The following is a 144,179-nucleotide window of genomic DNA, read 5'->3' as shown; positions in this document are numbered from 1 at the left end:
CGTGTCCAAATACGACTTGCTGACAGGTAAATAGTGAGGATGGACAAATTCGCGGTGGACGTGGTAAGTGTTTCCACCTTCCTCGTCAGCGTTTGCGGCAGAATCCACTTTGAAAGGAATGACACGTAGTAACGGCACAGAGGTGTGTCCCACCACGTTGTACTCCACCACATCGGAGTACACGAACATCAAATTCAGTCCTTGGTTCAGTTCTACCGGGGTACGAAAATACTTGGCAAAAGAATCGTTGTCAGAAATGACTAGTAATTCACCTTTTTGTTGTTCTACTTTCTTCCTCAGCTCCATGTCACCGCCCAACATGTCAAACAATTCAGGACAAAATAAGAAAGATATGATTTTGGGCCCCTCAGGAAATTTTATCAGGAAGCGACGAGCTGTTTTGTGGTACTCCAGGGTGACACTTTTTTTGACATGCTCTAAAGCTTTCAGAAACACACCATTAAACCTGGTGGCTATGGTGTTGACCAAATGTTGACCACTAAAATAATAGCCTGGGGGAATGAACAAGTGATAGGTGGTCCACTTTAGATTTGGTGTACGGGTTTTCTTGTCATATTTGCTATGGGTATCCATCCACTGTTGCATTTGTTCGTCATGAACTTCCACATCAAATTTATTTTGATTGGGAAGGACATTGAGGACTTGGGTCGGGTGAATCATTTCCACTAAAGCCACTTCCCAATGGGCTTCGTGATCTAAGGGGATGGCTTGAGGTAATTTAGCCGTGTAACAGCACAACGTGTTGTGGGGAAACACCTCCATGGAACTGTCACTGGGTAAGGTCAAGTAAAATTGGTTTTCGTGACTCATAATTCCAGAGTTCTGTGGCTCTCCGAGGGGATATTATTGGACGTCAGAGGCGTGTCTCCGCCCAAAATGGGGTTCTGATTGTGGTTGGACTGGTGACTGGCACTGACACTGGCACTGGACACAACGTTCCCGTTCGAGGAGAATTTCAAGGAGGGATTGGGAAGCAGGTAACCGATGCAACTGCTCAATAAAATGGTCCACAATTGTTTGTCTCCTTGTTGCAAACTCAAATTGGCAATGGCTGCCCCGATGACACAATACACCACGAAGATTTGGCAGAAAAAGACGATTTGCGTTTTAGGCACACGTTCTCCACACCACACCCACAAGGGTTGTTTTTGTAAATCTTGCACAGAAGAACTAGGGGAAGAAGGACTGGTCGACGTAGCTGCGTCTGCTGTGTGAAAGGGCATGATGGTCACTTCTTCTTTTTATAGTCGATGACTTGCGAAGCGTCGATCCAAGAATCGAAACTGGGTGGATATCCTTTCCAACGTACTTTGACTTCTTTGACACGTCGTTTGCCCACTTTACGGGTTCTGCGTTCGAGAATGCTTTCGATGTCGTACACGTCGTCTTCTTTTTTGGTGACACGTTGTAACTCGGGCAAATAAAACGTTCCTTTGAGCACTTCTCCGTTCATGTCTTCCAATTTATAGACGGCAGGATGACGGCCATGCACTCGTCCAGTGACGCGAAACAATTCGGTCGTCCAGTTAGGTAAGTAACCTTTGTCGAAAGTGCGTTTGGTTTTGCCAATGCGCACCCAATCTCCTACGGTCAACTCTCCACTTTTCTTGGGGACAGCCCTCGTCGGGGACGTACTAAACAGGCGCTCAAACACCAGCACTTCGTTGTCGGGAGTTACGTCTTGCGGGGCACGTCCGATGCTTCGATGGTAAGATTGGTTGTACGCTTGCACCAGGTGCGGTAAGATGTCGATGTACTTCAGAGTGTGGTGATGCGTAAAATATTTCCACATGCGTTCTTTCAAAGTGCGTTGAAAACGTTCCACGATGCTGGCTTTGGTTTCGGGATTCTCGGTGGTAAAAAAATGAATGTCACGTTTCTTTAATTCTTTTTGGAAAGCTTGGTTCAGAAATTCGGTGCCTTTGTCCGTTTGCCATCGAAGAGGGCGACGACCGCTTTGTTTCAACACCCGTTGCAGGGCTCGCACTAACTCGCTGCTCGATTTGGAAGTCAAGGGCACGACCCAGGCAAATTTGGAAAAGACGTCGATGACACAGAACAAATATTTGTAACCACGATTGTAGCTGGCCAAATGAGAGACATCGGCTAAATCGGCTTGCCATTGATGATCGATGCCTTCCACTCGGGTGCGACTTCTGGCAAACTTGCGTCGAATGGGTTTGTGTAAAGTGTAGGTAGCTTGTTCTTGTAACCATCGTTGCACTTGAGGTAAACGGAGACTTTTCAGTCGCGTTTTGGCAGCACGATACAATTTTTGAACTCCTGCGTAACCTGCAGGATGGGAGGGATCGTAGTAAATGCTGGCTAAGACTTTTTCCATTTTTTTTGTGTTGGTTGGTGTGTTAATAAGTCACCCACTCTTCGGTGATGCTACTTTGGGTGGGTCGAAAGGGTGGTTTGGAAACGGATTTACGTGTCCGATGGGCTACGGGAGTAGAAGTCGAAGGTAGTGGTGGTGGTGGAGGTGGCAATGGAATGGCTTTGGTTTTCTTTTCTTTTTTCGCTTCTGGTTTCCCTTCTTTCTTTTTCACTTCTGTCGAAGGAGGTGTGGACATCATCTTTTTAACCCAAGCTTTCATTTCTTCTCGTTGGGGTGTGGGGGACGGGGTCAACAAGGATGCTGCAATCTTACTAGAAATGGGAGCTGCTGACGGTGTTTGAAACACTTCGCGCGTCTCTTCTTCCTCAGGTCTTTGTGGGGTAGCATCTCTGGTGACGGTTGGGGATGACAGTAGTGGTGGTGGTGGTAATGATGATGATGGTGCTGGACTTTTCATCAAGGTCTTAAAATCTTTCAGAGTGGGTAAAGCTGTTTCGTCTAAAGCTTTCTGGTGAAACAGTTGCAGTCGTTGCAAGAGTTGACCGTACTTTTGCGATTTTTCTGTTTCGGACAAATCTTGGCGATCCATCAAGGATTGCAATTCGTGTTGTAACTGGGACATCTCGCTCAAAGGGGGATTGGGAGGTAAATGCGGGGTGCGTTGTTCTTGCCACCGATGGTATTCCATCCATCGTTTGTAAGGCACTAAAGCTAGTTTCCGTCCTTCCATGGGGTTGTCAGGGGTCGATTCTGAGATCTTGGGACTTCCGAGGGCCTTTTTATCTTGCTCCCACTAGTCCTCCCAACATGGTTCCCAAGACTCCTTTCAGTATGGGGCCTAACAAGAGAGGTAAAATGCCTCCACGTTGGACCAACATCTTCTTTTTTTGACGAATGGGAATTTTCTTTTGAACCATTTTCCGAAGAACGTGACGATGTTTGCCTAAGCATTGTTTCTGGTGTTTGGACAAAGGGATCGTGCCTTTCAAGACGTTCAAACAACATTCGCACACGGTATCGATGACCTCTTTGGAGGCCGTTTGAATGAGTTTTTTTCGTAGGGGTGGAGAAGCTTTGGACAGGACAGATAACATGTCCCCATGTTTGGCTAAACGTGGTGGCAGTCCTTTCCTTTTCTTTCCTTGGGGTTTTCTGGAGGGTGACATCTTTGAGTCTTCAGGAGCACCAAAAAACACTGATATCCTACTCGGTCACAGGCCTTTTTTATACTGGAACGCGTCGCCATTGATTGTCTTTACGTCGTATCAGTTTGAGGACAGGCATGACACGTCGTGCAGGGGTACGTAACGGACTAAATCGAGCCAGTTCTTGCTTGGACAAATCCAGTAAACTTTGTAACATGCCCGATCTTTCATGGACTTTGATTTTGGGAGAAGGTACTTTGTGAGCAGCAGCCACTGCCGCTAAATTGGAAGGTCCTGCCACTGGGGAAGTTCTTTTGGGGGTCATCAACGGAGAAGTTCTTGGTGTAATCAACGTCTCCAAGTACTCTTCAGTTCCTGGTGACATCAACGGAGAAGTGGACAAACGTGAGGCTGTCGGAGACGCTGTGGCAGGTCGTGGTTTGCGAGTGTAAGGCTGCGTCCTGGCCGCAGTGCCTCTCTTGCGACTAGTTTTCTTCTGTGGACTTTTCTTTTTCTGAGGACTTTTTCTCTGTTTCTTTTTCTGGGGGCTTCTTTTCTTTTTTCGGGGTGGTGTCTGGTAAGAGGAGGGTCCTGCCACTGGAGAAGTTCTTCTCTTTGGGGACCTGGTCTTTTTCTTCTTGGGGCTTCGTTGAACTTTTGTCTTAGGGATAACTTTGGGGGCATTAGGATCCCATCTTAAGAGTGAGCGAATGATGACCCCTCCTAGAGTACCGCTCCCTCCAGGTTTCAAAATGATTTGTTTTTTGGTTTGAGTGTCGATGCGGGGATCGGCCAGTTGGACCAAAGCGACTTTGTTTCGATCGAAAAAGCGTTGGGTTTGATGAGGAATCTGAATGATTCCTTGGAGTAATTGACGTGCCGTCACCGTAAACCATCGTAAGACTTCTTTGAGACTAGCTTCTAAGACACGAGCTCGTGTTTGTGGATCTTTTTCTCGACTGATGCCATACAAGGCACGAATCAATTTGACGGGAAGATGCGACTGAAGGGACGTCATGTTCACACTGTGTGAGACAGACGAAAAAGGGTCTGAGGTTTTTATAGATTTTTTTCATGGGGAGTGAAATGAAGTCGAGGACGGAGACGTGTACAGGACAGGTCCTCCGTCTTGGCACCAGTGGTGAAACAAGTGGGTACGAAATCGCAAATCATCGGGGGTTGTAGGTTTCAAATCGACGAGTAAATAGGCGTGTGGTGTTTGAGTGGCATCGTCGTACGCCTGAGTCAGCCAAGGCGTTCCTAACTGTTTGGCTAAGACTTGCACTTGCGATTTATCTCGAGGGCTTTTAAACAAGACCACGTAATGCGCATTGAGACTGATGGTGCGATGGGCTTTACTTTGTTGAAACAAATTTTGGGTGATGTAAACGACACTGGCATTACGGTGATGCCCTTTGCGCGTGAACCACAATTTAATTTCTTCTTCGTCTTCTCCTAACATGTCGTCGAAAATGACCAAATGGGTTTGACGGGAGTCAGAGACGATGCCGTCGTCTTCTTTAGGAATGCCTTCCACAAACACGATGGAATCGCCTTGACTTTCTCGCAAAAGGCTGTACGCCGATTGCCACTCTTTGTAACACCACACGATCCGTTGAGGGGGCCGATCGATCAAATGATGTTTATGCTCGATCAAACGTTTGACGAATTCGGTTTTGCCTGAACCGCTAGGTCCAGCAATGAGCATGTTAAAGGGATGGCGAAGATACAAAGCCTCCCAACTGGCACGATCTAAGTGTTCGTCGATGACTTTGACAGTAGAGGAAGAGGGAGCAGAGACAGCAGAGGTAGCCATGGTGTGAGAAATGTCACTTGTGACACGAAAAACAAACAAGACAAGAGTTTATATACTTTTTTCAGAACACGTTTATTGAATGTTTCAAATATGAACACGAAAGACAAAAATACATACAACCCAAATAGTGATGTACAGGAATATAAAACACAGCAAAGCGATCAAAGTGGAATATAAACAAGTGTCTGTACAACATGTTTTGGTTAACCAAGATGTCCTAGGGACAGTGTGTAATGTTCTTACAGTCTCTACATGAGGTATTGTCACACAAGTGTCCTCCCGGAATGACCTTTCAGGAATGTCCATGACAGTCCTGTCCTGAAGCGAGTGGTTGTTCTCGGTGACGGGTTCTTCTGGCACCGTCACTAACACAGGTTGAAAAGTAACTTTTTTCCTTGAACAACTCTTGTGCATACTGGGCCACTTCTTGGGTCCAAACCTCAAAACCCCCCTTTTTCCAGTCACGAACATCTGTCCAATGAGGGTGTAAGTCACAAGCTACACACACATCGTCATACACGTCTTGGGTAGCTAAAAGTTGACGAATCTTTTTTTCCTGTTGAGGTCGAGAAGTATCCAGATGAAACCGCAAGGCTTTGAGCAAAAGGAGTTTTTCGTGACCATTTAAGGCCATGGAGGTGGTAAGTACTGATCGTAAAGAGTCCACAAAGAATCGGCTGGTAAACGAAATCCCAGAAAACAAGTCACTAAGACACACACCACTTGTCGTCCCAAATTGAATGGATACAGTTCTTGCAATAATCGATGGTAATGATCCACGGTTTGAATATGGTCATTGAGTTCCTTCCACGGAATCTGTTGGATTACATACGACATAAGTCGTGGCATAGCTGCCTGTTTTTATAGTCTCTTTGTTTCGAAAAGAATACACGTACTTTCTAGCCAGTGATCTTCGTTTTCCAGTGGGGAATGTAAATCTTGCATACTGTAACCGAAACGTCAGAGTTCGATTAGAAGTTTCCTCTTCCGCTAAGTAGATTCCACGTAACAAATGTTGGTAATCCTTTACCTCGTCTTCCTCAATGGGTTGCTCTAGGTGAATCTCGAAGTAACCAAAATGATCAACACGTGAATCATCGGGGGCCTGGAAGTATTGAACAAGGTCTGACCACTGAAACAATTTCTGACGAATCAGTTCTCTTATACCCTTCAGGTACCAGTGGTTAAAGATCTGGTGACGTAACGGATGCAATTGTTCTTTACGTTTCACTTGTATTTTGACCAGCTCTCGGTAAATGCGTTCTCTCAACTCCACAGGCAAAGCACGAATGTTCTCTTGTAAAGTATCCATGAATAGGTCATACTAAATCCTCTTTGGTCTGACACAAGAAATGTACTCTTTGCACAAACATGGTTTCACTTCAGTGTCGAATTTAAATCGTTGAGTCACTAATCTACACATTACAATTCGTTCAGAAGTTTCCTCTTTCACCAAGTTGACATTGCGTGAAAGATGTTGGTAATTCGTTAACTCTTCCTCTGGAATTCGATGCAGTACGTTTACAATGTAGTAGATAGAATCGTCCATACCAAACCATTCCTTTTTATAACCAGGAGGTCGTTGATCAATGTCTGTCCAATGGAACACTTTTAACTCAATCAGTCCTTGTATAGCCTGAAGGTACCAGTGGTTCAAACACCGGTGACGTAACGGATGCAATTGTTCTTTACGTTTCACTTGTATTTTGACCAGTTCTCGATAAATGCGTTCTCTCAACTCCACAGGCAAAGCACGAATGTTCTCTTGTAAAGTATCCATGAACAGATTATTATGGTAAGAAGTTACTTCAATGTCTCGGTCCCACTAAGGGTAAGTAATGACAATTCGGTGACCATCGAGCATGTTCTACGTAGGCCGAATCTTGCGGTTCCCAGTGGTGAAGTGACACACTGCAACTGAAGCACTTGACTTTATCTCCTTCGCCCAAGTAGAAAAATCCGGCTCTGGCTAATTCTTCAGGGGTTGGTCCTCCCAGATACTTTGGCCATTTTCCTTTGAACGATTGAAGACGATTTTCAAAGTCGCAGTATTCCGACGAACGCACAGGAAACGAATATTCGTTTTTCACAGGTTCGTTTCGATGAGGGTTAAGTGACATAGGTAGGAGTTTGCTCAGGGCTGGATGACATCCGTAAGGGGGTAGACGTGAAGGTGGACATTCCCCTTTAAAACGAAACCCAGTAAAATGTCCAAGAGGACGAGCAGCATCACTTTCGCATCCCACAGGTTTGACACGCACAGCATCACTTTCCATGATAGGGGTAGGGGTACTAAAGTTCCCATGATGCTTTACGGCATCGCTCAGGTCACAAGGTACAGCATCGTATCCATCGCAAGGCTCACAATCGCACTCGTCTGCAAACTCCGTTACGCAATTACAATGGTAACCACATGGACAATCGCAGTTTCCTTCTGGACATTTTCCGTCGCAATGCATGGGTCTTATCCATCCAATATTAGTCACACTAGAGGAAGATACAACTTTTTTACAATCCCCAAACTGGAACGATGCCTCATTCAAAGTATTCATCTTGTTCGCTCGGTCTTGGTAGTCACAATGAACTATCGATCTTGCCTAGGGTTCCTTTTTTATATACAGACCAATACCGACGTGACCGTACGGTAAGGTGAAATGATTGGGAAGTCGAACTCGCTTCTGGTATACAATTTGATAGACTTTTTCCAAGGGTCGACTGACGATGTGATGAGTGGGTAAACGTACAATCTTGTTAGGTTGGTGAGTGGTCACTTTAAAGTTTCCATCCTCTCCCGATTGCAAGGCTTCTTTCAATACCCCAAAGTTGACCACTCGACTGGTACGATAATTCAGAGTCAGTCCTTTCACTTTGCACGTCGTGTGCACTTCTCCTTGTTTGTCCCGGTATTCGTAGCCGTAATTTTTGGGACCGCCACTGACGAAACTTAGAATCTTGTCGTCGGGATGCTCGTCTGTCCAGGCTCCTAAACGGTCTCCTTCGATGTTAGGGTGATGTTGAATCGGGTGATGGATGTAAATGCAACTGTCCGTGTCAAAGTACAGGACGCGTTCCCCTAACAGTTCTAAAGCTTCGTACAATTTTAAGCGAGCATGAGCTGTCACGTAAGCTGCAATGATGACATTTCCAAAAGGGTCGTCTTGTACAAAGTCCAGATCTTCTTCGTAATTGACCAAGATTAAATTCTCTCGAACGACGTCCACGTGTTTCATGTATTTGGTTTTGTCGTGAATCATCTGGAAGTAGCGAGAAGGTTCTGTCAAATATTCCGTCTTGGGTAAACACGGTCGTTGTGCCATTTTACCCCACAAGCAATTTAACATCACTTTGGCAAACGATCGCCTGCCTTCGTTTTTCTCGATGTGGTCTAAAGTGATGCCCTCTTGGTCGTAGTATTTCTCTTTGAATTGTATTTGGTCTTCGGGAGTGTGACACCAGGAAGGATAGCCGCTGGCTTCTTGCTTCAGTTTCAAAAAGGCATCCACGTAGTCTGCGAAAATGCCTTTCTGCGTGGGGTCACCCTTGCGGTATTGTTGTGTCTTGGAAAAGTGGCAAATTTCGTACACTTCTAACAGTTGGTATCCCATGTCCAGAGCTTTGAACAATTCTACGCTGACCCAGGTTCCCGTCAAGGCCCGTTCTTCCTGGGTGTGCTGACAAGCTTGGTCTTGGTTGCACGTTTCGGCACAAGTACGGCACAAGGGAAACATCAGTTTGCCTTGACAATGGTGAGGTAAGACGGGATGGTAGAGGTTCGTGGGAGGCAAAACTTTACACTTGATCAAGCCTTCGTATTGTCGAATGTTTTTCAGGTCGATGTGTTCCGTCAGCAATTGCGGGTGCCCTACGGGAAAACGACAATATTTGCACACGTAGGGATACAGCGAACACACGTCCAAGTATTTGATTTCTTCTCCTTTCTCTTCGTCGGCTTGGTACAGCAAACAGGTGGCATTGGTCCTTCCTCCGTACAAACTATCCCTCGGGTTCAGCGGGTCCACGAACTGGTAACTTTCCACGAGGCGTTTAAACTCGGGATCGGTTTTCATACGGTGATCGTACTCGTGTTCCCACATTTCCACCACTTGGTATCCTTGCTGTTCTAACTTTAGGCGTCGCTGACAAGTGTCCTGGTACAAGTCTTCCATGGTTCGTTGCAAAAACTGATTTTTAGTACCACGGTCAAGGTAACAAACGGGACATCCGTGAAATAAGCAACCGTTAAACTCGTACACGATCTTGGGGTTTTCTAAGTCCCAGCCATCGACCGAATACGTTCCGATGGTCTTTTCGCCCCCTCCGTTGCGGGCATGCTGAATCCACTTGTCTTCCTTGTCGCACAAGTAATGTAACCAACGTAGGGCTTTGACCGAGTATTGACGCTTGACAAAGTGGGTCGTTTGAGGGCTGATGACAGCCACTGTGTTTTCAGGCATGAATCGTTGTCGATACACTAGGGAACACGCTTTGGCAATGGTGCAAGCTTCTTTCAAAGGATCCACCCCTCCGTGTTCCATGAACAGTTCTCGAAATTTTCCACAGCAACGCCGTAAAATGTCCACGTCGGAACGACAATACTTTAGCATTTCTTCCTGAAAGTCGAAAGGGTCTGAGGCGTGAATCTGGTACCAAGCGTAGAAAGCTTCTCGTTGTTCGGTACGCATGTTGTCGGGGTCGTAATAGTGAGCCTCTGGTAAATGGGGTAGAACGACATGTTGATTGGCTTCCGTATTGAAAAAGTGTGGAAAGTACCCTTTAGCCATTTCTGTCATTCCAAACGTTTTAGGCATTCGACTCAAAGGCATGGCCAAATAGCTCATCGAATCTTTAAACTGTACTTGTCCCACTTGCATGAAAATGATTTTGGCTCCGTTCAAAGTGACTTTAGGACGCTCGGTGCCTTGTTCCGTATAGTATCTGAGAAGAAACTGTCCATCGTATCCGGAGAAATTGTGAGCCATCACTGTGGCATGGCGATGACAATCTCGGTAACGTTCGATGTCCTCTTGGCTCCATGTCTTGTCGACGGGGTCTAAGACCCATTGGGCAAAATCGGCTAACGTGTTTGGTCCCCGAAAGATTTTTTCACGCCCTCCGGGAATCTTGCTGCAGTGAGGGCAATGACTGAAGATAGGTTCTTGAATGCACTTCTCGCACGCTCGATGAGCCACGCAGAAATTAGGAATGTGAATGCCGGTTTCTTGCATGCATTCGAAATCGAAAAAGATGAAATTGCCTTTCTTCTTGTGACTGTCCTCTTTCTCTGGTGGGGGTTGGTATTTTTGCACGTAACATTGGTGTTCCAAGTCCACGATGTGGTGACAAATGTGACATTTTTTCTTTCCTGAACATACGTGTGCCTTGGTATTATTGGTACGTATGACTTGTTCACACGTAGAGCACAATCTCAGCAGTTGACAAGCGCATTTCTTCTGTGAACCTTGCGTTTTCAGATGTTGTTGGTAACAGGTAGGGCTGACAAACGTGCGCAGACAAGTTGAACAAGGCACTGGTTCTTCGCTCAGACAGGGTGAAGAGGCCAAACATCCTGTGCATTTCGATCCACAATGCTTGTGTTGCTCTCGATTGTTATAACCATGGTCACATTTCTCACAGTAATAACCGTATTTCAGGAATCCGGTGATACTGGTAATGGTATCGAAATGTTCATCGTGATGATAAAGATGAATGCATTTTCCGTCCTTAAAGTCTTGGCCTCGAAACAACAGAGGTCCGCGTACTTCTTGAGGGTGCACTTTCAAGGTGTAGCGTGGAGCTAGGGTATCTTGCAATTTTTGCATCTCAGGAATGCCACAGGGTGTGTCTTTGGACAGTCCGGCTTGTTGTAACAGGAGTTCTGCTTCATTTTGTTGTTTGGCTCGATCGGATCGTTGAATAGTTTTCCAGGTTCTTTTCCATTCTACCGTGTCGTTCTTGTTGGCATAGGTTCGTCCCACCACGATGGCACGGGCTAAACACATCTGGTCATGAGAGTTGTTAATTCGGACGAGACTCTTTTTGGTGTTGCGAAGGTCGTCCACCAATAACATCTTTTTGCGTCCTGTCCCTTGAGGAGGAGAGACGTGGGTCATGTCCAGTGTGGCTTTACCATCGGTGATGTCAAACTGATCATTAGATTGTTGTACGTGTTGAATCTTGTCCATGACTTTGGAAGCAGTCAACTCTGCAGGGGTGCTAAACTCGATCCAAACAGGGGATTTCAAACCGTCGTGTTGTATGGAAAGTCTCAAACGATCGTCTTCTTTGGGTTGACATTGTCGCTTGAGTGCAGTGAGCAAAGAATCCCACACCTCAGTGATGAACACTTCTGCTTTCTCTAACGGCACTTCAGCCTTGAAATCTTTAAACTTCACCGTGTATTTGTAAGCCGTAGTTCTAAATTTTCTAGAGGAGCGCTTTTCCGTCTCTCGAATGGAATAGTACTTTTCAGGGTTGACTAAGGGTGACGAACTTGGTTTAGAGGGTTGGGATTCTGGTTCACTCATGTCCTCTTCAAAATCACTGGCATGAATTTGTGCCAAGATTTCAGCCCTGGTACGAGGCGATAGATCACGTTTCTGCCTCTTACTTTCTTCTTCTTTCTTCTCGAATGAATGGGATCGTTTCATCTTGAAAGCAAAAAGTCAAATGACTCAAGTTCAAACACCATAAACTACTTTATAGTCATAGCAGACCAGCGTATATAAAAGGGTGTGTGTCTTGTCCTTTCACTATTCATTTCACTCTCAAGCCGAGCACAACGATGGAAGAGACTAACCAGATGGAACGTTTCGTCAGAGCTTTGCGAGGGGTCATTAGAAAATTCTCTTCAGACCAGCCTACGGACTACTCTCCTTCCTTGAGAGATAAAAGTCAAGATACTTGCTATATCTGTCAGAAGAAAGGGCATTGGTCTTCAGAGTGTCCAGACCGTGAAAAAAGAACAAAAACAGGGACTAAAAAAGACAAAAGTCAAGATACCTGTTATTATTGTAAAGAAAAAGGACATTGGTCTCCAGATTGCCCAAAAAAGAAACAAGAGGAGTCAGAAGAAAAAAAGGATTCTTCAGAAGAAGAGAGGGATTCTTCGAAAGAAGAGAGGGATTCTTTAGAGGAAGAAGAGGAAGAAAAAAGACAATTCTATTTACAAGAGGCAAAGAAACAGGAGAAGAAGAAAAGAAGAAGGGAAGAAAATGAGGAAAAGACGGTGAAGAAATTCAAAAAACAGAGAGACTAAACAAGGAGACAGAAGAAGTCAATGAACTTTTTATTAAAGTGTTGTGTTGTGAATTGGATTGTAAAAAAATGGAGAAAAGAATAAATGAATGATATAAGGTAAGTGTCTTTGAGTTTTGATTTTAAAATAAGAACGTACACTCACGCACTCATACACAGACACGTACTATAAGGGTAAAATGGGTGGGTTTTTTTTTTTGAGTTATTGGCAAATTGAAATAGTATTTCTTTTCGAGAAATGTGGGTGGCCCTGAAAAGGGCCTTTTTTTCATGGTGAAGGGGTGAGTTTAAGCAATCAACTTTAACTGCCTTATGCCTTTGCCACGGCCAAGGCCTACTTCTGGACTGCGTAATGTTGATGATGATAATGATTGGGTTGAAATCACTAAGGGTGGTACGGTAGGCTTAGTCACAGGGTTGACGTGTTTAGCTCGGGAAGGTCGTATTCTCTTCGGTCGTGATAAAGAAGTCTGATACATTTGTTTCAGACTTCTTAACTCTGCTAAAATGTCCAACAGTACCGTGACCGTTTGATTTTCACCCTCTTGTTTCTTTGCTGCTACTTCTTCTTGCTGTTGTTTTTTTCTTACCTCTTCTTCTTGCTGTTGCTGTTGCTGTAGGAGAAAAGCCTGTTCCGCTTCCTTTTGTCGTTGTATAAATTTCTCCAATTCTTCTTTCTGTCTCTGTCTAAAATTCTCCACTTGCGGTAATGAAGAAGGTAACGAAGGTTCCGGAACAAATTCTTGCGAGGAGAGAAAATCCACAAAATCCCAATTCACCTCTTCTGAAAGTAAGTCCGGGTTCCCTTGGGCGGTCTCCCCTGCTGGTGCACCCCACTGGATCGTTTTCTGAGTTTCCGTCATGTTGAATCACTATCGCATAGATTGACTGCACACAAGCGCTAGCGAATCTATATTGACTACGTGACGTCACAGACTGCTCTCTTCGGATTGGATGCGGGCTGACTGAATTCTGTAACGCGTGTTTGGATTGGTGAATGAACTCAATCCGTTTCAATCCTTTCTGTCCCTATAAATAAGCGCCGTTCACTGCATTGATTCACCTATTCTCGGAGCCTCAACATGTGGACCGACGTTGAATCTTCAACCCTTGTGTCAACAATGATGTTCAGGACGGACATGCTCATGTATGTCCGATCCAAGTGGACCGTTGTCTACAGGACCAACAGCAGTCTGTGGATAAGAAGAGTCTATATAGAGAGACAAGGTTGCCTCAAGAGGACTCTGATGTATGGCCCTGCTGTAAGACGAAGTTTGAGGAAAAGAAGATGTCGCAAATGCCCTTTATGTTAAGGGCATATTAACATAAACCAAAGGCCCTTTTCAGGGCCAGCCATATTTCTCGAAAAGAGATAGTCTTTGAATTGCCTACCCCTTTTTTAAAAAAAATTTTTAAAAAAAATCCCATGTTCAATTCCCCTTGTCGGTAGATTGACCCACGATTTATTGCCATGTTAAATTCCCCTTGTCGGTAAAGTGTCCCACGATTTATTGCCATGTTAAATTCCCCTTGTCGGTAAAGTGTCCCACGATTTTTCTCCATGTTAAATTTCCATTGTCGCTAAAGTGTCCCAAGGGTGTTTTTAATGCTAATTCCCATTGTCGCTAAAGTGTCCCCCTTCACTACTTACGTTAACAAAGTAAACAAAATAATTATAATGTCGAAAATTAAAATTTTTAAACTTGCTGTTATAACTTGAAAATCAAATCAGGTATCTGTAATTGAACTCCTAACAAACTTTATTTTAAGTTTCTCACGTTGCCTTTGCGTAATTGTGCTTACAGGTTTTTATTCAAGTTGTGTGTATATGAATGTAAATAAGACTTCCAAAGAAAATGCTGAAAGTGAACCATTAAAATGTACTTTAAAATAGTTACGGTTACTGCTATGGACCAAACACCTTAAAATGTACTTTAAAATAGTTACGGTTACTGCTATGGACCAAACACCTTAAAATGTACTTTACAATAGTTACGGTTACTGTTATTGACCAAACACCTTAAAATGTACTTTAAAATAGTTACGGTTACTGTTATGGACCAAACACATTCAAATGTACTTTAAAATAGTTACGGTTACTGTTATGGACCAAACACCTTAAAATGTACTTTAAAATAGTTACGGTTACTGTTATGAACCAAAAACATTATCAGCTTATCCACTTAAAAAATGCCATGGCTGTGCTAACTGTACGCTAACGCGGATTTGCGACACGTACGGACGGACAGCTGCAATATATTAAACCTCTTTCCGCAATTTGCGTAAACAGAAATGAATTAGTGTACACCGTTTCCCTCGTGATGCACATTTGCATGCATTATTCCTTGCAGTATCTGCAATATAATTACTAAATTAAGGACCGCTCCGGTGGCCTAGTGGGTAGAGCGTCCGCCTCGGATGCGGGAGGTCGTGGGTTCGATCCCTGGCCGAGTCATACCAAAAACTTACAAAAATGGTACTACCAGCTGCTTCGCTTGGCGCTCAGCATTAAGATGTTAGTGTCAGGATAATGTGACTGGGTGGGACATGATGCTACATGTCTGCGGCATGATGCCCCAGTGCTAGACATCACTATAAACTGCCACACTGCAGACATCGTAGCGATATGACTGAAAAATTGTTAAAGCTACGTTAAAAATCCGAATCTCTCTCTCTCTCTCTCTCACACACACACACACACACACACACTAAATTAAGTATCGTGTTCGGCGTGTGAACTATTCTGATATATCTAGTTACTTTGGTTTCTACAGCAACTTGTAGTGAACAATAATTTATATAATAAATGAAATGGGTCCCGTTTGTTTCATGTATTGTCGTCACTCAGAGTACTGTTTGGCTTCTGTTCAAGTCGACTACTAAAAAACATGCACAGTATCTCAAATTTCGAATTTTCATAAGTCTCAGAGAAATAAGGTGACCACCTTCAGAATTGTTATGGCAACCTTTCCTGATTCTTAAAGCGTACAGATGAGTCACTGTTGCCATATTAAAAATCTTGTTATTATTCAAGATGGTTTAATATGGACATGGAATTTTCACAGAAAGACGGCGTACGATATGTTGATGGTCCTGAATGAGAAAGGTACCGATCTGATGTCCAAACATGTTATTATTTCTCCTGTGAATACTGTTCTTTGGAGATCAGGATTTTACTAAATGCATCTCATGATATTTTGTTGGTCTTAAACGCAAATGGCGTTTAAATGACCTCTGCATGTAGCGGTAATCGTGAAAAAAATGTTGCAGTTAATCCTTGTGAACCGATGGTTGGATCAACATGCGTGTTTCACTAAAACAATTCTTCCAATATGTAGATAGTCCTAAATTATACGATGCTAATCAAAGCATCAAAATCACTTCTTTGGCGACCCTTTTTAAATATTCTTTAAAGCTACTTCTCCCGAAGGGATGGCTGAGTCGAGGTGGTTTTTCCACTGAAAGACTAAATTTGTTTGTACCTGGTCTTACATCAAAATGGTGTCAATATAATCTCCAATATGGCAACCTTATTAGGAAGGAATGGTCAGTAGTACGTCAGTTCCTTTCGAAAGACTCTTTATTAAGCTACGGGCGTTACTGAGCTAGAACCCTGTTTTCTTCGTAGAGTTCAACTACGAATTCGGAGGAAGTTAACCAGTACAACCATAAAATACACCCACAAAGATAACTGTCTAGTTCTTAAAGAGAGGAAGTCTGAAAAGGAGATGTTGCTGCTGTTCTGAACTGCATGGTGCTTACTTCAACTGTAATCCATGAAATGAACTTAAGCGGATATCTTTTTCAACGAACTTTAACTTCTTTAAGTCGACGTTTGTCTGCATTATGTGTTCTTTGGCACTGAATGCTTTCATTATTGAACACGTCTTTTTTGCTGGTCACTCTTTGTAACTCAGGAAAGTAACAAGGTCCTTATAGCACTCCTCTATTCATATCATCCAGGTTATAGACAGGAGGATTAGGTCCACGCACTGGTCAAGTGATTCCAAATTTCAGCTCAAATTTTACAGACCTACATTAATTAAACACATTCAAGTTTAATCAGAAAGCTCATTCATTATCAATATTTTGATACTCTATTTTTATGGTTTGAATTATTTCATGAAATTATTGATGCACTGAATTTGAAATGATAAGCATACAATTAAGAAACCAACGATTATGTCTCTTTCAAACATGCTGTCAAGATTTTCTTATTCATTTTGATATATTTTAATAAGTAAATTCAAAACAATTTTGCAGTATTGATCTGTTTTCTTCTCTTTATTTCCTACTCGAATATGTAAAAGCAATGTCCCTTAATGTGCCCCGGCGATCTAGATAACGCTTTACATAATGGATGTAATACTTTTAATTTGGGTCACAATCAAAACAGCTGCTGCTCCTTGTGATACGTCTACCTTTATATTGCAGATATTTGTCAGTTTTATCCTCAGATTTACTAAACAAATTAGATTCCTCGATAATTTTAATAGACAGACTGTAAGTCCATCCACTTAAACTTGCTCCTTAAAAATATATACTGTAATTCAGCAGACCATACTTTTGAAACTCCGAAGTTTAAATTGATTTTAGCTATGTTTCGTGTTTAACTCGATTTACATTGTGGAATGTCTCTTGGGAATTAAACATGGGGTAACGTTTTGTCCGAAAGTGTTGTATTTCAAAGCATGCCTTGAAATCTTGAAAAGATTCTATGAGTCTTTCTTTGTCTTGATTTTTTAAAATTTCAATTCAAGATTTCATCGGCAAAGTACTCTCTCTCATTTAATTTCACTTTGCAATCCAGCTTCATCTGTGAACTTGAACTTTCTATCCAAGATACTATTGTCCACGTCAACGAACTCTGGTATCTCGGCCTAGTGATAGTGAAACTGCACGTAAACCGCCTTTCGCAACATCGGTATTGCCCCCATTATCCCCAGCGCCAAGAACAATCATTTTCACCTACTATAACTGCATTTTTAAAAACTGTTGTGTTCGCATTTTAAACAATTTAAAATGTATAGCTATGAGTAATTTCCGATATTTTATAAGTCGACTATTATTTTATATTTTAACTTGTAAAAGTAATTCCAGGCTGGGTGTAAGATATGGGTATCTTAGGTGTGCGATACAGAGTTACAGATTGAACTTCTGTATCTAACGCCAGATCAGCCATGTAAGATTAAACGAGTATGTAATAAGAAACAATGTTGTCGTCCAGTTAGGAAAATAGCCTTTGTCAAACGTGCGTTTTGTTTTTCCAATCCAATCTCCGCTTTTTTAATGTCGTTCCAAACAATTTATCAAACACCATCATATCATTTTTAAGTCATTTCTTTGTTACCAACTGGATGCTGCGATGGTCCGATTCAATGTAAGCTTTGACTTGACGTGGTAATATGTTTGAGAGTGTCCTTATATCAATATGTTTGAGAGTGTCCTGGTGTGTAAAATATTTAAAAATAAATTCTTTAAAAATTCTTTGAAAATGTTCACAACACTAGCTTTTGTTTGATTACATTCAATGGTGAAATAATGACTGTCATTTTCCATTTCCTAATTTAGCTATTGGTTCAGAAATTTTGTGCATTTCTTTTGGTTGCCAACATCGAGGATGTCGACCACTTTGTTTAAAAACCAGCTTAAAAGCTCGCAATAACTATAAATTTGTTTTAGAAGTTGACGTAACTATCCAATCTGAAGTTTTAAAACAGGTCAACGCAACAAAACAAGTATTTGTAACCACGACTGTACTCATCTGAATCGGAAGACATCTACTAGTTCTGCTTGCCATTGATGATCGATGCTTAAGGCTTGCGCATGACGTCTGAAATGTTTTCGTCGAATGGGTTTGTGTAACGTGTAAGTCGATTATTCTTGAAACCGCTGTTACCCATCTTGACGTAAACTGTTGAGTTTGGTATAAGAAGCAAGATACAAGTTTTGAACTCATCCATAGCCAGCCGCATAAGGAGGATTGTAGTAACTGTTGTATCCGTTATATGATTTGCTGATTTATTGCTGCTCCTCAATAAGTCAGCCACTGTTGGATACTGATCTTGAATAGTTCGTGTGGTATTTGTTTGGATTTCCATGATGCATGACGCGTACAATAGAAATAGAGTATTCATCAGTTGTTTGGGGACTTTTTCGTTATTTCTTTTTCATTTCTGTCTTTCCTTCTTTTCTTTTTTTGTTTCTTCTGCTGAAAAAGGTGACGACATCATCTTTTGATTCAAACTTTTATTTCTTCTCGTCTGTAAGCAGGGGAAGTCGTCAACAAGGATACTGCTACAATAGGATAAAAGCAGACGGAGCTAATCGGTTTGATACATCAACGATTGTAATTCTTGTTGAAATTATGACATACCGGTGAAATTAGAACTGGGAGGTAAATGGAGTGCCCGTACCAACAACGGAGTTCCATCCATCGTTTATAAGGAACTAAAGTTAAATTTCGTCTTTCCATAAAATCCAAAGGTACAAATAAAAAATATATCCTTCCAGAAAAGTATGGGATTTTTTTAATTATCTTTTTATCCCTTAAAGGTATTTCAACAATCAATCGTAACAAAGGAGCAAGGGTCCTGTCAGCATGGGTAGAAGTCCAACTCTTTGAACGAGTATTTTTTTCTTCTCTTTTGTTTGATTTGTTTTCTTTATCACAATTTGGCGCAGAAAGTGACTTTGTTTTCCTAATCGTTGTTTCTGTATCTTGGACAAAGGCAATGTGCTTTCAAAACATTCAAACATCTTTCAGACACAGTATCGCTAACTTTAGTCGGGTACCTTTTAAATGATTTCTTCTCGCATCTGGGCATTGGATTGGTCAGTCATCCCAGTGTTAACCTAAAGGAGGAGGTAGTAGGGTTTTCCCTTTTCTTTTGTGTGTGTGGGGTGGGTGGGTGGGGGTGAGTGTTAATGTTTCTTAGGATGATTATAGTATGAACTTATTCATGACATTTCGTTGTTAAAAGCATAAAGCATATGGACTGTAAATATTCTTATTCCGCACTTCTGTAATTCGTCTGCAGTAATTCTTGGCATGGTGTATCAACTTAGCTATGAGTACCACTCGACGACGAGGTGTTTTCAACAGACTAAATCGTGCCTGTTTTTGCTTGGAAAATCCAATAAATTTTATAGCACACCTGTTCATATTTGTACGTTTGTTTTAAGAAAGGCCACGTTTTGACTGCAGCAAAAGCTGATAAATAATAATAATAATAATAATAATAATAATGCTTTATTTTTAGAGGATGACTCATGAGTCAATGACTATTCTCCCTTGATGCCCATTTAAAGAGAGTATAACAATGCACATTATATGAAGATAGCAATAATTACTGTTTATTTTAACATGTTTAATATTAAAATACTAATTCCATTATCTATTAGAAACACATACATGCTCATGATATCTCTTCTTAAATACTTTAATATTTTCAGCAGATTTTACATGTAGTGGAAGCTTGTTACACAGAACTGTACCAGAGTATTGGAAGCTCTTTTTAAATTACTCTGTTCTTGGTTTTGCTCCTAAAATGGTTTCCATGTGATATTGATCTCAACTGTTATTGTATTGAAAAAGGCCTGAATAAGTCCTGAAGATACTCTGGTGCAGTTCCATGTAGACATTTTTTATAAAAGAACTGCCTTGTGAAAATCTATCCTGTCATATACTGTGAACCATTTGAGTTCTGTAAATTATGCCTTTGAGGGATAATCAATGTATGCATCTAAATGTGTGCGTGCTGCTCGTTTTTGAAGTTTACAAATCCTGTCAAGCTCAGATTTAGCACAGTTTCTCCATACATCTTAACAATATTCCATTATTGGAAGAATATATGACTTGTAGTATAGATTGCGAGATAATAATAATAATAATAATAATGAGGACTTTGTTTAGTGCCTAATCTTTAGAAGCTCTAAGCGCTTTACAACATTAGACAACACCTATAAGATAAAAAACATATAATGATATGATTACAAAAACAAACACCATGAAATCAAAGAACATAAAAACATGCTGAGAATATTTAAGGTAGGAAACATTATTAGGTCTTTGCAGTCGAAATAAGTGAGTTTTGAGAGCACTCTTGAATGGGATCACTGTCTTTGTGTGTAAGTTCAGTGGACAATTCATTACACGTTGCTGGGCCCTGGTATGCAAAAGAACGCTGTCCATATGACTTTGTTTTCATAGTGGGAATAATGAGTATACGATTGTCAGAAGAGGAGCGTAGGTATCTTGCTGGTGTGTACACATGGGTGAGGTCGGATAGGTATGTTGGACTAGAGTCCGACAGTGAAACGTAGCACAGAGAACACATTTTGTGTTTGATTCTGGATCGAATGGATAGCCAGTGTAGGGTACAGAGCAGCGGGGAGGTGTGCTCTGATCGTGTTACTCTAAGAATGATCCGAGCAGCCGTGTTTTGAACTTTTTGAAGTTTCTGGAGCAGATACAATAGTCAAGTCTTGAAAGTACTAATGAACACACAAGTGATTTAGTGGCAACAACTCAAAGATGTTTGCGAATTGAGCTGATTCGTCAGCTCAAGATATGCAGATTTGCATATGTTAATGACATGTTGGTGCAATGTGAGAGTACTGTCCAGAGTAACACCTAGGTTTCGTACTGATTGTGTGAATTTAATTTTGGCGTTGCTGATATTTATTGTTTGAGGTAAAGGATGTGAATGAAAAAGTCTTTGTGTTGTGATCAGAATGGCCTCAGTTTTATCATCATTCATCTGCAGCTTGTTTACATGTCATCTATGATTTCACATCAGAAATGCACCTCTCTACACCTTGGATGGTAGCATCAACATCAGTTGGGTGGCTAGATTTGTATATTTGGGTGTCATCAGCGTACAATTGGTGAGACACTGGATGATGACCTATGACACTTGAGAACGATGAGTGTATAGAATGAAGAGAACAGCTCCAAGAACAGACCCCTGTGGAACACCACAACATAGATCAACTGGGCTGGAGGACTTGAACCACAGTAAGGCTGTATCATGAATGCCAAATACATGCTGGAGAAGGTGAAGTAATATATCATGGTCCATTGTGTCAAATGCTGCCGACAAATCAAGGAGGGTGATTACTGTAATCCTTCCGCTATCCAACGCAGAGAGAATGTCATTAACTACTTTTAGAAGAGTAGTTTCAGGACTGTGGCAAGGGCGATATGCAGATTGTACACTGATAAAAAGACTGTTTGAATTCAGATGAGATACAAGCTGGGATCGAACAACCTTTTGTAAGATTTTTTATATGAATGGGAGATTAGAAACTGGGCGGTAGTTCTTTAAATCGTTATGGTCTAGTGTTAGTTTCTTCAGCAGAGGCTTTACAATGGCAGTTTTGAAAAATGATGGGAATTCCCCGGATGAGAGAGAGGTATTAATAACATCAGTTAGTGAAGGCAATACTGGATCTAAGCACTCAAGCAGCAGTGATGTTGAAATTGGATCAAGTTCACATGACTTTGGTACACTCTTCATCAGGATTGCACGTACGAAATCCATAGAGACAGGTTCAAATACTGCTAATGGTTGCCACTCAAATTCTGTATCCCAACTGTACGGTGACGACGAGTCAATTGAAATTGTGGTGTCAAGCTTATCTCTAATGGTTTGTACTTTGTCACGGAAAAAATTTGCAAACGTGTCCGGAAGGTCGACTGGAGAGAAGGTAGTTGGAAGTGGTGTAGATTTGTTCCTTGACATTAGCTTGTTAGTAATCCAGAAGAGCTCTTTGCAGCTGGAACTTTCCATGATCTTAGTAGTGTAGTGTGCTGATTTCGCTGCATGGAGTATATTTGTGACATTCTTTTTAGCTTCTTCATAGATATGCTTATGAATAGTGAGTCTGGTGGAAAGTCAAATTGCGAGTTTCCATAGGTAAATATTTATTGATTCTGCTGAGTAGGGCAATTTTGGATGACAGTATTTTGCAAAGCTTATCAATATGGTCATCCAATAATATCAGAGTATCGCTGCAACATTGTTGGTATAGTCGTGCCATCCAAACTCTTACAGTTTGATCAACGTCTAACCATTTGAACATTTTTACAGTAATCAGCTTTTTACGGCATTCAGATACCAACGGTGAAAACGTCCGTGTCGTAAAGCATGCTATTGTTGTTATTTGCGTTTCACTTGAATCTGTACAAACTCGCTGAAGAGACACTCTGACTGCCCGGGAGGTAACCTACGAAATATCTCCTCTAAAGTAACCGACATGAGAATTACATTTTTCATCGACTACTGGAAGACAGTGACAACGCGGGGACCATATGGAATCTGTATCTTTATACTCCTATTTGTGAAGTGTGACACCACAGCTGAAACAATGTACTTTATCTCCTGTCGCCAAGTAGATATATCCTGCACTGGTTAAAGATTTGGGACTAGGTATTTCAGATAGACTATTTTTCCTGTTAACGTCTGGAATCTACTTTCAACGTCTCAACAGCCAGGCAAGACCACGTGGAACGTATAGTTTTCTTCGATTTGTAAATCTCGATTACTCTTGGTATGCAGAGAGGTTTTTGAGTTCATGGATGAGATCCATAAATAGGCACACGCAAAGCTTCGGTTAGCTAAACAATTTGCGACAAACTGTACTGAATATTTATAGATATCAAAATATTTTTCAGCCGCTGTTATTGATTTAAATTCCTTTATCTCGCCTGTATCAAGGTTTATTGATCTAACTGGTCGTGGTATTTTTGTGTTTCCCTGATTTCCCGCATTTGCTACTTTGCTTCTTCTAATAGCCTATACATTTTCAGGGCAGTTATCTTTTCTATCAGAGTTGATATGGTCAATAACAAAACCGTCATCTATCACATCATTGAAGCATTGGTAAATATATGTGTGAATAATAGTTTTACATTTTTTTCACTGCCGGATTTCCTCTTACAGATTGTCATGTTACCCATGTTACTGACAATTCCGAGACACGTTTTGCGACGACAATTCCTGATGACACCACCTCGATTAGCTTCATATTTATCATAGATCGTTTGACATTTAAATTCATCAAGATCATTTTTTTCTTCTTCAGTTTGCTCTATATATAATTTTCTCATCTTGTAATATAACATTTTTTTCAGCAGAGGAATACTTCTTCAGAAAATCCTTTGCGTCTTTTATTCTGTAGTCTTCAAAAGCGTTTTATCAGACGATTGAACCACAACACACTATCAGAGCTGATCGAGATAGACTAACCAGATATAAGAGTCAATTGCCATTTGAGTTACAGTTATATGATTTTATCAAAATGGCGAAGAACGAATTTATCAATGATGGTGCGTCTCGTGTTTTTTCAAACATTAAAGATAGATGGCGATGGAACATTTATTGATTCAACAATGAATGACAAACGAGCGGCTGCTATTATTAATAATCTTGTTGATGACAGCAAGTATATATTCAGAATAAAACTGTATTGTTGAACACGTTCGCGAAGTTGGTCCAACTTGGATTATTCGTGATAAACTCGATCCTGTTAAAGAATCACGGAGACATAACAATGTCGTCACGATAAATAAAAATTCTAAAGCAGGTATTTTCACTGGAATAGACAAACCATACTACAATGACTCTTATGCAGTTTCCGCACTTGTTTATACACTTTATCGTTTGAATGAACCAGACATAGCTGCTTTTGTTTCGATGAAAACAGGCTCGCTAAAAATGTTACTAAACTTTAAACTTATAATGGAGCATTTTGTAAACTCCAAAAGTGAAAACAAATTAACAGAATCAAGAATATATATATATATATATATATATATATATATATATATATATATATATATATATATATCTGGAAAAAAACATGTCAATGCGACTAGAGCTCACATAGATGACATAGCTGAATTAGAAAAATTGTTAATGTTTCCGATAATTGTGAAAACAATAACAAATGAAATTTTATCTACCTCGAAGAAATATACAATACGTGATGCTCCAATTACATTAACTGATCATAACTACCATGCGTGGACAGAAGTAACAAATATTTCCACAAGAATGAACAATAAGATTTTACGACGGCGATATTTTTGAAGATATCCACAACATCAGAAAAAATGACCCTGTAGCAGTCTGGTCATTTTATGGTGACGGCGACAAAGAGCTGGCCGACGACGAATCATTGAATGTTTCTTTTGCCATCTGGAGTTCTTTATCGGAAGGAAACACTCCAACGTGCTAGGAAACAGACTGCGGTAAAATATGATTGCTTTAACTGTTTTACTATTTCGTATGTTGTATCTCATTGTAATGAACATTACCTTCATTACGAATTTACAATGTAATTACTATGCGTCATTTCCTGGATGAGATATACGCTTTATGTATGGTAATATGTATAACCTACTTATCTAGGACATGTCTTTCAGCGTTTAGCAAGTGAATTTTGTTACCTGCATTGTGTATTGGAACAGGCTGTTCACGATGTTTTGACATGATGTGATAGACAGATTCGGTATGTATTGTAACCTTGTATGAATATTTTGTGCATATTTTACATGTTAGTCATAGCAGTATAAGGAAATTACCTTGTATCATGTATAATTCCACCATGACATGGTCAAATTATTTCATAATTCCAATGTTTGGCTGTGCACTCGCCGTCAAAATACATACTAATCCGCCATTTGCACTCTTTGGTCAGTGAGCGCTATGGAATCTGATTGGTTATTGGTCACATGAAGTTTCCTATAAATAGCACCACGTACATGTAACGGGGGCTTCACTGTTATCTTGTCCAGTGTTCGGAGCAGACGGAAGCAGATCATCGGGTGGCGTTGCACCCATTTCAACTATTTTTTCAATAATGTCTCAAGCTATGTTGGATAAATAAGTCAGGTTGCAATGGTTAGTTCCAATGAAATTTGATATGCTTGCTTGACATTACGGGGAATTCCAGAAGTTATTTATTATTCATGAGGTGACGTCTGCTACCGTATTGGTTGATATGTTATCACCTGTGGTGATTTATCACCGCGATTAACCTATGTAAGTGAAGGCGAGAGATCATTACGATATGTATAATGCTGGGAAACATACAAATTGTTCCCTCAGAAACTGATATATGAGTATATTAATACTACTAAACCGTCACTCTTCACCATCGTTTAAAGGCGAACTCACGTTGCACCTTCACCTTACAGTACTCATCACCTTCAACACTGAAGGTTAATACTTCACCTTATTCACCTCCCCGACTTAGACAACTCTTTCTTGTACGTCCATAACGAGAATTCTATGTGATATAAATCATTACAAATATATTCTTAAAGAGGTGGAGAAGGTGCAATTATATTTGAAGCTCCATTGCACCTTCCCCCACGAGCAGCAGAGGAGGGGAACAGACCACTTAAGGGAAGGGTCACCCTTGTTATACAAAAAAAATAGTGACCCTTCATAGAGGTCAAATACCATGTCTACAATTGTTTGTCCCCAACATAATTGTAGACGAGCCTCCTCTGCTGCTATGTTATTCTGAATAATCCTGGGATTTTGTTTTATGTTTCAAGTAATATTCAAGTTCTGATGGTGGTTTTTCTATTTTTGGATTTATGTTTTTTCTTTTTCTGTAATATATCATCAAACTTCTGTATCGATCTCCAGCGCAATTTTTGCAAATCTGATATAATCCTCTAACGCCGTTGTTACATCCAACACATCTTCGTGGACCAGCATGAGGGTTTTTCTTTATAAGATAATTATGTTTTTTGCAATATTCTCCACGACATTTTTTATCACATTTGTTAGTGGTTCCTTGACGCAGCCACGCACAATTGTTCATTATATTAATGATATCAGTTTAATTTTATCATCACCCCTTCTGCTGTTATAATAATTAAATCATTATGTTATAATAAAATGGTACATCCGGAATCTCATACTGCAAGGATAGCTCGAGAACGATTAGAAGCAATTAAAAAATTTCTTCCTGTTAGAGATTCATTTAGAAAAAAATCTACAAGCGCAGCAAGAAGCACAAGTTGAGTACGAAGAAGAAACTAAAAAACTGTTTAAGCCCGTCACTGCAGCTACTGAACAGGTTGCAACAGTCATCAAAGAAGATCTTTTTCCGGTATCAGAAAAAATAGCAAGAAGAACTAAAAAAATAGCAAGAAGAACTAAACAGGCAAAGAAGATTTTACAAGACCTTCCACCTGGCATAGCCAGGGAAATAGCTGCAGCTCAACCTCCATATGTCGGTGAAGAAATACTTGAAGGTATTGGAAAACTTCGTACTGAGATAGGTGATATGAAAGATCGTGAATTAATAAAACCAGAAGAAGAGGTACACGATGAAAGGGAAATGATTATGCTGAATAATAAATTTACCAGTTCGGGTGTCAGATTCATAAGAGAAATTAGGGATGTTGATGCGTTATCAAAATTTGCAGCAGAAAGTAAGGATAAAAAAGAACAACTTTTAAAGCCTGAATATAGTTCCGCTCGTATTAGTAATCCCGAAATCTGGTATAAATGGATATATCGTATATATTTTAATAAGGATAAAGTTTATTCCAATGATGAAGTATATAATGATTATCGCAGAAACATAGACATGTATCTTGCACAAAAAGAATCAAAAGTATCATCACAATCTCTCAAAACAATAAGTGAGAAAGAAGAAGAAGTATCACCCTCAAGATTATTTAAGAAAAAATCTCCCTTAAGACTATTTAAGAAAACAATAGAAGAAGGAGCAACGGGGAGTGGTCTGAGAGATGATTTTGTTTGTCCTGATAATATCATCAATGACGTGTCACGGTTAGAAGTTCTCATAGGAGGAAAACGAGCCGGAAATAATTCACCAGAATTAATTAATGAAGCATCTGATATTTGCCGGCGACTATTTCAAGGTGGTATCATGGATATCGGCGTTTACCGAGAACTTATTGATGAGCTCGTTGATGATTAGTCACCGCGATTAGATAAATGGTAAATAAAATAAGATGATCGTACACAATAATCATCGTAAACCCGTATCGGTCAGAGCGGTAAACTCACGATTACCAATCTATAGGGTTATTTACGGAGATGGACTTGGTGATGTCATTCGGGGATTATTCACAAGGATAGCTCCAAAAGCAGCACCTATTGTAAAACAATTAGGTATGAAGGCTATCGATATTGTTCGTGAAAAAGCTCCTGGAGCAATTGTCAATGTTGCTGGTAAGGTGTTCTCGGCGATCAAGGACAGACTATCACGATTATTGCGACGAAAACGACAACCACCAGTGAAACTGGCAAGTACTGATATTATGCCCGCAGACGTAAGTAAAATAATAAATCAAGCTGCAAATCAAAAACTAGCAGCGTTAGCAGATCAGGGACTCGGTGAATCGGGAAATAATGTCTCAAGTTTGATATCCGGAAGTGGAACTTCCCGAAATGGAACTTCCCGAAGTGGAATTTTCCGAACGCGGTAATCAACGTGTTAGACGAAATAATTATAATAAAATGTTCAAGCGCGTATCCGACACAGCATTTGACATGGAAGCACCTGTCCTTAAGGATGAATCGGTACGTGATTATCAGTTTTATTCTTATGAAGCACGAGTACCAGATCAACGTGGAAGAATTGAACTACAAGTTCATGACACAAGTAGATACTTTTTACCCGCTGAGGCATTTATTGAGGTAGAAGGTACAATTATAAAAACGGATGATACTAATTACGCAGGTGCAATAAAAGTTGGTTTTGTCAACAACGGGATCATGGCATTATTTGATAGTGCCACGTATATGATTGATGGAAAAAATATTGAATCGATTGAGAAAGATGTAGACGTTGCTACAACAATAATTGGTCTAGCAAGATATTCTGATGATTATACAAGATCAGCAGGTCCCACAATGATGTTTGTGAAAGATAACTCCAATAACCCTGAAAGCGATCCGTATAATATAAGACGACCAAGAAACTTCGCCGATAACAATGATGCTGATGTGTGGCCAGTGGTTCATGGTGCTAACCCAAATTTCAACTTGGGGTTTGCAACGCGTAGAAATATGTTGTCAGGAGACAACAGAAGTTTTTCATGTACAATTCCACTATCGCACATTTTTGGATTTTGTAGGAATGTTAAAAGGGTTATTTTTGGAGCTAGACACACGGTTGCTCTTGTAAGAAAAATTAATGATGACGACGCTCTGTGGAGACCTGCTGGTGATGCTGGTAAAGTAATATTATCGAAACTTTCACTGTGGATGCCGGTAATGACTCCAACGATCGCAGAAGAACAAAAATTGTTTCTTTCATGGACACAGGTGGTAAATCCTTGTTGTCATGGTTGATAACAAGCACAGATAGTATGCAAACTAACGTTAACGGTCAGTTTACATGGCATATAGCATCACAACAAGGTGTTTCTGCACCACGGCATATTTTTATTGCGTTTCAGAACCATGATCGATTAAACTCACAAACTCACTCTCATATGATATTTAACCAACTAGGTCTCACAAATATTTCCTTACGGATAAACGGACAACAAGAACCAACAGAAAATATACAACTAAATTATGCACAAAATCATGTAGGACGTGCATATCATCGTTTGATGTCATTTATGGGACATGATCAAAATGTAGATACTGGGTTGCAAATATCACAATATGATTTTAGAACCTTGTATCCGATTTATTATTTCTCACTGGAGCATCTTGATCTATCAAAACAATCTGTCGTCGATATACATCTTAAAGCAACATTAGATACAGGTAATGTTAATTATAGAGCAATCGCGGTTATACTTAGCGATAAAGCCATGTTACTTGAAGGTGGTAGTGGTCGAATGAGAGTCGTTGATGCACCAGTGGAAAATCTTTAATCGTGTTATTTAAAAACACGAGTATTATCATAAAATGCCATATCAACACGTTAGTGTCAGTCTGACTCACGGTCAGATTAAAAACCTTCAATCAAATTCAGCAAAAAACTGCGGAATGAAAATATCACTAAAGCGAGATCAGATCACGGGTGGTCAAAATAAGCTATCATTATCAGAACGCCAGCTTAAACATTTCAACGACGCTAAACAATCAAAAACAGGCGTCAAACTCAATCTCTCTGCGGGTGCGGTTAAAGACTCAATTAAAACAGGCGGTATATTTCCACTTCTCGCGGCTATTCCAGCGTTAATAGCTGCTGCCGCGCCAGCCGTAGCAAAGGCAGCCGCGTTAGGTGCTGTTGGAACAGCTGCTGGAATGGCTCTAAAGAAAGCAACAGGGCAAGGATACAAAAAAAAGGGACGCGGCTTAAGATTGCCAGGATCTCGTTGGGGAAGAGGCCTAAGGCTTCCACGTTAGACGTTCCAGCATCAAATTTTGATTTACTTGATGCCGCTAAACGATTAAAAATATCTGCCTTTAGAGGTGTTTTCATGCGAGATCAATTACCAAAACAACCAAACAAACTCGAAACAGGTATTATTAATCTCGACGAACGTTCCGGACCTGGTACTCATTGGGTATCATACGCGGTTGATCCGCGTGGAATTGTTTATTTTGATTCATACGGGTTAGCTCCGCCTGTTGAATTTATCAAGTATGTTGCACCACTCCACGCAACAACCAAAGTTTGGTATTCAACGCTACCCACACAAACAATGACAGATCCGCCAATATGCGGCCGTGAAGTAATTAATGTACTCGATGCTATATCAAAATCATCCAGGCCGCCACATAAAGTCGTGCATGATTATACAAGCAACCGATTCGTTTTAAACAACAGGTCTTATTATAATGGTTGATATTTACGGAAGATCTTCCTCACGCGTTAAGGAAAAACCCGGCGACGTTGATCTATCGAAGTACGCGACTAAGGATGACCTCGCTGATATTATGAACCTGGCTGGAGTTGACCCAGATGAGGTTGTTATTTTTCAGGATCGACATGGTAAACTAAAAAGCAGCAATATCAAATGGAATGATATAGTTCGACGAGTATTTGGTGCAGTTGCGGATAATATACCCGTGTTTACCGACAGCGGCAAAATCAGGGATTCAAGTATTTCGTTTACAACCATTAGAGATGAAATTGGAAGAAGCGTTGCTAATCGCGTGAAAAACACCGGTGACACAATGACGGGTGAACTTAACATGAACGGAAACAAAATAGTAGTTTTAAGAGATCCAACATCCGACGAAGATGCTGCAACAAAAAGGTATGTTGACACCGTAGATGGTAAATTATCCACGCTGAGAGCCGAGTATGATGTTCACGTAGGCGCTTTTGGAAGATTTCGAAGAAACCATCAAAAAACCACAGAAGAATTCTTCGGAACTCCGCTTATCGTCAACATAAAACTCGTTGATATCAAAACCAACATTGACACGATCAAACAAACACAGCAGGACATCAAAACTAACCTAGACACGATCAAACAAACACAGCAAGACATCGTAGCGGGAATTCCTGAAATCGTTAACAAAACAAGTCTGATTAAAATCCCAGCCGGAATAACTTCCGGGCATATTACCAACATCGTATGCACGGTATCATCGGGATTTGCAACATGGTCGCAGCAAAATAATACTATCAAATATACCGCAACAGTCACTGGCGTGTACAGGCTGTCTGTGTTTAGTGCTGCAAAATTTGAAATATTTACAACGTTTCCATGGCGTCATTCCACCGACAGGTTTTCCGGGGTTGTATCTGTTATATTGAATAGCGGAACCGAAGAAATATTTATTCTGGAAGCAGCTGATAAGAAATTAACCGCAACATCCTTCTGGTGGTGTTTGGAATTTGTAGCTGGAACACCTCAATTGGTTACGGCATAAAATATAATGAGTGCTATCGACGTTCAAGGATTTAGGTACAATCAAGCGCGTGAATGGCAGGCAGCGTTGAAAGATCGAGTCGAACAATATACAGTAAAAATAAAAAAGTATCAACGACGATTAGTTATCATCGACGTTGTTGTTTATTCGGTATCCGCTGTTGTTGCCGGAAGAGGAATAATATTATCCGCGGTAACAATGATGGCACCAGTAGCTGTGACTATTTGTGTTTGTGCAACTACGACAATTGCAGGTGTGCTTAATATCGTTGCAAAAAAAATATGTACTTGCACGAACGAAAAATTATCCGATTACAAGATAAAATTACACATAGCAACTGTCGCATACACAAGGTTATCCTCGTTGTTATCAGCGAGTCTCAATGGTGGAATTATATCCGATTTTGAGTTTTCAATGATGATCAGCGTATACAATTGCGCCGGTATTAAAGGTACGAGTATCAATAATGACGGAATTACTGCAGCAGATCGTGACAAACACAACCCCGCACAAAACCACGATGATCTCGCTAAGTTCGATTAATCCTGAATTTAACATCAATTTTCCAACAGCAATTCGCGCGAATGAAATTGCACTAGCACAATTACGAGTATATTACAGCTGGCCAAACATCAGATCAAAATCATTTAATGGTACACCAGCAAATAATTCGCTTGTGTTTGCTGATAAAAACAAACCCGATGGAACATCTGACTGGGTTGTTGTTGGAATACCAACTGGTAGTTATGAGGTCGAACAAATCAGTGATGAATTTGCTCGTAGAATAAAATCAATAACAGGAAAAGAAGCAAAAATATCAATTAATGTTCATGAGCCGACCCTGTCCTCGACGATTGAAATAAACTCGCCTGATTATGCCGTTGATATTTATCAGTCCACGATAAGATCCGTACTAGGTTGGCCTGAAATATCACCACCGACAACACAGATACCACCAGAACCGAAAAAGTCTGATTATGTCACGGATAGGCAATCATATCATGAAATTAATCCATCATACCGCGAACAACTACGTATTTTAAAAAATAAATCACTGTTTAGATTATTTATATTTGTCGGTGATGTTACTGAGGCGTGGACTTTTATAAATTCTGGGGAAACAGGAAATATTTTTGGTATTGGTCGGAGTGATATTATTGAATATTTTCAGGAAATCAATCAAGAATGTAAAAAACAACTAGATCAACTAAATCAATATTTTAACGAACATATTTTTGACATATCAGCGTCATCACGTGAAAAAATCATCACGCGTGTGGAAATATTAAATCAGCTTATATCAGATATGGAATATTTTAATGACCGAATAGTTCAAGCGATGCTTAGTTTAAAATTTTCTGAAAAATCTGATGCGAAAGCATGGTTAGATAAATATAAATTAACAGAAGCCGATGTACCAAATTTTAAATTTCCCGGGTATAGTGTAACCGAATTAAGAAAATCTGTCAATGATGTCATTGATGAGTTCTTTCCTAAAATACTTGGTGCATGGACAAAAATAGCCCCACCAGCAACTGTTCTTAGATATGATAATGATCCACTCGGAGGCGGTAGGCACATATCTCCGGGAATCGTTAATATAACATCGACGATCGCGGTTAATCTAGCTTGTGACGTAATTGATGGCAGTTATCAAATAGATCTTGGAAAATCAAATCAGGCTCAACAGGGATACATCCTATACACGTTCACACCACAAGTCCCCCCTGGCGATTTGATCGTGCAAGTACCAACCAATCCTGTCTATCTACGCACACATAATCAGTATTTGTCACGAATAAATTTCAAACTCACGGACCACCTTAATCGCTTAATTGACCTACGTGGAGAAGAGCTTGTAATAAAATCTGTATGTAAAGTCGTAAGACTTTTGTCGTAGAAAGATCCAACGTGAGGGTTTTTATACACTTGAAAACGCGCGTTTTCACAAAACATAGAACAATTTAGCCACGGAAACGAGGATTTCTTATTAACACAATGAACTCCGGCGCACTCCTGCATCAAAGTCGAATAAATATATCTGATGAAGTAATTCATCTTTTTTAAAATGTTTTATTTTTTTCTGAAAATTTGATCATTTCACATAAATAAGAATCTTTGATTCTAAGTACCAACTCACCCATAGAGTTATAAATAAAATAATAATTCAGAATAAATAATTTGTAAAATTAAGAAATTTGTACAATTTTATGTTTTTGATGGGGTAAATGGTAGTCAAAATTAAGAAATTTGTACAATTTTGTAAATTTGATGGGGTAAATGGGAGTCAAAATTAAGAAATTTGTACAATTTTGTTAAATTTCAGTAAAAAAAAACCAAATTAATTCAGAAATAAATAATAAATAAGAATCTTTGATTCTAAGTACCAACTAGCCAATCAGAGTTATAAATTGCATAAATCAGAATCTTTGATTCTAACTCTTTGATTCTAAGTACCAACTAACCCATCAAATTCAGAAATAATATTTCTGATCAAAGATCTCAGTCATCTTCATCGGAATTACTACTCTGGATCGTTTCACCAGTAACGAAGTTACTCTCTAACATAATTTTTCTTAATAGTCTTATGCGAGCACTAATCGTTTTCTTTGCCTCATACTCGTGGGATAATAACGATTTAATTCTTTCTACGGCGGCAGAGAGAGGAACGAACTCCTTCACATGATCATCTTCTACGGTAGCTAGCGACTGAAACATTGCCGCCTGAATCCGTTTCATGAGACTGTATTCAGATGATAGTGTGTGTGTCCCCTGGGTTTTACGTTCTTGTAAAATCTCAAAGTCAGAAACTATTTTTTCAGGATTTAGTTCATCAGATATATTAATTCCATCTTTTTTCAATTTTTTAATAGCAGCAATTACATCATTGATATTTTCATGGTTCATTATATAATATATAAATCTTTAAAATAAAAAAAAATATCCCTAGAACACCTATCGAGTATTTAGCGAGTTCGTCGGGATGTTTCAGGGACAGCACAACATATACAATGAATGAAGAGCTCCTATCGAGTGTATTAGCGAGCTCAGATTATGAATGAAGAGCCCCTATCGAGTGTATTAGCGAGCTCAGATTATGCATTGGACGGCACAAACATATAACTAACTAAGGAAATGGATATATACAATGAAATGGTTATATACAATGAAATGGATATATACAATGAAATGGATATATACAATGAATGAAGAGCCCCTATCGAGTGTATTAGCGAGCTCAGATTATGCATTGGACGGCACAAACATATATTATGAAATGGAACCTCTATTCGAGTCTTTTAGCAGGTTTAAGTATGTAATGAATGAAATATATATAATGAGATGTAATGAATGAATGAATGTAATGAATGAATGAATGTAATGAATGAAATATATATAATGAGATGTAATGAATGAATGGCCATTTTTCTCCGCTCAACAGAACCACCTACCCCAATAATCAACCCGTGGGTGGTACAAAACATGTATCAACCACCGGTGATACGTGGTTTGGATGGTTTTGAGAGCGGAGAGAGGCTGGCGGTGCCCCAATTAATTATAAAAATCGCTAATATGCGTAACCACCGACCAATTGTCAGTCATGGGATTCGATCCTGGACCGCGAGCGTCACAGTCCAATTCGATACGGATTGAGCTATCAAATCTTATTATAAACATATGTTTCGGAAGTTAATATATAGCTACAGCAATTCTGAATTAAAACAGCGTAATAGTTTCTACATTTAAATAACTGTTTCTACATTAAAATGACGGTTTCTGAATATAACAAACGGTTTCTGAATATAACAGTGTTTTTCGTAACAGACTGCAAATATAAACCTGCGTGCAGTGATCGATTTGTGCATAACAACGGTTTGTAAATGCAGCTACTTGCGGATCAATAACAACGGTCAAGTTACCTCAGTTTCTCGCTATGTTGTATGATGGGAAATTTCTATTTTGTAAGTTAGAAACCATAAATATACTTCTACGAGTAATTAATTACGACGTAAATGGTTAATCTGACCATAAAAATCGGAAATTTACGAAGAAAACTATATATTACAAAGTAATCTCCCTTTTGCATAATTAAAAATTCAGTAGTATAAGGGGGACATACAGCAGCTAATATAATTCAATGTGGTTAAATATAATTCGAGGTGGTAATGATAATTATTGATATCGGAAGATAATTTTTTGCTTATATTTTTCGAGAAAGATGTTTTATATATATTTTCTGCTACTTTTTGTACTGAATGCGGGGCAATATCAAAATATTTCGCAGCTGAATGCATCGAACGAAATATAATTTCTTCGCCAGTTTCTGTGTTTGTAGCCTTGATCACCCTTCTAGAAACTGTCTTACATCTTCCTGTATTACCACGCGCAGAGTTCACGCTTTGCGTGACAACACAAAGGTTGGATAAGGAGTTGTTCTGAGGATCCCCGTCAAGATGATCAATAACAAGACCGTCATTGATCAATCCGTTATGACACTCATAGGTAAATCTATGACACAGATAATGTTTCTTTCCTCCCTCGTATGTGAACGCTAGATAACCAGAATTAATGACATGACCAACTGGTTTTTTTAACCTGCAGTGTCTGATGATACCATTAATATTTGATTCGTAGTTTGTCACGACAGGATGTGGGATAAATATATTTTGCTCCATATATGATAATATTATTTGTTTAAATTATTGTTTGTCTGAAAACTTAGTTAGATAATCCTCCACGGATTTTATAGCATTTTCACTATTATTATTTTTTTTGTCATAATATCTTTTAAGCTCTCTGAACCGTTTTCCCCTGCACTTTCCACATAATTTTGTTTTTCCTCGCACTCCAGTACCACATCGCAGACATGGTATTGGTCCTAAGCTTCCACGGTTAACGCACTGCATGTGTTGTCCGCAGAACTCCCTTTTACAGGATTTATTACAACGAGTCAATGAACCCACCATGAGCCATCTGCATTGAGACATTGTATACATAATATTTTAATTTAAATACTTGTCTGAAATATAGTATGAACGAATTCGATAGATTATCCCGAATAAAGCCCTGGAGCGTGGATAAATTCAACCTTGACAGAATATCTCCAGACTTGCCAGTACGAGATCTGGTTGATCCGAAAAATAAAAGTCTGATCTCGAAAATTCACGACGCCAAGAAAGAATTTCACACAGATGGTGCATCTCATGTCTGGTCAACGTTCAAGATTATACGCAACGGCGCCATTAACGCTATGATGAACGACAAACGAGCAGCAATTATCATTAACTACCTCTTTGATATTCATCAAAGTAATCGCAAGTATCTTTTCAAAATAAAATTCGTCGTGTTGACAGAAACAAATGATTGGATTATCCGTGACAAATATGATCCTGTCCATGGTAATAAAAAAACTGTCGTACTAAGTAAAGATTCCAAACCAGGTCTATTGACAGGTATTGACAAACCGTATTATGAACGAGCATATCCTGTGACCGCGGTTATTTATGGAATCTATGTGATAAATGAAAAACCTAGCGTTGATAAACTAACGCCGATGAAATTTTCAAAAATAAATTGTGTAGCTGAACGAGTAACAGAACATTTTACCGTTTTGACTCGTGGAAACGGCTTAACGGATAAAAGACGTAAAATAATAAACACGTGGGGAGAAATGGTTAAAGATACTGGTGCGTCTATGAAAGATGTCGCTGAGTTAGGAAAAAGATTAAAATTTCCAATAACCGTAGCGACGATAACTGGAGAAATTTTGTATGAATCAAAATATAGATCAAAAGGAGCTTCGATCGAAATTATTGATCATAACTCACACGCGTGGACCAACACAGTAACAATATTTCCACGAGATCGAACTGTTAAATGTTATCCCGGAGGCATGTTTGATTTTATTAACGAAATAAGTAAAAACGATCCTGTGTCAGTATGGTTATTTCATTCTTGCGTGGAAGAAAATAATCAATTTGATCAGTTTGTGAGGCCAAATGGTGTTATTTATCGAACAAATCATCTTCACGAGAAAATGAAAAATCTTGCGCTGCAATACACTGATGACACTGACGAATTATTGACCAACTGCTTTACTGTTCCGTCCGTTGCGGCTCATTTTGCTAGAAAGAAAAATTCGTGGAAACCAACTCGGTTTGATTTTCTCAATGACATAGTATCCAGTTGTGTCGAATATGGACACGGCGGACTATGGAATACTAAATACGATCATAGAGATGTTATTTCAGTTGATATGGTTGCGTGTTATCCGGGAAGTTTTCTTGGATACGGAGATTGTTCTGCGTATTTTGACCGATTCGGTCATCCCACGCACGAAATGACGCGAGTATCGATAAATGGACCATTACCGGATTTTGATCTGACTGGATTTGCTCGTATCGAGTCATTCGAAATGTCTAAAGGGCTCCATGCAATTTGTTATGTTTGGTTTGGAAAACATTTTTCGGAAAAAATGTGGACACCAATAGTACTATTACGGTATATGCTTGATTGCACGATGTTAATATCGCTGACAATCAGCGAAGCAATTATATCATATCGAAAACAAACCGAAGTTTGGTTACCACATTCGGATGAAACCGATTCGAAGGATCTTGGTAGAAAAATAATTGGCAAATTTACCCAAGGAGCAGCATATGATCACAGACAACATTGTACAAGATTGATCATGGACGACGCTGAGTTAGATTTTATAATCGCTGATACAACGAACAAGAACACGTTTGTAAGTCGAGAAACAGCTTTCTTGTCAAATGGAAATAAACTAGGTACAATTGTGAACTACATGGACGGTGAGTCACCTCAGTATACTCATTTAAGATCATCGATGCTCGCGTATGTTTCAATAAATCTATTATCGATGATAAATAAGGTTTCTACGCATGCCGTCAGAGTTGCTACCGATTCGTTTTATATAAGCAAAAAACATTCAATGCTGTTAGAAGGATTAAACATAGGCACTTATGCATCGTGGGGTTCGTGGAGAATAAAAAATGAATATATGCTCGATTATTCCGAATCCGCTGATGTTGCGGTTAAAGATATTTACTGTAAAAAATATCAAACGTTGACAACTTCGTTGTTACCATCGATATACGATCCAATAACTAGACACAAAACGGTTTATCTAAACGGACCTGGCGGCAGTGGTAAAACCACTCGAGCTATCGAACTATTTCAGAACTCGGATATGATCGTGCTAACACCCACACATAGACTCGCGCGAGAGATGAAACAACGCGGTGTTAATTCCTGTACTTATCACAGCTTTTTTCGATGGAAGGGTGATACATGGACATCTTTAAGGATGGGTGAGAAATACATTCCAAGGATTATAATATGGGATGAAATATGCACTGTACCGCAAGAAACATTAAAAACATTTCTTGATTGGTTGTTAACAAGAAATACTGCTGTGATAATGTGCGGCGATCACGGTCAACCACCACCTGTAGCTGGACCATCTCCACATGATTGGCTAAAGAACTTTGTCGACCACTACGAAGAAATAACTGATGATCATAGAGCACTTGATGCAGCATTAAAGGAATTAAAAAAATTAATCAGACTGCAACCGAATAAAATACAGTGTGAAATAATGCGCGAGATAATTTCAGAAACACCCATGAAAGACTTTATGCAAACGTGGCGACCAAACGATTTGATAGTTGCAAGTAGAAAGATAGTTCGTGACACACTTCAGCGGGAGTTGTTTCAGTTGCAACGAGAAAAGTTTCCAACGTTGTCAGTTCCACTATGTTATCGACCAGCAGATACGCGACGGCAAAATATCGACGTTGATATACCAGGAGAGTCAAAGAGGAAACAGAATCTTGTATTGAATGATATTGTTGCCGTCGACGTTGATGTTGTTGAAGATGCTCTACGTGCTGATAAATCCCCGTGGACGCTCGGATACGCGATGACGATTCATTCATCTCAGGGATTAACTATTACTGACACAGTTGTTTGGATCGTTGATGATCACATCGAATGGTCGAACTTGGTTTATCTCGCAGTGTCTCGAGTTAGAAAAATATCTCAATTAAGACGAATCGTCATGGACTCGTCAGTGATCAATGATGATGTTGACGGTGATATAATAAGAAAAAAATTATCTGGTTATAAACAGTGTGATAAAAAAAATAAACGCAATTTTGATCTTGATGTTGATTTTATTAATGCGCTAAAACAACAACAGAATAATCATTGTGCAAGTTGTAATTGTATAATGTTATGGCGGTATCTGAAAAATGATCCAAGACAATTTACCATAGATAGAAAAAATAACAATCTTGGTCATACACGAGAAAATATCATGTTGACCTGTCTTGAATGTAATCGACGCAGAGGCGCCAGTGCTAGTTAAGTGATTTTGGTGGTAATTGTGTATCCGTAGGGATTACTTGTAATTGTTCACGCACAAATCCGCGTTGAGGAGCAGCCGAATCTAGTCTGTAGATTGCGGGTCTACCTGGCGATCTTGTCACGGTGGATATCTTATGCGTGGTAACACTCCAAATAGGATCAGTCGCTCTCGCTTTACCGCCTTCAAGTTCGCCGGGCTCATATAAATATCTAACTGTAACATCACCCAATATTTTTTGTTTTTCAATATCTTTTCGTTGTGTTGGTATATTTGTTTTGGTAATTGCATTAATGGGTTTCATGTTGGTTGTTCGTGTAATCTCATTATTTAATGCAGCTATCACGCTTGGTAATCTTGCCACCCATTCACGAGATCTTTTATCCTGAATCAATTCCTTCGCGTATTGATATCCAAATAACCGCTCAGCGAGTGTTCGATTAAATCGCTCAACAATCGCCTGATCACGATGAATTGCAGTATGCCCTCGTCGTATTTTGATATTATGTTGTTTCATCAACGATGATACTGGACCAAGAAATTCCTTGCCAGGATCAACCTGTAGCAGCTGTGGCCATCGCAGACCACTTTGTGGTCCACCACCTCGTTGATAAATTCGTTTAAATGCGTCGGCTACTTCAGCGGCTGTTTTAGTCGTTAACGGTTCTGCTTCTTTATATCTACTTGCAACGTCAATGACAGTTGGCGCGTATTTGTACGTTTTTCTACGTACAGTATCATATGGTAAAAATAAAATATCAGCTTGATGAACTTCATTAGGAACACTGACACTGAAATACGCGTACTGAATTTGTTTAGGACGTGGTAGATAAATTTGCCATATTGTCTGCCTGGACAACCACGCGCTAGCGGCAGAATGTTTAACCGCTGCTGCATCAGCGAGTTTACTAATTGCTGATTTACCCTTCAAATATCCAATTGGTGAATAATAAATCGATTCCATTATATATTACCAGCCCCTAGCGCTAATTTACTTTTCATAGCGGATCTTACTAACCAATTAGCTAATGATTCTCTGATATTTTTATTTTTTATGGAATTTAATGAATGAATTAATTTCACATCTGCAATATGCCTATCTTGTAGATTTTTACTCTTATAAGCTACATCATGAACATGACAAGCTCGATCAATGGCGTTTATTGGTTCCTCGCCTGGTTTTGGTTGATCCTGATTATCAAGCCTGATATCGAGTCGAGTACCAGGACCGCAATAATTATATCCTGGTAGATGTTTTTCTCCGCTGTATTTAGCCCATGGAGAACCTGGAAACTTTGACATCAAATTAGCAATATCACCACCGCGCCTATTAGGTAAAAACGAAAATTTCTTTCTACCGCATACAGAACATTTTCCACCATACGCTATTTTTTTATTTTTTGTTATAACCGTAGCTAAATCAGTGGTTGGAGTTTTAACTTTACAGCGTAAACAATATAAATTCATGTTATAATATATATGGATATAATTGATTTCTCAGCAACTCGGCAGCGAGAGCCAGTTAAACACCATCCTGCACTACCGAATTCCATCAGAATGATTATCATGGGACCATCTGGATCGGGTAAGACGCAATTATTACTTAATCTGATAACGAGATGGTTGAAATGGGATAAGTTGTATTTGGTAGCACCATCCGCTGATGATCAACGATGTTATGAAGTACTTAAAGATTTTAACGAAAACGCGCGATTACTGGACGAAAATAATGATGTTATAGAGTTTATAACAGATATTGATGAAGCACCGTCCGTTGATGTTTTAAACGGATTTATTAATAATTTAGTTGTGTATGATGATGTGATGCTAGATAAACAGTCAAATCCAGCTAGGATTTTTTCCGTGGTAGACATAAAAATACCGATGTTATTTATGTTACTCAACGATACACACAAATACCAAAAGTGATCAGAGATAACTGTAACATTTTAGTTGTGTTTAATGGCGTAGACACACACACGTTGCGAAATATTCATCAAACCTGGTGCAGCGGTGACATGGATATAATTAAATTCAGAAACTTCTTTTCACGAGCGCAAACTACTCCGCACGGGTTTATAACAATAAATTTGCACGATCCTAGAACAAGATATCGTATTGGACTTGATAAAATATTTGGATAACAAGGTGATGATAAAATTAAACTGATATCATTAATATAATGAACAATTGTGCGTGGCTGCGTCAAGGAACCACTAACAAATGTGATAAAAAATGTCGTGGAGAATATTGCAAAAAACATAATTATCTTATAAAGAAAAACCCTCATGCTGGTCCACGAAGATGTGTTGGATGTAACAACGGCGTTAGAGGATTATATCAGATTTGCAAAAATTGCGCTGGAGATCGATACAGAAGTTTGATGATATATTACAGAAAAAGAAAAAACATAAATCCAAAAATAGAAAAACCACCATCAGAACTTGAATATTACTTGAAACAAAACAAAATCCCAGGATTATTCAGAATAACATAGCAGCAGAGGAGGCTCGTCTACAATTATGTTGGGGACAAACAATTGTAGACATGGTATTTGACCTCTATGAAGTGTCACTATTTTTTTTGTATAACAAGGGTGACCCTTCCCTTAAGTGGTCTGTTCCCCTCCTCTGCTGCTCCACGGGAGTCGATCACCTTTGTCTCCCGTGATTTTCTGGTTTACATAAGTCTGGTATTAAATCTTAAATGTTTATGTACATGTAACTGTATTGACATTCAGTAATTGTATGTTCACCTGCTCTTGTACTTGAGGTAATCTACAAATAAATACTTTTGATGTTGATTCTATACGGTCTTGTATTATTCTTTCTAATCAAAAGCTAGACAGGAGAACCCAAAAATATTGTAGCCGGAAACGGCGTTACATCATATTACACTTAAAAAAATAAGTGGCGTCCAACACTAAATTAATTTCTCAGCGATATATCTAATTCTTGTTTCGAATTTGGTCATGGTGGTATCTGGAACACAAAATATAATCCATCCGACATGATCTCAGTTGATAACGTAGCAGCTTATCCGGCGGCTTTTCTTGGACTTGGTGAGTGTCATCGTTATTTTGAACTATTCGGGCGCCCAACACACGAAATGACACGAATCGCTATAAACGGGCCACTACCAAATAAAGATCTTACTGGATTTGCCGAGATTGAATCATTCGAGTTTTCAGCGAGTATTCATCCTGGGAAACCAATTTGGCTTGGTAGACATTTTAATAAACCAGATACAAATGTCAGTCTCACCGATTGTTGCGTAAAAAATCTGCGTGGTTGGGCTCTAACGGTGTTATTACTATACATGTTCCATGCTAAGATTCTCACATCGTTGACTGTAACCTCTGTGATAATTTCACACAAACAACAAAAACAAATTTGGTTACCACAAGATGACCAAAAAAAAAAAATTGTAGGAAAATTATTGGTAAGTTCACATCGACGATATCACTTCGTTGTACAAGATTAATCATCGATTCAGAAGAATTAGAGTTTCTTGTCAATGATACAGCAGCAAAAGTTATATTGGTATGACGGAGAAATGCAACAATACACGATGGAACTATCATTCGCTACTGCGATGGCAATTCTCAATTTACTCATTTGAGATCATATATGGTGGCATACTCGTCAATAAATCTATTATAGATGATCAACAGATTTTCCAATGACGCTGTTAGAGTCGCCACGGATTCTTTCTATATTAGTCGTTGTAAAATGGATCTTCTTGAGCCATTTATCGAAGAAGACATAAGCGGTGTCAAATGGGGTTCGTGGAGAATAAAACACGAACAAATACGTAAATATTCTGAATCAGCTTGTATTCATTAAATGGAGCATCTCTTGTCACTGTCCAGCACTAGTCTTTAAGCATTGATGGGCTCCGTTTGCCCTGATAGCGTTTTTCCATTATTGCAATGTCCTGGTGAAATCATTCGCCATGCTCGTCGCTCACTGCTCCGCAGTTCGGTGGAAAAAATGTAGACGAGAGTGCAAAAATGTATCTTTAGTTACATGTTGCAATCAATGCTTTTGTATGCCTTGAGGAGGTTTTCCACCAACTCCCTGCAGTTGACTGCCTTGTTGTTTCCGAGAAAATGTGTTTCCACTAGCTGCAAGACTTTCCATGCCGTCTTTTCATTGCCACGCAGTGCACGGTCAAATGCATCATCTCCAAGAAGTTCATGAATCTGAGGACCAAGAAAGAAACCTTCCGTTATCTTGGCTTCACTTAACCCTGGAAATTTTCCACGGAGGTACTTTAAAGCTGCTTGTGTTTTGTCCATGGCCTTGACAAAGTTGTTCATCAGACCAAGCTTGATGTGCAAGGGTGGTAGAAATTTTTTCCTTCATTTAACAAGTGGTGGATACTGAATACGTTTCCTCCCGGGCTCCAATAACTGTCGGAGTGTCCAATCTCTTGATGTAGTGGGAACCTCACACGACTATCCCATTAGCAGAAAAAAAACAGCAGTACTTTGTGAAGAACAAGCAAGAGAGCAGAAACCTTTAAATCGTCACAAACTGCCACTGATGTCGGTCATAGTTTATGCGCCTCAAAAGTTGTTTTACGTCTTCATAGGTTTCCTTCATATGGACTGCATGACCAACTGGAATTGATGGCAAAGCATTGCTATTATGCAGCAAAACAGATTTAAGACTCGTTTTCAATGAATCATTGAAAAGTCTCCACTCATCTGGATCACGAACGATGTTGAGGGTTGCCATCACACCATCAATGTTGTTGCAGGCTACAAGATCATCTTCCATGAAGAAGAATGGGACAAGATCCTCTCGACGGTCACAGAACATGGAAACCCAACGTTTGAAAAGGGTACTAAATCAAAAACAAACAAGGTCGGCATAAGGTTTGGCGTAGATTTATATATATAAAAAACAAATAAGCTTGGCATAATGTTTTGCATACTTTTATATAAAAACAACAAAGCTCTGCATAAGGTTAGGAGGACTTTTATATAAATACTGGAAATTTGAATGTTTTCTAAATGGCTGAAATCTAAGCTAAAGTCAGCGATAGCCTGGGCGTTGCAATGAATGATTTCATACCATTGACTATATAAGTAATTTAACAGAGCAAAATCTGCTGAAGGCGCGGCCTATATTATTGATTGTGACTATACTACGAGTTGATTAATTTTTTTTTCTGTGCGACTACTCTTATCGATTATTTGTAAAATATTCCATTAATTAAAGAAAGGTTGTAAATTGACTGTAGCGGAGATTGTGCTGGGATATTGTATTAAGCAATCACCGTAGGATATTATAAAAATGTCGAAAACAATCAGATTGATGCAAATAGTATTTTGAAAGAATTGATGGATACACATAGTTTTGGGATAATACTATCAGAACAATGGGGCATATTTAACTTTTGAGAAAAGATTAAATCACAATTTCGTTTAAATGCATTATACAGGTTTGTCAAAGGGGCCCAGAAAGATTAACATATTGATACTGGCGCCCGACCATGTTTACATATGGTATTGTAGCAGATTCTCGTCTTCAATTTTCCTGATCATGTGGATCTGTTCGCGATTACTATCGTGCGCGCCTTCAATGATTCGCTAAACGTGTGATTGTAGAAGTACGCGACGATGTAGAAGCACGCGACTAAAACCACACAACAGAGTCAACAAAAAAGATCCATAAATGAATTAAATAATAGCCAGAATTGAAGCCATTGCACTTTCTGATCCTGGTAAAAATGCTCAAAAACTTTATTGACTTTATTTACAGTTGAACAGTGGTCTACTTAATATATCAGTATGCCTACTGTTAACCAACTGAGACAAATCGCTCGACAATGAGGGATACGAATACCAAACAGTATGCTAAAATAATTTAGTTATTATGACCCATAAATGAATCACAACCAGTAGTGCGAGAATTTTCCCCGGATCAACCACAGCCGGTTGTAATGACAACGTTGATAGTACAACAAAACGATTCGCTCTTGAGCGTAATATACAAATGCCACGAGGCGCTAGAAAAGGTGACATACTTGGGCTATTAGGTCTTACAACTGAACCGCATTTGAATGTGAGAGAACTTTCTGAAATTACAGCACGAGTAAATATAGAAGTTTCTACACGTGCGAAATATGCAGAAATTGCATATACAGTTGAGGTTGAGCAAAACCTTCGGCATAACGGAACCACTCTCGCCGTTGAAGCAATCAAGTAAGTTCGTCAGTGAACCCCAGTGTCTGAGTTTCAGTTACAAAAAGGTGAGTTTCAAAATTATTAAGTAATTTTCCGAACACCCACGCGCCAAGCTAATAAGGTAAACAACTTTTATCAAAGATATGTTTAGGAATCGTATCAACATTGCAACGCTCTGTTACCTCCCGAGTTAAAACAGCTATTATTATCCAAGTGTTTTTTGTTATGCCGCTTAATCGCGAGTCATTAGACAAAGATGGGTTTAAAATCACAGCGTTAAGGATTCATAGTGCTCCACTTAATATCTTAAGCTGTGTAGGCATCCTGGAAAATCAATCCGGTATGGAATGTTCAATGCAGCGATGAACCATACCCAGTCAGTAGCACGATGTTACCCGTATTCCAGTACCTGGTGCATACAGATACCTAACGAAAGTTATTTCCGAGTGGGTCTAACGTTACAATGGTGGTTGTGAAATCATTTTGTACGAAATGGTGAAAGCCTTTTGATTAGTCGCTTCCGAGGGTTTTAACTCAATCGTGCGTGTAATTTCATTATTTAGTGCTTGTATGACTGATGTAAATCGTGTTGACCATTCGCGGCACCTCGCTTCACGATTCATCAATAATTCCTGAGTGTACTGATATCCGAATAACCGTTCTGCAAGTGTACGGTTAAATTGTTCCAACACAAACGAGTACCTTATGTTTTGTTAACAACGTAGTAACAGATCCGAGAAATTATTTACCTGGATCGATTTGTAATACCGTGGCCATGTTAGTGGTGAACATGCATAAGTACGTTGAAGTGCATCTGAGTGTGCTGAATCTAAATTTAGACGTCAACAGCTTATTTTCTTTATATCTGTTGGCAACATCTAGGATAGTCAACGTGTGCTTGTATATTCGCCACACCCACCACAACCGACTAGATAATGTGTTGTTAACGCGAAACAACCTATTTACATCAGATATTACCTAAAGGACCTTGCTGATATCCAGGGATTGTTTACAGGCAGACCAAAAAGTGCTCACTTCATAGTCTTCGCGTACAGCATCGATCGCTAAACAAGATGCAATGTGAGTCGTTGATACAATATCAAACGTTGCAGCATATCAGCTAAAAAAATCTCGGATCGCAAGATCAATTGATTCGAGAGGACTACTATGATTGGTGGCTCGACAACCAAAAGTTTGAACCAAATACGATTACACTTCCATCATCAGATACAATGCCCGAACCGTTCATTAAGATTATCAATAAAACAAAACATAACTGATTCAGAAACCACATGTGGCAACGGGTAGTATACTATGGTTATCTACTAGTCCTGAATGCAAGCGATGATAAAAATGCATGAGACAAAATCGATAATGCAAAAACGATGGCAAAATTTGACGAAGTATCCGATTTCGTGTTTGACAAGAATGTACCTTTAAAGTGAGATCGAAAGTGTTCGAGATTTTCAGCATTATTCCTACTCCGCCAAAGTGAATAATACATGTATTTGTTTCTCCTATGTAAGGCCTTCTTAGAATTGATGGAAAATGGCACATTATGTCGTGGTCAGCGTGACACGTAACCATTAAGACTGACGTATGGGATAGATTCGCCATAAATTGGAAGCTTACTATAGTTAACTTCTCTTATTTGGGAGCAGGATTGGATTTTATTTAGCATCCGCTAGGATAACGGTCTGACAGATCTGTTAACCTAGACTCAAATGGAGGAAATGACAAAGTAGAGACAAGCCAGAGACAAATTTTGGGTAATCTTGGGCCATTTGAAATAGCTGTCATAAAATGGTATTTTCTGGAATAGTTAGTAATAAAGTCGGACTGGAGAGAATTATTCCGACTTTGATGGGAGTGTTAAAACTTTGGCAGTTAGATAAAGTTAACACTGATAGCCTAAGTTTTCAAATGAAATTCAATGTTTTAAGTACTTTCCCTGCAAAAATCGGCAGTCCAAGTTTTCTGCCAAAAAGGAAGTCTGAGGGAACTTTACAAATTAACAAGTACTTTCTTCTGGTAAATAAATCATCCAAGAGTCGAGCGTCTGGAAAGTTGAGTTCACAGACAAGGGAACAAGTCTTGAGAAAGCACAAGGTATTGTCTCAATCATTTATATATTCACTGATTTAAGATTGCAATTATTTGTTGAATTTATCCATTTTAGATTTATATATCAATTTTCCAGGAGTTTAGAAGCTAAGGGTTTGTATGCATTTGTCTTGAATATTATGACTCGCGTATTGTATGAATTGATACAAATTTGTTTTAATTATCTCATTCGTATGTAAATCACGAATTGTAGTAATTTCATGCATTACCGATGCAAATTAAATTATATATTAAATGATATGTAACATGTATGCTTAAAATTTATTTTTCTGTGTCAATGAATCACTAGATAGTAATGGAGTTAAGACCAGATGTGAAGTCCATAAATTCTTTAGTTGAATTCTCTCAACTGAGGAAAACTGGTATGTGTTGACCAATATTGTTCAGTTTGTAATTTACTGCTGATATTGGGATGGCAATAGTTTATCTGAGGTCTGTTTATGTCAAGAGTTCCAATAGGAATGCAACTCACAGCTGGGAAAATGACATTAATTTCATGCTAGTATGATGGTGCAGCAAATTTTAGGTTGTGTTTTATTTATATGAAGGAAATTAATTGTGGGGTGACAGTGAAGCTTTTGCCAACACAGCTAACAGGAGAGAATTACTTATGGGTGATCCTAAAGCAACTTAATCAGCTCCAAACAGCCGTGGGTGAATTAATAAAAACAAAATTCGGTCTATCTATCAAAAGCCTGAGTGGTATTCCAGTAACCAGGCAAAGGGTATATAAAATGACAAACAATATCTTTTTTCAAGTATATTATGGACATCCTGTGCTCGAGTTATTTTCATGAAATGTTCCTTTCTTCATTAAAATTTAGACTGTAACAATCAAATACAAGCAACACACCTCATTTAAACTTTATATACAAAAACACACACATTGACAAATTAAATCACTCAGACATCTTTCAAATGCACTTGAACAAAGCTTGCATAATAAATAATGGAACTTTTTAAGTCTGAAAATCGAACATATAGCTACAAAAAGGTACATGAAATTACATTCATAAATACATGATCTATATTATCACAATAGGAAGTAATAACCATCTTGCTTTCAAATATCTGATTTAAATTTGGCCAATAAGTAATTATCACTGGTGTAAATACCACCAAGATATTTTTGCTGTTAACACAACAAATCTGACATAAAACACATTACCCTAACTTAATGTATAAATGCATACACACCTCAACATAAAGTAACCTGATCCAAAGCCTTAAATCCTATTAAGGTGACTTGTTCACATCTTTGAGGGTCAATAGTCATAGAATATACATGTAACACTGCAGTAAAAAAAAAAAATCAAGATTCTGCATACAGCTATGGACAAAAAAATGATCTTTTGCTTCCTTCAAGCTGGTACAAATGTAAACAGAATAAAAATTAGATTTTTTTCACTGCGTTAAAATAGAAAGCAATATTTAAGGTCAGACCAAATAACTCAGATTTTATTAGACAGATACGAACTGTGTCTATTGTTACATCATACATTAGGTTCTACCGACACTGAAGGCAATGATTTCACCTAAATATCATAAAAACTATAGCCCAAGAGTTTGAGCACATGTTTAGTTGCTTCATCAATTACTCGCCACACTTCTTTTTGTATCAAAATTGTTTTGTGATATACAAATCATTGTAGTGATCTACAAACATAGATCAAGGACTCTCAGTTTTAACAGGCTTACCTATCAAGGAATAACTTAACTACTGGGATTACACTATCATTCCAGCACTTTAAGTCTGCAAGGAGCTGTGAAACTGGCATTTCAAAATATAGCTGAAAAGTGTCAGCATGAAAGAATTTTAAGTAACCAGTGTAGCGTATATATTAGTTATTGAATTTTCTGTCAGCACATCAGGTGAACTATTCCACTGCAAAGAGAAACATTTTGCAAGAAAAGCTTGTATTATAAACATGTTCGTACATAACTGACATGGTAAAGGCTTGATGATGTTGCCACATTTTATATTTACTAGTTCAAAAGGAGTGACACAGCCGTTTTACTTCAGACAACCCTGAAGTACCCTTTAAAATGTTCTGAACACCATAATTGCATAATATCATAAAATATATCCACTTTAACTACAAAGAACATTACTTATTGAGAGATTGCACTTTTTAAAATAAAAATTCAGAATTGTCATATGCGTTGATGACAGTACAAGCAATACAAGTCAGGTAGGCATGCAGCACCACCTAATTCATTGATAGGAGTCAATTTTGAGAATGTGTTGACACACACCTTAATATTGTGGTTGTTCGGTTTATTTGACTAATTGTCAATAAACATTCCTTGCAAGATCATTTAAATAACAGCCCCAGGTAATACACACAACACTCAATGTTAATGTGGACATTTTTAAACAAGACCAACCAAGAGGTGTGATCAGGTGTAAACTGGACTTACAAAATTTCAAGTAAAAGTTTAAGTGACTACAGGTAAGCTGCATAACAATCTACAATAAGGAATGAACAGACATTGATATAACTACATTAGTAATTAATTTTACAACTGATCTTTTGTTCAGGATTAATCAAGTTGCCTACATGACCACTCTAATGTAAGCTTTGAGGCAAGTTATTTTTCTGCATTCTGTGATAATGTTCCAGCTGTGACAGTTTGGACTTTTTAAAAATATGTTTTATCTAAAGCATTTGACACTATATATTAAGGATTTTACCCTTTGCCTTTATCTTTGTTGGAATTATGGCAAATTCACTGTTACTGAAATGATTGTAGGTGGCAGATTTCATTACACACTTTATGGCATTATCACCGAGACTGACCCAAAGAGTCCACCCATAATTTTGATCCATTTATGCGCAAGATAATGTAATGAAGGTAGATCAAGGGTGAGCATGAAAGTTCCAGTGTTAGTTTTGTATGTTTTTTCTCTTAAAATCCTAAACTTTGGCACTATTTGACCAGGAATGTGCTGATGGGCCATTCTACATACTTCTACCTGTACATCATAGAAGGTTTTTAATATAAAGTGTAAAGGCATTGGTTATTATCCACACAATTTTTTTAAGATGAACAAAAGTTTCATTGGATTATTCGGATGGAGTTGGTTACATTGCCCTCATTAAAAATTTTGAAACTTCAGGAAACATTCATTATTATCAACTTTTGAGTGTACAGTAGACTGTTTGTTCAGAAGATGCCATTTAACAAATTCTCAAATCACTCACTCACAAAGAGACAAACCATCAGCATTTTTCAAATTCAACATGACTCTAAAAATAAAGCTTTCCATGAGGTAACTTTGTTGACAACTTGACAGGAAAAATTATGCAACTTACAAAGCAGATTGATTACAGTAATAGTTTTTCTTATCTTGCACTAATTGTGTATAAAAAATTAATGTTTTATGGCAGAATTTTACAATCTGTTCCAACAGGTTTTTGTTTCATTGATGACTTATTTTCAATCTATAATCTACAGAGAAATTGCAGTGACCTACAACTCTTCTAATAGGTTCAATAAAAATAAAATAATCATACATATAACAATGATATAGAATTTGACATTTACACAAAAAACTAGGTAGTATTGAATTACATCACTCTTGATAACAGTGCCATAATAAATCAAGAACATGGCATGGCTTTGCTCCCTTGAATATTACATGCAGTTTTGATGTCACTCAGGATTTCCTATGAATAGGCTAATGTCAAGATTTATTTCAGAAATTTTACAAAGTATAAACATATTCTTTTTTAAAACCTATGTTTATATATTTCAAATGGTGTATTTAATTACTATTAGGAAAAAGAATTCGTCTGTATGATGCAATTTAAATCTTGTTCCTTAAAATAGCCCCAATTGATGAATACTGACCAAAGAACATAACCACGACACATGAAGGTAAATGACAAATAATTTCTATTAGTTTATTCTAAACTATGCTGGGCATGTCTGATGTCTACTATTTTTGCAAAGATGACAACATCTGATCAACTTTTGACTATAAACACTACAAGTGCCATCCAAATTGGTGGTGGGTAATTAAAGTCTTTAGTTAACATACACACAGTAAGCCACATGTTAGACTTATCCTATAAGGGTTTTATTCACACATTCAGGACTAAAGAATGATGAAAATTAAATAATGAAACTCCCTATACGCTTTTAGAGGCAGATAATTGTTTTCCAAATCTAAAAATTACACATTCTTGCATGAAATTTTTTCATTTGAATAGCTATCAGAAACATATAATTAAAATATAACTTCATTTCATTAACTGCACAACCAAGACAGCTCATAATGTCCATCAAAAGTGGTTAGCCAAATTTCTAACTTGTATTTCCTGACAAATTATTTCTTGTCATATGAATTATGAAATGCCATGGAATGATTTAGGGACCATCATAAAATAATCTATACTAACAATTTCAAAGGCACCAAAAGTGTATAATTGTAAAGCCTTAAAAAGGCACATGGCACGACTCTGCTGGAATGTACAACAGCTAACATTTATCTGCATTCAAATAAAAACAGTAAATGAACAGATTTTCTTTGTAATTAAGCCATGTCACTTTTGCTGGTAAAAAGTTAACTGCAGCAAACTTGCAGGCAAACGTATACAGATGATTGCAGAGTAAAACTGCTGTTTGCAGATAACAAACATGAAGCTCATCATCCGAAAAGGAAACAGAAACTATGCAACAAAATGAATCCCAATCCATCTGAATTATTAAAACACAATGCATGCAGTTTTTGTTAAATCTGTAATATGCTGATGCAAATATTATTGTTAATGCATGATGGTATGATCCAACTAAATGGGAGGAGGTTGTTTCACTTATTATTCCAAGTAAAAGGTCACAAATTATTAATTTTGTATGTGTGTAAGACTTGAATATTTGTCACCACAGCAATGATCAAGTTCTATGAAATTATTTTTAAACTCGTATTGGCATGTTCAAAATCATCATGTTTCCTGTATACATACAAGATAGTCTCAATCTATTGTTTTATTTTACTGCAGAATGATCACCTATGTGGGTTAGAACAAAAGATTGCTTCTACAAAGTAAACTTTGTTTTAACATGATGCAAACTGAGCATGTTACACAAATCACAAAATGAACCTGGTTCATGTTTACACCTTACAATTATGTGAAACAATCTAACTCTCTTAAACTTTATTCCAACCCGTAACTCTGTCATAAATACCAATGGATTATATCAAGACCATTAAAACTCTCAGTGGTATTACATATTTTCTTTTTAAGTCGTAATAAAATTGTATAGAATTTAACAGATCTCTGAAAACAAATTAAATTTTTTTCCATGTAAAACTCTTAAGTTTTCATTCTAATAACCCTTTTTGAAGTGAATGTACAAGTGTTCTAGTTATAAAATCCGTATATAACAAACAAGTTTTATGTCAACTGCATTAAGCTCAAATCTTAATGTCATTGTTTTTACAACTTTAATGGGTTTACACAAAAACCTGCACCATGTGAACGAGTTACAATAATTTACAATTCAAACACTGTACTGAAAAGTTTTCAACTTTTCATCACATTCATAATTATATTAATTATATTACAATCATATAAATTCATATAAACTTTGCACTGAATGCATGATGGGCAAGTCACATGATGGCGAGCACATTTGGTACAGCGTCTTATTTATTGTTCAGCTGACCATATTTCCCCCAATTCCGTCATGAAATTTATTTTTATTGGCTTTTGCATTAGTTTGTAGTTGTGAGATTAAGACAACCTTCACATTCTATTTTTTTTTAAAAGACACAAAATAAAATTATATTATCAGCCCCAAATTCTAATGTTAACTGATGAACACTGATGGCCCAATTTAAATCATTCTATTATATTCCATAATTTATTTTGCTTGGGGAATAAACATAGGCATTGTTGATCAACAGGTATGAACTGAATTTCATGTTTCTGATCCTTTCATTGATTTATCAGACTGAAGTACTTCTTTTTCTTACCAATGTAGCTACAATAAAAATAGCATGGCCAGTCGTACAAGACCACAAATGACTTATTGTATCTTGGCTTCCATGAACATGATGCAACCCTTCTCTGGCCAATACCATCCCCATCATTACTATCTCCACCCACCATTGCACCAAACACTGCTGAAATTAAATCACTGGCTTCCAAATCATCAGACTATTTACATTTTCAGATTATCTGAGGTCACTACACCTCATTGGTCACAAATTTTCCTGGGTCTAGTATAAGCTTGAAAATGGTCCAATACAAGTCATCCAACCTTGCTACTGTAATCAAGTTTTACCAAGAAAAAATAAAAATAAAAATTAATAATATAAAAACTGACAGAAAGCTTAAGTGTTCATTCTAATAATCTTTTAAATATTTTCTGGAGATCAAAATGTTGTTTTCAGACGACTTGCCAGGGTGGGTTTGAGTGTATGTGTGGACCTGTCTGAACATTATATGGTCCCTAATGAGGACTATATCCCTCTACAAGATGCAATTATTTTGCACTCCACTGGTGCATTTCAGATAATTGCAATGCCAGTGAAAACTAAAGTTAATGCTCCAAAATTAATGCCCACAATGTACACTATGACTTACCATGCTACATAATAACTCCTTTGACTTAAGACATGGTATATTTCCTATAAAATCATTAGTAAATGTATCAGCTATATCCAAGATCACTGCTACTGATATGACTAGAGCAACTTCTGGCAGATTGAACTTTTACAACCATTTAATTTCAAGTCATTTTTACATTTTAATTTTCAAACATTTCAAGCAAGCTCTTGTTTATAATCTGCATTTGTTTTAACAAAATTATTGCAAATGGCACATCACACACTTGTCTCATGTTTAGCAAGCCCCTAAATAAAAATTTTGTGCAGACAGTTTTTCTTCCTGTTAGTGACCTTGACTTTTTGACAACCAAATCTATAAGCTTCTTCCTTACCAGAATGTAAACTATGCACAAGTTTGGTTCAGGTCTGTGATTTAGAATAAATGCAATTGCGCAAAAACCATTTTTCTTTTCTTTCAGTCACCATGACCTTAACCCATTTGACATCCAAATCATGAGGATTTTTCTGTAACCCCAAGTGCAAGGCATCTGCAAAGTGTGATTCAGGTATGTGATATCAAGCTGATAATATTGTGCAGAAATTATGTGTGTTCTCTCAGTAATCATGACCTTGACTTTGTACCCCAAATCATCAGTATTTGCCCACCACAACTTCAAGCTATCCGAAAGGTTTAGTAACTGAAGATGGTGGAAAACACTGTTATATGGCAGTAACAGTCCTTCTATAATCAAAGAGACCATAACATTTTCGTCTTTGATCCCAAAATCAATACGGTTCATCCAGACTGCAACTGCAAGCTATTCACAAAGTTTGTTAAATGTAGATGGTAGAGAACTACAGTTATTATGCAGAAACCATTTTCTACTTTCAGTCATTGTGATCCTGACCTTTGAACTTTTACAATTAATCGGGTTCTTTCTCGCCTTCAATGCAAACCTTCTACTACGTCAGGTACCTGTAGACAATGGACAACAAGAAAATGCAGAATTGATGCCTGTAGCAGATGGATGGTTGGACATCAAAATATATTTGATCTTAAAAGGTGTTTCTCCTTTGACCATTGGAAGAGCTTTAAATTACATCACTGGTGGAGTTCAGTGCAATCAATGTATGATAACTAGGTTTTAGAAAGCCCCCCACCCACCCACCCCGGGCCATTGTACTTTTGTTTATGAACAAAAATCATTTAGACTATGGATGCACAATAATTAGAAGTTCATAACATCTAGTCATTGTCTGTGTGCAAGTGAAACTTAGGAATCATTTCGTTGTCATTACCCAAGCCCTTATATCTTCTTGACACTAGTTAAGCAAGAAACTTAAAGTGACGCTTGAATTCTGAAGGCTCCGATGTCTGTAATTGTTAATGAGGTCTGTAACTATGATTATTATATGTGCATTTTTTTCTCCGTTAACTTTATAGTGTTAGCACTGTGCAGTATTTTTCCATACTATATGGCTTCATATTGCATGATACGTGTGTCTAAAAATAGTATGTTATCAGGAACTACTTGGTAAACAATGTATGCTTATGTATTGGATGCCTTAACTTTTGATTAGATTTGTTTGCGGATTAACAAACGCTGTTTTGTCTATTTGAAAGTATAGATGATAAAAGTTAATGATGTCAAAGAGTTCATGGAGTCACAAAAGAAACTTTCAAGGAATCAAATGAATGAACGCAATTTTTGCTATGTCCACAACAAACACAGCAATTGAAAATACCATTTTGATCATTTAAACAGTTATTTAGTAGAAATATTTGTTAACTTTTCATCAAAAGAATGGTTCAGACTATGATCAGTGCTCACCAGGGTCTTTAAAAATAGTACAGAAAAGCATATCAAGGCCAAGGGCTATTGCATATCTATCAGAGACATACTATTTTACAAGTCGCTCAAAATACTAAATTCGAGGAACAAAAATGCAACTGAAGGTTTTGGTAGAAAACTAAGCCATCAGAGCAAATAAGCCAACACAACGGAGAAGTCTTATTTCAGCTGGATAAATAGAATGTCACACAGCAGTACTTTGCAATTTTCAGGTCATAGCTGAGGTCCCTCCATCAAAGAGTATGCAACTGACAAGGCATAAACATGTCTTCTTTAGCTCTTAATAAGAATGACAATAAACAAACTTTATATATATGCATCCTGAATTTCCTCAAAATGTACCTTCTTGTTTCTGCAAATGAGAATGACATGACCCACTTGATGGGTTCCAAACTTGACACACACCATGAAATTGTACTCCAATTTCGACTACATTTCCAAACGAAATCACATTCTCCTTGCTGCACTCAAAACAGAATGACTGATACTCCAAGGAGACTTTTTGATAATTTCTATTAAAATATATCATACTTTCCCACATTATGATTCCAAACAATCAATGACAAAACAGAAACACAAGTACAGTTGATTCAGCTGCTCGAATCACATGTACACTGGATGAAATTGATCCAATAAATCCACTCCATCACAATGAGAATGCCAGAAAAACAAAATGTATCCATTTCAGACCAGCTGGAAAAGTTGTTTCAATGTGCATTCGTTCACAGTTGACTCAAAATATCCATTTAAAATAGACCAAAATGAGAATTAATTTTTAAACTAATAAGGAGCATGCGACAAAGGTCAAAGGTTGCTGGGTGGTGCTATGTGCACAATAATACTGTAACTGTGTACTGATGACTCTATGGTTGTATATTTAGATTGAAATACAGCATATATTCAACTACACTGTACTTTGTTTCTAGTAATGTGTTATTTTTATTATCAAGCCTTAGGCTGAAAAACAAACCAAGCATATAATAAAAGGTTATTGTATGAACTCATTTTTGTAGAGTAACACTGTATGCCCAAGGTCATGCAGTATTGCTCAGAAAAAAGACTTTTTCGTATTTTCCTATACTAATGCAGTAACCTGTAATTCTTATCGAGCCTAACTAGTATATATTTTGGGATTTTCTCTATTTTAATTATAGACATCACCTAACAGGTATAATCCAAATTTCTGCTGGTGTTGCTGATTTTAGTTTAGTGACATATGCTGGTGAAATTCTTGAACTAAACTCACCACATGTAAATTACCCTCAATGTCACAGGTACTAATTAGCAAATTTGAGGGTTACCTTATGTATTATATCTCACCCCTAAAAGATTCGCCACTGTAGGTGGTAAACCCATAGGTTGTAAATCAATTAAGTCAAACATCTCACAGCACAGTGTAATCTTAGTCAATTAGTGGCAGCTACATGGGCACATGTAGAAAATGGCTGATACACTTTGTGTGTACTGCAATTGCATCTGCACATTTTTCACGAAATGATATAAAAACCAAGTCCAATCCAACAAACAAACAGACAGCATTCAATCCTCAATCAGAACTTGAGCTTGTCAGCAATATATGACCCATGGCTCTAGTACATCTTTGTCATATTAATGATTTTCAAAATAAACCAATGTTATATATCTTGCTGTTTCATATAAACTTATTATAAAACAAAAATTGTACAAAATGAGACATTCTTGAAAAACAAAAAGGCAAGTTCATTAAACCATCTTGTGTTTTATATTTAACCCAAAACTGTAACTTAATAAATTTATTCATTTTGTTTTTGTCTAAACAAAGCATTAAATCTAAGTGATTATTTCTGCATTAAAAGCAAAGATGCCAGAGTGTACCCAGATACTCGGGCACCCACTATTGATAATAACCTGGGTAATAAAATGCAAAACCAGGTACTCTGTAAAAAAAAAATCCCTGTTTTCCAAGTTCAGTTGTTGTTGTAGGGTTTAACACCATTTTTCAGCACACGATAGGCTATACATGGCAGCCAGTATTAATGGTGGAGGAAGAACCTGGGTAAACACCGGAAAGAACCACCGACCCACGAGAAGCTACTGGCAAGCTTTCTCCCACATCCATACTGGCCAAACCCAAGACTCGAACCCACACAGACAGAGGTGAGATGGCAATGATCTGTAATGGAGAGCGCTTTAGACCACTCGGGGCCCCTCCAAGTTCAGATTGAGACACAGAATAATGATTACAGTTCGACGTGTCGTGTGTGCATTTATTCATCATCACAGGGGCTCGAATAGTTGCTTATAATTTACTATATAATAATACAATATTACACTCCTTTCTCACGTTACCTATTTAAGGATCAACACTGCTATTTCAAGCTAGACTGTCCTAACTTCGTGCCCGTCCATGGTTCATGTGCCATTTCTTTTGTGACTTAAAAGTGCTTGTTTTGAGATCCTGGTGACATTGAGTTGGTTAATACCTTTCATCAACAGCAAGAGTAAGTACTGATTAAGAAATATTTGAAGAAATCAAATTTAAATACAATTCAAATAAAAAGAGCACAATAGAATGTAAGGTTTAACTAATGCTATTTTTGCCTCAAGTTTGTAGCCATGTAGCAACTGTTGAAGTTAGGGCTACTGTTCACGTTTGTTTACTGGACCTTTTTTATTAGCTAGAAACCCAAGACATTTTTTGTCATGGCAAAGGCAACAGAAGAATTTGGTTACTGTAACATGCACTTCTTACCATGTTAGGAAAAAATGAACAAAATGGACAACTATACAGAATGAAATTTTTCACTGAATTATTCAAATATAAGGGAAAAAAATCTTTGTTATTTAATAACATTGAAAGAAAATCTAATAAAAATTCATCCATGTAAATGTAATTTTTGCATGAACTTTACATGAAACAATTCCAAGAAAACAGAGGGGTTTCCTGAATGTGAAACCACTTGTCCCAGTTTCATTCTATTTTGACACTGCATTTGTAGCAGTCCAGTCTAAAATGAAAATAAATGGTGCCAGATACCTAAAAAAAACCCAACAACATGGGATGTACTGATGTGACTGATGGATGTTAAGTGACTGAAAAATGTTAGAGAGGGATTTGTTGAACTTAAAAAATCTTGCACCAGACTATTGTTATGGGATGAACCATGGCAGGTCAAGGAGTATAAAACAATCATCATATGTGGACTTATGCTATTCATGAAAGTTACTGTAGACATATAGATTAGTTGAAGTGAGTGCTATGCATAAATAATTTATCAATTTCTTTTGTGTCATTACCCTTGTACTAACTACGAATCCACATAAATTTATCAAATTTTTGACAAAATTTTTAACTGCAGATCCAGTTAAGTAGCAAAAATAAATGTACATTTTTCATATAATTTTCTGTAATTATGGCATGTAATATATAGACTGCTCTTTTTATGCTCAGATCATGCTTTTTTGCCACTTATATTTGTAATAATTACGCTTATACCTCTCTTGGGGGTTGGCACATGTGAACCTATAACAAAACAGTTCAGGTTCACATTTAATACAATTTCCCTTTGATTGGGTACACAGTAACCAATCGTTAGGACTGACTGGTACCAGGTGAAAATTTCCCAAAAGTTTAACATCTCTAATTACAAACAATCTGACCGATTCATGAAAAGGATCCATTATGTTACTCTTATCCTTTGGCACTAAAACTTAGAAATACTTCCATGGGAAATGACATTTCAATTTACCTTTTTTTTTTAAACATTCCAAGGTGCATACTATTTTTGAATGAATGTTGATTTACAGTTATGAAAGCTGTATAACCTTGAGGCTTCCAGTATCAAACAGAAGATACTGAATGGTAACTAAATTGAAAATCCTTGCCTTAACTTGTACAATTTATTGAAATCCCTCCAACCCCTTCAAAATATTTAAATTTTCAGTTTATTAAATTCTAGTCCAACTGCATATGATGATCTTGTATCTGGTTTAAAAACCGACATCCATCTTATTTTGTGCCAACTAAAAGATATGCAATAGTAGCAGTGCCCGCTGAGTAATTTCCATAGTTTTTCTTTGTTTACAATGGTGTTCAAGCTTGCATCTTTTTTTTGTGTGTGAAAGTATTGTTCTTCGAAATGGATACAATAAAGTGCAATCAAGCACACTAAAGTCAGAAACAGCAAAACAGAATAGGAAGCCTCAAATATACAGCTTACATAACTATTTTTACATATTTTTGTTTTAAAATCACAAAAATCTAATCAAAGAAACAAACAGTACATCTATAAATTTCTCTCAATACCTGAAAAATATTCCACTTAACTTTGTTGATGCCCTGTGACTGTTGCTCTCACCTTCTAGACATTGATACAACATAAGATAAAAATACTGACAAAGACAAAACACAAAGTATCATTTCAACAATAAAACCATGCCATCAGCCAAGTGACTCAGAGAACACACTGCATGTTGCTTTATGTAAAAACAAATTAATCATCAACAATTACATAGGGCAAAATATGCAACAAATCCCCTTGGAAAGAAGGCAATGACAATGTCTGGCTCCAATCTCGCCATGACTGGTCCCAGTTGTAACATCCATTAACACCCAACCACTCATCATTTTGTATCCTTTCTATGTCTTCTTCTGTCACAGGGGTTGGCTCAACTAAGTCGTATGAGCCATCATCCAGTTCCAAGTTTTCCAGATCAAGTGTTGGCAAGCGATTGTAGATCTCTTCAAGAGTTTCTAGGGGCTTGGAATCTAATGGTTCAGCCTTGGGCTGCAAAGATTCTGAGGAGAGAGTCACTTGTCCTGAAGATAAAGATGAAGGCTTGGCCTCAACAGTTTCAACATCTATCTGTTCATCACTGACATCAAGCAGTGTCCCAGATGTTTTGCTGACCAGAGTTTTTTTAGCAGCTGACTCATTGTAATCTAAACTGTATTCAGAACTAGCAGAAATGACACCATGTGGATCAAATCGTGGCATTTCATATTTCAAAGAACCTAAATCCTCTGAAGATGCTGACTGAGAAAGAGAAGTTTCCAAAAACTTTTTTACCATTTCTTTTTTTGTTCTACTCAGTGAAGAGGGAGTACTAGGGGGTATGATGGAATTCTGACCTGGTGTTTTCCTGGGTCTTGGTTTGGCCCCTGGAGGGACCACTGACTGGGGCATATCTCTTTCTAGTTCAATCTGATTATTCTTTATCTGTCTAATTACTTCACTACCTACCTGCCCTCCACTTTTTGCTTGCAAAACAGCAATTATATCAACAGTACTTCTTACTTTCGGTCTTGTTCTAACAATTTTCTCCACTGATGAATGATCTTCATCTTTTGTAACTGAACTAACACTTGGCTTTCCAGAAGAAATACCTTTGGCATTTAAATATAACTTGTCATCAGAACCATAGCTTGATCTAACTGCACCATTAACAACCTTTTGCTTGTACTCCTGATTACATACTAGCCTGTCAGAATTATGTGCCAATATTTGGTTGTTTGCAATGCTTGTTTGGAAAATGCCATTTTGATCATGCTTATTTGAATGTCTTGTACAAGCTGTGTCAATAGATTGAAGAGATTTTACAGTGGAGTCAGCAGAAATAGCACTACATGTTGATAAATTAGATAAACTTTCTTGGGACAAATTCCTTTGTAAATGAACAGTCCCCCCTTGCCCAAATGAACTGGAGGTTGGTGTGTTTGGTTGTGAGTTGTTCCCTTTTTCTACAATTGGACCATATGATCCTGTGCGTGCAAAGGGCTTTATCCCAGAATAAGACGACACACTGTTTGGAGTGCCAGGCTGTGATGAGATGTGAGGAGAGATACACTGCCGCTTTCCAAATGGTAACTGTGGTGAAGTAATGGGACGCTTGCAGTCTCTGAATACTCCTGTTGTAACCTGGTTGTTCTGGCTAGAAATTGCAGATTTACCATTTGGTTTGCTGTTTGAATGAGGTGAAAGACTAGATTTAACACTATTTGGAGTCTCTGGTCTGCTGGCTGAAGCAGGTGACACTCTAGATAGGGCTGGGCTGATAGCTTTAGGCTGTCCTCTTAAAGCACCCATTTGTGGTGAGTTTACCCTTTCTCCATTAACTGCAAGTTTTTCTGAAACTGGAGTGATAAGTTTCTGCCAATTCTTGACCAACCGTTTTGCTCGCTTTGCAAGTTGTTCATTTGTGGTCTTTCTGCGAAGTTCATTAACAAACCTTCCAATCCTTGTTTGCTACAATGGAGATGAAGAAAATTAAATTTTCAAAACAAGACTTTTAAACTTTGTTTAAGTCATTTCTTTACATCTAAAATGAGAGAAGCTTACCTTTAGCCTATCAATGAGAAGGACAAACCTATCTGAATCATTGCTGTTGTAGGGTTTAACGCCATTTTTCAGCACACGATAGGCTATACATGGCGGCCAATATCAATGAAGGAGGAAGAACCCAGGGAAAAACCCCAGGAAGAACCACCGACCCACGAGAAGCTACTGGCAAGCTTTCTCACATACCCACATTGGCTGATTCAGAGACTCGAACCCACGCAGACAGAAGTGAGATGGCAGTGATCCGTAACGGAAAGCGCTTTAGACCACTTGGCCACTCGAGGCCCTCTATCTGAATCGTGTTCTTTTGATGTTACATTCTGTCTCATATATAAAAGGTAGGATGGCACTAGAATTTTCAGAGCAGCTGCCACATTTTGCCTTGAAACATCACTCACATGTTTTGGTTGTTTCATGCAACAGTAAAGGATTGATACAGAAGTGAGGGTTTGGTATAATCATTACCAGTTATTAAACAGTAAAAAGCCAGTGTACACTGGTCAAGCTGTTTTGAGGAGGAGGGGAGGAGGAAGCTGAAGTGCATGTACCTCTATTGATTGAGATATTAGGATTTGGTAAATTTAGGTAGTCTGGTATGTAAGACCATCCCTGGGCCCGCTTATGGTGCAACACTGTTATCTCCTTTCATACTTGCCTCCTTTTTCATAACTTTGTATTTTCAAAGTACTAAATGACCCGCTTACTGCTTAATTATACATTTCTCCATGTTGCATTGTCATGAAACTGACTATGTCTGCTTTTGTTTTACTTCGTGAAAGAGGTACAGTGCTAGATCATACAATGAAATTCCTACCAGTCACCATTTTCTGTTAACTTTTTTGCGCAAGAAACTCCAGCTAAAAATACTTAAAATCAAGGCCATGCTTTGTATATACCTACATCATATAAATTAGGCAGTCTACTTGAGAAACCAAAGTTAAGAAAAATTTCAAAGTTTTGAAATGCTACATTCATTCTTATTAAAAGTTACTAAATGTTAATTTCTTGACATTCAGCATAAGCAAATATTTGTTACTCAGCCAAGAAAATATGCCTGGTGGTTTTTCAGTGCTTGGGTTATTTTATTGTTTTTTTTCCAATAGTAGCGGCTTTCTCTAAGATTTACAGCATTTATGCAACCTTAAATGCACATTACATTAGTTGATATCAGCAATGTGATGGCAAACTTTGCAGGCAACTGCATGTGCTCCATAATTTTCCTAAATGGTTTTTTACTGCACTTTAATTAAAATAAATAGCCATTAAAAAATCCAATCGCTTTGATCAATAATTATCATCAACAGCATTGATATACGAGACATGGAGCAAACACTACTCAGTCACTTTGTACTCTGGAATCCTGAAAATCCATGTATTTGAAATAGAAAAGTAATTCCTACTCATATGCACAATCTGGAGAAGAACTGAAATTTAGGCAATTTAAGTTCTTTTCCTAAATGACAGATGATATAAAATTGATGTCTATACTGGATGGCAGATGGACTTCATTTTCATTTAGAAATGTTACACCATAGCAAGTATTTTTCGGTGAAAACCCAACGTCATTATTACTTTACATTTAGAAGAAGTAGCCATAACTTAATTTTCAAGGTAGCTGTACAGGATATTAGATTGGCACCTATTTCACCCAAGACCATTAGACATTATATGAACCTTTTTGGTTAAAACAATTTGATCTATCAAGGCAGACTAGTGACAAGTTTTTCAAGATGGCCACCATGGTTTACATGTTGGATATCAGGCTGAAACCAGTTTCATTTCCTAAAAATAAGGACAAGATGGCTCACATCAGACACATGGTCTGCATCACATTTCATTTAGAAACATCTAGACATCACATGAAGTCTTTTAGTGAGAATCCTATGCTGACATGACCATCCATTCAGCAAAAGTAGCAATTAAGATATACTTGATGTACAAGCAGCATCATTTAATTTAGGACTAACTTGACCTTGAGTAGACCTACATGTAAGACATAGCACATGTTGATTTCGTTTAGGTGCTATGTCTTACTTTCCAAATAACGGCCTTGTATAGTGTGTTCCAATGTCGTTGACATCGGAATGAGTAGTCAAAGTTTCAGGAATATCTCTCACATCTGGCAGCATATATCGACACTCTTCCACTAATTTATGTGTAATTAATATACTTACTATGCTGTCTTTATCCTGGCAGAATGAAAATATGACACTAGCAAATGGACGCATTTTTCATGTTCCGTTGACATACATTTGAATTTGTTGCAATGCAGTGGTAGTCGAGATATGCCTAAGTATGTTTAAGTAGGTTCATCTGGCGGATATGTTTCTTGAACAAAACAAAACATTGCTTTACAGTTTCAATAGGCATATTACATTTTTATTCGTTTCGTTAAAGAATAATGTCTCCACTTAACCCAATTTTGGCATTCCTGGCTTTCATCGCTTTCCAGTCAACTGAAAAGTAGGCCAACGAAACTTGAAAACAGGTCCATTTCTTTTGTGAATTTAATTGAGAAAAGACATCAGAGTAAGTGAAGTCTGACTAAAACATTATTACTTTACTTTGTATAAAAAGCCGTTATTTTAGTTGCCAGTTTGAGATATTCCTGAATTTTTTTACTTTCGTTATGATGTTAGTCGACATCAAACCACACTACACAGCGCCGTTAGTTCCATTTGTTTCTTTTTTTCTTTTCTTAAGGACCAACCAGACATTGAATGAATGTGTTTGTTAAGTTTCATATCAATCCTATTAGTATTTCAGGAGAAGCCACAATAACAAGCTTAGACTGCGGGAGGTCGTGGGCTTGATCCCCGACAAAGTCATATCAAAGGCTTACAAAAATGGTACTAACAGCTGCCTTGCTGGGCGCTCAGCATTATGAGGTTAGTGTTAGGACTGGCCAGCCTGGTGTCACGATGTGACTGGGTGGGACATCAAGCTACATGTCTGCAGCATGTTGCTCCAGTGCTAGACTTCACTATAAACTGTCACACTGCAGACATCGTAGCGATATGACTGAAAAATTGTTAAAGCTACGTTTAAAATCCTGATCACACACACAAACTTGGACTAATTAAAGGATGACCCGTAGAGCTACTACTACTACTAATTACATGTTTGAATGTGAAGCCACTCAATGTTTCTTAATCTTCTATACACAAGTTATTGATCATATTGTAAAGCATATTTAGTTCCTCAAGGCTTTATACAAAAGATGTCTGTTACTACTGTTACAGTCGTCGAGCATTTCTCAAGGCTGATTCATTAAGAATTCTGTCTAGATGTTATTTAACTGATATTTGAATCCTGAATTTTTGATGCCATTAGATATTATGAATAGTTGTCATAATTGTAAAAACAGCATATACAAAAACATAGTTCAATGACATCACTTTGTCACAGGGAAAGGCAAAACTGGTGGGCAGCCATTAAATCATAATAATAATAATGCTTTATTTATAGAGGGTGACTCATTAGTCAAGGGCTATTCTCCTTTGAGGCCCTCTTAAGGAGAGTATAGCAATGCACATTATATGAAGATATCAATAATTACTGTTTATTCTAACATGTTTAGTATTAAAATACTAAATTTAATTATTATTTATCAGAAGCACATAGATGCAAACGATATCTTTTCTTAAATACTCTAATATTTTCAGCAGATTTTACATGTAGTGGAAGCTTGTTCCATAGAACTGTACCACAGTATTAGAAGCTGTTTTTAAATTGCTCTGTTCTTGGTTTTGGTGCTAGGTTTCCATGTGATATTGATCTCAACTGGTATTGTGTTGACAAAAGGTTATGCATATATGCTGGTCAAGAAAATAGCATTGAAAAACTTTTGCATAATCTACTAATTTCTAAATGGGTACCAACATACAAAATATTCTGTGATTGACAGAAAATAAAATGGACAAAAAGACATGACAATATTTCCCATGTGTGTAGCTGATACATAAATAATGCAAACTAGGAAAATGCTGACAAGAAAGAATCTCTTGAAACAGTCTTGAATGCAAACTATGCACCCACTGACCTCCAAAACTTCCCTGGTGACAGGATATTTCTCCAAGATGGCAATAACCTCCTGAACCTTCTCAAGGTCAACCACCTGCAAAATTGAACAAAAAAAAAAAGCATTAATTCTGGAATAGGTTCAAAGTTTATCTATTACATACCTTTCCTCCTATCACATCAGATGGGGCAACAATTGAAGTTTTGACTTACTAGCCCAGCAAGTGTTGCTGGGAAAGTGGTCTCAAATTTCTCTTTGTTCTGGGGTTTATTTATGCATACCGTTTGCTGCTCAATATGAAATTTCATTTGTCCAGCATTTAGTTTTAGTTGTCCAGGCTAGATAGGCAAAGGACTTGAGTGCTGCACCAGATCTACTTTATGCACTTTTACAGGATAAACTGATCATTTTATCACATTAAGATGGTGTGAAGAAACGAAATTCAGAATGAAAGCCATGCTCCACATTTAGCCAGCAAGGATATAAAACATTCATATTAAAAAAATGTCATGAAGAGAACAAAAGCATGTAGTTTTTATTGAGAAACTCAATCAACAATGACCATAATAATTAAGATATATGTTAAGATTTATTATGTTATTATAAATGGACACTGTTTTTGCTTGAAGTATTCAGAATACATAAGTTGTCTGTGCGGCCATTTACTGGGTATGGCCAACTTTGCTTTCTCCAATTACATGCTTGCTGATCACTGTCCACTTATCTGATATTAACATGAAATAGCCAGGGTTCTCTGAACTGGCAAAATTAAAGTTGTTGTTTTAGTAGGGTTTAATGTCATTCTGACAGGTTATACACGGCGGCCAGCATAATGTGGAGGAAGAATCCTGAAAAACCACCAACCCACGAGAAGCTACTGGCAGGCTTTTTCACATAGCCCATGTTAATGAGTCTGAGACTCGAACTCACGTAGACAGGGGTGAGAGGGCAGTTATCCAGAATGGTGAGCGCTTTAGACCACTTGGCCACTCGGGGCCCCAGCGGAGTCCTAAAACAAGTATCTATAATCTAGTGTATGAGCTATCAAAGTTCATCTGATTGTATCTGGATTAAGTGAAGCAGCATAGGTTAGTTCTTAGACAATTAAGACATGTAAACTGACGGTCAGTGCCTAATGATCATTTTCATCAAAAGAGTAATTAAATGCATGTGCTTTGACACCTGTTTGATAAGCATTATATAATCCATCATATTTAAAATCTTTATGCATGGTTTAGAACACTTGCATGTCATTGTATACTGTATTTAAAAGAAGAAAATAGTGACAATATTTGGGCATTTATTTTGTATACTGGAGGAATATGAATCTGTTAAAAATCATAAAACCTTGATTTTCAAATGATTATCATATGTGTACAATACCAATGTCAACTTTACACAATTTCTTTGTTGTCGAGTGCAAGGCTATAGATAAACAGAATTCTTGTGAGAATAACCAAGAGAAATTAGAAGATGCATCTAGTTTTGATTATATATAAAAAAAATCCCCAAAGATTTGCTGAATGAAATAACAGTAGGACATTCCCAAGGGGACAAAAAACATGAAAACACTTGAACAGCATTAGCTTTATTCACTTGGTATTGCAACTGTGGAAGGAATAATTCATGAAAAATGAATATGCAAAGTCCAACAATCTCATCAAGACAAGGGCCATGCATATTCAAACCAGAAACTGTATCAAAATTATAGAGGGTGATGGAAGAAGGTCCAGTACTTAATGATTTTGATACAAAACCTAATGTGAAGAAATTTGTTAAAGTTAGTTTTTTTAAAAAAGAATAAATGTAGCATGCTGTGTTGCTGAAGATGAAATGTAAAAAAGTGAATGGAATCTGGTCATGTGTTTCTTCTTCCATTGTCTTGGAAAAAAGACTGATCTGAAATGGAATTGAGCTGATTAAATAAATATACAAAAGTGTAATCTTTTCGAAGATTACTTCCTGCTGCACACAATTTAAAGAATGGCATAGTTGTAACATCGCAATCACAGTTTTCATTGTAAGCAACTGCCTAAATCTTTCATTTGTTCTAATCCTAAATATTTCACACTAAATGAGCACTACCATATCTACACATTATGCCAGATATTCTCATGCATGTAACTGCAGTTAATCAGCTGTTTCAGTCAAATATCTTTTAGAGTGAAACTGTAATGCACTGTACACACATGTGCACACCATGACAGTGACAGCTGGTGACTATCTGCATGAATTCTATTATCAGTTTGACTCAGAAACTCAAATAAGTCAAGACTTTAAAAGGAAGGGTCCAATACGAAAGACCTTCACTTAATGACAACTGTCAATGACATTCAAAGCTTCCTTCTGCATTTGAGTCAACACATACCAGATTTCTGAATGTACCCCACTGTGACACTTCCAAGTACATGTATTTGAATTTTGGATGTTGCAACACTCCCTAAATGAAAATCCTGTGTATGGAAATGAAGAGCTGGTTCCAAGGATGCTTTTTCAAAACAAATTTTTGCCTGAGGATATGAGACTGAGAATTCCCAACAAATGGCAGAACCAAAGGTGACCCTGTCATGTAAAACTGACCTAACACTGTTCTCTTTCACCTACTTCAATCAAGTTTATTTGTGTAAAAATCATTGCAGAATTGCTCTTTAAACTTTCACCTTTGACAGCAAAGTAGAAACATTTATATTTTGTATGAATTATAATTAAACGCCCCCTTTATTGTAAACTCCGTCAGACAAAACAGGTTTGCTGTCACTGGATCTAGTTTAAATGCCTTATAGCCAGAAAAGTTTCACTATTAACTGCAATTAAATCATGCAATCAATAATTTACCACTATAACGATATATTTTAACTAAAGTTTCTACACTGACAGTTATATTACTAAATACAGGTCCTGAGGTTGGATATCTGGAAACAAAGCATTTTAAAAAGGATAAGATAATGAATAATAATGAGAACTAATTGTAATATTCAATTTAGCATGCCAAATATGTTACATATTGGTGTGTTCCTATTTCGACAGACATAGTACATACAGGAATAATGTCGATATGTTGTTTGTCATATATGCAAAGAATTAAACGAAACCCCCCTTGTCTTGCTGGCAAACTTCACATGGTAGAACAGAAATTTAGTTTTGCTTGCATTGCTTCCTAAATCGCCTTCAAAGCTGAACACTGTTACCAAAACTGAAATAATCACTAATTTTGGTTTTATATATGGTGTAAAATCTGATTTCAAAAACAAGCACTGCCGCTGTTCACTAGCTTGTCAGCAATCTTTAATACAGATGGCTGAAACATTCTCATTCAAGGCAATCATATGTAATATCTTTTGTCTGCCTTCATGCATCTAGCATCTGTTTAATTTATCTCTATCGAGTCACTCCACTTTGTGATATTTTTACAGATGCAAATTAGCACATGGGCTCACCCACTACAATCTTCAACACATGACACTAAATACTGCTTGCATTTAAACTGTCGAAAACGATAGTTCCAAACTCAAACTGTTTACCGTTATACATACTACATGTAATGGGTATATTTACTGGAAGGGTTTTTTGTTCTATTTTCAAAGATTGCTCAAAATGATGTGTTTCAAAACATGTCAGTGTCAGGGGTTTTGGAAGTAAAAATTGTTTTTAGTATGTCACGCTGTGTAGCGACAGGTCAACATCTTGAAAATAAATTTCTGCATTGCATCAGTGCGATCCAGCTCTTCTTGGGTAAAAATTACTTAGAATACAAGAGGGGGCCCCATCTGAAACTAGAGGGCTCCTGCTGTCAGGCTATCAGATTTTTTTTTAAACACTGTATTGAGCAACAAAGAAATGTTGAATAAAGTAACTGAATTATTCTTTAAAAATAACAGGGTTCTGAAACAAACAACATTAATGACATTATAAACAGTATCTGGTTATGTAGCATGCACTGCAGTCACACTCAATTAAAGGTGAAAAGAATGAGAATATTGGTCTATGCCTTCACACTCCATCTTGATCCATTACCAATCAAGGGTAATTAAGACTGATGCTACAGAACAAATCTGTGTGTCAAAAAGACACAAAAGTCAAAATTTCAGAACATCAAAAATGGGTCATATTTAAATTGCATGCAAAGCCCAAGGGTATAAATATATTGAAAGCCCTGTGACATCAACACTCTTAACTTCTTAGTCTTTGATTATCTACATAAGACCAAATGCTTGATATGTACTTTATAGGTCAGAAAGTTCTGCTTTTACTAGGACAACAATGATGTTAACATCTCTGGAATTATTATCTTTTTTCATATTACATCTATTCAGTAGGGCTGTCAAAAATCACGAAAAACCAACCCGGGTACCCGTTGCGAAATTTAACGAGTACCCGGGTACCCGTTAGCACATGAATGACATGTACAACCGTAGACCAACTAATTGTTATCCCCATTTCTTTAATATTTGTATGGCGAGGCAATAGAGGCTAACCGTGTAATGCACTACTCGGTCTGATGCGTCCGCACCGATGTAGCTGCGAATGATCTGACCGTACGCTATTAATTAATAAATTTATTTAGAATGACCTTTGTACACAGATGGTAGGTATAATCCAACTTTTAATGATCACTGTGATCAGCTGCGTTAAATCCTTTAGAACACTCACCTTTTTTTAAAGTATAAGTCCATGTTAGAACAGACCACGTTTATTCATCGGCTTTTGACCGCAGATTTGAATTACCCACGCATGCGTGTAAAGCAGCTTTACCACATGTCAAGAGTAATGCGTTAAAACCGTCTTTGTGTGTGTGTGTGTGTGAGTGAGAGAGAGAGAGAAGACCACAAACTGTATTCACTACACAATAATAATAATTCAAGTGATATTATTTTGGAATTATAATTCTTAAGATAGTTATGACAAAAACGTAGTAGTATCGAAAGTAGAAATATCGGTATATGTATGATGGCTAACTTTAAAAATTCGCAGCGCTAGTCGACTAGAAAAACAACGAGCTGCTCAAAGATTACTTTGAGGCATTACGAAGATTTCAAGGTGTCTAGGTGATAATTGTTCATAATATAAATTGTGGGATTTCTTCGACATGTGTGTTCGGAAATCAAAGGTATCCATCTGGATTTCATTAAAAGAGCACACAATGTACCGATCATTTAGCACCCACAATCAATAGTTATCGTCTACAGAGAGGTTTATTACCTGTAGAACAATGCTATGTTTTAACCTTGGTATATAATGCCTCGGGGATAACGGTTTGTCCTGATGCACAATGCCAATGAATTTTATTAATCCAAACAGACTCTCTGATGTATTGTTTCTTTATATTAAGCAGGGATCTGGTTTCTAATTAAAGCCATAGCTGTGTGGCGATTTTTTTTTACGGGTACCCGCGTTTACGTTTCAATACCCGGGTTTTTCAATACGGTCGGGTACCCGGGTACCCGTTGACAGCCCTAGTATTCAGTTGCACTAATTTCAACAAAAATTAATCTGTAATTGTATTAATATTTGTTTTGCTGTATAAACAGTGTTTGATGCAACAGAAGTTTATTTAATTTGTATTTTCCTTCTCTACAAGTTAGATTTCATTCCCAAGTTTTCTGCCAATGCATTTGACCCAACAAGCCCTTGGCTTGGAACAGCAGCAGTCACTGCACTTTCAGACTGACAATCCCTTTTGATGGAGCTGCCAATTAATACATGTACTTCTTCGTGCTAAGTACAGTTGTACAACTTCTTGCGCATGTTTCACATTAATCCATTAGCTTGTAAAAGCATGCCCATTTAGTTTCCCCATGTTGCAAACCTTTGATCTACCTGTGAGTTTGATACTTGTTCAGTGAGAGTAACAGGAGTGGTTATTTGAACTTATGATCTTGCTGCACAACTGACAGATGTCCAAAGAAGCAGAGGTATACCAACATTTTCTCCAATGATCATGTTTCAAATGCAAACAACTTCATACAAACGTCACTCTCTCAACAGTACATAATAACTGGCAAGTGCTCCCTTAGATAAATCTTTAAAAAAACATACAAAACGGAAGGTTATTTACGTACAGCAAATACAATCAAATCTACTGTAGATACGCATTTCACAACTAAGTTTGCACAATATTAGGTATTTCATTTAAATTGCAAAAGATGATATGATGGATGTCCATGAGAAATTAACTCCTACTGCAGTAACTGTCATGTAGATTGAAAGAATCTAATGGACAAAAATTTCATCTGCATTAACTGAAAATAAAACATCTCAGACCAAAAATATGTAAGTGATAACACTTTACCACTTTCACCTGTCCATTTGGTACTATAATATGTAAGTTCAATCAGATGACCAAACCAGCAATCCTAAATATGTTGGAAAGAGCAAGATGGCCACCAGCACAGGCAATTAGCAACTACTATCTCAGATGCTGGTGATATTACATAGTTAACTGTGATACAGTGATTCATTATCGTTTTCGGACTGATGTCTTTGTTAACCATTTTTCCTTCAATATATGGTTTCAGTTTATATGTGGATTATGTGTATTCTGTAAATTAAGTGGATTTTAGAAATATGAATGTGAGCTTTCTTTCTCTTGTATGTATACTTTGTGTCAGTTTGCACCTTCCTGAGAGGACCCCCATGACAATCCAATTGGGGCCCTGAGTGGCCGAGTGGTCTAAAGCGCTCTCCGTTACGGATCACTGCTGTCTCTCATCTGTCTGTGTGGGTTCAAGTCTCAGATTCGGCCAATGTGGATATGTGAGAAAACTTGCCAGTACCTTCACGTGGGTCGGTGGTTCTTTCCAGGTTTTTCCTCCACCATTAATACTGGCCGCCATGTATAGCCTATCTTGTACTGAAAAATGGCATTAAACCCTACAACAACAACAATCCAATTACACAAACTGCATTGCTTACTCCCGACCAATCCGGTGGCCTAAGTGGTTCGAGTGTCTGCCTTGGATCTAAGCAGCATGAGATTATTGGTAACACTGTGGTTTCAGGACAGGGCTGATCAAATCCCCTAGCCTGATGCCACGGACTACTTAGTCGGACAAGTAAATTTTTCCAAGTTGTTAGTCTCTCTCAGCCTAGTGTCTTTTTCCCATTTTAAAAAAGTGGGCAAGTCTGTATTTTTACAACTTTATTTTCATCACTTTCACTTCACTTTATTTACATTTAGATGGCCTTTCATGCCCCTGGAATACTTAATACTTGATTTTATCCCTTTCCGTGTTAACATTTAATCCTACGTAACTACTTGTGGTCATTGATAAATGTTCATGTTATATTGTCGCTTGACCGCATTTTGGGCTACGCAAACAAACTACAATATTTCATGTATTTTATCACACATGAAAAATAATTCTTTTTTTTCAGAGTATGAAACATTTTATGGAAAAAAAATATTTTGGAATACTGACTGTACGAATCAAGGTTTGGGGCCTAAACATGGTTTATGTGACACAATGCTTGGCAACATCATACTGCTCTGAACTAAATTACATGTTTTTGTATGTACTTGTATACATTATAAATTAATGTGTGTGTGTGTATAAGAGAGGTGTGGGGTACTAACATGTCAATGTGTAAATTTATGTCTATGCCAGGCATATTTCTTAAAAAAAATATTCGATGTAGTGGGCAAATGTATGAAGATGATCTAGGTCAAATTAGCTCATAACCTTACTTGCACTTTTAGATATTTGTTTCAGTGATTATGTCTACGTACAAGAGAGAACTTTATGATCTGATCAAATGATAGTGATAATTTTTTATTTTTAACTGATTATACAGAGTGCAATACTCATTTTAAAATGAAACAATTACACTAATTAATGAGCTGTCTCTGTATGTAAATGACAAAAGTGATATTTACTCTGAAGAGAAAATGAGTTCAATAAATTACATTTGAAATAACAGCAACAGGAAGATTCTGGAGAGGAAAATTCTTGTGAATGTTGAGTGATAAGATGTGAAATTGTAACAGGTAACTATTTCTCCAAAGAGACACAAGCCAGAATGTCAAGGCAGCTAAAAATGTCATATATGACATAACTAAGAAACAGAAATATTCAACCAAATTGGTTTCGTTGCTATCCCTGGCTTGAATTTACCAACTTTGATGAAAAGATGTTTTACAGTTATTGCAAAGAATATCCCAACCTGGTACAGGTTGTAAATTCAACCATTGTATTTGACAATAAATTAATAAAGTCTCATGACATTTCTGGACCTTACAAGGCCTATGCAGCAGAGTATATGCTTGATACTAGCCAACATGTGCAGACAATTGTTTAAATTCAAGCTGCAACAAGGAAAGCCCATTCAAAACTTTACTAATCTGGTACAAGTGAAAATCAAGTTGGGATAAAGGAATTATCTTAAACCATTTGTTACAGACAAGAGGGCCAAAAAATCTGATCAGCTCACAGGTAACACCATACTTTTCCTTTAACACTGAAAAATGTTATTTATTTTCATAGCATAAGCCACTCTAATATTAACTGAAATAATAAGTTTAAAATAAAGTCGGGTACAATTCTGGAACATTAATTTAGTTTAACGGTACTGTACACCATTTCCTTTACCCACCCCCTATGGATCAAGACGTACGTGTAACAATATATCCAACACTAAAATCCTGACGCCAAACATCAAATATATTTTCAAAATATATATCAAATGATATACATAAAAAAGTTCAGCAAGGTTTTGAACAAGCTTTTCTCTGGAAAATATGTGCACACTTGCATATCTGATTTTCACTGCTTGAAATTTGTGTTGTCAGCAGTCCCCTCGCTGGCAGCAAATTACACTATCACATCTATTAAAACGGTGTAATTTCCAGTAAAAAGAAACCGTTAACGGTTCCCTTAAACCCACGACAAACATAGGACCCATCAGCAATGCACCATAAATTAAAAAATGAAATTTGCAAGACCACTTCATATATGCAACGGACACCATATTCGGTGCTGTCCTGTCTGCAAAGTTTATGGGCCCATAATGGGACGATGTAAAACTAAATTTATCTTAACTTCTAGTAAGTTTTTCTTACATTGTTATCCTCATCTAGACCCTCTAGCAACTTTTCTTTTAATTGATGAGGAGTGTACTGCATCAGGATGCCCAAAAGCTCCTAAATAGGGACATATGAACTTTCCGTGTAACTGACGGTTCTGCCACCAGAATGGCGGACGTCCATACATTGTATGATATTTTGCAGCGCACTGGCATCTGGGAAACCTCTCCAATAGCATGACGTAGAGTGACGAAGATAGGCCGACTGATTCACGCGGCACCCAGCAAATCACGCGTGACTATGCAAATAATTATTCAAGGTAGTTAATCCATGTGTTTTAGCGTGTGCAATGACGTTTTCTGATAATTTCCCATTATATATCTAGTTAAAAAATTATGTTTAGACAGTAAAATTTGTTTGGGTAACTTTCACTCTCCAAAGTTGACGAAATATTAGAGTTTGCGTTTCATGTTCTTTTTTAAATTTATAGATGGCGCTTCCACCGTTTAAAGACGATTGGATGACAAAAAAGAAAGGTCTGATTGGTTTATTAGGACTATGGCACTGACGTAAATAAATATGGCCAACACTAGACCGTGAGCATGTTGTGAAACTTAAGATTCGTGTAATTTTCTCTGTGTATTTTCATGCGAAAATGGTATGCTGAAACTCTCATATGTGTAGATAATTCTTATACAACCCGAGTCAAAATTTTAAAGAGTTTTATAATGTTTGAAGCAGTAGCTAAATGCCGAAGGGATATGACAGTGTTGGTAGTAGCTTCCTACGATTTAGTGGGTTCTATGGTATCGCGGTATTCCAGGTTTTTTTTTGTATTTTATTTTAGCATAGCGCCAACTATATTGTACTAATCTTATATACACTACATGACCATAAGTTAATAGATCTGCATCACCAGTTGATTTCGGGAAAAACTGGATTGCTGACGAGTACACTATTTTTAAAAATACACCTTAGTCCTACATGTAAGAACTGCCGCTGATAGCACACGTGGTATGTCTTACATGTAGGACTAAAATACACCGATGAATACCGCTGTTTCTAGGAACATTGGATTTTTTTCTTCTCAATTTTAAAATAAATAAAAATGGAATGTTTTTGCATAATTCAAGTGTGATGAATAAAAAATTGAACATCTTCATGACATCTGTTCCGATAAATTCACAGGATGCATTAAAACACATGCACCATCAACCATTTTTAATAAATATTGGTCTTGGTCACTTTTGCAAAATCTTGACCTCGTTATTTCAGGCCGAAATTTGCATACTTCTTGCATATGATTATTTAATAATGTTGGTGTGTGAACTTTCAGCAATAAGATTAAGTAGACTTTTTGTATGCTCCAAGTACTTTTGAAGCCTTTCTGTGCCTTTTTATGAAGTGCCCCTTCCCCACATGTTTGTATGAAATACTATATTCTTGAGTCATACACATGTTGAAATTATATGTTGCTCTTACAATTTGATGTTTTATTCATAATTTGTGTATGCAGGATTCAAAATCTAACTTATCTATATATCTTTTCAGATAAATTCACAACATGCATTCAAACACATGAACCATTCACCATTTTAATATTGGTATTTGGTCAGTTTTAGCAAAATCTTGACCTCATGGTTGTTTCAAGCTGAAATTTGCATATTTCTTACATAAGGAAATACACGAACATTTTGTAAACATTCAGCTTTAATAATAAATTCACTTTTTCATTGTTTTGGGTACTTAAGACTTTTGTGCCTTTTTTTAAGTGCCCCCACTCTCCAACATTTTTGCATGAAATACCATAATGACAAGTCATACACAAGTTGAAATTATATTTTACTCTTAAAACTAATGGTGCATAATCATTACAGTGTTTTCTACATATATGTGCTCATCTGAAATCATAATTTAGTAAACATTTGCCACTTTAGAATTTAAGTATGATAAGTTTTGATAAATTTCATGTCTTTCAAATTAATGACAAAAAATAAACATAAAAATAATTGAATACTTCCACAATTCTACAAAGGATGTCAGTCATATGGACAAAATTCTCGATAAATTCATTCATATTGTGAAGGTTTTTCACTAATATAATACTACAGTAAATCTGCATTTCTGTGGTGTATGTTATATGGTCTATTTTGGATGTAAATTTTTAAAAATATTTTCTTAATAATTCTTCCAGGTTTGAGCAGTATTATACAGTTCAAGAATACTATTAAATTGCGAAATCAGCGTGCGAGAGAATAATGTGATATGGTACAGATAGATTGTTTGTTCTTTATAATGTCAATATTCAGAATAGAAATTCATTACCATTACACAGTTGTCCTTATACTTTTGTGAAGATACATGACAAAAGAAAACAGATGCTTTTTGACTTATGCCAAAGACTTGTTTTAAAAATTTATTATAATTTCAGAGGAAGACTTTGTTAAATGAACATTTTTTCCCAGCATGTGTTATTTAGGCTTAATTACAGTCAAGTAGCTTATTTGATCTTCATAGTTAAAGAATCCACTCAGTGTGGTATTAATGTGGTATAAGTGTATTGAAGTTGAGGCAAGGTTTTGAATAAATTATGGAAGGTTTTGTGCAAAGGAAGTAAAATATTAGCACATACAATACAGCTCACACCATTTTTAGGAACCCCACACATGGAGAATAGGGAAGGAGAGAGAGGAGAGGATTATTTTAAAAACAACTGACCCACCATCCCTCCTTGCGTCCTGCTGGAGTTGCATGGTAGATCAGAGATCTCAGAAACGCCTAATTACGTAGGTCAGAAATGTATGGGACAATGCTATGTTGTGGAATTGGCCAGTATGACACTTTTTTGGACAAATTTTGGCTCTAGCATAATAACGTATGTGTTAGAATCTTTTGTAACTAAATATCACTATTTACAACTATTGCACTATGCTGATACCTTGCATCATTTTTGTCCATCAGTTTGAATTAGTACATTGGGCCTGGTTACCAGGCTAGATCAGTTTGTATATTGTTTTGACAATCTGCACCTCTATTTACTTGATATGTTGTAGAACATGTGGCCATTTCCACCCTGGGTATTCATTCTACCTCATTAAATAATCGATTTTGGTAGTTACTTAATTAACAAATAGATAAATTAACTATGAAAAGGGATGGCATTCCATTTTTGTATTGAACACATGATATAATTTGTGAGGATGGGATTTTATTGATTTGTCAGGAAAGTTATTGGTCTCAGATTAGTGTAATGGGATTGTTTTAGAGTGCTGCTTATGTGATGTACCAATAAATGCTGTACATATATACATTCTTCCAGTCATATTTTTGGTCTATCATAATTATGAATTAATTGGTAAATAAGATCAGAGCTTTTGATGCAGATTTGTTCACTTGAATCCCAACCTGATTTTGTCTTGCCTTTTCATCGATGACATATGTTTGTGGAGACATCTTCTCAGTGTAAAAATATTTTTTAAGATTATAACACTGATAATAATTCGTTAAACAATGAGATGTATGCTATAGGAACCCTGTTGCTGTTTTACGAGAGAAAAAATCCATTGATTTTTACCCTAAAAACCTCTTTGTCAAGACAGACAACATGCTTATTCTAAATATTATTTTTATCTACAGCCTGGTAAGAAGAAGAAAAAGTTCATTGACAAGAAAAATGCTGTGACCTTTCACCTTGTCCATAGAAGCCAGAGGGATCCACTGCAGGCCAATGATGAAGCCTCACAACATGTCCTCCTGCCAGTCTCACAGGTATATTTCAGATGCAGTTCTTGTCATATCATTACGCAGCCTCTGACATTCCCACATGTACCTCATCAGCAGTTTTTATGACCAGTAGAGATTATGGGATGGTCTTTTGTCCATTGTTCATACATTTGGTAGCACAAGTTATCACAACTTTTTAATTACTTGGGGGATTGCCAAGAAACTTTACACACACACACACACACACACACACACACACACACATACATATTAATCAAATGGTCTAGTTGTTCTTTCATGAAAACAGTGCTACTTAAACTTTCAATATGGCCACCACAGCAGCCATCTTGAAAATCTTGTTATTGCTACTCCTGCTGTGTGAATGTTTATATCAGAATAAGATTTTCACTAAAAGACTTCATATGATGTCTTGTTCCAGATTGAAATAGTACTAATAAGCTTACAATATGGCCATCACAGCAGCCATCTTGGAAATCTTGTTTTTGCTACTCCTGAGGAGGAAGTCATATTGACATAGTGTTTAAAACAGAAGACTTCTAATGATGTCTAGTTGGTCCTAAATGAAAATGGTGCTATCTGGTATAATGTATGGCCACCACAGTGGCCATCTTGAAAGTCTTGTTATCACTAATCCTCCTAAATGAAAAGTCTTATTGACATACCAGAACTCTTATGATGTCTGGTTGGTCCTGAATGAAAATGGCACCCATCTGATGTCCAATATTGTTGTTATTTCTCTTGAATGAATGATCATGTCAGCATGGGATTTTCACCAAACGACCTGTGATGTCTTGTTGTTCAACAGAAATGGTGCTGATCTGATGTCCAATATGGCTGTGATGCCACTGAGCAGCACCACTAGTAGTTGGGAGATAATGACATGACGTTGCATCTGATTTTGTTAACACAATAGCAATTAATATTCTGATGAGATTTGTTGAGAAATATTGCATTATCAAGATGTTGGGCGAGTTTGAATATGAGCAAGGTCTATGCATATTGAGATGGTAATCTTGTATCTGCATAGCTGCCAACCCTCACGAATTTGGTGTGAATTTCACGACTTTTTCAGCGATTCACGAATTCACGCCGTAAGACAAAAATTCACGAATTTTCCGATCCTCAGTTATTTTAAATCTTTAATAAAATAACCGATTTCCCGTTAAGCGCTAGTCATGATATTCGCAGTTGGCCCGGTCGCAAGCATTTTAGCCTATTTTAATCTATATGTATAAGAGTAGTTTTACAAATGCTTTTGAGAGAAACTGGGGCCTAACCGGAAATTTGCTCCACGCATGCGTCAAAACACTGATTGGAGTTACCGTTCAGCATCGCATGTATGATTTTGAAAATGTCTTCACCGCCAAGGAAAAAGAAATGTATTACTCAAAAAGTGAAGTTTAATTTGGAATATATCAAAAATTGGCGGTGCATTCTGCCATTAAACATTGATATTCATTCATGCTCTTTGCACTCAGTGTACCATCGCAGAGACGATGTGAGGAAGAATGTCGGTTGCAAAAACATGTAGAAGTTGGGAAAATTAAGAATTCGCAGATTTCAGCTCTGGAATATTTTAAACCATTGGTGGAAGACCCGCAGGCTACCAACGCTTAAGCATTATTTGTGAGTTTTCTTGTGTCGAACACAATCTACCTTTATCAGCTGGAGACCATGCTAAACATTTGTTCTGACATATGTTCCCGGACTCGAAAATCGCTTCCAAATTTTCTTGTGGAAGAACCAAAAATGCTGCAGCTCCTGTGCATTCCTCACAGCAACAGTGACAGCGAAAGAGTATTTTCTTTAGTGAGGAAAAATAAGACAGACTTTAAGGCCTCCTTAGCTGCAGAAAATTTGTCAGCAATTTTAGTCCCCAAGATCAACCAGCAGGCAAGAAGTCGGAACTGTTTAGAAAACAAGTTTACGATCAAGCAGTTGAGGAAGTTCAAGTTTGCCACAGTATCATGTCTTGATAAATAAATATTTCTGCATATATATAGTGTTTTATTTTTATTTTGCGAACTTGATATAGTGTAGTATTGACGGTCGGAGTAGTCAGAGTGGATGGAGTTATTGTCATAGTATTATTCACGAATTCGTGTCCAAATTCACGACTTTTTATCCCTATTTTCACTAATTGTGAGCCTGGAAGGTTGGCAGCTATGTATCTGCTTGGTTGAGCTTGTTAACACCCTGGGGACAAATTCCAATTGAATTTTACCCCACCTTGCTAAATATGACTTTTCCTATCATTGTTATGCATAGGTTCTATAAATGGTGAAATCGATGCTTGTTAATGAGATACCTTGCTTCAAGCTAGCTGAGCATATTTTCTTTCTAGTCCTAGACATGTTTTTTAATCTACTTTCTGTTAAACTTTATAATAGGTATAATCATCAAGATCTAGTAAGATTTTGATTATGAGCAATATACTGTATATATAAATTATGCCTTTATACATTTTTTTTCGTCAGCAGATAGTAAAATCAACATGTTATGAAGTTTGGGAGATAGTTTACTTATAGTACTACACAAGCCCGCTTACTGTAATGGACAGTTGCAAAGTTATGTAATCCCATTGAGCAATATTGGCCCTACCTTGATCTCTTGTTCTTTGACCTTAGACAGGACAAAAGTAAAACATAAATACACCACATTTCTTTCTCTATTCCATTTAGAGTGATTTGGAGAGGCAAAAAGAGGAGCAGAGGAAATATGGCATATTTTATGATGACGACTATGACTACACACAGCACTTGAAGGATGTGAATGAAGTATATGATGTGGCCGAAATTCATACCATCAGAGTTATTAATGAGGTTTGAAGCTTGATACTCATATTAATTGTTCCAAGTTGTGTGTAATGTTGTCAAGACTTGTAAATTGTTAAATAGGTTATAATTCACCCACTTGAAAATGATTTCAAGTTTCTAATTGCAAGTATAAACTATGTTTGCAAGGATTCCCTCCTCCCACCATGCTCTGATGCCGTTCCTTTGGGTCCAGGTAATAAACAGGATCTGGGCTGTAAAGCAGGTGTCAGAGTGAGACCAGGTTCTTGTCTTAGTTCTGGAACCTTCAATCCTTGTAGGATTAAGGAATCATGTATCATAATATTTAATCAATTGCTTGGACAAAAGACTCACAGCATCCCACAAGGTAAGCAATGCAATACTGGTATGTAAGTATCATTTTTTAAATTAGTCTCTCCTGCCTCCCAGCTAAATATAAATTTGTCTTTTCATGTTTGCTGGATGCAAGGGGTAGTGGAGACCTTTTCCAACAGTAATGTAGTGCAAGTATTCTCAGAGAAGCATACGTTACTTAGCAGTTTGCTTTCTGAAACTGTACTGGAGGTTATTAACGTCTAAGTATTTTCTTGCATTTTAGTTGAACGTAATGTTGACATTGCAGTATCAGAGCAGACTTCCATAATTTTAGGAATTCATCGTTCAAATTTTTGAGTAAATCACCATACGGCTACAGAAGTTTAAATGGTACTATGAGGTAGTTATGATAATATCAGTTACTTTCATCTAACCATCATCAATTACTTATTTAAAGATTTGTAAACTGGCGTGCCTCAGTTTCTTATTTAAAGATTTGTAAACTGGTTGTACCTCAATTTCTTGTTTTAAGAGTTGTAAAAATGGCTATATTCACTTTAGAAGATTATCGTTAGTATTATGATGTAAGTTTGTCAAGAGATGTTGAAGAGTCCATTTGACCTACAAATCTTAAGGTAAAGGATCAAGTTCAGACTACGAGAGAGATGGGATGGCAGGAATTATGCTGACAGGGTTGTAAATTCCAAATCTCTGTAAGGAAAGTTTAAGCTGCTTCATTTCCATAGTGTATGGGTTTATAGTTCATCTGGAAACTGCTCAGGTGTCATTTAGTGTTTTACATGTTTGAATGGGGTGGCCGAGTGGTCTAAAGTGCTCTCCATTACGGATCACTGCCATTTCACCTCTGTCTGCGTGGGTTCGAGTCTCAGAATCGGCCAATGTGGGTATGTGAGAAAGCTTGCCAGTAGCTTCTTGAGGTTTGGTGGTTCTTTCTGGGGATTTCCCGGGTTCTTCCTCCACCATTAATACTGGCCGCCATGTATAGCCTATTGTGTGCTGAAAAATGGCGTTAAACCCTGCAACAACAACCTGTTTGAATAAATCTGGTCTTAAAAATACATGAAAGTTGTTGTAAACTTCATTTGTAATTTTTTTTATAATTGAATTTTCACTAGACTGTCCCCTGCCTTTAAAAGTTTTTTTTACATGTATGAGTGTAACAATGAGTCATGTGGATTGATGGATTGTATGAAATTTTGCAGGCATTACTTGATCCTATATTGATGAAACAAATTAAGTGATATCACCACTTTTGATTGTTATTTTATCCTATAACTTCAAGTAATTTCTTAGAGATACAGTAATGAAATGTGCATTAGAGTTAAATGAGTGTATGAAATCCACCTTCAAGCCAGATGCCTGCCTAATAGGATCATTTCTTTAGTATTCGGATTGAGATTTGAAATTGGAATGTGTGTAACAAGTGTCACCTCAGTATAGCTGTTACTGAAATTTTCCGTCATTAATTTCAATAAATCCTTCTACTCTGAGAACTGAATGAAATTTGGGCCCATCATGTAAATTTTATACTCCAGTCAACCCCATAGAACTGAAACTTGATCTAAACATGTGGTCAAGAAATGGTCTTTAAACAACCTAAATCAAGTCAAAGTGAACTAAAACCCAACATAGAAAACACACACATACAGTATTGTACTTAGGATCTCAAGGGCAGGGGATACTGCGTCCCCATCCTCCAAGTTGTTTTTGGGGGCACATTTTATAGGGACAAAGGAATATAAGAAAGGAATATTACATTATTAGAGATGCTGCCCAGGTGCAAGATTGTGTGAATCATACAACATTTTTATGAATTCATGCACTTGGAGAGTGATGCTGCTCAAGAACTCTGCAAGTTGGGCATATGAAAATATACTCTGCATAGTATATACAGTCATTCATAAGGAGCTTTTCACAATGTAAGTCACATCAGTAGAGTTATCATAGCACTTGTCAATTGTTTGCACTCTGGGTTCTTGATCTTGACCAGATTTGTTGTTAAACTAAAATTGATTAGCATAATGGGCCCTGAAAGAAGCATTGTTTCTTTGTTTGAGCTTAGCATCATCAAAGTTTTTCAAATACTTGTTTAAAGCACAGACTACGTAGAAAGCCCCAAATGTCTGATTTCAAGTATTTCATCTTCAGATGACAATTTTGGTCAAGCAGAGCTTTAAAGTTCATATTTTGCATGGAGTTACATTTTTAAAGTAAAAGAATTTCCCTTGTTTTCCTCACTGGTTTTACTGGCTGTTTAAAAAAGACATTGTATATCTTTGGTCTTATTAAGAGATCTTTTAATTTGCTTTGGTTTATGATTGATTGGTGTAGTATGGGTTATCGAGTATACAGCTTGGCCTTACTCCAGGTTATCACCTATAAAAGAAACTGCTAGCACAACTTGATCATTTTTACTGCCTGGATCTCAAAGGTAAACTGTAAAACAAAAGAAAATAGATTCATCAGTAACTTTTTTTTTTACATTTAATATTGGTAATTCTTTCAGAAGCTGGTATTGTCCAGTCTGGCAAAATTCATTTTCAGTTTTACTAACTGCTTAAGATAAACAAATGTACTTCAGACTAATTCAGACTGATTTTTCAAGCACATTGGAGAGTTATTTTGGTTGGTTATGTGTTTGGATCGTTTACAATTTCCACAAGTACAATATCCAAAGAAATTTCAGCCACAGTACCTGAAAGTAACACAGGTATGCAAACATTCCCTCCATTGTGCATGTTGCAGATGAGAACTTCACCTTACATCTGTCACTCTCAGAATTTCATAATATCTGTAGAGCACCCCTTAATAATGGCAAATAGTGATGATTATTGGAGCAGGGAAAGTGCCAATGGAGATACCAGTGGGTGATTTTTAGTATGAAAATGATATGAATTATAAGTCCAATTTACCTGCTGGATGGACAGAAATAGCATGACAGTCATCCTCAGAGGTATTATGAAGTGTAAAAAAGGCAGAATACCAAGCCAAAGTAAAATACAGACAATTTAAAAGTAGAGTGCAATTTTCATTTCTTTTCTCAAACAATTGAGCTGACTGCTTTGGTGGCCTAAGTGTCCACCTCAGATGCATGAGGTCACGGGAGCGAACCCCAGCCAAGTCATACCAAAGACTTATAAAATTGGTACTGGCAGCTGCCTCGCTTGGCACTCAGCATCCTAGTGTCAGTATAATGTGACTGGTGGGACGTACTGCTACATACCTACGGAATGATGCCGATCATACTGCATTGCTAGTCGTCACTATAAACTGCCACACTGCTGATATCGTAGCGATATGACTGAACAATTGTTAACGCTACATTAAAAATCCAAATCACACACATATGCAACTGAGCCCTTTGGGATCTTGTGCTAAAAAAAAATATAGCTTTATAAAGGTTATGATCAGCTGCATGGCCCAACCAAGAATCTAAAATTGAAATTAGAAGTAAACATTTATTTGATTAAAATACATATGAATAAGCAGACATTGGCATGTAATTAAAACCCTAATACAACATTATGTAACAGGTGAGAAGTCTTGCATAGTATTCAGGGAAGCATTGATTTAAGAAAGTGAAACTTTTGGCAGAGGTTATATTAACAAAAAATCTTATTTTGTAGAAGAAGTACCAAAAGATAATATCTGTGAGCTGTGGAAAATTGTACGTAACAACCATAAGGAACACTTTCTCAACTTGTTACGGTTGGGTAAGCTAGCTGTGCATATGCCCCTTCAGTCCGTGAAAAGGAGTTCTCAGCACAGAACAATATTTATACACAGATGCAACATCCTTAAAAGATTCTGATTTCAGTAGAGCTCTAACGATATGGAGCAGAAATATTGAACTATTAGCGCTGCTTCCTCCCGTTTTTTTTTTTTACTCCCCCTCTTTAGGTGATGGGGGTTCCCTTTTTAATAAAATCCCAGTAGCATCTCTGCATAATGCACTAATGAGATAATCTTGTTTACTTTTATGGTTTTGCCATCTTAATTTTTGTTGTCTGCACTATGCTGTATTTTTCTTGCCATTATTATTATTTGTCATGTACTCAGATCACTCATGAATTGTTTGAAAACCTGGTTAACCTAAAATAAGATGCATCAGACTTCTCTGTTCCAGATCTTGCTGTCATTTAACTTTAGTGCAAACTTGATACCTTGATTTTAATGTTGTTCTGAACATTAAAGACCAGCAACAGCTATGTTATTTTAGTTCTGAGTACTTTTCTTTCTATTCGGATTTAACATTACCTCAGTATGAACACTTCACATTCACCATGTTCGAATTAGGTCAGAAACTGAAAACTTGTCAATTCCTTGCAAGGTTTTTTTGAATGTTGCTCCTTAAAATTGCAACAATGTTAAAGTTAGTGTAAGAATTATGACACTCTTGAAAATTTAACAATATTTTAATTTTACCATAGGACACAAACCTGAAGCTACCCTCAAGTGTGTTTGCCTCAGAAGTGGAAAGAGATGTTGGTCTTCTCAATCAAGCTGTTCCTATAAAAGGTACTCTTGCCCATCAACCTAATGTTCTATTACATGTCCATCTTGAAGAACTTGTCACATATATGTTGATGTTGCTATTTAGCCAGCAAAACATTGGATTTCAGATTATATATTATTCTGTATGCACAAAGTTGTTGAACTTTACTTTTAATTGGCACAGTCTAGGTACAGTAGTGAGATAATAGCAGTATGAGATCCAGCTGGCCGATCATAGTTCATATCCTGAAACCTCTTCTATATTCCCCATAACTTTTCCATTGAATAGTTTTACACACGTGTGTGTCCGTGATTGTAACCCATGTGAGCCAAAGAACAAAGTTCACACAGTGCCCCAGCAATGCAGGTAGATTAATATACACTGGCAACTATTTGTTTTACCGCACATCAGTACAGGTGCTGTCGTCATGTACATACACATGCAAACATTTCCTCTTGTTTTCTTGCCTGCAAATCAGTACCTATTTTTGCATTTGCTAGAGCTCTGGTTTCATAATTGTGTATGAAATCATCAAAGTTTTGTATTTACACCAACATTGTTTTGAATTATGCCATGGTAATTGTTTTACCTTTGATGGCCACTGAGTATAGTTTACTGAATGTATTGAGACTGAGCAGCAGTGAGAATTTCTGAATATAAACATTTGTAAATGCAGCCATGAAGAAATTGTTCAGGTACCACCTGCGTCATTGGATACTTTCAATATATGTCCAGACTGCAAATCTGACCGGCATGCCTGTGATAGTTGTCATAGTCGCAGTTTCCCTCACACCAAAGCCAACAAGTATTGCTCCTGCAAGTCTACAAATAGCACCCATGACAACACACACATCTGTATTTTGCAAGTAAAACCGTTTTCTTGGTCATTTCATCTCACAGCTGTTAATAAAACTTCATTCTCATGTATCCCATGTATGTCTATTCTTTATTTTTAACTGGTTGTCATTAGAAACTGTCCTAAATAATAAAAAAATTATATGTTCAAATATTTTAGTTTCAGATTTAGGATTTTCCACTGATTGTCTTTATTGTACTAATTGATTACAAGTAGACCCCTTTCCATACAGATATATACACAATAAAGAAATAAAATCCTGATCTATCAGCAGAAAGTCTAAAGTCACCAGCAGGATCAAACCCATCAGTAATCTGGCTGTAAGCTGTCAGATCAACATCAGGACCATGTCAGGTCACTGCTTGTCGATATATATCCATAGGCATTTCATAAATGTTTTAATTGCAGCTTCTGATTGAAAATACAAAATCTATAAGTGCTTGCAGTGTAAATGAAAGAGTTCAGTGTGGTATTGAAATTATTAGATGTCCACATAATGGTCCATCTTTCTGAGTTTGCAACAGTGGTTGTCAAGGGATGCTTGCATCCTGGGTTAAATAATCACTTCACATGGTGGTGCAAGTCTGTACGAGTCAAAGTATAAGCTGTAAAGACACAATGGAAATGCTTGACCGACTGAAATCAGGATTTGGTCAACGGATACTCTGCAGCCATCAGTAGTAATTCCACAACCAAAAACTGCTTCTGCTAGGGAGCGATTTGCACCGACTGGATAATTGAAGACCTTATCCTTTTTTTATTAGTGCTTGTATTACTTTGAATCTATGAGAGATTCCGTTGGATGCTACGAGTCCCCCAACCACCTTTTCAGAGCCATCCTGGATGCGATTCCAAGGGCCCCAAATGCAATTGTTTTTTAAACAATGGGAGCTGCAGCCACCAACAGAACTGGAATTACTGTGCGAAATGTTTTGTCCCTTTGCATGCTATAAGTCGGGTCAATGAAAATCATTCCATTTTTGAAGTCAAAACTCCTGACCAAATTTTGGAAATTTCCCAATCTCTCCTGACTGTACCTGTCTTTTATGTTAAATGTATGAATATAGATTACATTCAATGTAGGAGATGCACTGGAATAAGCTCTAACCATATTGTTATTTACAGGTCCACGGCCAGATTGGGACCCAGATATTGTGGCTGCCTTGGATGAGGATTTTGACTTTGCTGACCCAGACAACCAGTTGGAAGATGACTTTATTCTTGAAGCCAACTGCCAGGAAGGGGAAGATGGAATTAGGTTGGTGTTTGCACATGAAGCTTCCCACCTTTAGCTGCTGTTTAAACTTGTGTAAAAATGATTTGTTTTAATAGCAGTAATATATTACATTGCCTTGATTTACTCTCACTTTTCTAAGCACTATTCTCCAGTTCAGTGTGAATTCCCGCCTTCAGTTAGTGATTGGTCTAAGAACAGAAACATGATCCCAGCCTAGGTTATAGTCAAACCTATCAATAGCAGAAAACCATGGGAAAAGGAAAAAATGACCTCTATACACAGGTTGGTTTTTAAACAAATACCATGCATCAAATATTATTGTTGTTATATATGATATTTTATTATATGCTAATTTTTTTCTGTTAGCTTCACATTGTCAGAATCATTCAGTATTTTACGATATTGCACTTGTGCGCACTTCATATTGAACTGCTTTCTATTGTAAACAAACAATGGATGCAGACACCAGCACTTTTGAATTATTTTATTTGTTTGTGGATGAAGTAAAACAACTGAATGAACTAAAGCAGATGTTTCGTGGACTGCCACATACGAGCTGCTTTGCAACATTCCACATTAACTTTTTTGAATCAATGTTTTGGATTTAGGATAGCTATATGTGCCAGATAGGGTCCTTACAAATAACATGCATGGGACAAGGCACAAACTGTCTTCTTTAGCTGGTAATAAGAATAGCAAAAAATACTTAGTTTTACAGCCTTAATTTCCTCAAAATGTACTTTCTTAGTTCTGCAAATCTGAATTACATGAGCCATGTCATGGGTTCTCAAGCTTGATTACACATTTCACAATTGTACTGTAATTTCGACTGTATTCCAAGTGCAATACAATCCTCCTTACTGCACTCGAAATAAACATTATATTCCATAGTTTCTTTTTGGTAATTGTAATATATTTCCCACATTATGATTTCAAATATTCAGTGACAGAACAGAAACACACTTGCAGATGTCAACACACTGCTCTGTCGCCGCTGAAATCCGATGTACTTCATGTAGAATTGGCACAGATAAATCCAGTCCATAATCATGAAATTTTGTAGAAATGACAATACCAAAGTCTATTAATTCCAGATCAAATGGAAAAGTTTTTGCAATGCGTATTCATTCACAATATGATTCCAGATTTCAATTTTACATAGACCAAGACACCATTTTCTTTCGAAAGTTATGTCTAGCGTGCGACTAGGTTCAAATTTATCTGGCCAGATTACTAATTTGTAATAATGAATCTGTGCTTGTGTATTTAGTTCGGAATACAGCATACATTCAGTTAGATTGTTTCATGTAGTCAATTTTTGTTTACATAATTAAGCCTTGGGTAGAATAAGAAAATGAGCATATAAAAAAAAGGTTACTGCATTTGAATGGGAAAATATGAACTCATTTTGGCGGCTGGATATACTGCACTCCCAAGGTCATGCAGTATTTTCATCTGAAAAACTTGTTCATATTTTCCTATACATTATATTATAAAGATTCTTTTATGTGCACTATTCAACAAAATCATCAAAATTTGCTTGCATGTTCTCTCTCAAATTCATGTTTTGCTGTTTGCTGCTCATTTTAATCCATCTTAATCATTAAATCATCACCGACTTACAAAGGTCACTTTGTGCAAAATGTCAAAGCACTATATTCACCACTGGTTGACAGTGTACAACTGTAAACCAAGAACTGACACTTTGGTCTACCAGATTGTATTAGATTTAGAAACAGCTATTCATGCTTCAGACACAATATCTGGGTGATTTAGCATGTATGAGAGGCCTGTGATAAATAGGGAATCAATAGAAGGAATATGTGGCTATTCTTTGTAACCCATGAAACATACCTTTACAGATAAGTTTTAAATATTGAATTACTACTATGCCTAATGTAGGTGCTGTATTTGGTATCTTTTCTCTAAGATGAATTTTTCATCAGAGAAAGCATTTATTCACAGTCGAATAGATGAGGATGTTAAACTATACCTATCACATTTGCACAAAAAGTGTCTTCACTTTCTGCCTCACTAATGTGACTTTTCCCACCATCAAGCAGACGAATTGACCCTAATTATAAAAACTGCTTTGCTTTGGAATTTGACATATTCACACCTTTGGGTTACATTGACAATGTGATGTATGGTGAGTACAAGCGAGATAACAAAATGTTTGCATATCAATTCACATGATGTTCTTTTATCTAATCAATGCATAGCTCATTAAGTGAAATTTTAGCTTTCATAGACTGAGCAGTCACTATATATACTCTATTGACACTTAAGACCGGAAACCATTATTTGGTTAGGCAGGGATGGTCCTGGCTTTTAAAAAGCTGTCGCCCAAAAAATCGCCAACCTCAATATTTTGTCGCCAATTTTCAAAAAGTGTCGCCAGAACAAGTAGTGTACATTTTTTCAAGTGTTAATTTAGTCTATTAATGTAACAGGCAATGAAAATTACAAAAGATGGGTTAGTTAATACTCTAATTACAACAAGCATTAACAAAATGTTACAAAGTGTTACATGAAGATACGTCGCGATTTTAGGGCTGCCCACTTGTTGAACGCAGTTTCAAAGTCTAATTTTTCACATCTGTACATGCTGATTCTCATTAAATTCTCGAGAGATGAGATGCAGAGTTTATTTCTGATGTCAGTTTTTATGAGGTTAATCTTACTGAATCCACATTCACAGTCTACAGTGCTGACAGGTGACACCAGTAGTCTCTCAGCAGCCCCCCCCCCCCCCCTTATGGCTAACTTCACAAAGCTTGTAGTGAATTGCTTCCTAAATCCCAAGAATGATCACTGAATGCTGTATAAATTTTCTCGGCAAACAAAATAGGATCTCCATTCCCACGAATGAAACTTACATGAGTCAACACTTGGCAATATTGGACCGTATATATAAGCATAAATTCACACCCTATTTAGGTATTCTTTCACTCCTGTATTTTGAGAAATAAATAATTATTATTAATTATGCAAAACTGTTTTCTTTTTTGCTATTTTTTGTTGCGGAGTTTAAGTCTCTGCAGCCGTAACACGGGATTGATGGCAAAAGGAAAAGATCAATGAGTAAAATGCTGCACTGGTGACAGATATAATTGTGATTGAGATTTTTTCCATTTGCTTTGTATATATACGCAGTAGTCGGTACTTCAAAGGTTATCAGTTTTCTATGAAGGTTCAACAAAACTATTGTATTGGTGTATGTAAAAAAAAAAAAAAATAACAGAAGGATTAGCCATACAATTAATTGTATCTGTTCTATTCGCGTCTTCAGAAGTCGGTCAGTTGTAGGTATAGTGCGGTAGCATGACTGACTGTAACACAGCATACAGTACTCAGCCCAGATGTCAGCATAGCAGATTATGATGTAACAATACACTGTAAAGATGGGGTTGTCAATAAGAACAAAGGATCGCTTGTGTAACAGATTGATTCCAATGCATTGCTTAGTCAAGTTTGTGGCTTCCTTTCGTTCTGGCTTTAAATTTATTCAGTCCAAATCCATGATTGTATGTACAAATTAAATAACCAAAAAGTCTGTCGCCAAAAAAATCGCCAGATGGGATATTTTTGTCGCCAATAAGGAAAAAAAAATCGCAATTTGCGACATTGGCGAAGCCCAGGACGATCCCTGGTTAGGAAACACATGACCACTGATTGAAGAAAGCAGTTATACACGTGAAAGAAAATTCAACAGAAGCCATCTTTCTGGCTCAGACTTCTTTGTTAACTATTCTTGCATTTAGTTATTAGACTGATGTCAACCAGGTGAACTATTTCAGGTCAAGTTGTCTTTTCTTTTTATTTTCAAGGTAGTTTTATTATTATTTTTTCCCCACTAATCCAGAGGACTAGCTACAAACAAAATTCCACTAACCTTCCCAACATTTTTACAAGCTATGGATGACTAGCATAAATGTCAAGTCCTGCCTACCAGTAAATAAATTTGGCACATCTTTATACAGGTCAGGTGATGGCCATAGTATAGATGACGATGATGATGTGGCCTCAGATGCAGCAGGCTTCTCAGACAATGACTTCAGTGATGATGGTGAATATGGGGATGCTCAATTCATGCAGGAGGAAACTAAATCTCGCTTCACAAGCTACTCTATTTCTTCTTCTGTTATCAGAAGAAACGAGGGACTGACATTACTTGATGATAGGTTTGAGAAGGTAACATTGAAGAATTCTTAGATTTTTGTCAGTGTGTTCTATGTTTTACTCTTGTATGCCTAATTCAGTATTAATGATTGTAGACGTAAATCTTTTGTCTGCTAAATGAAAAGCTATTGATCACAAGCATAATCTTTTGATCTAGTGCACATCATTGTTTCACATTTTTATGCTTTCTCTTCCATGTTAAATTGATACATACGTGGTGGAATTTGCCCATACACTACAATACCCAGTTCTGTTCTGTAAATGATTATGATCAGTCATTATTGAATGAAACATTTCATATTTTAAAAGTTCTTCAGCTTAATTGTGTTATGTATATTTGATTTAATTTAATTGTCTGTTTGTAAATTTTAAATTTTTTTTGTTTTCATTACATGTAAATGTAATTTAATTCTGTTTACTAGGAATTTGATATTTTCCAGAATCTTTTCATAAATATCTAATAATAGAAACACAGTTTCTATTTCTGACTTAGTTCCCGACCTTGATTCAGAGATCACTGAGACATGTAAACAACAATTTGTTTTTATTTTATTCTAGAGTAAAATTACTGGTTTTTATCAAGGTCATACTAGGAGTAAGTGATTTTTTATATATATGTAAACAGCCTCTATCGCAGTTCTGGGATTAACGATATTGTGCAGTAGTCAGGTTTTATACCGATGTCTGTAGAGATATTTCTTAGTTTGGGCTTTTAAAAAAACACTTGATGTCAAGGTGTTTGTTTTGTTGTGACAGTTTGGAGTTTTAATTTTTATGCAGATTTTTTCGATTCTAAAAGATTAATTCTTTTTCCCGGAAATGTTTGAGTGCTTATACAGAATTCATGGACAGAGACATTTTTGTAAATTTTATTTGGAAATTCAAACACTGGAATATTATAAACTGAGTAAAAGAAAGAACTGTAGATGATACAACACCATAAAGGCTACAGTATACGTCATCGTCCTCCATTTTGGGTTTTTTGTCGGGACTCGAACTTGAATTCATTAGAACATTTCATTGCTAGAACTTCTTTAATTTAATTTTATTTTTGGATTTGATTCTTAAGACTAAGTTTTTATTTTTTATTTTTTACCGTGTTTTCCAGGGAAATAAATTATTTGTTAAATTTTTCAAAGCTTGTTTGCTCTCTTTCTTTTGTTACTGTTTATTAGAGCCTAAACACGTAACATAAGAATTGTCATAAGTAACCATACTTTCCTCATAAATTGAATGACATGGTTTGCAAATTTTCCTAAATAAGCACATCAGAACATCAAACTGGGTTGGTGAGAAATTGGTGCAAGATTCCATAATGGTTCATGAAAGCTCCTATTTTAGAAATTTCCAGTAATTGCTCTGGCAGGGAAGATTACTTTCAAATGCATAAATCTGCTGGAATGGAGCTCTTTCTAATTTGTTCATATGATGCTTATCTGCCATGAGATATGACCACCTTCAAAAAAGTTTAAGTGTTGTTTAAATAACTTCATCAAATAAAATAGACACAACAAATTTTGATCTTTCAAATTGGTCTAATGATGACAGTCTGCTATCAAATATGGCCTGTTATTAAAATATAGAAAACCATGATATGGCTTTTAAAAATACACTCTTCAGAATGAGACCAAATTTCACAGAAAACATCCCTGCATGATGTCCTTTCAATTTTGTTTTTAAAAAACTGCTTAACAGAATTGACTGAAAACATCTGTTATGAAGACCTCCTAAATGTTCACAAATTATGCCCATCTGTTGTCAGATATGACCACCATTATTAAGCATAAAATATCATTGACAAACTCCCAAAACCACTGAGTACATTTTGACCAGACTTGAATGAAAGCATGATGTACATGTCAGTTTCAGACCTGCCAACCCTTATAGTTTTGCCATAAGTCTTAGGAAAATTACCCTTCAGATACGGACTTACAGCACAAAAGCAAAACTATGGATTAAATCATCATTTCTGAAAAATCCAGATAACTGGTTCATCCGTGTTTGATTTGGATCCGGGTTTCATATTAGAATTAATAAAAGTAGTCAGGAAACCAGACTAACTTTACAGCAGCACCTCAGATGCTTTAAACTGCACCTATTTATGTGAAGCGTCTGCGTGATCAAACTGCTGATCATATAATTTTTTTAAAAAAGCGTCCAGCAAGCGATACATGTTTAAGACGAAAGGGAAAATAAGTCTCTTGAAAAGTGTTAATAATCAACACAGAAGAATACAAAGAAATATTCACATTCTTGTGAATAAAGCTGGAAGAGACACAATTACGTTTTTTGGACATCACATGCCAATTTGAGTATGTCTCGTGGTGGGAGTGTGATTGCATCATCATGTGAAATGGAAGAAGAATTTCCAAGAATTACATCAAGCTTGGAGATAGCAACAAGCCATTGAGCTGCATAGGGTTTGGAACTAAAGTCTTTGCAACTGTACTAGTGGTAAATAAAGTCTACATGTACTTTACAAATGTTTCAGTTAATGTTTATCGTCTCTGCATGTTTCGAATACCAAACTTTTTATTACGTTTTCCAGCTTTAAAATAGCAGTTTATGATATTTTGTTACACCTTACTGAAAACTGGTCAGACATACAGAAAAAATCAACTGCCTTCAGGTCTGTAGTTTGCCTATTTAAACAGGGGAAGGAAGCTATAATGAGAACTATTAAAAAATCACAGGATTGGGATTAAGCAGATTTCTTCCCCTTGCAGGAATAATTCAAAACAGATTTTTAAGTACTAGTTTAGAACACAGAATGCATACATTTTTATAAAATAAGTTATATAGATTAACAAAAAAATGTGCCTTTGAGATTAAATGGAATAATTTGTAATTTTAGCTGAATAAATAGAAATATAGTAAGGAACATTGTGGATAATATTATCTTTGTGAAGAATGATTTGCGTGCATTTCTGTTAATCTCCTTCAGCAAAACACATTACTCTCATTGCCGTGCAAAAGAAACCAAGCTGCTAAACACTTTAAAAATTGTCTTGCCATGAAAGTGTCTAAAAGAGTTTGTTTTCATTATTATCACATGTATATGTTTATTCTATAGCATTTGATATATTCAGCGCTAATAGTCGCACATTTTGTTAAATTTTATTTTGCATTGATAGGGATTAAAACCAATATGCTTTTCTACTAAAATGCTTAAAAATTTAATTACTAGGATAAAAAAAGTGATGGCCTTACAAGATAAATCTGTGTAAAATATTCTGTAGTACGTTTAACTAATCCAGTGGCAGGAACTGATCCCAAACCCTTCTGGTTATGCATCTAATTCCCTGACCACTGAGCCATCATGGCTACTGTAGGTGGAGATATGAATGGTTTTGAAGTAATGAACCTATGTTGGTAAGGACAAACCAATGAATCCATGCTGGTTGCATAAATTCACACTCAGTGTGATACTAAATAAGTTTATATATACTTGAACGGTGGGGCTAGGAACCATTTCTATGTTTTGAACTGGGTTCTAGTCCCCAGGGGACAGGGAGATACCCAGGTGACAATGTTAAAATGACAACTTTTCAGGATAAGAAAGTGTTTGTTATCTGATTCCAGTCTTTCAAAATATCATTCTTTCTTTTCTTGGACTTTATTGTAGTTCTCATGTTTCAGGACGGTCTCTGATAATCATATCCCTTTTGTGTAGTAATTGGTATTTTTTCCACCGTCATTGTGCAATTTTTGGTTATCAGTGTCCATTTCATTTTAGTTGAGGGTTTTGAGTACCTTGCTAGTGAAACAGTACTTACTTGTTTTTATCCCTCTCAGATAACGTGTTAAAGCATATATTACCCACTCTATTCTTGATCTGGTTGATATTGATTTCTGCCCTTCCCTTCAGGCTTTAATATGTCACTCCTGAATGGATGGTCCTATCAACATGGGATTTTCACTAAAATACTTCTTGTGATGGCATGTTGGTCTGAAATGATAATTATGCTGATCTGACATAGAATATGGCTACCAGATCAGCCATTTGAAAATCTTGTTATTGTATTTACCACTTTTACAGAATGGATTATCTTATCAGCATAAGGTTTTCACAGAGACATGTTTTTGATCTTCGATGAAAATTGTGCCTACCTTGCATCCAGTACGACATCACATAAGCCATCTTTAAAATGTTGTTATTGCTACTCTCAAAAGCCTTCTTATGATGACTTTTTGGTCTTAAATGAAAATGGTGCCAATCTGAACTCCAGTATGGTCATCACAATGTCTGTCTTGACATTTTGTTATCACTACTCCTCCTGAATTGAAATTCATTGATATGATGTTTTAACCAGAAGGCTTCTTATGATGTCTAGTTATTCCTAAATGAAAATGGCACCAATCTGTTTTCTAATATGGCTGCCACCATGGCCATCCTGAAAATTTTGGTATCACTACTTCTTCTGAACAAATATTTTTAGCATTGTGGGAATTTCACTTTAAGACTTCTTATAGTGTTCCGCTAATCCAAAATTAAAATGGTGTGGCCATCTTGAAAATCTTGTCTTTGCTACTCTGAAAAGGAAAGTCATTTTGACATTGGGTTTTCATCAGAAGAGGTCTCATGGTGTCAGTTTGTTCCTAAATGAAAACGACTAACCCTCAATATGGCCACTATGTCTGGTTGCTATCTTTAACAAATTCTTATCTGTTCTCCTTCCAAATGAATGAATATATCAACAATGGATTTTCACCAGTAGACTTATGCCTAGTTGGTCGAAAATGGAGATCATGCCAGTTATACATCCAGTATGGCTGCCATGATGGCTGTCCTGAAAATCTCATTATGACTCCCCCAAAATGGATAATTGTTATAACATAGGGTCTTCTCCAAAAGACTTATTTGATATCTGCTTTGATCTAAAAGAAAATAGTGCAAAGCTGAAATACAGTATGTCTACCACAGCAGAAGAATAACAGAGGTGATGCCATTAATCATCAGTTAAAAGGAAGTAATGGTCTTGTCATGAATTTATGGAAGTTACTTTTGCCCAGTAGAGCAGTGTCTTTAGGTAGAAGAACATGTAAAAACACTGTTATTGAAAAGCATTTCTCTATCTGACTTGTAGCTGTATGAGGAGTACGATGAGTCAGAGATCGGTGCTTTGGATCATGAGGAGATAGATGGAAATTTGCAGCAGGGGAGTCATATGTTGGACCATATCTTGGATGAATTTGAAACACAGCAGAAGGAGGTGTATGTAGCAATTAAATATTTTAAAAATAACGATTTCTGGAACCAGTATTCTGATCTAATTATAAATCAAATTCTATGATGATTATAAATCAAATTCTGTCACGATAGAAAGTAAATGTACATCATTAATCTGTATATAAAAGATAAACCCAAGCAGTTTATCCCCAGATCTGCCCCTGTTCTTGAAACATTTCAAGCAAGATTCAACTTCAAGCTCAATATCCAAACACTTAATCTATCACATTATTTAGAATAAAGTTAGAATAATGCATGGCATATATTTTGGCCTGATGCCATAATAAATAATGTAGACCTTGATTTGCCTGCAGTTTAGGTTGCTGCTATTTACGTTATGGTCATTATTTGAAACTTCAGACATTGATAAAAAAACTGTCCAAATACAAGTTATCTTGGAGTATTGTGTGACAGAGTCATGTCAATACAACTGCAGTTTTTGATAGCTTTGTAACTGAGAGTATATTGTTGTGTTATGACTGTATGTTCTCAAAATAAGTAACAAGAAAGAGTGAAAACCAACAAGTTTTGTAAAATTGAAAATATTATTTGTTTCCCTAAAAACAAAGTGAAAGGATAAAAATTACTTACAATATGGTGAATAAAATCCTAAATGTGAAAATAAGTTCAGTTCAAAAGTATAAAGTAATCTGAATGAGTTCCATTGGTATTCTGAATGATGGTCTATAATGTACTGATGTATCAACATTACAGAAGAATCCCAATGATATAATTCCAAAATATCTTTAAATGAATTCACAGTGATTCCATAACAGCTATAAATATCCAAATGTCTTTAAGTAATTCACAGTATTTCCTTGACAGCTATTATTCCACTTAATCAGAATATTTCGAGCACTGTAATTCCAGTGAATGATTCAGTTACATAAATGAATTCCTTGCAGTATAACTGAATAACTTCAAAGACTTTTGGTACTACTAAGAATGCCTAATTCAACATAATAATTCACTTATATACAAAGTTAAGTCAAAGTTTCAGAAACAAATGAAAAGCATATTTCTTTTAGAATGATTTCAACTAGTAAACAAGATCAGATAATAATTAATCAAAACTTTGGTCTGCCTGGCCTTTATAAAAATTTGTGTCCTTGTTGGATCACATGATGTTTCCTTCAGCAGTAGTGCAACTCAACCTTGGCACTGTATGAATGAATCTATGTACATGATACATCACTCACCTTGCAGTGTGAACTTACGAAAAGAAATTTAGTATATACAATATTTTAACTAAATAACCCATATGAACTATAATTAAAAATGATAATACACATAAATATACATAACACTGGTCATCATTTGTAGATACCAGTATTGATAAATCACTTTACTTGTGATTTTTGTTTGAATTATTCTTTTTAACACAGAGCTTTATGTATTATATGACAGATCATTGTGAATTAAACTAGTCTTGAGTTTTTAAACACTACTGGTCATTGTTTTAGTTCGTAACACTTGCTGTTCTAATTTGTGGGTTTTACCAACTAAAAGATGTTATTCGTCCATAAGTAATTAATTAAACCACTATTATAACCCCTGCTTTTGAAGGTTTGGTAGAGCCTACAATTTTCAGTGAATAAGTATTCTGTCCTCTTGATTGCCAGCAAGTACGCTTTTTCATTGAACATTTTAGTTAATGCCTATATTCTTTAGCCAATTGATATACAGAACATTTTATTAGATTTTGTTATTTTTTGACCTTCATTAGCATACAAAATCATGAATGAAAACTATTTTCATGAAGAAGAAACAACTGTTTGAAAGTTTCAAGTCCTTTTGTTTCACTGGGAATTCTCGTGCTAGAACACAATACTAAGGAGGGCCATGTTATGACAGCAGAATGGTAGCTCCATCAGTTTGTTCTCCAGCTGAATTCATTCCTGGCATTTTGACCTTTGTTTGCCAATGGCATGTTGCTATCTCATTTTTCATGCTTCTTCTGGAAATTTGCCCAGAATAAAAATGTCTGGCACAATTTAATTGTTGCCCACTTTGATTGTCAGTGAAAATCACAAGTCTTATTCATAGCTATTTTCTTAAAAGGTTTACATTATTTTTTGTGCTTTCTCAGCTGTAAGCTGTGTGGCCAGAACTGCCAACACATAATGAACCAGCAGTTTGAGGTCTGTACTGTTTGCATGTAATCATCTTTAGAACAGTGTATAGCCAGGTCTTCTGGTACATTATGTGATGGCAGAGCTAAGTTATGGCTCGTTTTAGTTAGGTATGTTTATATATGAGCAAATAAATCACAACTGATTTCAGACCTGATAATTCTAGTTAAATAAAGAATTCTGGATTGAGTGGGTAACTAAAAAGCTCAGTATAACTTTTTGAGATACTGGAGTTACTTCCCTTTCCAATCTATTAATGTAGTTAACACATTAACCCCTGGAGCTTTTTGTCATTTTTGCCTAAAAATCGAGTAGGAAACACATTTTGAAAGCTATTTCTGAATAGACTGGAAAACACCAAATCCCCGGTCATCTTTCAATAACAAACTGCCTAGTGGTGTTAGAAACATTGATTTTCGGTGACTTTTTGACTTGCGCATGAGCAGAAGGGTAAAATTTGGATTTTATTTTTTTGTTAAACAAAGCCATTATTTTTGTATGGAGACCACTCTTTATTCCAAATGCCCATCTTATCATACTTTTTGCAAAGGCTCATCTGTCTCTTTGCAGCTCATACCGGTTTGCCTTAGGTCTGAGACCAAAAAGTCTAAAATCCGGACACAAAATCAGATTCCGACCACGGGCAGATTTTGGGTAAAAAAAAAGGTCGGGTCCAAAAAATGAGGTTTTTCTATCTGTATTTTGTAGTGCAACTAGATATTCCAGATTATTTGGAATCATTGTAGAGCTACATCTGTCTACCTTTCTATAATACCACCCACTTTAGTGTATAATGCATGACCATGACGCTACAGAGCTCGGCAATAGGCTACTACCTCCTGCCCCATAAAGTCATCGCTAGGGGTTAATGTGTTGAAGAAGCACATAAAATTGTCAAATCATGACCCAGACACTGAGGCTATGTAGCACAAAAAGTGAAAATAAACAATGGGCTTTTGCATTGGAAAGAGACTTGGGTTTGCAAATGAGCCTGATGTACAAGTTAATTTTGGATAAGGTTTCACAACTGGCATTCTTTAATGTTCAAATCCCAGTGGCAAGTAAAACAGTATATGTTGTTCTTGCAGTAAGCTGAAGGATGTGGTGGCAGTGGGTGTTGTGGAACAGGAAGTGAAGGTGGCAAGTGACGATTCAGAAGGAGATGATGAAACTGACACAGAGATGATTGAAATTATTGTGGAGGAACCTAAGGAAAAATGGGATTGTGAATCCATCCTCAGTAAAAAAAAAAATTTATCATGCATGCTTTCATGAGATAAATGTCCTATGTGGAATATTTTTCTCCATGGTTTTATCAATAGTTGTAAAAAAATATCTGGATTCCTTATCTGTTATTGCATAGTTAAAAATCTTAATTTTCTTTGGTTTGAGCCATTTTAGACATAAAATACCTTATGGTTTAACAATATTGACTATTTTAATTTTCTTTCTGGAAGTGAAGACCCATGAATGAATGAATTCATGTATGAATTTTAATTTCAATTCCTTTATTTCCTTTCCTAATTTTGTTTCTTTGTATTGTTTAAATATTTGTATATGTAATTTTATCCATGACAATGCTTTACAGTTCATCCATCTTATGACCCTTAAATACTTTGATGGCTTAAATTTATGAGATCACGTAGAGATTATTTCGGTATCCATTTGCATGTATGTTGGCTGTAAATCTATCCATACCCTAGATTTACCTCAATGTTAAAGTTTGTTACTTTGCTTTCTTTTTTTCAATACCATTTTCACACAACAATGAACTCCAGAATGGTTCAGTGTTCACTAGAGTTAAACAGGGATGCATCTTGCCTCTATTTTAGCTTGGAGTAATGTTGGATGGATCATAAAAGATGGCACATTAGAATTACCATTTTGACTTTCATGTATAGGCAACGGGTAGGTGCTGGGGAATCTGGAATTTGCACTACAAAATACCACATATGAGGAGCTGCAAAGTAAAACAAACTGAAATATTTGAGCTGAGCAAACTGGGTTGAAGATCAGTGCAATAAAGACGAAGGTACTTGTAATTCAGAAATCCGACACGATCACAGTGGAGGGCAATTCAGTAAAAAAAGGTAAACAACTTCACCTTCCTGGATGGATCAGAAAGCTTGAGGTGCACATGAACAATAGCATATAAACTGAACTCCTTCAAGAACAAATGCTTCATAAAGACAAGAGGAACACATTGGAAAGAATACAAAAGCAACAAAGAAATAACATAGGTGCCATCAGAAATAATCTTCAAAATGATGCCAGCAAGACTACCAGAATCCATCTGGTACAAGGAAAATGGGAAGACCAATACACTCCCTGTTATTAAGAGGGAAAATATGGCAGGTCTTGAAACACTTGACGAGTTGACTGGTGTGAAAGGAAGATGGCATATGATTGTTTCCATTCTATGCGATACACCTTGTGCAAATGGATAGACAGATGACGAGTGATAATTTTTTTCCACCCTCTTTCGATTTGGAATATAGTTTTACTATGCACTTATCATTAGGTAACTAAATAAATGCTGTCATCATTAAAATTTGAGATGGGCTTACATGCGGGTCATGGTCAGCTTCTCACAAAATTGTATTGTTAGCTGTTTTTCATATCCTTTGTAAATTATCTTCACCGGAATTTGTTTCTGCTTAAACTTAAGGTGCAGATTTAAATGCTTGTTTTGCAGAAGTGCCTTCTGCATAATTAATGTTGGTTGAATAATTTATGCATGGAAATATTAATTCTGAAATGCAATGTTCTTTCTTTGTCAGGTACGTATTCCAGTGTATATAATCATCCAAAGGTCATTGAGGAACCACAGAAGGTATGTAAAGATAGAAACAATATAGACATTCTGAATAAATGAAGTGGTTTTCTCTTCTTCATCCTTAATTAAACAAGGCTTCCATGGAATATGGTGTCTCATCTTTTTCAGACTTACCAGTATTTTCAGTTGTTTGGGCTAGATAGAAACGCAGTAACTTCCAATTGCTGAGAACTATATGTCACATTTTTCTTAGTTTTATTGACTGTTGCCCCCTAATCACATTTTTCTTAGGGTTTTGATTGGAGACTTATTTAAATCCAATCATCAGCATTGTTTGAAGATGGAGATTGAAAGTATAATTTGCCTGTTGAGTAGTCCCTTCAGTACCTTGAGTAGTCCCTTCAGTACCTTGCAAATTAAGCCATTCAAAGCGAAAAAGAGAAATTCGGTTTTCCTTTGGATGTGGGGATTAATACCACATCGTGTCATTGATTAGTCACGATCTCAGCTTGTGTCTTGACAGCTTGCATGTTGAGGGGTCTTGCAGATTCCTATAAATTTGGTGCTTTTTCCGATTGATCCAAGGAGTTTTCTATCGTATAAGAAGTATACTCCACGTTTTCTGACTGAATTTTATTCTGTAGAAAACTGGATATTAATTTACGACTGCCCTTCTATCTGTCTGTTCTTGTGTCCTTTCATCAATCTGTTCCACTTTCATTTGTGCACAGTAACTCCCTTAACTCATTTGGCCCCAGAGTATTTTTCATTTATGTCTGAAATGGGGGTAGAAACACATTTTGGAGGTTAATTCTGAATACATCCAGTTTTTTGTTTAGCCTGGAGCTTAGTTGTGCTAGAAACATAGCTTTTCATTGACTATTTGGCTTGTGCATATGCAGAATGGCAAAAGTTGGAGTTCTTTTTTTTTTGTTGCTTATTGGACCCATCATTTTAGTCTCATCCTGTGTGCAGTTCAGACCAGTCGTCTTAGATCCCAGGCTAAAAAGTAGAAAGTCCGAACATAATATCTGATTCATGAGTTAATGAAGTTATTTCACCTGATTGTCAGATCCACCCACTTTTCAGTTCAGTAAATCCTTTCATTTAGTTTGTTTTATTGCTAGATATTGACGAAACCTTGCCCAAATCCTCCCCCATTTAGTCTGTAGAATCAGGTATTTCCACTCAGGAGAAATTGACCAGTGATGGGATTAGGCATCAATCCCTCGATGCACTCACCTTTACAGATTACTCTCCCATCTCACCTGTCCACGTGAGCTTGAGCCTAACCTCAACCAACATGAGTATGTAAGAAAGCATGCTAGTAGCTGCTTATGGCTTGGTGGTTCTTCCTGGGGTCTTTCCAGATTCTCTCACCATTGTACTGGCCACGTATGCTCAATCATGTGTGGAAAATTGGCATCAAAACCCGCAAGACCACAAGATTCTTGCTTACATAGGATACATCATTTGACATCAGTTGTGGTAAGCAGATGACATTTTAGCACCTTTGTGTTAAAGCAAACCAAGAGACATTAATTTTTTTTTTAGTTGGATGGCTGGATTTGCAAAGTAGTGGAATGGCACCTTGCCTATTATGATCTGGTAAGCAGTATGAAAGAAATACATGACTTTTGTTACTCAGAATATTGGTTTATATACATATTTCATGTGAATTATTCACTCTAGATTGTTGCAGTTGCCAGCAATGATGCACAGTTATTTATCATAATCTGGAACATTTCTAGGAAAAGCCATTGAAGCTCACAAAGAAACTGGGGATACCAGATGATTCCCTGCCAGTGCGTGGACTGACAAGAAAGCAGATTGAGAAAGGGATGAGGGACAATGAGCGGATTGACCATGCCAGCACTTACAGACCAAGAGATGAGACCATGGAGGAAAAGAAGTCCAGAAAACAAGCAATAAAACAAGAAAGAAAGGTAACTTGGGAGGCACATCCATAAAAATAAATGTACATTCAGTCATGTACCAAATTAACTTCTTTTTTATGCTCTGCCATATTCTTTAGTCATGTAATGTTACCCATGTCTGACTGCCTGTCAATGAATTCATCTACACTTTATAACTTTTGAAGACTTGAAACCAAATTTTGGTCGAGAGCTTTATGCAAGATTTAAATCGTGCTTGATTTTCACCAGTGTTCTTCTGGAACTTAGTGATAGGTTTTGTTTGACCTCAGATTTATAATCAGAAATTTCATTTCTGCTCAGGGCTGTTCCAGTAAAATATACAAATATACTTGGGACCCAGGGAAGGCATTATCAGGTTGGAACACCCATCCATAGATGCGTTTTGAATTCCATTTAACATTTTAAGGACTATGTGAATTGAAAGCATTGAACCTTGAGGCACTAGATTAGGAAGGCTTGGATCAAGTGCAGTATTTACATATTGTCAGAATTGTAGTCCTTTATCAGAATTTATCCGTTTGATCGCAGATTGTTCCACTTAATAGCTAAAGATCTGGCATGGATTTTTTTTTATTAAGAAGAGCTATAGCAGGTACATTAGTTACCAGTTGGCAGGAAACTGCAATTGCAGCTGCTCAAAAGACTCCATGGATTTAAATTGATTTAGTAAAGGGTCTTTTGTTGAAAAGACTTGGATCATGTTCATTTTTCATACATTTCTTTCAGAATTTGGCCGAGTTAATACTCTAAAAGAAAGATCTATTCTTCAAATTTATTTTTAACGGAAAATATGTGGAACTGTTGGGTAAGATTGTCATAAGGTCAGGGCTTATTAAATTGCTGATTAAATACTGTAATTCATAGGATGTAAGTTTTTATGCATGTGGTTACCAACTATCTGGACCCAGCAAGCAAAGAGTCATCTATAAAAATAAAAGCATGTTCTTCCCCATACATACATTTATGTAAGTTTTTGCTGAACTGCAAAAATTGATGACCATGAAACTAAATGAATTCACTGTAAATCAGAGTGTTTGTTTGGCCTGTAAGAAATCAGTTTTCTTGAGGTGTACTTGAACATTTCATACAGATAGTAAATGGGCACACAAATGATGCATAACTTACCAACAGATGAACGTAGCATTAGCTATTGTTTATCATGAAGATCCTCTAAGGAACCACTGATGTGTGCAGGTAAAATATTTTTAACAATTAGAATGAAGATGATCAAGAAAATAAATCATATTCCTATCAATATCATGCAGGTATATCTCGATGAAAGGATGTTCAAGTTTGCTAGGCTGGCTAGTAAGCGGTTACCCCAGGCCTACACCAAATGGTGTCGGCGAATTCCAACTTTTCAATAATGAATGGAGTCTGACCCTACACCCCAACAAAAATATCCAGATATAAAAAATGGGGTGACACGGGTCAGAGGAAACTCTGACTCGTCAGGCTTATACGTGTTGCAGTGTTACAGTTAATGTTTAAATCTTGTTTATTATTTTTTTTAAACAAAATGCTGAGAGTGAGACATTTAATGACCCTTTCAATTTCTTGATTAATTCAGCTAACTAAATATGATTGTTGTTAAAAAGTGAATGGCATATGGGTGTGTCTGTGTCTGGATTAACGTGTTACGTATTTTTATAACTGTTTACTACTAATACTCAAACCATTACTGGCTATCCATGTAATCATTACAGCCCTAGTGTGTACAGTTTGATTCATGATGATACATGTAGTGTTACACATGTCCATCCATCCATCTGGTTAAAGTTTTTCATTTATATCAGTTTAAAAATAAAATATGTTACAGTTTATAGATCTGATACTAGAGTAACTTTCATTGTTCGCCAACATAAGTCTGTGGACTTTTGAACACCAGTATTACCCCAACCACACCCCACATCCTTCACCCACACCACCCAAAAAGCACCTTGTCTTCTTTATTTGTTTATAAAGTTTGTATGCTTTTAAATTTACTCCACTTTAGTTGGTAGTGAAAAGTCTGGTCCAAAATTCTTGTCCTGAAAGAGGTTTGGATCCAACCTTTTAGATCAACTCTTATCAACTTGATGTTAATAATAAAAGATATGACATGTTAGCATTCATATACATTCTTGTTTTAAAAAAGTTAATTGCAGTTACATACTGTAACCCAGATAAGAGATATCAGTTGTTATTCATATTTATGTTGCATATAATATTGCTTCAGCATGATTTTCATATTTTACATGCAAATTTTACTGATTTCTTAGAATTTTAAGAGCAAAGACTCTTTGACAAGATAGGATTTCTTGACCTCAGAACCAGTTTAAAGTGAATAGTTTTACCTTTGTATTGTGATAAGCAGCTATTGTATGATCCACACACTGCTGCCAGCTTGCATAAAAACTCAATGATCAGCTGTTATGGTCAACCAATCTATGTTTTCATTGTCATCATGAGATTTCAAATACCAGAATGACTATGACTGTTTCGTAGCAAATGATGATTTCCTGTCGTAGTAGCAGTGCTAAAGACTACTAACATGTCTCAGCCAAGATAAGATAATTTTATTGCAGTCATTATGAATTCATAGATATAATTACATTTTGCAGTCACATGTAGCCTAATTGCCTAATCCATTCACAGTCAGCTTTTGACTGGTTTCATGTCTCTGATAAATGGTACAGTTCTACAGTTTCCAGTTTGTTAGCGAAATGGTGGGTGACATGTTTGAGATAACAAGTCTGAATAAGCTGCTGATTAGCTGGAAACAACGTGTGAGCTGTTTGCATCACTTTCAGGTATTGTTAGTTTCACTGTAGCAGCTTCCTTCTGAAGTATATGGCATATACACAATGTTTATGCTAATAACATTTTATGACTAAAAGCAAACAATTGGCACAGATGATGAGAATGATGTGTATTTGTTGGATTTATCCCAGGAAAGATTCTATTCCACTTGGAATTCCCCAGAGCTGTTATATTTTGGGAAAGACTGTCTAGTTCAAATTCTTGCTTGGCACCATGAGAACTTCAGACTGTGCTCATTAATAGGCTTTATTGGTCTCACAGATGGGCAGTGCTTCAATAAATGCATCAGAAGAACACATTGAATCAAAGATCTCTTTTTCTCTTATGATTTTTCTAGACCTACCTTCTGCAATAATTCTAACCAAAATTAAATTGAAAATTTCAGACAATATCATTGAAGAGACTAATGCAAAAAGCGAGACTCCATCAGCCAAGGAAACTTTGTAAATGTGAGATCTGATGTCATCTCATTGCTCAAAAGAAATATCATGCTTCCAATATTTGGGCAGACTGCATTCTTTCGTCATAAGTAAAACTGAGTTTCTTTTACTGTACCATCATTTGACACAGATCACATAAAGCCACATGAAAATCTGGTTGAATGAAACTAGGGTAATGGTTCAGTTGATTGCCAGATAGTCAGACAGAGGATGTGACACTGCTTCCATCACTTCACCTGTAGATACTGGTTGAGCATTTTGGCAACCAGGGTTATATTAGAGTAACAACTTGGTTCCATCTTAAGTGTACCAGGGCCTTTAACATCGATATGAAAATTTGTCTAGATAATTTTGCAGGAGTTCATTTTACCTATCATTATAATGTAGATTAGAACCTACTGCACTGGTATAAAAAGTGTAGTATTATGCATGCATTGTTCATGCAGAATACCTGCAAAAATAATTCCACCAGACCATGAAGGTATTCCAGTACCTATTTTATAAGTTGACCCGGACTTAATGAATCCCATTAAAATGGCAAACAAAGAGGTCATTCTTCTAGAGACAAATGGTCTTCAACACTAGCCTTAAATATTTTTAGAAAAAAAAAAGAAGTATATATCTTTATCAGTTAATAGGTTTGATTGTTTGGCTACTGTGCATTACTTTCAGCAATTTGATTTATACATGCAAATTTCAATCCGTTTGATAGTAAATCCAGTTCAGAATTTTAATTCTTTCTCAGAGCACACAAATGATGGAAGATATTTTTCTAATGATACACAATGAAGACTGCTAAGGAACCACTGATGTGTGCTTTGGTATTTTTAATTTCTGTTCAGTTGTTCAAGTAACCAGACAGTACATCTCAAGTTAAAGGTGTTATGCAATCCAGGTTTTATTCAACGTTGCAAACTTGTCCTTACTTGCAACTTGAAATGAGTATGCCATCATGCATTAGGAAAGCCGTAATGATCCACTAGACTGAATAACATGCAGATAGAACTAAGGGAAACTTGAGTTGGGTTATTTTGTGTCTTGTGTAAATTTGTCATACATAAGAAATTTTAGTATTTGTATTCCCATTATCTCCATTGTAAAAATGCCCATCAACGGAAACATAAATTTTGTCCATTCATTGGGATTGTAAGGATAATTCATAATTGCCATTACAGCCTTCCGATAACAATTTGTATCTGGGGAAATTTGCTGTTTTGAGTTTTTGCCACACTTAAGTGCTAATTGTATCCTTGCATCAACTGAATGTAGTCTTGTTACAGTCTTCAAGTTGTAATACTTTATGATAGATCAAAACTATCAACATAAATGTTAATTCATAAACCAGTTTAAATTAAATAGTTTTATATTTGTATTTTGATAAGCAGCTAATACATGATCCACACACTCAGTTGCCAGCTTGCATAAAAGTTGCAGTGATCAGCTGTCATGGTCAACCAGTCATGTTTTCATTGTCAGCATAAGAATTCAAATGCCAGAATGTTTCTTAGCATATCATGATTTCCTGTCATAGTAGCATTGGACAGACACTATGTAATCCTTTAATTCATATGTGTGGGAATATTCTGGCAAAGAAGTTTATAGCCACTTAGTGCTTCAGTATTCAATAGAGTTAGCCTAATCCATTTACATGGTCAGCTTTTGACTGATTTCCTGTCTCTGACAAATGGTACAGTTCTACAGTTTCCAGTTTGTTAGCAAAATGGTGGGTGATGCATATATTTGAGTAAAACTAGTCTGAAGAAACAGCTGATAGTTGAAAACAACATGCAAGCTGTGTTCGCTTCACTTGCAGACATTGTTAGTTTCACTGTGGCAACTTCTTTCTGAAGTTTGTTGCATATAAACAATGTTTATACAAATAAATGACATTTTATAACTAAAAGCAAACAATTGGAACAAATGATCGACATGAAGTGTATTTGCTGGAAAGAAGATATTCCACTTGGAATTCCCCAGAGCTTTTATATTTATTTTGGGGAAAGTCTGTCTAGTTCAAATTCTTGCATGGCACCATGAGAACTTCTCCAAACTAGGCTCATAAATAGGCTTTATTGTTCTCACTGATGGACAGTACTTCTGTAAATGCAATTCAGCAAGAATGACATGTCCATTTTGCCTTTCATTAGAAAATAGATTAGAAAATACTCCACTTGACTAAAAAGTGTAGTATTATGCATGCATTGTTCATGCAGATTACTTGCAAAATAATTCCACCAGACCATGAAGGTATTTCGGTACCTGTTTTTTAAGTGGACCAGGATTTAATGAATCACATTAAAAGGGCAAACGACGAGGTCAAATGGTGTTTGGCACTAGCCTAAAATATTTTTAGAAAAAAAATGAAATGATTTACATCTTTATCAGTTAATATGTTTGATTATTCAGCCATTGTGCAGTACTTTCAGTGCTTTGATTTATACGTGTAATTTCAGTGTTAAAAGCAAATGATCCAGTTCAAAATTTTTGTTCTTTCTCTGAGCACACAAATGATGGAGGATATTTCTCCCGATATACAGTGAGGACCTCTAAGGAACCACTGATGTGTGCTTTGGTATTACAGTAGTCCCCCTCTTATAAGGCCACCCCTAATGCAGCAGGGAAGTGGCCTTATAATGCGGGTGGCCTTTCTAGAGGGGGATGACAAATGCGAATAGTAAATACATATGAAAAAAGTCACAAGTACATTTAATTTTAAATATTTAATATTTTAATTAAAAAATCACATGCATGATGTGAAATAAATGTAAAACAAACTTTGTCATCATTTGCAAAAGAATGCTATGAATAACCATTGATACAGTTTTAAAACTGTCTTTATAAGTATGTTACAGTTCACATCACGTCACTTTGTTGGTAACAGTCTAAAAAACAAACCAATCTCATCACATTAAAAATATCCTTGCTGTCATATCCCCTGCATATATCGTTTAGTCTTTTGTTCCAATCTTCGACAACTTCATTATTAACATCAGCTGATTCGCCGCTAATGACAGAACACTTGATATTGTGTCGCACTTGAAATATGTGCAACCATCCGTTACATGCGGTAAAGTCGTCATATCCCAGTTCAACTGACAAAATTTTTGCTTTTTCTTGTCTTTCAAATCAGGATACAAACGTCTCCTGGCACAAACAATCTTCCTTTCTCAGTCCATTTCACCTTTCCACTTATGCAGAATTGTTTCATTATCTTTCACGATATTGTTTATCTGAGTCTTCCCGACGTTAGTTTTCTGCAAGGATCCTCGACGACCCCCCTCCCCCCCCCGCCGTCAGTTGAATTACTTTCACGTTCTCCTCTAAACTGAGAATTTTTATTTTCCTCGATGACATGTTGATCTTTTTGCAGTAAGTTATTCATGTTGCCAACTACAATACCGATAAAACAATTTTGTATGCATCTAAACGGCTTCAATATGTACCATTAACATTATGCAGATTTGACCTCGCGGCCGCTAGGATTCGTAATTTTGACAATTATTGTCAGTAGTAATAGCCACTGATTACCAAAGTGAACAAGCTCAACATCTTTCTAAGGGAAGCCACAAAGGCTATTAAACCATTTTCCTGCTGACTTGGATATTGTACATTGATACTGCCACTTCTCAGCTGGTACTACTGTTCGATAATTGTATTCTTAACAATTATCAGAGTGACTAAACCGGACATCTTATGATAACACAGCAGTAAGGCTAATTGGATTACATGTACGTACCCTTTTGTATGGATTAAAATTTGAGTCTTTCTTGGTTTTTATGGAATAAATTTGGCTTCTCGTGAGGCGTAAATGATATAATATTAATCTTAGTGGTAAATGTACTTTACTCCACACTTCTTTCAGTAACGAAAACCTGACATCGGGAAACAGAAATCGGATTACTTAACACACGTTATGAATACAATACTGGTTCTGGATACATATTCAAATAAAATGCAGCCGCTTGTGAGAGGTAAATTTTATGATTTTGCACTAATATGCTGGCCACTGGTCGCGTTAGCCGGGTGGCCTTTCGCGAGGGGTACTTTTGAACACAAGCTCGTCGGTGCCAACGGATTCTGGCCGTAAGGAGCGGGTGGCCGCTGGTCAGGGGGGCTGTTCAAGAGGGGGACTACTGTATGTCCATTTGTGGCTAAACAATGTCTCAAAGAACCTATACAATGTAAAAGTAAATTGTGGTTTTTAAAATTTTAAAAACTCTAGTGGCCTATTGACTTTTGGGTCAGAAGGTCACGGTTACTAATGACAGAATGAAAGGAGAGAAATGGCTTTTGCATAATAACTTGTTTAGAGTAAGTTTCTTGATGAAACTGGGTGGTTTGTATAGATTTGGGGGTCTTAAGGTCAAGGGTGATGGTCGTAGTAAGTCTGTTAAGAAAAAATGGTTTCTTCTCTGTCAGTTTTCAAAATCACATACTTTGTCCAAAGGTCAAGTTCTTTAGGACACATTGGTGCGTAATCTCTCAAGTTTACCAACAAAGAGGAAAATATGAAACATGCATTATGGTAGCTAATATGTATCTTGCAACGGTGTTCTCAAAATGTTCAGTTTGGCATAAAAGTGACCCCAAACAAAAATTAATAATGCAAAATAATAATCTGAACCTAAGTTAAACTCTTATCCACAGCATGTTATAGAACAAATAAGGGTTACTCCTGTTGACCGATGTTCCATTTCATCACTGAATTAACAAATTAACAGTATAATCAAAGAAATTACTCAATGTAACATCATTTAAGTTGGTTAGGCCCATTGGTAAATGACTACCCTATGCCAACACTGCATGGTGTCAACAAATTCTAGGCATTTGAATTTGAACATACACCTCAACATGAATGTCCAAATGTAGCAACAGGGGATGATTTTTTCATAATTACAGAATATATAAAAATGGAATGTTTTCTGCATAATTTGAGTGTGCAGATTTCAAAAATGAACCCATCTTTATGATATCTTTCCAAATAAATTCACAGGAAGCATTCAAACACATGGTACCGTCCACCATTTTTAATATTGGTCTTTGGCAATTTTTTAAAATTCTTGACCTCATGTTATTTCAAGCTGAAATTTGCATATTTCTTACACATATTTTATACAGAAATGTTTTGTGAATATTCAGCTTTGAGAATAAATAGACCTTTTTTTTGTATGTTCCAAGTAATTCAGAAGCCCCCCCCCCCCCGTGCCTTTTTATCCCTCCCCCCAACTTTTTTACATGAAATACTATATTTTTGAGTCATACACAAGTTGAAATTATACGTTGCTTTTAAAATGAATGTTTTCTGCTTAATTTGAGTGTGCAGATTTCATAAATGAGCCCATCTTTATGATATCTTTTCAAATAAATTCACAGGAAGCATTCGAACACATGTACCGTCCACCATTTTTAATATTGGTCTTTGGTCACTTTTTGAAAATTCTTGACCTCATCTTACTTCATGCTGAAAGTTGCATATTTTTTACATATGGTTATATATAAATGTGTTGTGAACATTCAGCGTGAAGAATAAATTCACTTTTTCTATGTTCCAGGTACTTCTGAAGACTTTCTTTGCCTTTTTATCACACGCCCCCTAACATTTTTGCATGAAATAGCATAATCATGAGTCATACCAAGTTGAAATTGTATGTTACTCTTAAAACCAATGGCGCATATTCATTACAGTGTTCTTGTACATATATACATTTATCTGAAATCACAATTTAGTAAATAACAATTGCTATTTTAGAATTTAGTTATCATATGATATATTTGGTCAGTTTTCATATCTATCAAATAAAATCGATGACAAAAGGTTTTCCACTAAGTTTTCATTACAGTAAGTCAGGATTTCTATAGTGTCAACTTAAGATGGTGCAACATTAAATTTTGGATGTCCTAACTTTGCGATATTTTCATAATAATTCTGACCATTGTTTTGAGCAATATTACATAGTTCATGAAGTAAGGACAATTGTGGTATCAGATATAGAGAAGAAACTGGCACTGAGTTGGTTCTCAAGAAATATTTAGGATTATGAATTTGTTTAAATGGAGAAATACTACAGATCGATTTTCTATTCCTTGGCTTATGATGACAATATTCATATTGATATTCACAAAAAATGGCATGACAATTTTAAATGAATTTGTTTTCATTCTTCAAAATTCTGAAAAATAGTTAACTTTTACCTCTTTGCCTTCCCTGCTAAAAATGAACATTTTAATTTTAAGACCAGTGTCTCTAGATAAGAATCGTACGTAGAACAGATGACCTGACATTGATAATATCTCAGTGATCACAATCACATACATATTATCAATACGTCTAGTATCACTAAGTCGGTGAGTGATACTCTCGTCGAGTCTCTAACCTCGAAAATATATTACACAACATAAGTTGTACAAATATTTTGTAATAAGTTGGGTATAATGAATAACAGTACAGCTGTATAATCCAATTCCTTGCTATAAACTTCTGCCTTTTCATACAGTCAAGTTTTTGTGTGTTTTTGAACCCAAATTATGTCGTATTGTTGTCATTGTTTACATTTTGTACGTACCCATGTGCCAGGAAGAGTTTCCATTCTTGCTGGCATGGGTGACCTTTGAAAAAGACGTAATTGGTGGGTTTTCCGCAAATGTTTGCACACATTTTACCAATATTCTCGTAAAAAGAACTCCAAAGTATTTAAAAATAGGCGTAGGTGAGCATATATGTTCGTTTATTTAGTTTTTCAGCGTTTTGAAAAATTCGCTTTTCGTTTTTTTCGATGAATAAGTAGTAGAAATTACCCAATGTCATATACGCTAAATACAGACATTTGACCTTTCAGCCATGAATACATTCCGATGTAATAATGTCGGCTTTTTACATATTAAAGCAGAGAAAGTACCGGGTGTAATGAGGTTGACATTTTGAGAAAAAGTTAATCTTGATCGCCATTGCCCTCTAGCGGCGTCCCCTGTTGCTACCAAATGTCAAAAATTGTATGGGAAGTGTTAGAGGAATCTAGTACTAATGGTTAGGTGATACTAACAATAGTCCCAGGAAGCTTCTGTTCATTACCTAACCATCAGAGGTCACAAAAGGAAGCTGGCTGTCTTTTGATCTCATTGAGTTGGAGCAACTTCTAATCCATAAGTTGTTTAAAGTGTGAACACCGATTTTCATTCCTAATGATAAACCAACAACCTAAAGGTGTGATCCAGTAGAAGCCAGATTGAATGTTGCAATGATGTGATGTCACATTGAAAGCCATAGATGTTGAAAAAAAGTGTGTGCAACCCTATACACCACTCCCTCGATAACTCGCGAACCTGCTTATAATGCGGGGTCAGGCATTGATCCCATGTTTAAACAGAAAATACCCCCCAAAAAATTCCCTTTTTGTTGAAAATCGCAACCAAAATTGGTAACATAAACTGTATATGGCTCGTTTTATGGTTGAAAACAGTAGATAGAACCAGGAAATTGTAATCAACATTATGAAATATCAACTTTTAATAAGAAGTCATATAATTTCTTACATTTTCTTTTCAAACAACATTCTTAGTACACCGCAATTAATGATATTCAAGGAAATTTCAATCGATGAAAATGTCACTTACACCTAGTAGAGACAGTACTTTAATGAATAAATACCAATTAAATAAAATATTTTATCAATTGAAATTTTTGCGCTAGTTGTATCTTTTAGTTCCTTTTAAGTCTAATCATAAATGCAAGGTGTCCTCTTGTAATTAAACATAAATGTGTCAATCTACTGTAACAACTATGTCCACGAGCATTTCTCAGAACCTAATTAAGCGCCCACTGTGTTTTGATATTGGACTAGCAGAAGCATTTGTTGTATTGTTGCACTAAATAAAAAGCGGGCCTCCTTTTCTATTATCACATTAATTACATCTTTTGAATCCAATAAAGGAGGTGGAATAAAAAAAAAATTGAAAGGTTTACAAATCCTATAAGATTAAGAACCAGCAGCCCCAGTCATATATTGGGTAAATCATTTCAATTGATCAATGGACACTGTTATCAATTTTATTGTGTACATAACCTAATTAAACTCTTAAATTAACTTACTCAGTCATAACTGTGATTAAAGGTAGCAAGGCAACCAAGCGAAATGAGTACGTCATAAAATAAACAGCTTTGTTTCACAGATATGGCCCATTGTGGGAAAAAATGAGTTTCAGAGAATTCCTGAATTCTCATGATAACAAGTTTCATGATTACTTGCAATGAAATCACAGCATCAATATTTTACTAATTGAAAAATAAAAACAATGAGTTTCGACGTAGACATTTGTCACACAAAATAAATGTAGCTTGTTTTGATAAAAAGGAATCTTGTTTGGTAGTGTATCATCAGTTAGTCTGGTTCCTTTCTTCGGAAACTCCTGGTTTCATAAAATACTATTAAACACTACTCAAGAAACAAGAATAATTAATTAATAAAACAAAAAGCTGGGACATAATACGTGAATGTTTATGAGTACCATGTTTAGTTAAGGAAACCAGTTGGAATCATGTTATCGATCTTTCAGATATTGGACATTTTGAAAATAATTTATAGAGAAATACTGAACAACTTCATCCCAAAAAGCACTTTAAACAGCCCAGTCCCCCCCAACCAACCAACCCCGCAGTTTTCTGGATGCCTAGTGCTTTTTTTGGGAGGTCCCTCCCTCGTTTATACTGTGGTCCATGTTTTCGGACCAACAATTTATATTTAATGAGTAAATGTGTTGTCAAGACAACATTTTCTACTTTGGATTTACTGAACTTATTTCTTCCTCATATACATATAGAGCAAAGTTTTTATGCATTTGCAGTTAAAATTTCTGTACCCTCTAAAAGGGGATGACTTTTTCAATATTATTATTCTTTTAATTTCTCCTCTTTCTCTCGGACAAAAATCAAGTTCAGTCACTCACTCTCTATAAATTCATATACATGTGCAAAGGGAGGGTTTGAAAAATGTAAATTTTCTACTTGCAAGAAATAACTACTGTCATTAAATTGCACATTCATCATTTTTTTTTGATCATGCAAAATTGAATCATCAAGATGATAAAGAAAAATTCTGTCCTTTTCCAGGAAAGAAGAGAAGAAAAGAAGGCCAACAAAAAGATGTTTGCACAAGAAAAGATCCGTCAGGTGAAGACGTTAATAAATGTACAGAACAATTTGCAAGGGATTAAACTGTCATAACATGAATCAGCAGTATGGTGCTCTGAATTAAGGACAGATGTTTGGCCTTGAATGATAGAGGCTTTCACTACAGCAATTTATATCATTGCCTGTCACTAAGGTTTTCCAGGTGTAGTTCACATCTAGAACAGAACTGTACCTGAGCTGTTACCAAGGTATTCCAAGTATAGTTCACAACTTGAACAGAACTGTACCTGGACGTTACCAAGGTCTTCCAGGTATAGTTCACATTTTGAACAGAACTGTATCTGAGCTACCTGAATAGGGCCAGATTGAATTGTTGTAATCATTGTGTAGGAAACACGACAGATTCAAGAATCAAAGAAAAATAATATTGCTGTGGCTGCTGTTATCAGGACTGTGCTAATGCTAGAGACTTTTTATTTCTACTGGTCAGATACCAGGAGAGCTTATATCATTGGCACATCTTCTGTTGTTCACTCATTCATTAGGCAATTACTTGTTTTCATGACTCCTTAAACTACTGGGTGGATTGACGTGAACCTATACACATTCATCCAAGAGTCTAGTTTGTTCTGTTTGAAAATGGTTGGTTCCCCATGGATATCCAGTATGGTCACCAAATTAGCCATCATGGAAATCTTGTTATCACTATCCTTCCTGAATTCATGGTCATATCAGTTTTCAGTTAAGGACTTCTTATGATGTCTGGTTGGTCTTAAATAAAAAGAATGCTGATCTGAAATACAACAAGGCGGCCACTGCTACTTTTCCTACATGGAAAGCTGTATCAACATGGAGCTTTCAGGCTATCATCATGATGGCCATCTTTGAAACTTTGTTATTGCATCTTTTCCATTAATGGAGTTTTCACTAAATACTGTCTGGCTGGTTTAAATGAAAATTATCCTGATCTCATTTAAAATGGCCATCATGGCAGCCATCTTGAAAATCTCATAACTTTTATCTCCTGAACAGATGGTTGTATGTTTGTTATATTTCCTAAAGACTTGTGATGATATGTTGTGCTCATAAATGAAAATGATACTGATCAGTCAGTCAGATATTGCAAATGGGGTTTACACTAAAATCCTTATGATGTTTAGTTACCCCTAATTCTCCTGAACAGATTGTTGTACAGAGGTTGTTGATGTTCTTGCTTTTAAAAAGAACACATTTTCTTACACATGTTCTTGCTCCTGTCTTAAAATGATGCTGATCCAACCTCCAAGATGGCTGCATTTGATAGCCATCATGACAATATTCCATGGGCTGTCCTTTATGAACTGTGGTTTTAATGGCTTGGGGTTTTCAGTAAAACACACAGGCAATGCAATTTTTACCATCTTGTCTGACCTCCAGCATATTTCCATTTTTGAAACTCTTTTTTATTCCTACTCAACATGAATGAATGGCAGCATTGACACTGTTTTTAATGAAACACTTCTTGCATTATGTAATTGATTCTGATTGAAAATGGTCAGATCCAACCTCCAAAATTATCTACACTGATGTGATTGTGTTTAAATCTAGATTGATTGACCTTGTAGTCAAGTCAAGGGTCATTATTTGTATTTAAGTACTTTAATGCACATGTACAAACTGTAACTAGTACATATAAAAGTGAATTTGTGCCAGAGTTTGTATTTAGTTGATTTGAGGAAAAAGGTCTTGACTCCTGTTTATTGCTGTACTGGCTTGCTAGCAATGATAACACAAACAAATATAAATGGATTTTCACCAAACTCAGTTTGTGAATATATCTGAAGAATACTTTATATGATTACAGTTTAGTAATGTATTTTCTTTATATATATTAAAGCCAAAAACAACCCACAAAGTATTAATTATATATATCATAACTGAACTTGACATATGGATATGAAGGGCTTTTATGCAAGTTTGCTTGTTGCAGAATATGACAACATAATGTCACAAATAAAGCTGGTAAAGTAAAATAGATGTTTCAAAGAAATCACATTCGTTTGCAAATAAGGAACTTTTGTTTTCTTGAATTCGTTTGCACCTGAAAATCATATGCTAATAATTGAAGTTGTCAAAATAAGATCTTTGTAAATAACATAAGATAGATATGTTGATGGGAAGAAAGGAAATGGTAAGAATACATATAAATTGTTTCAAAAAAGCATGCATGTATAAAACTTAATACATAGATAAGGGTTTTGGAAATGGCTAGGTTTTTTTTAAAGATTTGTTTAGTTTAATGACCTTGAACTGAAAAATTTAATTTTACATGGGTTCATTAGATTTGTTTGTGGAAATTGTAATAAGTTTCCTTTTCTTTGCATAGATAAAGCTGGCAGACTGGTTTCTTAAACTACATGAACAACACAAAACGTTTTTGTGACGATTTTTGTTTATACTCACAACTGAATAATTTGTGAACTCTTATTTTATCAGGTTAGTAAAGGGCCATCTTCTTCCTTAAGTTATAATCCTATTACCTTGAAATAGTTGAATTCATTAAAACAATCTTTCGCAAGTTGATTTTTTTTCAGTCAGCAAGCTTGGCCCATTTTAGGGGGATCATGACCATGGCTTTTTTAGTACTTGAAACTCTGTGAATAATGTAGATATATGTTGTCTTAAAATCAATGGTATAGGGATGGTTCGTATGAATGGAATACATTTAAATGAATACCAGTTCTGATTGTACATGAAACTAATTGCTACAAGAAGAGCTTTGTGTTGCCTTTTTTATATCCATACTTTTGTTAACAGTGACTTTTATTTCATCATCCACATTCTTTTCCAAAAAGAGGTGGTGATCCTTTGCACATATAGTTTACCAAGTACCAATTATTTTGTTGGTAGCACCAGTACTTCTTTCTATATCCCCCTGCTTGCTTTGATATTAACTAAAAGGATTTTTTAAAAGAGCTAAGGTCTGATTTGTAATCCTATATGTACCAACATAGGCTGTCGTGATTAAAGGTGATGTTTTCTTTCCATGTACAGTTTCTTGAATACTATTCAAATAAGACCTAAAATGTTCTTATGATTACATTTTGTATGTATATGACATGTCTATGCCATATTTTGGTAATTTACATTTTCAAAGTGTTTGTTGCATGTTGAAGTTAAACATTTGTACATTTTTTAAATTTATTTTAATCTATTTCTTATGGGTAAATTGTCACTATTGGCAAGAAGGTGGCAAATTATGTTAAGAAAATTTAACCTTTCAAAAAGTTTCCTTTGTGTATGTCAATGAGTGGAAATACATTCAACTTGCTTTTGATTTCTGGCTTGTAGTTTTCATTTTTATTTTGTTTGCAAAACTCAGTTTGGTGAGTGTTTTATGCACATGTTGTTATGAATACTGGGGTATATAGATGGAATGAATTTTCATAGAAAAATAAGATCAGTATGAATGTTACTTTAGGTCTTCAAAAATTGTTGTTGATTCATGTTGATATAGGCATTTATAATATCTGTGATAAGATTGGGTTCATTTGTGACAAGGAATGTGGAGATGATAATCTTACTAGAAGATGTGAATGATTTAAAAGTCCAATGTTAATTATGGTGTTCAGTTATGTTTTAAATTGCACCCCAGGCCATTTGACCCAACTAATACTCCACCCACCTGTCTACCGCACGTATGAACTGACAAATTACACATCATTAGTGATTGCTGACAAGACCTAATTACTGCACACATCTTAGACAACAGACCATATATAGTAAATTTGATTATCAGTATCTAAAAAAGAATAAAGGGCCAAATTTTAAGGAGTTTATAGTTTAAATTCATTTTTATCGTAAGCATATTTAAAACTAAATTTATAATGAAGTATGAGATGCAGGTGTTCTTAGATAGGGTCAATTACAGATCAGTACAGTTATATGGTCCATTAGAGATGAGTACAGTAGTAGGGTCAGTAACATATCAGTGCATTAGTAGGGTCAGTAACAGTACAGTTGTATTGTCAGTATAGCATAAGTACAGTGTTTGTGTTGGCAACAGATCAGTACAATAGTAGCGTCAGCAACAGATCAGTACGGTAGTAGGGTCAGCAACAGATCGGTACAGTTGTAGGGTTAGTAACAGATGAATACAGTAGTAGGGTCTGTTACAAATCCATTATCTAATTTGGTCCACATTGTTAAAAATGGAAATATATTTAAATTTGTGTGATGGGTTTAATTTGGATGATTTTAATGTAGCTTTAAACAAAATTCAGTCATATCGCTACAACCTCTGCGGTGTGACAGATTATAATCTCACATTTATATTTTAAGCTCTGACCAATGCACAATTTATTGTACCAGTTCAATCGAGCAAAAAGCCTGAGTGACATTATTCAATCAATTGCACTAGAAATTGATAAAAAGTAAATAATTTGTATCAAAATCGCTTAAATCAAAGTTTGTATTGCTTATTATTATTATTATTATTAAAACAATTAAAAATGTTAATATCATGGTGCATACCAATATTACACCTAAAACATGTCAATAATTGTGTATTTTGGTGTTTATTTCGGATTCTGAACTTATTTTAGTTTTTCTAGTAAATAAAAAACACTAAAATACAGTCAAAAACCAAAATGTACAATGAAATACACTCATAAACCATAATGTACAACGAAATGCACTCCAAAACCGATATGTACACCGAAATAGTCAAAAAGCGAAATGTACACCCAAATACACTAAAAAATTAAATGTACACCAAAATACACATTAGAAACTGAAATGCACACCAAAATACAATCAGAAATGGAAATGTGCACCAAAATACCCCAAAACGGAAATGTACACTGAAATACACTCATAACCCCGAAATGTACACGGAAATAAACATTTTTAAAAACCATATAATACACTTGGACAATCGAAGAAAGGAAACAGTGTAATATACCTACATGTTTATCGACAAAAACCACCAATAGAACAAATTCACCAAAGCCCCAAATAAAGCAAATGCTGTTCAGTTTGAATATGGGGTACCATCACTGGAATGTGGGTGAAAATGATATTATCGTGAACAAGAACCAAGAAGTGTATCATCCCCATTTGAGCAACCTTCTGCACCCAACCGGTTGAAAGACTATAATAAATAGTGTGCGAACTAGAAGCGGATGCTGCAGAATCAGAGCCAATGCAAGCAGAGGCTGCATGCTTGAGCAAAGGAAAATGAAGGCAGCCTTGATGGCCTGTGTGACCCTAATGACACACAAAATTAATGAGATCTATCAACACAGTCACACTTAATAATTATGCAATAGGTGGCATATGGTCAAGAATATAAGAAGGTGGCGATAAGACAGAATAGTAATTATAGGAAAGATAGATGTAAGTAAAAAGTGCGGCAGTCTATGTTTTTGTCCTTTCATACTCAGACCAATCCGACTACAGTGACGGCGATGAGATAGATGAACCTCAACTGGCACAGTCCTGAGAATTGCTAGGCCTTACGAGGAGCTGAATAGTGTATTAGAATTGGATTTTAGAAAGCTGTTTGTGTGAGATACCAAATTAGGAGCTTGAGCAGTTGTTAATGGCAGTTTATTCCAAGTCCCTGTTGCATGTGGAAGGAAGCTAAACTTAAAACAGTTTTTTTGTTGTTGTTGCTGACTTCAGTATGAACGTCTGCCTGTAATTTACCTTAGTTTGGCGATATGCTAGTGGTAAGCATCTGTCCGTGGGTATGTCCACTTGGTTGCTCACTATGACATGGTCATCTGGGCCTTGGTTCACCTGGATTCAAGTGATTCCCACTGGAAATGTCCCAACATTGTACTGATGCTGCTAGTATTTCTGTATCTGTTTATGGCGCATCTGTTGGCACTATGAAGCATCTCTATCATTATTGATCAGATCTTTTTTATATGGGTTCCATACAGTTGAGTAATCAAGTCCATTAAACACAACTAAAATATTACAGTTATCTCTGATCACTTTAGGTATTTGTGTATATCGTTGAGTAACATAAATTACATCAGTATTTTTATGCCTGCCTCGAGAAAATATCCGAGGTGGATCTGTTTGTTTGTCCAGCATTATGTCGTCGTATACTACGAGATTATTAATAAATCCATCTACTTCATCTACGGACGGTGCTTCATCTTCATCAATATTGATGATAAAATTAACAATGTCACCATCTTTATTCAACAATCTTGCGTTTTCATTAACATCTTTAAGTACATCGTAACATCTCTGATCATCAACTGACGGAGCTACTCAATAAAACTTGTCCCACTTGAGCCATCTCATTATAAGATTAAGTAGTAATTATGTTTTATCTGATCCTGATGGATCTATTATAATCATTCTGATAGAATTCGGTAATGCTGAAATATGTTTTACTGGCTCTTGTTTTCGTGTCGCTGAGAAATCAATGACATCCATGTTGTAGAAATATTATAAATATACATGAATTTATATTGCTTACGTTGTAGAGTTAAAACTCCAACCACTGATTTAGCCACGGTTACAACAAAAAATGGACAAATAGCATAATGTGGAAAATGTGCAATATGTAACAGAATTTTTTGTCTTCATTTTTACCTAAAATTCAACATAAGGATGGTGGTGATATTACTACATTAATGTCAAAATTTCCAGGAACTCCTTGGGCTAAATACTCAGGAGAAAAACATCTTCCTGGGTATAATTATTGTGGTCCTGGTACCCGACTTGATATCCGACTTGATAAACAAGATCAACCAACACTTGGAGAGTATCCTATAAATGATATTGATAAAGCGTGTCATATTCATGATGTTGCATATAAAAGCAATGATTTACAAAAAAAGACATATTGCAGATGTGGAATTAATTCATGCATTAAATTCCATAAAAGATTTTTTTAAAGAAAAATTAGCTAAATTGGCAATACAATCTGCGATGAAACGTAAACTATTGTTCGGAGCTGGTAATTAATCAACCAATTATTAAAATAATGGAATCGATTTATTATAGTCCTAGGCGATATTGGAAGGGTAGAGCAGGAATTAGTAAGCTTTCTGCTGAAAAATGGTTAGCACGACAGGCAATATGGCAAATTTATCCACCACCTCCTAAAAAAATTCAGCATGCACATTTTCATGTCAGCACTCCTAATGAAGTTCATCAGGCTGATTTTTTTTTTACCACACGATACTATCAAAATTGGTAGACATCAATCACTTACATACAAATACGCATTGATTGTCGTTGACGTTGCAAGTAGATATAAAGAAGCAGAACCATTATCAACTAAAACAAGTGCTGAAGTTGTATCTGCTTTTGAACGAATTTATCAACGAGGACCCTTGCGATTTCAACTATTACAGGTTGATCCTGGCAAAGAATGTCTTGGTGTAGTATCATCTCTGATGAAAAAACATGACGTCAAAATCAGACGAGGACATACCGCAATTCATCGTGATCAGGCAATTGTTGAACGATTTAATCAAATACTTGCTGAACGGTTATTTGGATATCAATGTGCAAAGGAAATAATTCAGAAAGATATAAGATCTCGCGAAACGGTTGCAAGATTACCAGGTGTGATAAATGCATTACATAATTAAATTACTCAAACAACTGCCATGAAACCCATTAATGCGACTAAAAAAAAAACATATACCAATACAACATGACTTTTCAAAACAACCAGTATTAAGTAATGTTACTGTAATATATTTATATGAACCTGGCGAACATGAAGGCGGTAAAAAAAAGCGACAGATCCTATTTGGAGTATTACGACACATACAATTTCTAGCGTGGTAAGATCTACGGGTAGACCTGCAATCTACAGACTAGATTCATCTGCTCCTCAACGTGGATTCGTACGCGAGCAATTACAATTAATTCCTAAAGACACACAATTACCAACGCATTCAATTTTGTAAATTAGCACCTCGACGACGATTACATTCAAGACAGGTAAGCATTACATTTTCGCGTGTATGACCAATACTACTATCTTTTCTATCTACCGTAAATTCTCTTGGATTATTATTTGAATACTGCCACAACATTGCTGTGTTACAGCTCGCACAATGATTATTTTGCTGTTGTTTTAATATCATTATAAGTTCACCATTAAGATCAAAGTCACGCTTTTTTTTGTCACACTGTTTATAGCTAACTTCTTAATATATCATTGTCAATAACATCGCTATTACCAGTAGTTTTTGTGAAGTCTATGACAATTCTCCGCAACTGAGATATTCTTCTGACTCGAGACACTGCGAGATAAACTAAATTTGACCATTCGATACGATCATCGACGATCCAAACATTTGTATCAGAGATGGTTAATCCTTGTGATGAATGAATTGTCATTGCGTATCGTAGCGTCCACGGGCATTTGTTCATGATTAGTGCGCTCTCAACAACATTGACAGGAACTAAAACAATATCATTTAATATAAGATTTTGTTTTCTGACGATCCTGGTATATCAACGTCGATATTCTGGCTTCGCGTATCAACCGGGCGATAACACAATGGTACGGGTAGATTTGAAATTTTTTCTTTGTTAACATAAATAATTGTTGTTGAAGTGTATCACGAACTATCTTTCTACTTGCAACTATTAAGTCATTTAGTCTCCATAAATTCCAAAAATTAATAGGAGTTCCTGAAATTATATCACGCATTATTTCACACTTACCTTTATTCGGTTGTCGTCTGATTAATTTCTTACGCTCTCTTAATTCTGGTTAAAGCGCTCTATGATCATCGGTTATATCTTCATAATAATGTACAAAGTTTTTCAACCATTCGTGTGGAGACAATCCGAAGAAAGGTGAGGGTTGACCATGATCGCTGCACATTATTACAGCAGTATTTTTGTCAATAACCAATCAAGAAATGTTTTAATGCTTCTGACGACACTGGACATATTTCACCCCAAACGAAAATCTTTGGAATGTATTCTTTGCCCATTCAATCAGGAATCCATTATCTCCCTTCCATCGAAAGAATTTCTGATAAGTACATGATTTAATATTTCTTTCTCTCATTTCTCTTACGAGACTGTGTGTAAGGGTTAAAACGACCATATCAAAATTCCGAAATAGTTCAATCACACTTTTTGGGGGTTGGGAGCACAAAACAGATCCCCCCATTTCCAAAAAAAATAATTAAAAGTGTTGTTATATGTTTGTGTATCCCCCAAAGGATTGTATGTTTGTATATTTTATTATAGGATTTTGATCAAACATTTTCAAATTTAGAATTTTTGATGGGGTATTTGTATCCCTAGTGTGAACTATAGGGTTGTTCATTCGACTCTGGGTTTCAGTCCCCAATGTCGGAGTTCCTTCCCCTTTTTGTTTGGTGATCTTTGCCAGAGATCTCCTTAGTCTCGTGTATACTATATGTGTTATTGTGTGTGTGCTGTATATTTTTATGTTGAGATGGCAGACATTATCAAAATATTACAAGTTGTCTTATCATATAGTTATAGTTTTAGTTATTTGGAAATTATTTCCAATTTATTGAGGTTTGTTTGGATTTTTAAATAGTTTGATTTAACCTACAGAGAAAGTTTAAATTTTGTCGAGAGAACGGTGTAATATTTAGTTTAAAAAAGAAACTTATTGTTTTAGATAAGTGATAATTATGTGTCGTTTTCTCCTTATATCATAAGTACTTCAGACTGAGAGGCTATATCTGACTAAGGATCCACATTTTTCTTTATTTGTTAATGTTTCTCCTTTTGCAGAATATAGTCTACTCATTTATTTATGGAAAGGTTATAAAATTTTTAAAAGTATATTTTTCTTTCTCTTCTTGTTATTGTGTTAGTCCCTACAGGTTAGTATGGGTGGGTACTTATTTATTGTGAGCTTTTTTTTTACTCCGCTTGTTCAATCACACGAGTTGTTTTACCAGAACCCCAGGCCCATCAACATAAACTGTTTTATGTCTAGCTACATGATCATACACTGACGGTGCAGATGACAATTTTGATATTTGATTATTTTTGTAATAAATACCTTTGCTTTCTACGTCGGCGGATTCAGAATAATCGAGTATATTTTCTGTTTTATTCTCCAATCGCCCCATGATGCATAAGTGCCGATATTCAATTTTTCCAACAATCCTAAATATTTTTTTTTTATATAAAACGAATCCGTAGCGACTCTGACAGCAAACAGAAATTCTATTTATCATCGATAATAGATTTAACGAAACGTACGTGAGCATTGAAGATCTTAAATGAGTAAACTGCGGTGACTCACCATCAATATAACTCACAATTGTACCTAATTTAGTTCCGTCCGATAAGTTAACAATACTTCGGCTTATAAACGTAGGTTTTTTTTCTTTGTATCAGCAATTATAAAATCTAACTCAGCGTCGTCTATAATCAATCTTAATCCTCTTTGGTACATTTACCGATTATTTTTCTGCCGAGATCTTTTGCGATTTTATTTTCGTAATCGGTTATATCAGGATTTTCATCATGAAAATATTTCTTTTGTTGTGGTAACCAAACTCCTTTCTGCAGACGATATGATATAATTGATTCACTTACTGTCAGAAATATCAGTATTTTACATCGAGCATATATCGTAATAATACTGTTGGTGCCCACATTTATTTCTGAAAAATGTTTGCCAAACCAGACATAACAAATCGGATGAAGATCTTCGGCAAACTTAAATGACTCGATGGAAGGGAATCCAGTCAGGTCAAAATCTGGTAATGGTCCGTTTATCGATACACTGGTCATCTCGTGTGTGGGATGACCAAATCGCTCAAAATACTTAGAACACTCTCCCATACCAAGAAAACTTCCAGGATAACATGCAACTAAATCAACTGATATAAGATCTTTATGATCGTATTTACTATTCCACAATCCATCGTGTCCGTATTCGACACAATTCGATATTATATCATTGAGAAAATCCAATCGTGTTGGTTTGCACGAATTTGTTTTATCTAGCAAAATGAACAGCAACTACGGAACAGTAAAACAATTACTCAGTAATTGTTCAGCATCGTCGGTATATTTCAACGCAAGATGTTTCATTTCTTCGTGGAAAGAATCTGTACGATAAATAACGCCATTAGGTCGTACAAACTGATCATAGTTTCCATCATCAGAACTTTGAAATAACCATACTGATACAGGATCGTTTTTACTTATTTCGTTAATAAAATCAAATATATCATCGTTATAAAATTTAACAGTTCGATTTCGTGGAAATATTGTTACTGCATTAGTCCACACATGCGCAATATGATCAATAATTTCAATCGAAGCTCCTTTTGATTTATATTTTCATTCGTACAAAATCTCTACAGTTGTCGTTTTTACTTTTATTGGAAATTTTAGTTTCTTTTCTAGCTAAGCGACATCTTCGACAGACCCTCCGGTATCTTTAACGATTTCTCGCTACTCATTTATTAGTTTACGTCTTTTATCAGTTAGACCGTTTCCACGAGTCGAAACGGTACAATGTTCCGTTTCTCGTTCGGCTACGCAATTTAGATTTGAAAATTTCAATTTAAATTATTAACACTGAGTTTATCATTCATCGGATATAACGCGCAGATAACCGCGGTTACAAGATACGCTCGCTCATAATTCGCTTTCACAATACCAGTCAACATTCCTGTTTAGGAATTTTTTACTCAGCATGGCAGTTTTGTCACCATGAAGGACAGGATTATGTTTGTCACGGATACTCCAAGTATTATTGTCTGTTTCTGCTAACGCAACAAAATCTATTTTGCAAAGATATTTTCGCTTGTCGAGATAATTAATGAACGTTGTCGCTAGTTTGTCGGTCATCGTAGCGTCGGCACCTTTGGTCTTGCGTATAATTTTGAACTTTGACCATATATGAGATGCACCACCTTTGCTAAATTCTTTCTTCGCGTCAAGAATTTTATTATTCAAAGTTGTATTCGTCGGATCAACCAGAGCTTTTATCAGTAAGTCAGGGGATCTTCTGTCAAGGATAAATTAACCTTCAGAACGCTTAATCATACATAATCGCACAAATTCGTTCATATTATAATTAAGACATTATATATATATATATATATATATATATATATATATATATATATATATATATATATAGGGGCCCCGAGTGGCCGAGTGGTCTAAAGCGCTCTCCGTTACGGATCACTGCCATCTCACCTCTGTCTGCGTAGGTTCGAGTCTCGGATTCGGCCAATGTGGGTATGTGAGAAAGCTTGCCAGTAGCTTCTCGAGGGTCGGTGGTTCTTTCCGGGGATTTCCTGGGTTCTTCCTCCACCATTAATACTGGCCGCCATGTATAGCCTATCTTGTGCTGAAAAATGGCGTTAAACCCTACAACAACAACAACAACATATATATATATATATATATATATATATATATATATATATATATATATATATATATATATATATATATATATATATATATATATATATATATATATATATATATATATATATATATAATGATTGAAACAAAGAATATATGCGAGTGGCTAATGATATGTTCTACGACTCCTTGTAACGAAGCCTGCATAAACGAATTATGCAGATACCATTTACAAAGCGTTCGTAGTGGAAGTCTAGGACCAAAACTGTCTTTAAAATGTGGTTGTGTGTGCAATGTGGTTGTAAAAAAATACAGAAAAAGAATAACACCAACAATAATGACAAAGTCATAAAAAGTGCAAATGATTATCTAGCAAGATTTTCAAAGTAATGATTTAGACAAATAATCAATTAAACAAATGATATTATATATAAATGGACCAAAAACAATTTGTCAAACACCCAATCATCAAAAATTACGAAGCAAATGGTGATGGTGTTATCAAACACTGTCGACTAAAAAAAACAGATACTTATATCATTAATAATGGTTATCACATATTCGGTACCGGGTAAAAATATGCCTTTGTCATAAATTTATTTACGAATGTTTCCAGGGGTTGATCGAAGACGGTCTTGTGATCGATCAGATTGACTCTAATCCCAAAAATAACTCTTTATATAATTTGCGACCAGTTACACAAAGCCAAAATTGTAAATCCGGTAATACTGGTAAATGTAAAATAATTACATACAGGGCGGTTAAATCTATAAAGCAGAGATTGGCGAAGAAATGATATTTCAATCAATGATAGCAGCTCGCAAATATTTTGATATTTGCATGCCTTCGGTACATTCTGTCGCAGAAAATGTAACCAAATCGGCGTTTCCAAAACATATAAACAAAAAATAACTTTTCAGCATTGTTAAAGAGATATAACTGTCAAGCAATGCTATCTCCGGTAGAGTAATTAAAGAGTTATCTCGATTATATTACTAACTCTTTATTTATTTATTTTTTTGTAATCATTAATTAATTAATTAATTAATTATGATAAAACAGTCATTTTATCAATCTAAGGTCTTTATCATTAATAACTGTATTCATTTATCGAGTAATGATTAAACAGATTAGAAACAAAATATAATTATAATGATTGTCAATAGTTGCATTAGAGAAAAACCTATACCAGGTTGTAAAATTACCTAGTAAAGAATAAATGATTATTTAACGACGGTATCATTTAACGATAAATACTATCCAGGATTTTCAAAGAATTATATATATATATATATATATATGTTTTTTCACTTCTGTCGTGGTGAAAGTCCGACAATTACTATAATAATTATATAATTTTTGGGACTTTTCCCAGTCACAAGAATATCGAGATAGAATTTTTTTTTTTAAACTGATACCTCTATAAAATTTCAGTATTATTAAAGAGAGATAAGTCTTGTCTCTTTGGCAGAGTAATTCAGTAGTTACCTCCCTTATTGATGTTAATTACCTGAAACAGAGAGGTAACTCTGTAGTATATCTTTCTCCGTAGATCGTATTAATTTTTGTCATCGTAATTAATTCATTAATAAAATGTTTCTCTTACCTCTGTTTACTCTCCGAATTCAGCTCCAGTCTGACTGGGGATAGAGAAATTCTGGCTTCCTTTTATAGTCAAACATTTTGGGAAAGCCCATCATTCTAGAACATTCTAGAGAATCATGTGATTGAGTTATTCTGGAAAATCTGTCTGGGAAAACCCATCATTCTAGAATACTTTGGACTATAAAAGGAAGCCAGAATTTCTCTATCCCCAGTCAGACTGCAGCTGAATTCGGAGAGTGAACAGAGGTAAGTAAAACATTTATTCAGTAGTGTTGATTTTGTGTTTGTGCAATATTACACAATTGTATTATATCGTCTTGATTGAGGAATATAATTTAAATATATATTTTATAATATATATAATAAAATTAATTTTGAAAATACTAATGCTATTATTTCTGCAATTAAAAAATTAATACATGACGATACAAAAATTCAACTTCATCCTGAGAAAATAATTTCTGATTTTGAATCATCACAAAATCGTAAATTTGAAGGTATCCATACACTATCAGCAGAATGTAAATTGATTAAACCCATCCATCAAATTATGTTACAATCTTTATCAACAGTGAAAGATACAGAAGTGGAGAAATTCGTCCCACTTTCGATCGCAATTGAAAACATTAGATCAAAATTATCTAGTGAATACGAAACAAAAAAGATTATAAATACACGCGTCAGACAGCTGAAAAAGAGTATATCAGATCCTGAAAGCGAAAACGCTGTCACTTATGAAAGCAAGAGAAAAACTGAATGTAGTGATGAAAATGAACGTTTTGACTAGTAATTAGCGAAAATCAGTATAAAAAAATATTATGCTATAATATATTTTTTATGCTGATTTTCCAAGGTTTTGGTGAAGTTTATCAAATTGCAGATATTGAAGGGTGAAAACCCCAGCGATTCTCTAAATGATTTATCGATAAATCTATAAATCGATACATTTTTCTTTGTCTGCTTAAAAAACAACTGAAATCAGATATATTTAAGTATTTAAAATAACAAAATTATTTTGGGCTGTGTTTTATGCAAATTTATCGATTCATCGATAAATCATTTAGAGAATCGCTGAGATTTTCATCCTATCAAATTATAAAATCTGACTGAATTTAGTTATTTTTTAGTATCATATACCAATTAAAATGATAAAATCTGACTGATTTTCATTATTTATATGAAATCTGAGCGAGAATCAGTAAAAGAAAATCTGTTATAATATATTATTTTTATGTTTTAGAATATACCAATCACAGATTTTTTTATTCAGAGTTAGACAATATTTTTTTTAAGCCTATCAAATTTAATACAGGAATGTGCATAATTCAGAATCTGATTTCTATCACACGTGATCATAGAAATATGTTTTCGCCGCAGTTCATCTAATTGTTCCTGCGTTAACAAAAAGTCTTCGCTGCCGTGTTCATCAATAACTATATTAACACTAAATTGTTCTGTGTTGACTGGAGACTGTGTCATTATTGTTCTGATGGCGTTTTCAAGTACATCCTCCTTGTCGTGTATGAAAACTCTCACATCTTGGTACATTGTACAAAATACCTCTTGACTTTAATTAATTGTAAATCACTCTACAAAAAATATCCCATTAACATTTTACATACATATTTATATTCAAATTTTTATTTCTTAAATCAATTATGTGTCCGGATTGGTTTGTAAGTTTGAAATTTATTCTTCATACTAACGCATTATGACATCGTAGATAAACAGGATCGATAGGATCTTGTACAATCAAATATCCAGGAGATACTTGCGGTGTAAAAGTATAAAGAATATATCCCTGCTGAGCTTGATTGGATTTTTCAAGATCTATTTGATAAATGCCATCAATTACATCTCATACAAGATTGACTGCAATAGTTGAAGTTATATTAAAGATTCCTGGTGAAACATGACGACCTTCACCATATGGACTATTGTTATTTCTTAGAAGAGATGCTGGTGGCGCTGAAGAAATTCTCCATGATTCAACGATTTTAGGAAAGTTTTCTTTGATAATATCGTTAAGTCTTCTTTTAAGATCATCAGTTTCAAATCCTTGTAGTACAAATTTTAAGAAATTCGCTTCAGGTATTTAATAGTGATTAAATATAACTGCCTGATACTTGTTATATTTTTAAATATCCTATATCAAAAGTACTAGGATTTATTATCTCAATAGTAACTCGATTTGCAAATTCAAGATCTGATACAATTTGATTTAAATGTTGTATCGTTTCAGTAATTTTCTTTCTTAGATCGTTGTTAGGATACTCGAGGATATAATTTTTTTAAAAATAATTGCACTAATGTTGTGCACATAGTTATATATTCGTTTTTAATTTATCAGCCAATGATCTGAAATCTCTTTCATAAACAAAATCATCGGAAGTTTTTTCATCAAATCTATTATTGAAAACGGTGTATTAGGAAATATTTTAACATCAGAAAGTTTAATACGAGTATCTGTATAAAGACGCCACGGATATCCATCTCGATATTCTGGAGTTGTTATAATTATTTTCTCATTTGTTAGAAATTCATTTAAATTTGGTTCTAGTGGTCCATGATACTCTGGTGAAATTTCAGGACAACCTAAAACAGATCTAACTGATGACTTATAAATATCTACAACGTAATCTGGAGAACATATTTCAATTGTAGCCGATAATGTTGGTTCGTGAACTGTTATAGCTATTTCTGCTTCTCTTCCGCTTATACATTTAATTCTGCACTGAAATTCATCATTGATTTGTTCAATCTGATAATTTCCTGTAGGAATAGAAACAACTAACCAGTCGTGGGTTCCATCTGGTTTTTTATTTGCAAATACAACCGAATTATTCGCCTGTAATCCACCAAATTATTTTGATCTGATATTTGGCCAGCTGTAATATACTCGTAATTGTGCAAGCGCTATTTCTTTCACTAGAATTGCAGTTGGAAAGTTAACACTAAATTCTGGATTAGTTGAGCTCACTGATATCATCGTAGTTTTTGATGGATGTCAGTGGAGTTGACATTCTTTTATAAATCTTGATTTTCTAAATCAATCACAGTCATTGCTTCTTTGTAGATTTTGATCATATCCGTGAACTCACAATCTGATATATTTCCATCACTAAGACTTGTTGATAATAACGAGTATAATTTGGAGTATGCTAAAGTCGCTGTGTGTAATATTATTATATAATCATGCAATTTTGTATTTGTGCATTTACATATTTTTTTTTGTGCAATGATATTAAGAATACCGGCAATCATTTTCGCAGCTGATACACAAATTGTCACAACTGCTGGTGCCATTACAAGTGATGGTGTTATTGCTGATAATAATACCGGTTGCAGCAATAACAGCAGACCCTAATTTGAATTTTTTTACGTAGCTTTAACAATTTTTCAGTCATATCGCTACGATGTCTGCAATGTGGCAGTTTATAGTGATGTCTAGCACTGGGGCATCATGCTGCAGACGTGTAGCATGATGTCTCACCCAGTCACATTATCCTGACACCGGGCCGACCAGTCCTAACACTAATCTCTTAATGCTGAGCGCCAAGCGAGGCAGCTGTTAGTGCTATTTTTGTAAGTCTTTGGTATGACTCGGCCGGGAATCGAACCCACGACCTCCCGCATCCGAGGCGGACGCTCTAACCACTAGGACACCGGAGCGGTTCCCTGAATAGACAAGTATATCAACAATAACTACACGTCTGCGATATTTCTTTACTTTTACTATATACGATATTTTTTAATTTTGTTTGCCATTCACGTGCTTGATTGTATCTATAATGTTGTGCTGCAACATCACGTTGAACGTTGATCGGAACACTCATTGTATTTTAATTAGGTGGGAATTTAGCCACTAATTCAAGGCACCAATAATAAATCAAGCCGAGTATTTTCCCTCTCAGATTCCACAGTAAATGTTACCTCGTCGTTTTGATCTAACAGGACTAACATAGATCCAAGAGATCCAATCGGTGAATAACGCCATGAAATCGTGGTAGATATTAAGAATGTTACAACAACAAGCCCTGAAAACCTGTATATACCGGTAACTTCAGCGCGAGGTTTAATGGATTTATTGACTGGTGACCATAATGCTTGGTCAGACGCTACTGTATATACCATGTTCATAATCTGCTTGTGGGAATATTTAATCAGTTTTTAACGATATCAGAAATTCCACTTATAACATCTATTTTTTTTATTTATTTTTTTTGGATCTTTTCATAGCTGTCTTAATATCGCCTAGTTCTGTGTTAATATCAACAAGTTTCACGTCAACAGTCGACGGTGTGCCAAAAATATCGTCTGCAATTTTATAAAGTTTTTGAAAATTTCTACAAGTGTTCATAAACATATTTACGTGAACGTCATACTCGGCCCGCAGCGTGGATAATTTAGTATCTACTGTATTATAGTTATTGTCTAAATATATTTTTGTTGCAACATCTTCATCAGATGTTGGATCTCTTAAAACAACTGTTTTATTTCCGTTCATGGTGAGTTCACCTGTCATTGTATCGCCGGTGGTCCGCAAACGATTAGCAACACTTTTTGCAATTTCATCTCTAATAGCTTCAATTGATATATTTGAATCTCTGATTTTACCGTCAATAGTAAATACCAGAATGTAATCCGCAGTAGCATCAAGAACTCTATGAACTATGTCATTCCACTTAATGTTACTAGTCTTTAGAACACCATGTTTATCCTGAAAAACAACGACCTCATCTCGATCAACTCCAGAGAGGTTCATAAAATCGGCAAGTTCATCTTTAGTTGTGTAATTTGACAAATTATTGTCATCTTTCTATTCTTGCCCTTAGTGGTACCACTAAGAGAAGATCCTCCGTAAATATCAACCATTATATTTTAAGATCTGTTTAAAACGACGCTGTTAATTTTATACTCGTGCACGCCTTTATGAGGTGGTAATGTTGATAAAGATATAGCATTGAGTACATTAATTACTTCACAGCCACATATCTTTGGATCTGTCATTGTTTGTGTTGGTAATGTTGAATACCAGACTGGAATGATTTTTATTGTATTTGTATATTTTAAAAAATTCAATTGGTGGTGCCACCCCATACGAATCAAAATAAACAATTCCACGTGAATCAATTGCGTATGCAACCCAGTGAGTTCCTGGACCAGAACTTTTATCAAGGTTAATAATTCCTGTTTCAAAATTGTTTGGTTGTTTTGGTAATTGATCACGCATAAAAACACCTCGAAATTTGTTATATTTAATTGTTTTAGCAGCATGGAGTGTTTTGAACGCTATCTGTAGTCACTGTTAACCATGATAACAATGATTTACCACCTGAATCCATAAAAGAAAGTAATTTTTGTTCTTCGGCAATTGATGGAGTCATTACTGGCATCCACAGTGAGATTTTTCCTATTTGTTGTTGTTGAGTTTAATTATAGTGGCGTGCGCACAATTGTGCATGTGCCACTTTTTCTGACTGCACCGCAGCCTGCTAGTTGTTCCTGGGGAAGGGAATGGTGCCACCTTCCCCAGGCTTTAATGGATTCAAGGAACCCTGATAGTTTGGCCTCAATCTGTGGGTCCATAAAGGTCCCTTACAGTTAAATCGTTGGCTGTCATTAGTGGGAAGGAGAGCTCGGGAACGGTCCTGCTTGCTTTACATCGCTGGTTTCTTGTTGCATTTGCCTGGTGTTTCTTGCGAAAAAAAATTTTCCATTTTTTTTTTCTTTTTCCAAATGTTCTAAAAAAAAAGGGGGGGGGGGAATGTTCTATGCTGTTCATAGAGGTTCTTAGCAGAAATCATGTATAAAGAGAGATTTTCAAGGTTATTATGGTATTACTAGTCGAGGTGTTTAGGGTGTGCTTCCTACGTTATGTTATTTATAAGTTTTTAGATATTGCCTCTTTAAGTTATTTATTTATTAATGTTTTTAGAGATTGAATGTTATTTATACTTTATTTAGCAAGAGACCGGAGTCCTAGCCGATTACACGGTTCGTTAAGGACATCTAGGACCGGAGTCGTAGCAGATTACTCGGTTCGTTAAGGACCTCTAGTACATCCCATTTTGAGGTTTCCTTAGTGTTTTATAGGTGCTTCGTAAGTGAATTATTTATTAATACTTTTATAAAATTGAATGATATGTTATGGGTTTTTATGGGGTGGCTTCTAAATTTATTTAGCTAGTTACTGGGTCTTTTGGTTTTGTGGGGATAGTAATTATATTTTGTTCCTAAGTCCTGCTAAGTCTATGAATCTATTTATATTTTTATATGCTGATTGTTTATTTTTATTAGAGTCCATAAGTAACTCTGGGTATGTGTGTGGTGATCCAATCTCTTTTTGGTTTTTGATAAATATTTTCCGAGCGGGTTGATATTTTGGGCATATATTGAATACATGGTGTAGATTTTCGGTGGTGTGGCAGTTAAAGCAGTTGATGGTTGCTGGTTTGGGTCCTATAAACCTTCCAAAACTGCTTGCTAGGTTAGTTTTTCCAGTTATTATCCTGTTTATGGTTTTCTGTTCTAAATAGGTACCCTTAGGTAGCTATATGTTCCTATCTACGGTTTTTGGGTTTCATGGTGCTTTTTACATTTTGTGGAGGAGTTCCAAAAATCTTGCCATGTTTGATCTATATATATTTGTGCGAAGCTTAATGCTTCTGTAGAGCTATAGTTAAACTTGATAGAGTTTTGATCTCCTAGCTTGATTTGTGCAACTTTGCTGTTTCGTTGCCAGAGATTCCAATGTGCGACGGGATCCACATGAGCTCGACTAATTGATGTGCTGTGGTGATATCGTCGATTACTTGGCATGCTCTGTCGAGGAATTGTTATCTAGAGTGTGTATTGCGATTTTGGATCGATTTGATAACGCTTAGGGAATCGCTTATAATGACTGCTTTAGGTATTGATATATTTTACTATATTTACTTTTCCATCATCAGCAGCACCAGCGCCCCGCCCAATTGTGTCGTTGTCATTGCCTTTTCATCAATCATATATATAGTGCTATCAAACAATATCATAATTTCATTGTTAACAAAACCAACACGTATATTTTCACCATATGGCGTATCAGCTGCAACATTTGTTACAAGTTCCCCTTCTATTTCGATAAATGCTTCAGCGGGTAAGAAATATCTGCTTGTATCCTGAACTTGGAATTCGATTCATCTACACTGATTTGGTGGTCTTGCTTCATAAGAATAAAATTGATAATCATGTATCGATTCATCTTTGAGAATCAACTCGTCCATGTCGAATGCCGGATCAGATATACGTTTAAACATTTTATTATATTTATCATCGTCTAAAACGAAGACCACTTCCTGCTATTAAATTTGCTGTTATATTTCTTTCTGCTTAACCAGCCAACTCTGATAGTTTTTTTTATTTGTGGCTTAATTTATTATTTTACTGACATTTGCAGGCATGACTTCAGTGCTAGGTAATTTTACTGGTGGTTGTGGTTTTCTTCGTACTAGTCGACCTAATCTTTCTTTGATCGATGAAAATGCTTTACCTGCAAGATTACCAATAGCGCCGATGCCTTTATCACGAACAGCCTCAATAGCTTTCATTCCTAGCTGATTTGCAATCAGTATTGCTTTTGGAACTATCTTTTTGAATATACCCATAACAACATCACCGAGTCCATCTCCATAAATCACTTTGTAAGTTGGTAATGGTGAGTTTACTACCCTGACTATTACAGGTCCACGTTAAGCAGTGTGTACAAATCATTTTTAAATTACATACTGATTAATTAGTTGTCTTTTAAGTCGCTGTGATAATCATCAGCAATTTCACCAATGAGAGAACAATAAACATTGATGTCCATAATACCTCCAGTAAATAATCTTTGACAAATATCAGAGATTTCGTTAATTATTTCTGGAGAATTATTTCCAGCACATTTTCCTCCAATCAGAATTTCTAATCTATCTACGTCAGAAAGAATATTGTTAGGACAAGCAATATGACCGCTTCCTCCTGGAATGGCTGAGTAAAAACCCATTCCAGTAGCACTGGGAGGTGTGTCAGTTTCTACATCATAAAATTCTTCTTCAGAAGGTTTCTCTAACGAATCAAAAATATCTTTTTGTCTTTTTACTTCACGCTTAAAATCAAGAAAATGCGAGTCATTATCTTTTACAGGTTAATTAGCAGATGTGGAATATATATCTTTAATCCAATCAGCTTCAGTCTTCCAAGAATCAATATATCTTCGTATTACATACTTGTCTATTTGAGTATATCCTAGCGCAGTAATTTTTACTAATTCATCGTATCTTGAATTCAACATAATTTTAAAACTTTGAGACGTAAATTTATTTTTAATATCAATTATTTCTAACTGTTTTTGTTTAGTAGAATGTGGTTGTTTTTGTTGTGGCAGAGGAATTCGTGACACTGGAGATTGTGGTCGTTTTTGTTGTCGTTCTATTTGTTGCTGCGGCAGAGGAAGTCGAAACGAAGGTTCTTGCTGGGGAGGTTGTGGTGGGGAAGGTTTTTGTTGAGAAAGTTGTTCCCTTGTATTATCATAAAATTCTTTTTATTTCATAAAAAAAACTTTCATATTTTATACCCACTTAATGAAATTAGCATCGTTCACAGTAGCATATTTTGGTTTTAAAAATCTACTTTTATCAAAAACAGCATCAAGCGTCAGCCAGGGCAAATCTTTCTCTTTAATTTCTTTAAGTTGTTCAATAACACCTTCCCTAAATATTTTAATCAATGCAACATTTTCTACTTTAGGCTTGGGTGCAAGATCTTATTTGATTTTACTAATACCTTCAAGTATTTCTTCACCTTTGTCAGTAGGATAAGTAGGCTGAGCAGCAACTATTGTGGGTGGAAGTTCTTTTAAAAGTTTTTTTGTTTTCTTCATAGTTTTAGCAGTCTGTTCTAACGTTGGACAAAGACTTTCAGTAACTGCTGCAGCTTTTTCAGTTACTTATGTAATAGGTTGAAATACCTGTTTTTTATCTCGACAAATTCTACCTGAGATTCTTGACGTTCTTGAAGTTTTCGTCTAACAGAATCACAAGCAGGAAGAATTTTTTATATTGCTTCTAATCTTTTTCGAGCTAATCTAGCTGTATAAGACTCCGTACCTGGTGTCATTTATTGATATAAATAATGATTTAATTACAGCAACGGGGAGGGTGCAACCTTCATGAAACGCCCGGTGGGTAAACAAAAACACACAAATGTCGACAAAAGATAAAGTAAAAGGCAACTAATCCAATCACAGAAACTCTTGGTAAAGTTAGAGGCTTTGGTTTGGCATTATTACACTTATTTTTTATTTTTTTTTCATACGAGGTTTTAGTTTTCAAAATGACGTTTCAGCAAAAGGTGTTTTCCCTCTTTGCTGCTACTTCAAATCAAGTTAAACTGTGATACCATCAGTGGCAGTTATAAAAGTGGAGCTTTCTCAAGTATAACACCCATGGTTATATACTGTTTGGGATTTCCCGATTGTGGAACCATGTGATTTAATATAAAATATTAATGTGGTACATGTGTATATGAAGACCAGTTGACACATATTTGTTTTTCTCTTGCGGAGCAGTACGGGCCTTGCACAAGAGACATTGAGAATACAAATGTGCATTAGAGATCATCCTGGCATTTAAATATAATGACATTCATACATGGATATGTGATACTTGTGCATGGTGTTAATACAAGAAAATCTGTTTACATAACATATTACATAAATGGCCTTGTTGTTTGTGGATTGTGTACGGTCATACCAAAAGTTCCGATAACCATGTCTTTGCATGCTGCACCAATCACTGAGCAAGTTGCAATAATAGTCATTGATAGTGTCAAAACATTGCTTTAGATCAGCTAAAAAGTCAGGGATTACCAGAGGTTCAATCGATTCAAGATTGGTCTTCCATCAACAGAAACATCAATTGCAGTAAGAAAAATCATCAATGAAGATGCTGAACAAGGTATAGCTGATTTGGCTATGGCAAATGTAACAATGGTAAGTGGATCACAGTTTTGGATAGGATGCCAAAAATGCATTTGACGAAACCAATAATGTTTAATTGGAAACCAAAGTTCACCATGGCTCAGTTCAAAAAATATATTTTGATCCCGCGTTTGATGTCATTTATGCAGTCTGGAACTGTCAACGCTATTGTTTTTCATTCAAACCACAGATGTGCATCCAAGAAGTAGTTTTCAATGACAGTTTACATGGCAAATAAGTGTGGACTTAGCGCACTAAAACACGTTTGCAGCTTTTCAAAATGTCAATGGGAAGGTAACCAGTACAATAGTCCTATGATATTTGACAAACTAGGGGAGTCCGATGTTTCTTTGCACTTAATGGCCATCAAGAACCCATCAAAAAAGTTTTTCTTTACTTCGATAACCACCAAGCTGTACATGCATACAATAAGCTGTGGTCATAATGGACTGCTATCAAAACATTGACTCAGTTCTGTAAATTTCCCAGTATGACTTTCATATGTTACACTCAATTAATTACTTTTAATTTGAGCAACTGGGATTGTTTAAACAGTCTGTGGTAGACGTGTACTTTTGTGCCCATTCTCACTGTCACAATTCTGGTGCCGCTCCCCATGTCACAGCTGCTTACAGATGCATTGCCTTAATCCTTCCTGATAAGATATTGTTCTTGGAGGGCACATATATTCAACTGAAGTAACATTTTCAAGGTGTACTGTTTTTGCTTACCTGATACACATTACATGTATATTCTTATGCTACTACTGTGAGTACTTTATGTAAAGTACAGATGTGATCATGAAGAGAAGCATCTATGTATAATCCTTGTATCATGATGTTCACCATCTTGGATTGTCATTTGAAGATTCTACACTTCCATTAGCAATTATTCTCTTCATAGATATTAAGTAGGGTACTTATAAGTACCGGTAAGTAATATGCATGCTTTAGCAATAATATGATTGCAATACGTTGTATAGATGTATGCAATTCATGCTTTGATGAAACAATAACAGTCGTCTGCATCACCTGCATAACTTTCATCTACATTATTATGTATTTATGTATTAACAATGTTGATATTGTATACCCTGCGAAATGTAGGCCTACACTCTGCACCATTGTTGCTTAATTTATATTTAAAAAAGCAACAAAAAAACCCCCCAACAAAACTTGTTAAGTTTAGAAGGCCAGTTGTTCACCATGCAACAGGCGGCACACCATACAAGACACTGATTGATTAAAGGTTTACGTGCCTGCAGTGATTGGTTGAATTTTGTCATGATTTGTCCAGGAAAGGTTATAACTAAGGGTGCACAATCATTGTCGGTCAGGCAACTGACGAGAAACGTCTGAGCCATAATTGAAAGGTACAGAAAAGCAAAGTGTCTAGATATTCTGAATCTTGAGGAATAGCTCACTACAATATCAAATAAACAATAAAACTAGATTTATTCCAAAATAGACTGGAACAGTTATATCACACCACACCTGACAGGTAACCCCACCCCCACCCCAATAATCCAGTTTACTTTATTAGAGTTACAGAAAACGAGCTTGCACAATAACTATATTTCTCCATTTATGTGTTCATTAAATATTAAGATGTTCTTGACTTTATATTGATGAAATAAAACTTTTCCATTTCCCCAACACTTTTTGCCATTTCTAACACAACACTTTCCCTTCCTGTGTACAAGTATATGGAGGACCCTTAAGGGGCAATAGAGTTCTTACAATATTTTGACTGATCGGTTTTACACCTCCACTTGAAGTTTAAGTTTTTACTGGAGGAGATGGACAACAACATCTATTTTCAAGTCTGCTGTTATGAACTCTGACTGGCCAATATGTGGTCATCTTGATGTTGAAGTGTTGCGTGGATTTTAAATATTGTGGATGATACTGTGTTAATCATCTTTGGTGTTATTATTCCATGCAAGCAGTAGCATACTAATGGGGTGGGGTAGATGGGGCAGTTGCCCTGGTGCCAGATGTCTTGAGGTGCCAAAACCAAGGATGCCAGAGGTTGTGGGGCACCAAAACGTCTTTGGGTCATCATTGTCTCCATGGATGTCATTTACTCTTAGTATGCCACTGCATATACCGGTAAGTGATGGATTCTGACCACGTATACATTCAAATATAATTATGACATTACCATACCATTGTATAAACTAAAATATAATTATGACATTACCATACCATTGTATACACTAAATTATAATT

General features: G+C 36.2%; 2 protein-coding genes and 2 non-coding genes across 4 annotated transcripts; 3 read left to right on the top strand and 1 right to left on the bottom strand.

Annotated features, from left to right (window-relative positions):
• Positions 1-48,878: 48,878 nt before the first annotated feature.
• LOC149806542 (uncharacterized) lies at positions 48,879-76,138 on the bottom strand. Its single transcript, XM_089954266.1, has 3 exons — positions 75,937-76,138; positions 66,903-66,977; positions 48,879-62,767 (listed from the first exon to the last, which is right to left on the bottom strand). Exons 1-3 carry the CDS (start codon positions 75,997-75,999, stop codon positions 61,016-61,018), a joined length of 1,890 nt encoding a protein of 629 aa, XP_089810392.1. The 5' UTR covers positions 76,000-76,138; the 3' UTR covers positions 48,879-61,015.
• A 298-nt stretch (positions 76,139-76,436) lies between these two features.
• On the top strand, positions 76,437-121,302 carry LOC149806539 (protein LTV1 homolog). Its single transcript, XM_089954256.1, has 11 exons — positions 76,437-76,558; positions 79,537-79,668; positions 82,326-82,466; positions 87,206-87,293; positions 89,252-89,384; positions 93,347-93,557; positions 98,633-98,760; positions 101,996-102,147; positions 103,688-103,740; positions 105,435-105,629; positions 117,966-121,302. The coding sequence occupies exons 1-11, from the start codon at positions 76,556-76,558 to the stop codon at positions 118,077-118,079; spliced, it is 1,350 nt and encodes a 449-aa protein (XP_089810382.1). The 5' UTR covers positions 76,437-76,555; the 3' UTR covers positions 118,080-121,302.
• LOC149806541 (small nucleolar RNA SNORD42) lies at positions 109,611-109,677 on the top strand. The gene has a single exon (XR_016413482.1). It is a non-coding gene; the product is annotated as a small nucleolar RNA SNORD42 (small nucleolar RNA).
• LOC149806540 (small nucleolar RNA SNORD42) lies at positions 111,364-111,428 on the top strand. Its single transcript, XR_016413487.1, has one exon. It is a non-coding gene; the product is annotated as a small nucleolar RNA SNORD42 (small nucleolar RNA).
• Positions 121,303-144,179: the final 22,877 nt, after the last annotated feature.

The sequence above is a fragment of the Sinohyriopsis cumingii genome, chromosome 1 (genome assembly GCF_028554795.1).
Source record: "Sinohyriopsis cumingii isolate HCF-2022 chromosome 1, ASM2855479v2, whole genome shotgun sequence".
NCBI lineage: Eukaryota > Metazoa > Mollusca > Bivalvia > Unionida > Unionidae > Sinohyriopsis > Sinohyriopsis cumingii.
Note: the sequence above shows the minus strand (reverse complement) of the source record. Positions and strands in the feature narration are given on the sequence as shown.

Excerpts from the sequence above, each read along its gene's own strand:
- LOC149806542 (XM_089954266.1), bottom strand. The coding sequence starts at position 75,999 with ATGCAGTACACTCCTCATCAATTAAAAGAAAAGTTGCTAGAGGGTCTA. Across the intron at positions 66,978-75,936 it reads GTCTAGATGAGGATAACAAT|GTGGTTGACCTTGAGAAGGT; the intron begins GTAAGAAAAACT and ends TCAATTTTGCAG. Across the intron at positions 62,768-66,902 it reads TCACCAGGGAAGTTTTGGAG|CAAACAAGGATTGGAAGGTT; the intron begins GTCAGTGGGTGC and ends TCTCCATTGTAG.
- LOC149806539 (XM_089954256.1), top strand. Across the intron at positions 87,294-89,251 it reads TCAAGCTGTTCCTATAAAAG|GTCCACGGCCAGATTGGGAC; the intron begins GTACTCTTGCCC and ends TGTTATTTACAG. Across the intron at positions 98,761-101,995 it reads GAAACACAGCAGAAGGAGGT|TAAGCTGAAGGATGTGGTGG; the intron begins GTATGTAGCAAT and ends TTGTTCTTGCAG.